Source organism: Oncorhynchus keta, chromosome 27 (assembly GCF_023373465.1).
Source record: "Oncorhynchus keta strain PuntledgeMale-10-30-2019 chromosome 27, Oket_V2, whole genome shotgun sequence".
Classification (NCBI taxonomy): Eukaryota; Metazoa; Chordata; class Actinopteri; order Salmoniformes; family Salmonidae; genus Oncorhynchus; species Oncorhynchus keta.
In genome coordinates, this window is record NC_068447.1 from 7,685,125 (window position 1) to 7,829,303 (window position 144,179).

The 144,179-nt window shown below is 45.5% G+C and overlaps 1 protein-coding gene and 1 long non-coding RNA gene across 4 annotated transcripts; one reads left to right on the forward strand and one right to left on the reverse strand.

Annotated features, from left to right (window-relative positions):
• The first annotated feature begins 18,609 nt into the window (after nt 1-18,609).
• On the forward strand, nt 18,610-20,761 carry LOC127912405 (uncharacterized). Of its 3 annotated transcripts, none has more exons than XR_008082314.1 (3): nt 18,610-18,739; nt 18,834-19,033; nt 19,075-20,761. It is a non-coding gene; the product is annotated as an uncharacterized LOC127912405 (long non-coding RNA). The 3 variants fall into 3 exon arrangements; XR_008082315.1 differs by having other exon boundaries at nt 18,834-18,953; XR_008082316.1 differs by having other exon boundaries at nt 18,834-18,873; nt 19,155-20,761.
• A 715-nt stretch (nt 20,762-21,476) lies between these two features.
• On the reverse strand, nt 21,477-94,691 carry LOC118373843 (sodium-dependent neutral amino acid transporter SLC6A17-like). Its single transcript, XM_052481459.1, has 12 exons — nt 94,308-94,691; nt 80,279-80,694; nt 75,720-75,877; nt 61,791-61,920; nt 60,285-60,466; nt 55,780-55,890; nt 39,703-39,944; nt 34,167-34,359; nt 30,806-31,001; nt 30,380-30,539; nt 30,058-30,220; nt 21,477-21,986 (listed from the first exon to the last, which is right to left on the reverse strand). Exons 2-12 carry the CDS (start codon nt 80,574-80,576, stop codon nt 21,612-21,614), a joined length of 2,208 nt encoding a protein of 735 aa, XP_052337419.1. The 5' UTR covers nt 80,577-80,694; nt 94,308-94,691; the 3' UTR covers nt 21,477-21,611.
• Nucleotides 94,692-144,179: the final 49,488 nt, after the last annotated feature.

Below are 144,179 nucleotides of genomic sequence, written 5' to 3' on the forward strand. Positions count from 1 at the left end.
ACTGGGGTTTGGGATAATTCGCAGTTTTCATGTCTCTCTGATGTATCAGGTCCTACAGTATAACTCCTCACAGTCTGGACTCCGACTGGCCTTCCTCTCAGACCAGGAAAGGGCATATGGTGGTATTTACTGGTATCAGTCGGGGTCTCAATTGACTGTTAAGAGTTAGAATAGTAAAACGCACACAAGTTGCAATTTAGCAAGCTATCTAAACGTGTAATAACTTCTAGTACCCCCCAGGCAAAATGTGTAGAATTTCAGCAAACTTGCTTTAAAACAGCAACAAAAACCATACACCCCATGGCAAAAATGTTAGAATTGCACAAAATGTATTCGGGTGGGGGGTTTGGCAGTGGTGCAACTGCGGCCCCTCATGATGAGTTCAGATTCTTTTGTTGCTCCCCCCACTCCCATCAAAGTTGCCCATCCCTGTTTCAGACCAACCAGAACTTCTTCTCCCAAACATTGAAGTGTATTTTCTCCGTACAATACATCAGGGAAGCTATGCTATCTGGTTTACACAGCACTTTAGTGGGGGGTTATTGCCTTTGAAATCTTGTCTCGTCTTGTTCATATTCACCACCATGGTTTCTGATAGAGAATTGTATTTCCATCAAGGTTTCTTAATATCGATATCTACGCGTGACTTCAGTACTATACTGTGAATTTGGTAGGTAGGGTTTTAAAATACACTGTTCTCATTGACAGACCCCCTTTCCTATCCATTGATGCCAGACACAAGAAGAGAACAGATGAGCCAGTACCCTAGTGCTTCTTCTGTACAGCTAGTTAGCATCCCAAAAAACACCCTGTTCCCCTACATCATGCACTACTTTAGACCAGGGTCCATATACTTGAACTATATGCATGAACCATATTGCTCTGGTCAAAAGTAGTGCACTAGATAGGGAATAGGGTTCCATATTGCTCTGGTCAAAAGTAGTGCACTAGATAGGGAGTAGGGAGCCATGTGGAACACCCCTAGGTTACCTTGCCATGTGGTGGGAAGAGACCCCTCGCTATCCTGTTTTGAGAAACACTGGTTGTGTTCCTGCCTGATTAAAATACCAACAAGTGATGAATAAAGTCAAAAGGGCACAGGTTGTTTCAGGTTACTTCAGAATGGAGAGAATCCAGCCGGGGGTCTCTGCACACTCCCTTTGCTTTTCCTGAGGCCTTTCAACCTCTTCCTATTTATCTGTGACCCTTATAGCTGTGACCCTTATATCAGGCTGAGACCAATACCCTTTAAAGGCAGAGATGAATAGAATGGCTAACAGAGAGAGAGAGAGAGAGAGAGAGAGAGGAGAGAGAGAGAGAGAGAGAGAGAGAGAGAGAGAGAGAGAGAGAGAGAGAGAGAGAGAGAGAGAGAGAGAGAGAGAGAGAGAGAGAGAGAGAGAGACGGAAAGAGAGAGACAGAGAGAGACAGACAGAGAGAGAAAGAGAGACAGAAGGAGAAAGAGAGACAGAAAGAGAGAGAGAGACGGAAGAGAGAGAGGAAGAGAGAGAGAGAGAGATGGAAAGAGAGACGGAAAGAGAGAGAGACGGAAAGAGAGAGAGACGGAAAGAGAGAGAGAGAGATGGAAAGAGACAGAAAGAGAGAGAGAGACGGAAAGAGAGAGAGAGACAGAAAGAGAGAGATGGAAAGAGACAGAGAGAGAGCAGGAGAGAGCAGGAGAGAGAGAGAGAGATGGAAAGAGAGACGGAAAGAGAGAGAGAGAGAGAGAGAGAGAGCAGGAGAGAGGGAGAGAGGAAGAGAGAGAGAGAGATGGAAAGAGAGAGAGAGAAAGAGAGAGAGAAGAGAGAGAGACAGAAAGAGAGAGAGAGACAGAAAGAGAGAGATGGAAAGAGAGACAGAGCGAGAGAGACAGAGACAGACAAAAAGAAGAGCAAAATAGAATGCTATTTGGCTCTAAACAGAGAGTACACAGTGGCAGAATATCTGACCACTGTGACTGACCCAAACTTAAGGCAAGCTTTGACTATGTACAGAGTCAGTGAGCATAGCCTTGCTACTGAGAAAGGCCCAAGAGAAGACAGGCCATGTGCTCACTGCCCACAAAATGAGGTGGAAACTGAGCTGAACTTCCTAACCTGCCAAATGTATGACCATATTAGAGACACATATTTCCCTCAGATCACACAGATCCACAAAGAATTAAAAAACAAACCAGATTTTGATCAACTCTCATATCTACTGGGTGAAATACCACAGTGTACCATCACAGCAGCACAATGTGTTACTTGTTGCCACAAGAAAAGGGAAACCAGTGAATAACAAACACCATTGTAAATACAACCTATATTTATGTTTCTTTATTTTCCCTTTTGTACTTTAACCATTTCTACATCATTACAACACTTTATATAGACATTCAACATTTGAAATGTCTTTATTATTTTGGAACTTTTGTGAGTGTTATGTTTACTGTACATTTTTGTATTGTTTATTTCACTTTAGTTAATGACCTATTTCACTTACTTTTTTTTGCAATGTGTAACATTCATATATACATTTGATGACACAGTGGTAGCAACGCAACATATTCCCGAAGAGACAGGAATGTCTGTGTGTGTCACGTCGACTCCCGCTCCCCCTCTCCGGTGCTCGACGTCACCCGGCCTACTAACCACCGATCCTGGCAACCCATCTTTACGCACACCTGGACTTAATTACTTCCTGATTACTTACCCTTTATAGAGCTTCTTCTTCTGTTATCAGGTAGTATTGGTTATGTTTCCTTTTCAGATGTTTCTCTAGAGATCCTTTTTATGTCTCTATTTTGGTTTGGTTAGGGCGTGAGTTGGGGTGGGCATTCTATGTTTTGTGTTCTATGTTTTCTATTTCTTTGTTGTTTTGGCCGGGTACGGTTCTCAATCAGGGACAGCTGTCTATCGTTGTCTCTGGTTGGGAACCATACTTAGGTACCCTTTTTTTCCCCACCTGTGTTTGTGGGAGTTTGACTCGCTTTTGAGCTTCACGGTTTGTTTTTGAAGTGTTTCGTGTTTTGTTTGGCGTCATTTTGATATCACACATCACAATAATTTAAGAATTACATTGATGAGGACAGTTTGTCTATCGAAACGTTGGTTATTCAATTATTGCATCCGAGCTCCTGGAGTGTGCGGCTCTCCTTTAATTTTTCAAGAGTCAGGCATTCCCCAGGGCAGATGTCTAAGCCTCTTACTTTTTCAATCTTTACTAATGAGCTGCCACTGGCTCTGAGTAAAGTCTACAGTATGTGTCTGTGAATGCAGATGAGTCAACAACATACACATCAGCTACCACAGCAAGTGAAATCACTGCAACATTTAACAAAAACATGTCCCAGTCTGTGCTAGCGAAACAGTCCTGTAGCTGAGCATCCGCTTCATCGGACCACTTCAGAATTGAGCGGGTCACTGGTACTTCCTGTTTGAGGTTTTTGCTTGTAAGCAGGAATCAGGATAGTCATGGTCAGATTTGCCAAATGGAGGGCGAGGGAGAGCTTTGTTTACATCTCTGTGTGTGGAGTAAAGGTGATCCTCTAAAGCTTTGTCTCCTCTAGTTGCCCAGGTGACGTGCTGGTAGAAATGAGGTCAGATGGATTTCGGTTAAATTCACCGGCCACTAAGAGTGTTGCTTCTGGATTAGCATTTTCTTGTTTGCTTATGTCCCTATACAGCTCGTTGAGTGCACTCTTTAGTGCCAGCATCGGTTTGTGGCGGTAGATAGGCCATTAAAAAATGATATACGCTAAATAGTTTGGCCTACAGTTTATAATTAGGTATTTTAACTCAGGCAAGAAGACTTCCTCAATATTGGAGATTGCTAACAAAGTGATACACCCCTCCCCCCTAACTTTACCCGACACTTGACGATGCATAGAAAAACCATCTAGATGTGTGTTACCCTGTATATTGTATATATGTATATGTATATTGACTGTATATTATATATATATGTATATGTATATTGACTGTATATTATCCATGTCCTTGTTCAGCAACGACTCTGAGAAACATGGAATATTACAGTTCTTCAGGTCCCGCTGATAGGATGATCTTCAACGGAGCTCATCCAGTCTGTTTTCCAATGATTGTTAGTTTGCCAATAGCACGGAGGGTAGAGGAGGATTCTTTTAATTGCCCGACATACACTATGTATACAAAAAGTATATAAAAACACTGACTTCCGTGTTCCAAACTGCCTCTGAAAGCAACATTCAGCACAAGAACTGTTCATTGGGAGCTTCATGAAATGGGTTTCCCAGCTGCACACAAGCCTAAGATCACCATGCACAATGCCAAGCGGCGTCTGCAGTGGCGTAAAGCTCGGCGCCATTGGGTGCAGTTGAAATGCGTTCTCTGGAGGGATGAATCATGCATCACCATTTGGCACTCCAATGGACAAAGCTGGGTTTGGTGGATGCCAGGAGAACGCTATCTGCCCTAATGCATAGTGCCAACTGTAAAGTTTGGTGGAGGAGGAATAATGGTCTGGGGCTGTTTTTAATGGTTCGGGTTAGGCCCCGTAGTTCCAGTGAAGGGAAATCTTAACGCTACAGCATATAATGACATTCTAGACAATTATCTACCTCTGATTTTGTGGCAACAATATGGGGAAGGCCCTTTCCTGTTTCAGCATGACAATGCCGTTGATAAATAAGCGTAACACAAACTTATCATTACACTATTGTCCGTCGAAATGAAAATCAACCTCCATTTAGTTGGGCCTAATGTAAATTAAATTGTGAAGTAAGGTGCACAATTATCTCCTGTTCATCCATTTGTCCTTCATTCAGTGAGGCGAGAGAGACGTATTAATGCCTGACTGGGTACCAATGTCCTACAGCACATTGTCTTGGAGCCTGTCTGGGTGTCAGGATTTGGCCAGGGTTGTTCCGGTTTTTGGTCACTAGATGCCCCCATTGTGCCTTTTGACCTTTTGTTTTCCCTTGATCCCCATTATTATTTGCACCTGTGCCTCGTTTCCCCTGATTGTATTTAAACCCTTTGTTTTCCTCAGTTCTTTGCTCTGTGTTTGTATGTTAGCACATAGCCCTGTAGTACTCTGAACTCTTTTTGATCCCGGTGGACTCTCTTGTGGAATTCTGTTTTTTTGTTCTTGTTTGTTTGTTTTTGAGTATCTTTTGAGGCTTTTTGTGCTATACCTTCCACCTTGAGGATTTACCTCTGTGGCTCTGTAGCTCAGTTGGTAGAGCATGGCGCTTGTCACGCCAGGGTAGTGGGTTCGATTCCCGGACCACCCATACGTAGAATGTATGCACACATGACTGTAAGTCGCTTTGGATAAAAGCGTCTGCTAAATGGCATATATTATTATTATTATTATTATATTACCTTTTTGTCTTGGAGGATTACCTTTGTTCTTGTGGAATTCCTTTTGAGGTTGTGGAGTTACATGTTTTCCTGAAGAACTTCACTTTTTACTTCATTAAATACACCGTCTCAAGTACTGCTGTGTCTGCCTCATCTTCTGGGTTCTGCCGACTATTCGTGGCTCAGTTGGTTAAGTGACTGTTTCTCACTCCGGAGACCCGGGTTCGTAACCGGGTCCTGACACTGGGTACCAATGTCCTACAGCATGTCCTCCTCACAATGGTCTTGGAGCCTGTCTAGGTACCAACAACCTACAGCACATTGTCTTTGTGGGTGTCTAGGTACCAACAACCTACAGCACATTGTCTTGGTGGGTGGCTGGGTACCAACAACCTACAGCACATTGTCTTGGTGGGTGTCTAGGTACCAACAACCTACAGCACATTGTCTTGGTGGGTGTCTAGGTACCAACAACCTACAGCACATTGTCTTGGTGGGTGTCTAGGTACCAACAACCTACAGCACATTGTCTTGGTGGGTGTCTAGGTACCAACAACCTACAGCACATTGTCTTGGTGGGTGGCTGGGTACCAAGCAACTTGGTGGGTGTCTACAGCACATTGTCTTGGTGGGTGTCTAGGTACCAACAACCTACAGCACATTGTCTTGGTGGGTGTCTAGGTACCAACAACCTACAGCACATTGTCTTGGTGGGTGTCTAGGTACCAACAACCTACAGCACATTGTCTTGTTGGGTTGTCTTGGTGGGTGTCTAGGTACCAACAACCTACAGCACATTGTCTTGGTGGGTGTCTAGGTACCAACAACCTACAGCACATTGTCTTGGTGGGTGTCTAGGTACCAACAACCTACAGCACATTGTCTTGTTGGGTGTCTAGGTACCAACAACCTACAGCACATTGTCTTGGTGGGTGTCTAGGTACCAACAACCTACAGCACATTGTCTTGGTGGGTGTCTAGGTACCAACAACCTACAGCACATTGTCTTGTTGGGTGTCTAGGTACCAACAACCTACAGCACATTGTCTTGGTGGGTGTCTAGGTACCAACAACCTACAGCACATTGTCTTGGTGGGTGTCTAGGTACAACCTAAGCAACTTGGTGGGTGTCTACCAGCAACATTGTCTTGTTGGGTGTCTAGGTACCAACAACCTACAGCACATTGTCTTGGTGGGTGTCTAGGTACCAACAACCTACAGCACATTGTCTTGGTGGGTGTCTAGGTACCAACAACCTACAGCACATTGTCTTGTTGGGTGTCTAGGTACCAACAACCTACAGCACATTGTCTTGGTGGGTGTCTAGGTACCAACAACCTTTGTCTTGGTGGGTGTCTAGGTACCAACAACCTACAGCACATTGTCTTGGTGGGTGTCTAGGTACCACAACCTACAGCACATTGTCTTGGGTGTCTAGGTGTTGGGTGTCTAGGTACCAACAACCTACAGCACATTGTCTTGGTGGGTGTCTAGGTACCAACAACCTACAGCACATTGTCTTGGTGGGTGGCTGGGTACCAACAACCTACAGCACATTGTCTTGGTGGGTGGCTGGGTACCAACAACCTACAGCACATTGTCTTGGTGGGTGTCTAGGTACCAACAACCTACAGCACATTGTCTTGGTGGGTGTCTAGGTACCAACAACCTACAGCACATTGTCTTGGTGGGTGTCTAGGTACCAACAACCTACAGCACATTGTCTTGGTGGGTCTGTCTAGGTCTTGGTGGGTGTCTAGGTACCAACAACCTACAGCACATTGTCTTGTCTTGTGGGTGTCTAGGTACCAACAACCTACAGCACATTGTCTTGGTGGGTGTCTAGGTACCAACAACCTACAGCACATTGTCTTGGTGGGTGTCTAGGTACCAACAACCTACAGCACATTGTCTTGGTGGGTGTCTAGGTACCAACAACCGACAGCACATTGTCTTGGTTGGTGGCTGGGTACCAACAACCTACAGCACATTGTCTTGTTGGGTGGCTGGGTACCAACAACCTACAGCACATTGTCTTGGTGGGTGGCTGGGTACCAACAACCTACAGCACATTGTCTTGTTGGGTGGCTGGGTACCAACAACCTACAGCACATTGTCTTGGTGGGTGGCTGGGTACCAACAACCTACAGCACATTGTCTTGTTGGGTTAAGTCAGGAAAATATTGGTAAAAAGGCTCTAAAAATTTCTGTTTGATTTCTGAATTCAGTGGAGATGGAAAATACAAACATTTAGGAAGAGTCAGGGAAGGAGCAGGATTTAGCCTCAGCAGATTCCCATTCAAAATCCTATTTTCCCTTACCCTTAACCCTAATTGAAACCCTAACCCTAAACCATAAGCCCCAAGCTTAAAATAGAAATGGTCCTTCTGGGGCTTATGGTTTAGGCGAAATGTCCTCACCTTGTTTTAGTATGCTTGTGAGGACTTCATAAACACACACACACACAGTCCTACATCCAACTATCGTAGAGCAGAGCTGTTATTATGTGGTGATGTTGGACGGAATCAGTAATCTCCTGCTGCCTACTCACTTGTAGTAAGTGGCTGCTGGTTTACACAGGATCAGGAGGACACACACACATGCACACGTACATGCGCACACACACACACACACACACGTACAATATATACACACACATACACACTTAAATGACCTGATCTCAATATGATATGATATGAACAGTGGAGTACAACAAACAACATCAAGTGTCTGTGACGACAGAATCTGTCAGGTTGGAATAAGTCTGTGCCTCATGTCTCCTGTTGGCACTTTGAGTTATGAATTTAATCAAAACCGAACCTACACAATTGCCACCTAGCAAGAGATGAGTCAACAGTGTGTGTGTGTGTTTTCTGTTATTGTGTAGATGTACGTAGAGTTCCTGCCAGAGCAGGAAATGTTTCTGACACTGTTGACTTGGCAGACAGGTTGTGTGTGTAAATGTCAACAGTATTGTCCCTCATCGCTGCGTCACACTCTTCCATTCTTAACCTCTGTGTTCCCGTGGTCTTTGAACGGCGGCACGCCTCTTCTGGGGTATCCATGACAACAGAAATACTGACCTAACCATGACTGACACGTAGATATATACACATGCAGGCACACACGCTAATGGGATTCCCGTCTTTATAGTTAATGACGGAGGACGATGTGCCGTCTTGCAGGTTCCAGTCCAGATCTTTATCTGGTCAGAGCACCAACAACAGAATTAGTGTGTGTGTGTCTGTCTCTGTGTGTGTGTGTCTGTCTCTGTGTGTGTGTGTGTGTGTGTGTGTGTGTGTGTGTGTCTGTGTGTGTCTGTGTGTGTGTGTGTGTCTGTCTGTGTGTGTGTGTGTATGTGTGTGTATGTGTCTGTGTGTGTATGTGTGTGTGTGTGTGTGTCTGTCTCTGTGTGTGTGTCTGTCTCTGTGTGTGTGTGCGTGTCTGTGTATGTGTGTGTGTGTATCTGTGTGTGTGTCTGTCTCTGTGTGTGTGTGTGTGTGTGTGTGTGTGTGTCTTTGTGTGTCTGCGTGTGTGTGTATGTGTGTCTGTCTCGCTGTGTGTGTGTGTGTACGTGTGTCTGTCTCTGTGTGTGTATGTGTGTCTGTCTCGCTGTGTGTGTGTGTGTATGTGTGTCTGTGTGCCCGAAATATCAAGCCAAGAGGCCACTTCCCATTTTTCCAATGTCCGTCCACCTGATCTAGAATCTAGGAAGAGGCTCTTGGTAGTTATAAACATTTTCTTACACTCTTAGCCCCACTTCCTCTGAAGAAGGACAAGAAGACAGTGGACGTGGGGGTGGAAAACTACCAGTCATATTCTCACCGTCTGTTGCAGTTCCAATGTCAGCTAGCTTCCAGACCAAGGGCCCAGCTGGCCTCCAAGGCATAGTGATGCTGCTGTGGGCAGCAGAGTGTTACAGGGAAGTCGCTCTGGATAAGAGCGTCTGCTAAATGACTTAAATGTAAATGTAAATGTACTGCCATCTCTCATTTCCCACACCTCACTTTGACTAGAAATCCCATTGTAGGATTTTAGATGAGGTACTCAACATTTTGTGGTTTTGTGATTAAAACCATCAGTGCATGTTATTGACTCCAGTCAGACGAGGTTAACTCCAGTCAGACAAGGTTAACACCAGACGAGGTTAACTCCAGTCAGACAAGGTTAACACCAGACGAGGTTAACTCCAGACAGACGAGGTTAACACCAGACGAGGTTAACTCCAGTCAGACGAGGTTAACACCAGACGAGGTTAACTCCAGTCAGACGAGGTTAACACCAGTCAGACGAGGTTAACACCAGTCAGACGAGGTTAACTCCAGTCAGACGAGGTTAACTCCAGTCAGACGAGGTTAACTCCAGTCAGACGAGGTTAACTCCAGTCAGACGAGGTTAACACCAGTCAGACGAGGTTAACACCAGTCAGACGAGGTTAACTCCAGTCAGACAAGGTTAACACCAGTCAGACGAGGTTAACACCAGTCAGACGAGGTTAACTCCAGTCAGACGAGGTTAACACCAGTCAGACGAGGTTAACACCAGTCAGACGAGGTTAACTCCAGTCAGACGAGGTTAACACCAGTCAGACGAGGTTAACTCCAGTCAGACGAGGTTAACACCAGTCAGACGAGGTTAACTCCAGTCAGACGAGGTTAACTCCAGTCAGACGAGGTTAACACCAGTCAGACGAGGTTAACTCCAGTCAGACGAGGTTAACTCCAGTCAGACGAGGTTAACACCAGTCAGACGAGGTTAACTCCAGTCAGACGAGGTTAACTCCAGTCAGACGAGGTTAACACCAGTCAGACGAGGTTAACTCCAGTCAGACGAGGTTAACTCCAGTCAGACGAGGTTAACTCCAGTCAGACGAGGTTAACTCCAGTCAGACGAGGTTAACTCCAGTCAGACGAGGTTAACACCAGTCAGACGAGGTTAACTCCAGTCAGACGAGGTTAACACCAGTCAGACGAGGTTAACTCCAGTCAGACGAGGTTAACACCAGTCAGACGAGGTTAACTCCAGTCAGACGAGGTTAACTCCAGTCAGACGAGGTTAACACCAGTCAGACGAGGTTAACTCCAGTCAGACGAGGTTAACACCAGTCAGACGAGGTTAACTCCAGTCAGACGAGGTTAACACCAGTCAGACGAGGTTAACTCCAGTCAGACGAGGTTAACTCCAGTCAGACGAGGTTAACTCCAGTCAGACGAGGTTAACACCAGTCAGACGAGGTTAACTCCAGTCAGACGAGGTTAACTCCAGTCAGACGAGGTTAACACCAGTCAGACGAGGTTAACTCCAGTCAGACGAGGTTAACTCCAGTCAGACGAGGTTAACTCCAGTCAGACGAGGTTAACTCCAGTCAGACGAGGTTAACTCCAGTCAGACGAGGTTAACTCCAGTCAGACGAGGTTAACTCCAGTCAGACGAGGTTAACTCCAGTCAGACGAGGTTAACACCAGTCAGACGAGGTTAACACCAGTCAGACGAGGTTAAGTCCAGTCAGACGAGGTTAACACCAGTCAGACGAGGTTAACGCCAGTCAGACGAGGTTAACGCCAGTCAGACGAGGTTAACACCAGTCAGACGAGGTTAACACCAGTCAGACGAGGTTAACACCAGTCAGACGAGGTTAACACCAGTCAGACGAGGTTAACACCAGTCAGACGAGGTTAACACCAGTCAAAAAATACCTCTCCAGTGTTGCTTTCAAAGGGTGTAAATATTTAATACCATGCACACACACCCTGTCCCTGTCCCAATTCTATGAGCATTTTGTGTGAACACGTGTGTGTGTGTGTGTGTGTGTGTGTGTGTGTGTGTGTGTGTGTGTGTGTGAGTGTGTGTGTGTGTGTGTGTGTGTGTGTGTGTGTGTGTGTGTGTGTGTGTGTGTGTGTGTGCGTATATGGGTATTTACATGTGCGTGTGTCCCAAAGCCCTCTATATGTCTGCTGTGTCTTTCTGGTGGGCTTGTCGGTGACCTTCAACCCCCATTCAGTCAACTGAGAGAATAGGGATAATGGTTCTCGGTCCAGAGAAGAGGGTGGGCCTGTGTGGTCCAGAGAAGAGGGTCGTCATTAGGGTCGGATGTGGGTCAGATCTGGGCCAATTTGTGGCAGACCAGACCTGACCAGAGAGGTGTATCGATTAACGGTCAAGTAGTCGCGAAATGATGGGGTTTCTGAACAAACAACATTCTGATTTTTATCTACCAATTAATCTTTATAATACTACTATATGCCATTCAGCAGACGTTTTCATCCTTACCTGTAACGGCGTTCTTCGTTTGTAGAAAGAGAGTCGGACCGAAATTCAGCGTGGTGGTTACTCATGACTTTAATGAAAAAAGTGACACATGAAATAACTAGACAAATACAAAAACAACAAACGTAACGTTAAACCTAATTACAGCCTATCTGGTGAAACTACACAGAGACAGGAACAATCACCCACGAAATACAAAGCGAAACCCAGGCTACCTAAATACGGTTCCCAATCAGAGATAACGAGAATCACCTGACTCTGATTGAGAACCGCCTCAGGCAGCCAAGCCCATACAACACCCCTACTCAGCCGTAATCCCAATAACTACAAAAACCCCAATACGAACCACAACATATAAACCCATGTCACACCCTGGCCTGACCAAATATATAACGAAAACACAAAATACAATGACCAAGGCGTGCCATTACCGTCATGCACGCACACATAGCATTGGTATGGGTGACCCCAGCGGGAATCAAACCCACGATCCTGGGGTTGGAAATGCCACGCTCTAGCAACTGAGACACGCAGGACCTTGAGTCTGATATATAGTGAGCTGAAAGGGTGTGACATCTGTCTCAGACGATAATGGGATTTGTAGAGTTATATTTCCACATCCAAGCGTCACTGTTGTATTCAATTCTGGGAATCCTTCTTTGACATCACTCAATAAAGCGGTCAATGTCCAAAGGGAATATCTCTCCCTACTGTAGCCTCGGCAAGGGAATAGAAGATCCCCCCCCCAACAAGCTACTGTAGCCTCGGCAAGGGAATAGCAGACCCCCCAACAAGCTACTGTAGCCTCGGCAAGGGAATAGAAGACCCCCCTCAACAAGCTACTGTAGCCTCGGCAAGGGAATAGAAGACCCCCCAACAAGCTACTGTAGCCTCGGCAAGGGAATAGAGGATCCCCCAACAAGCTACTGTAGCCTCGGCAAGGGAATAGAAGATCACCCCCCCCCCAGCAAGCTACTGTAGCTTCAGTTTCTGCTAGATAACAAAACAGACATAGTGTGTTAGACTCCAAGTTGCTTGTTGACAGACAGATAACAATGTTAGACTCCAAACCAGAGACACGTGACAATCCCATTCGAATGAAATAAAATAAAATGTATTCAAATAAATGACACTACCAACACACTGTATAACGTGGTTCATAAAAGTGCTAACTTTTATTTCATTTTCCCTCAATGTTTTGTCTAAGACAAAAAAACATTGGTTGTTACAGTATTGACGCTCCTGAATTCTCACACTATTTTATTCCATGTTCAAGTTGTAATTTGTGTGGAGAACAGAGAGTTGTCCCATAGAGCAGCTGAAGAGACACAGAACACGTACAGATTGCTTAAAGAAGTCAGTGGTCCCAAGTCATTACAAGTGAGTCATATCTACTTGATTACAGTCAGTAAAGCTCACACAACACTGAAGGTGGAAATCAAGAAACACACAACCAGTTTGAACCATGACATCTACATGAACACAGAATCACACACTCACTCACACCAGACTTACACACACACGTACACGTAAGCACACCACATACTCACTCACACCAGACTTACACACACACGTACACGTAAGCACACCACATACACACTCACTCACACCAGACTTACACACACACATACACGTAAGCACACCACATACTCACTCACACCAGACTTACACACACACGTACACGTAAGCACACCACATACTCACTCACACCAGACTTACACACACACGTACACGTAAGCACACCACACACTCACTCACACCAGACTTACACACACACGTACACGTAAGCACACCACACACTCACTCACACCAGACTTACACACACACATACACGTAAGCACACCACATACACACTCACTCACACCAGACTTACACACACACATACACGTAAGCACACCACATACTCACTCACACCAGACTTACACACACACGTACACGTAAGCACACCACATACTCACTCACACACAACAGCACGCACACAGACACACGCCGAAGTACAATCTCTCCAGTTATTTGGATTTAAAACAACAATTTCACACTAATATTTTTTACATCATAAATCTACAGACACAATAAGGGTACATTACGTACAAAAATCTGAAATATCTCAAAATATACAATTATTATATACAGCTCAAGTATTCTCCTGGTCACTTACACTATAGATAACTTCATTGTGAAGGGACAGAATGTACGTCAATGCCTACAGAGTAAATATACAGAATAAAAGGGGTAGGTTCAGAATTCTACAACTTGATGTTCCATGGTTCCTCACCCTGAAAGCTGTTTTCTTCAAACAGCTAATACAAACTGCAGCTAACTACAGCTACTACTAGCTATAACACTCAATGGAAGTGAATGGGGCATAAGGAACTCATTTCAGGGTGAGGAATCCTCTAACATCAAATGATGACATTCCTGGGCTTCCCCGTGTACGTACTGTAGTTTAGTTATTGATCAAATCACAGAATAAAGCATATTATCACTATTAAGTAAATGAATACACTATCACTGTCATGTTGAGAGAAATCGAGTTAGTCTACACACGTTTCATTTATTGTACTTGTACAAGGCAGTAATGAGACAGTGATGATAATACAAACGGGGCGGCGGCGTAGCCTAGTGGTTAGAGTGTAGAGGTGGCAGGGTAGCCTAGTGGTTAGAGTGTAGAGGTGGCAGGGTAGCCTAGTGGTTAGAGTGTTGGACTAGTAACTGGAAGGTTGTGAGTTCAAACCCCCGAGCTGACAAGGTACAAATCTGTCGTTCTGCCACTGAACAGGCAGTTAACCCACTGTTCCTAGGCCGTCATTGAAAATAAGAATTTGTTCTTAACTGACTTGCCTTAAAGGTAAAAAAATAAATAAAAAAAACATTTAAAAAATGGGCCATCTGGAGTTGACATTAGGGAATTCAACATTCTTCTAGGCAAATTGTCGAGTAAAAGCGCTGGCCCCTATTTCGATTCACATTGGTGCTATTCACACACTACTAGGGTGGAGATTGATGGTGTGCCTACAGATAGATGGTAGACTTTAAGGAAACCATTAATAAAAGGCGAGGATAAAGGTATCTCATTTATTATTATTCTTTTTTTCAGATTGAATTAACTCCCAACTTAATAAGAGCTATCGACAACAGTTAGGTATCCTTTTTGGATAATATAATATAATAATATATGCCATTTAGCAGACGCTTTTATCCAAAGCGACTTACAGTCATGTGTGCATACATTCTACGTATGGGTGGTCCCGGGGATCGAAACCCACTACCCTGGCGTTACAAGCGCCATGCTCTACCAACTGAGCTACAGAAGGACCACATTAAATATAAATGAGGCTTGTTTTAGAGCTATTGGACCACATGATCGCTGGAGACAAATGTGAAACCAGTCATATGGCAGGTCTGTTGGAGCGGCAGGGTAGCCTAGTGGTTACAGCGTAGGATTAGAAACCGGAAGGTTGCAAGATCAAATCCCTGAGCTGACAAGGGGAAAAAAATCTGTAGTTCTGCCCCTAAACAAGGCAGTTAACCTACTCTTCCCAGGTAGGCTGTCATTGAAAATAACGATTGGTTCTTAGCTGACTTGCCAAGTTAAATAAAGTTTGTAATTGTACATCTTGCAGGTATGGGCACGATGAAACATTGTAATTATACGATACCTCGACTTTCTCTGTCATGTTAAACACCACTATTGACCATCAGTAGGCCTAATAACCACACATATTACTATGTAAACATTTACTTCCCTTCGGTTGGTGTAGCCTACATTATCATTCCGTTTAATTACTTTTTATTTATTTTACTAGGCAAGTCAGTTAAGAACAAATTCTTATTTTCAATGACGGCCTAGGAACAGTGGGATAACTGCCTGTTCAGGGGCAGAACGACAGATTTGTACCTTGTCAGCCAAGGGGTTTGAACTCGCAACCTTCCAGTTACTAGTCCAACACTCTAACCACTAGGCTACCCTGCTGCCCCAATTGTTTAATTTACCTTAATTTTCGTCCTCTGTAAACTCCTTCACGACCATGGCGTTGTTGCTGAGTATCATTAGTAATATATTAGTAATATATAAAGACATGTAGGCTAATTTAAATGTTAGGAGAAATTTGACCCTGACACAGTGCAATACTTGGCTGTGACATCACACAGTTCTATGGCTAGTGCAGGAAATAGAGGAGGATATAGCCTACTATTGTACACTGTTGTCCCTATTATAATTCTATGTACACTAATCTTCCAACATTATCATGGGTTGTAGAACTGAATGTGACACATTTTCAGAATGAATCAAACCACTGTATTTTTGATTTATCAATATATTAGGTGCTTAGAGATCTCCAAACCTGTTAAAAAAATATATATTAATACATAATCCTAAAATTGTGCCTTAATGAGAGTATTTAAAAAAAAAAATGTATCTACCACTTGGTGTTGAAACCGAGACAAATATGCAGATATTTAGATGGCTTTAAAAAAAAATTATCCCTAATATTCTGAACCTGTCTCTCTATGTATTCAAATTCAATTCTAATTATTCTAATTAAAGGTACACTGTAAAGGGATGGCTCAAGATAAATGACCTGAAAACTCTTTTAATTGAATACTCCACAAGAAAATCTGTTGGCCAGCGAGTGAGAGGGTTTGTAAGTGGTTGAATTACATTTATTCAACGATCGCAAGGGAACCACGCCTGCAAAGCCAGTTATGCATCTGCATAAGGTACGTCTGAATACCAACTACTGAGAACTGTGTAGGAAAGGAATGAATTCCTACGTCGGAATCGGGCCCTTGTGCATAAACACCTTCTTGTCTCTCTGCTCTTGGGTAGTGTCAGACCAGACAGACAGCTCCCCCTGAGTAGTGTCAGACCAGACAGACAGCTCCCCCTGGGTAGTGTCAGACCAGACAGACAGCTCCTCCTGGGTAGTGTCAGACCAGACAGACAGCTCCCCCTGGGTAGTGTCAGACCAGACAGACAGCTCCCCTGGGTAGTGTCAGACCAGACAGACAGCTCCTCCTGGGTAGTGTCAGACCAGACAGACAGCTCCTCCTGGGTAGTGTCAGACCAGACAGACAGCTCCTCCTGGGGAGTGTCAAACCAGACAGCCAGCTCCTCCTGGGAAGTGTCAGACCAGACAGACAGCTCCTCCTGGGGAGTGTCAAACCAGACAGCCAGCTCCTCCTGGGAAGTGTCAGACCAGACAGACAGCTCCCCCTGGGGAATGTCAAACCAGACAGAGACCACACTTTGGCAGAAGCTGCCTTGGTGACATTAAAGTTGGAGTCCAAGAGGCTTCTAAACAGCTTCTACCCCGAAGCCATAAGACTCCTGAACATCTAATCAAATGGCTAGCCATTTGCTTTGCCCCCCTCCCCTCTCCTTTACACCGCTGCTACTCTCTGTTGTTGTCACCTATGCATAGTCACTTTAATAACTCTACCCCCACACACTGACTCTGTACCGGTACCCCCTGGCTCGTAAGTAAGCATTTCCCTGTAAGGTACCAGTTGTATTAGGTGCATGTTACTAATCAAATGTGATTTGATTTAAGTACTGTATGATGGTTAATATTCTCTCTCTCTCTCTCTCTCTCTCTCTCTCTCTCTCTCTCTCTCTCTCTCTCTCTCTCTCTCCCTCTCTCTCTCTCCATCTCCCTCCACCTCTCTCTCCCTCCACCTCTCTCTCCCTCCACCTCTCTCTCCCTCTCCCTCCCTCTCCCTCTACCTCTCCCTCCACCTCTCTCTCCCTCCCCCTCTCTCTCCCTCTCCCTCCCTCTCCCCCTCTCCCTCTCCCTCCACCTCCCTCTCCCTCCACCTCTCCCTCTCCCTCCACCTCCCTCTCCGTCCACCTCTCCCTCTCCCTCCACCTCTCCCTCTCCCTCCCTCCACCTCCCTCTCCCTCCACCTCCCTCTCCCTCCCCTCCACCTCCCTCTCCGTCCACCTCTCCCTCTCCCTCCACCTCTCCCTCTCCCTCCATCAATAATAGTTCAAGTGATTCTAGCGCTCTAATTGGTAATCCATAATTTACCCGGGGCTGTGATCTACAAGGAGTCCCTAGCATCATGTGGCTGTGATCCACAAGCAGTCCCTAGCATCCTGTGGCTGTGATCCACAAGCAGTCCCGAGCAACATGTGGCTGTGATGCACAATCGAGAGGGCTTCTATGTTTGTGCCTGCACTTTAGATCCTGTGCTATTTGTGTGCTGGGTATTCTGTATTGTGTGGCCATCATTACAGGTCTATCACTTCTAATACTATCAAAAAAACTAAAACTAAAAAACATTTAATGACAGTCCTGTTGTGACTACTGCTGCAGACAGACAAGACATGCTCTGTCGGTGGTTTTCTGTTCAATCAGTGTTTGATGTTCAACTCCAGGGTTTCTACCTGCTATAAAGTCATTGATGTTCAACTCCAGGGTTTCTACCTGCTATAAAGTCATTGATGTTCAACTCCAGGGTTTCTATCTGCTATAAAGTCATTGATGTTCAACTCCAGGGTTTCTACCTGCTATAAAGTCATTGATGTTCAACTCCAGGGTTTCTACCTGCTATAAAGTCATTGATGTTCAACTCCAGGGTCTCTACCTGCTATAAAGTCATTGATGTTCAACTCCAGGGTCTCTACCTGCTATAAAGTCATTGATGATCAACTCCAGGGTTTCTACCTGCTATAAAGTCATTCATGTTAAACTCCAGGGTCTCTACCTGCTATAACGTCATTGATGTTCAACTCCAGGGTCTCTACCTGCTGTAAAGTGCTGACGTGGCTGGGACTACAGACGACATAACAACACTATAGAATGTCTCCATAAAGACGACTTTAAAAAGGCTTAGCAGACAGACACAGACATGCTGTTCAGGCACCATCAACAGCTTGACCATAGCCTGTATCAACATTAGAAACCATCAACAGGTTGACCATAGCTTGTATCAACAGTATAAACCATCAACAGGTTGACCATAGCTTGTATAAACCATCAACAGGTTGACCATAGCCTGTATCAACATTAGAATCAATCAACAGGTTGACCATAGCTTGTATCAACATTAGAATCAATCAACAGGTTGACCATAGCCTGCATCAACATTAGAATCCATCAACAGGTTGACCATAGCTTGTATCAACAGTATAAACCATCAACAGGTTGACCATAGCCTGCATCAACATTAGAATCCATCAACAGGTTGACTGTATCAACCTGACCATAGCCTGTATCAACAGTATAAACCATCAACAGGTTGACCATAGCCTGTATCAACATTAGAATCCATCAACAGGTTGACCATAGCTTGTATCAACAGTAGAATCAATCAACAGGTTGACCATAGCTTGTATCAACATTAGAATCAATCAACAGGTTGACCATAGCCTGCATCAACATTAGAATCCATCAACAGGTTGACCATAGCTTGTATCAACAGTATAAACCATCAACAGGTTAGACCATAGCCTGTATCAACATTAGAATCAATCAACAGGTTGACCATAGCTTGTATCAACATTAGAATCAATCAACAGGTTGACCATAGCCTGCATCAACATTAGAATCCATCAACAGGTTGACCATAGCTTGTATCAACAGTATAAACCATCAACAGGTTAGACCATAGCCTGTATCAACATTAGAATCCATCAACAGGTTGACCATAGCCTGTATCAACATTAGAATCGAAGCATCTCTGGGCTGGCTGCCAGCAACAGCTTGGATGTATCTCATTCTCAATCTCTTAAAAATCCTCCCTCTCATAATTTTCCCCCCTTCATCTGCACTGTTTGGAAAATGTTTAACCTGGTCAGTTCTTGCAGATCAGTGCAATGAAGGAGAGGATGAATTTTTAGATAGAGCCACAGTGTGCTCTGTGTGTGTCATCACTGTCTTCATGGAGAGGCAGGAAACACAGATTATGTCAGGTACTCCTCTGGTGGCCAACAGCGCCACCCTGTGGCTCAAGTCTTCTATTGCAACAACAAAAACGTTTTGTACACTACAGTATTATAGACTACATTATCCACATAATTATTATTACTACACACTATCATACACATTTCTCAACCATTGAAATAAGAAGGCTTTTTTTTTTTACTTGACAATTCACATAAATAAATGTATTATTAGTGCCATTGATTGATCAGAGTGCTTATCGAAGAACATGATTAGAGGAATGTACAATAACAATTAACCCTACATTTCCCATTGATCCATTTCTGAACAACGGTCAACAGATATCAACATATATAATGGCTTGCGGCACACCTGGGTAGTGTTCAATAGGTCACACCGTAGCAAAACATTTTGCAACGGAAAACTACAATCTGTGCTCACATTTTCAGGTAGTACCTTAGTACACATTCAGGCTGTACCTCCCTGTTTCAATTGTTTGTTTTTTTAACAGTTGTTTTCACTCTGCTTTTCCTCCCAAATGAACACAACCCGGCTTGATAACAGCTGGTTTCACTCTGCTTTTAAAAATGTTTTCCCTAATGAACACAACCCGGCTTGATAACAGCTGCTTTCACTCTGCTTTTAAAAACGTTTTCCCTAATGAACACAACCCGGCTTGGTAACAGCTGGTTGACCAAGCGCAACAACGTGCCCTCTTATATGTGTGTGTGTATTCCCTCTTGTGTGTGTGTGTGTGTGCCTTCATCCATGACATCACAAGAGGATTCATCACCATGGCACTGTGTTGCCGGGGCCGGTTGCCAAAGTGGGTATCACATCTATTTATAACACTAGGGGTCACCTGGACTGGCTGGGGAGCACTACCACACACACACACACACACACACACACACACACACACACACACACACACACACACACACACACACACACACACACACACACACACACACACACACTGCCTGATGATCAAACGCTAGCTGCTTGGCTTATCTGCCTTCAGATGAATCACCCCCTGCCTGCCTTCTAAGGCTGAATTCAAATGGAGGCCCTCCTTCTTCATTTGTGCCTCTGAGTGATGTAGGACGAGGCCTGACATCAACATTGGTAGTGGCTCTGCTTAGGGCCATGGTTTTGTTTGGATTAGGGGAGATGTGGGTAAGGTTGTTTTAGAATAGAATGAAAGTGTGTTTAGGCTCAGAGATGTTCTATGTTATGGGGAGTGGGGGGGGGCTGTACAGCTAGGTGAACAGCAGAGAGAGGGGGGGCTGTACAGCTAGGTGAACAGCAGAGAGAGGGGGGCTGTACAGCGAGGTGAACAGCAGAGAGAGGGGGGGCTGTACAGCTAGGTGAACAGCAGAGAGAGGGGGGGCTGTACAGCTAGGTGAACAGCAGAGAGAGGGGGGGATGTACAGCTAGGTGAACAGCAGAGAGAGGGTGGGGGAACAGCAGAGAGAGAGGGGGGCTGTACAGCAGGTGAACAGCAGAGAGAGGGGGGCTGTACAGCTAGGTGAACAGCAGAGAGAGGGGGGCTGTACAGCTAGGTGAACAGCAGAGAGAGGGGGGGGCTGTACAGCTAGGTGAACAGCAGAGAGAGGGGGGCTGTACAGCTAGGTGAACAGCAGAGAGAGGGGGGCTGTGCTAGGTGAACAGCAGAGAGAGGGGGCTGTACAGCTAGGTGAACAGCAGAGAGGGGGGGGGCTGTGCTTTAACGAAAAGGTGAACAGCAGAGATAGGGGGGCTGTGTTTTACAGCTAGGTGAACAGCAGAGAGAGGGGGGCTGTGCTTTAACGAAAAGGTGAACAGCAGAGAGAGAGATATGGGGGCTGTGCTTTAACGAAAAGGTGAACAGCAGAGAGAGGGGGGCTGTGCTTTACGGATAGGTGAACAGCAGAGAGGGGGGCTGTGCTTTACGGATAGGTGAACAGCAGAGAGGGGGGCTGTGCTTTAAAGATATGTGAACAGCAGAGAGGGGGGTCTGTGCTTTACAGATATGTGAACAGCAGAGAGGGGGGGCTGTGCTTTACAGATATGCTCTTTCTTTCTCTCTCTGTCTCTGGATGTGATGGGTTTGATAGATAGGGTTTCTTGTGCTTCAGTCAGTCAGATCGATCATAGTTCGGACTCTGGCGAATTAATATTCTGATAACCCGTCTTGGTCGGTGTCCCGGTACCATATCCAGCCGCGTTGGTCATCTCCTGGGCTCCGCCGGGCCCCAGGTAGGGGCGGTGAGAAGGCATGGGCGAGGGACTGGGGCTGGGGGTGCCTTTACCGAGGATGAAGCGGGACTCGTTCTCCTCTTCTAGACCAGAGAGGTCCTTGGTCATGCCTTTACGGTAGGAGACGGACAGCTTGTTGGAGCCGTCAGAGAGCAGGTTGAAGTGGCGGGCGATGAAGACGCAGGGGAGAGGAAGCATGGCAGCGATGATGAGGGAGTAGGCCACGCCCAGAGCCCACGGAGGGTAGGAGAGGAACTTCTCCGACGCCTAGCAGAGGGAGAAGGAGAGGGAGGAGAGAGGAGAGGGAGGACGAAGAAGAGGGGAGAGGAGGAGAGTGAAGATTGAGACATTGAGATACAGATTCAGAAAAGATTTTAGTGTCCCAATATTGGGAAATTGGGTTTGCAACTGCATAAAAACACAAGAAACAAGTGTATATGACCTACAAACACATGATAAACTGATTGGACAGTAAATACAAACACACGATAAACTGATTGGACAGTAAATACAAACACACGATAAACTGATTGGACAGTAAATACAAACACATGATAAACTGATTGGACAGTAAATACAAACACATGATAAACTGATTGGACAGTAAATACAAACACACGATAAACTGATTGGACAGTAAATACAAACACATGATAAACTGATTGGACAGTAAATACAAACACATGATAAACTGATTGGACAGTAAATACAAACACACGATAAACTGATTGGACAGTAAATACAAACACATGATAAACTGATTGGACAGTAAATACAAACACACGATAAACTGATTGGACAGTAAATACAAACACATGATAAACTGATTGGACAGTAAATACAAACACATGATAAACTGATTGGACAGTAAATACAAACACACGATAAACTGATTGGACAGTAAATACAAACACATGATAAACTGATTGGACAGTAAATACAAACACATGATAAACTGATTGGACAGTAAATACAAACACACGATAAACTGATTGGACAGTAAATACAAACACATGATAAACTGATTGGACAGTAAATACAAACACACGATAAACTGATTGGACAGTAAATACAAACACATGATAAACTGATTGGACAGTAAATACAAACACACGATAAACTGATTGGACAGTAAATACAAACACATGATAAACTGATTGGACAGTAAATACAAACACATGATAAACTGATTGGACAGTAAATACAAACACACGATAAACTGATTGGACAGTAAATACAAACACATGATAAACTGATTGGACAGTAAATACAAACACATGATAAACTGATTGGACAGTAAATACAAACATATGATAAACTGATTGGACAGTAAATACAAACTTAGATGGAATATACAGTTCCTTCAGATATGGTTCACACCCATTGACGTTTTCCACATTTTGTTGTGTTATAAAGTGGGATTCAAATGGATTTAATTGTAATCTTGGGTAAAAACATTTACACAAAATTGTCATGTTTTATCATTGGTTATCATGTCTTGTCTCTTTGCTTTCCCTTCTGTTCGTTTCCCCCTGCTGGTCTTATTAGGTTCGTTCCCTTTTTCTATCCCTCTCTCTCCCCTCCCTCTCTTCTCTCTATTGTTCCGTTCCTGCTCCCAGCTGTTCCTCATTCTCCTAACTCACTCATTTACTCTTTTCACACCTGTCCCCTATTTTTGCCCTCTGATTAGAGCCCTATTTCTCCCCTTGTTTTCCGCTTCTGTCCTTGTCGGATCCTTGTATGATGTTCGCAGTTCTGTGTCCTTGTCTCGCCCTGTCGTGTTTTACCGTCTTCAGATGCTGCGTGTGAGCAGGTGTCTAGGTCTGCTACGGCCGGTGCCTTCCCGAAGCAACCTGCAGTCTATGCTCGAGTCTCCAGTCAGTCCTTTCTACTGACGAGTGGATTTCAGTTTTCCTGTTTTGTTTTCACCTTGATATTTCCAGGATTATCACTTTTGTCAAATACTGGAATAAAGACTCTGTTTTGTTAAGTCGCTTTTGGGTCCTCATTCACCTGCATAACAGAAGGATCCGACCAAGAATGGACCCAGCGACTACGGATTCTCGCAACACTGCCGTCGAGATCCAGGGAGCTATGCTCGGCAGACACGAGCAGGAATTGTCTGCTGCTCGTCATGCCGTTGAGACCCTGGCCGGCCAGGTTTCCGACCTCTCAGGACAGTTTCGGAGTCTTCGTCTCGTGCCACCAGCTACTTCCTGGTCTTCCGAGTCTCCGGAACCTAGGGTTAATAACCCGCCATGTTACTCTGGGCAGCCCACTGAGTGCCGCTCCTTTCTCACCCAGTGTGATATTGTGTTCTCTCTCCAACCCAACACATACTCTGGAGAGAGAGCTCGGATTGCTTACGTCATTTCACTCCTTACTGGTCGGGCTCGGGAGTGGGGCACAGCTATCTGGGAGGCAAGAGCTGAGTGTTCTAACAATTATCTTAACTTTAAAGAGGAGATGATACGGGTTTTTGATCGTTCAGTTTTTGGTAAGGAGGCTTCCAGGGCCCTGGCTTCTCTATGTCAAGGTGATCGATCCATAACGGATTACTCTATAGAGTTTCGCACTCTTGCTGCCTCCAGTGACTGGAACGAGCCGGCGTTGCTCGCTCGTTTTCTGGAGGGACTCCACGCTGAGGTTAAAGATGAGATTCTCTCCCGGGAGGTTCCTTCCAGCGTGGACTCTTTGATTGCACTCGCCATCCGCATAGAACGACGGGTAGATCTTCGTCACCGAGCTCGTGGAAGAGAGCTCGCGTTAACGGTGTTCCCCCTCTCCGCATCTCAACCATCGCCTCCCTCCGGCTCTGAGACTGAGCCCATGCAGCTGGGAGGTATTCGCATCTCGACTAAGGAGAGGGAACGGAGGATCACCAACCGCCTTTGCCTCTATTGCGGTTCTGCTGGACATTTTGTCAGTTCATGTCCAGTAAAGGCCAGAGCTCATCAGTAAGCGGAGGGCTACTGGTGAGCGCTACTACTCAGGTCTCTCCATCTAGATCCTGTACTACATTGTCGGTCCATTTACGCTGGACCGGTTCGGCTGCTTCCTGCAGTGCCTTGATAGACTCTGGGGCTGAGGGTTGTTTTATGGACGAAGCATGGGCTCGGAAACATGACATTCCTCTCAGACAGTTAGGGAAGCCCACGCCCATGTTCGCCTTAGATGGTAGTCTTCTCCCAGTATCAGATGTGAGACACTACCTTTAACCCTCACAGTATCTGGTAACCACAGTGAGACCATTTCTTTTTGATTTTTCGTTCACCTTTTACACCTGTTGTTTTGGGTCATCCCTGGCTAGTATGTCATAATCCTTCTAATTAATTGGTCTAGTAATTCTATCCTATCCTGGAACGTTTCTTGTCATGTGAAGTGTTTAATGTCTGCTATCCCTCCTGTTTCTTCTGTCCCCTCTTCTCAGGAGGAACCTGGTGATTTGACAGGAGTGCCGGAGGAATATCATGATCTGCGCACGGTCTTCAGTCGGTCCAGAGCCAACTCCCTTCCTCCACACCGGTCGTATGATTGTAGTATTGATCTCCTTCCGGGGACCACTCCCCCTCGGGGTAGACTATACTCTCTGTCGGCTCCCGAACGTAAGGCTCTCGAGGATTATTTGTCTGTTTCTCTCGACGCCGGTACCGTGGTGCCTTCTTCCTCTCCCGCCGGAGCGGGGTTTTTTTGTTAAGAAGAAGGACGGTACTCTGCGCCCCTGCGTGGATTATCGAGGGCTGAATGACATAACGGTTAAGAATCGTTATCCGCTTCCCCTTATGTCGTCAGCCTTCGAAATTCTGCAGGGAGCCAGGTTCTTTACTAAGTTGGACCTTCGTAACGCTTACCATCTCGTGCGCATCAGAGAGGGGGACGAGTGGAAAACGGCGTTTAACACTCCGTTAGGGCATTTTGAGTACCGGGTTCTGCCGTTCGGTCTCGCTAATGCTCCAGCTGTTTTTCAGGCATTAGTTAATGATGTACTGAGAGACATGCTGAACATCTTTGTTTTTGTCTACCTTGACGATATCCTGATTTTTTCACCGTCACTCGAGATTCATGTTCAGCACGTTCGACGTGTACTCCAACGCCTTTTAGAGAATTGTCTCTACGTGAAGGCTGAGAAGTGCGCCTTTCATGTCTCCTCTGTCACATTTCTCGGTTCTGTTATTTCCGCTGAAGGCATTCAGATGGATCCCGCTAAGGTCCAGGCTGTCAGTGATTGGCCCGTTCCAAGGTCACGTGTCGAGTTGCAGCGCTTTCTAGGTTTCGCTAATTTCTATCGGCGTTTCATTCGTAATTTCGGTCAAGTTGCTGCCCCTCTCACAGCTCTTACTTCTGTCAAGACGTGCTTTAAGTGGTCCGGTTCCGCCCAGGGAGCTTTTGATCTCCTCAAGAAGCGTTTTACATCCGCTCCTATCCTTGTTACTCCTGACGTCACTAAACAATTCATTGTCGAGGTTGACGCTTCTGAGGTGGGCGTGGGAGCCATTCTATCTCAGCGCTTCCAGTCTGACGATAAGGTCCATCCTTGCGCTTATTTTTCTCATCGCCTGTCGCCATCGGAACGCAACTATGATGTGGGTAACCGCGAACTGCTCGCCATCCGCTTAGCCCTAGGCGAATGGCGACAGTGGTTGGAGGGGGCGACCGTTCCTTTTGTCGTTTGGACTGACCATAAGAACCTTGAGTACATCCGTTCTGCCAAACGACTTAATGCACGTCAAGCTCGTTGGGCGTTGTTTTTCGCTCGTTTCGAGTTCGTGATTTCTTATCGCCCGGGTAATAAGAACACCAAGCCTGATGCCTTATCCCGTCTCTTTAGTTCTTCTGTGGCTTCTACCGACCCCGAGGGATTCTTCCTGATGGGCGTGTTGTCGGGTTGACTGTCTGGGGAATTGAGAGACAGGTTAAGCAAGCACTCACTCACACTGCGTCGCCGCGCGCTTGTCCTAGTAACCTTCTTTTCGTTCCTGTTTCTACTCGTCTGGCTGTTCTTCAGTGGGCTCACTCTGCCAAGTTAGCTGGCCACCCCGGCGTTCGGGGTACGCTTGCTTCTATTCGCCAGCGGTTTTGGTGGCCTACTCAGGAGCGTGACACGCGCCGTTTCGTGGCTGCTTGTTCGGACTGCGCGCAGACTAAGTCTGGTAACTCTCCTCCTGCCGGTCGTCTCAGACCGCTTCCCATTCCTTCTCGACCATGGTCTCACATCGCCTTAGACTTCATTACCGGTCTGCCTTCGTCTGCGGGGAAGACTGTGATTCTTACGGTTGTCGATAGGTTCTCTAAGGCGGCACATTTCATTCCCCTCGCTAAGCTTCCTTCCGCTAAGGAGACGGCACAAATCATCATTGAGAATGTGTTCAGAATTCATGGCCTCCCGTTAGACGCCGTTTCAGACAGAGGTCCGCAATTCACGTCACAGTTTTGGAGGGAGTTCTGTCGTTTGATTGGTGCTTCCGTCAGTCTCTCTTCCGGTTTTCATCCCCAGTCTAACGGTCAAGCAGAAAGGGCCAATCAAACGATTGGTCGCATATTACGCAGCCTTTCTTTTAGAAACCCTGCGTCTTGGGCAGAACAGCTCCCCTGGGCAGAGTACGCTCACAACTCGCTTCCTTCGTCTGCTACCGGGCTATCTCCGTTTCAGAGTAGTCTGGGGTACCAGCCTCCTCTGTTCTCGTCCCAGCTCGCCGAGTCCAGCGTTCCCTCCGCTCAGGCGTTTGTCCAACGTTGTGAGCGCACCTGGAGGAGGGTCAGGTCTGCACTTTGCCGTTACAGGGCGCAGACTGTGAGAGCCGCCAATAAACGTAGGATTAAGAGTCCTAGGTATTGTCGCGGCCAGAGAGTGTGGCTTTCCACTCGTAACCTTCCCCTTACGACAGCTTCTCGCAAGTTGACTCCGCGGTTCATTGGTCCGTTCCGTGTCTCCCAGGTCATCAATCCTGTCGCTGTGCGACTGCTTCTTCCGCGACATCTTCGTCGCGTCCACCCTGTCTTCCATGTCTCCTGTGTCAAGCCCTTTCTTCGCGCCCCGTTCGTCTTCCCTCCCCCCCCCGTCCTTGTCGAGGCGCACCTATTTACAAGGTACGGAAGATCATGGACATGCGTTCTCGGGGACGTGGTCACCAGTACTTAGTGGATTGGGAGGGTTACGGTCCTGAGGAGAGGAGTTGGGTTCCATCTCGGGACGTGCTGGACCGTTCGTTGATTGATGATTTCCTCCGTTGCCGCCAGGGTTCCTCCTCGAGTGCGCCAGGAGGCGCCGGTGAGTGGGGGGTACTGTCATGTTTTATCATTGGTTATCATGTCTTGTCTCTTTGCTTTCCCTTCTGTTCGTTTCCCTGCTGGTCTTATTAGGTTCGTTCCCTTTTTCTATCCCTCTCTCTCCCCCTCCCTCTCTTCTCTCTATCGTTCCGTTCCTGCTCCCAGCTGTTCCTCATTCTCCTAACTCACTCATTTACTCTTTTCACACCTGTCCCCTATTTTTGCCCTCTGATTAGAGCCCTATTTCTCCCCTTGTTTTCCGCTTCTGTCCTTGTCGGATCCTTGTATGATGTTCGCAGTTCTGTGTCCTTGTCTCGCCCTGTCGTGTTTTACCGTCTTCAGATGCTGCGTGTGAGCAGGTGTCTAGGTCTGCTACGGCCGGTGCCTTCCCGAAGCAACCTGCAGTCTATGCTCGAGTCTCCAGTCAGTCCTTTCTACTGACGAGTGGATTTCAGTTTTCCTGTTTTGTTTTCACCTTGATATTTCCAGGATTATCACTTTTGTCAAATACTGGAATAAAGACTCTGTTTTGTTAAGTCGCTTTTGGGTCCTCATTCACCTGCATAACACAAAATACTCTGCAATGTTAAAGTGGAAGAAAAATTGGATAAGTATTCACCCCACTGAGTCAATACATTTTAGAATCCCCTTTGGCAGCGATTACAGCTGTGAGTCTCTCTGGGTAAGTCTCTAGAGCCCTTCACACCTGGATTGTACAACATTTGTCCATTATTCTTTAGAAAAATCTTCAAGCTCTGTCAAGTTGGTTGTTCATCATTGCTAGAAAGCCATTTTCAAATAGTAACTAGGCCACCCAGGAACATTCAATGTTAGATTGTTAGATATTACTGCACGGTCGGAACTAGAAGCACAAGCATTTCGCTATACTCACATTATCATCTGCTAACCATGTGTATGCGACCAATAAAATTTGATTTGATTTGAATGCCATCTTGGTAACCAACTCCAGTGTAGATTTCGCATTGTGTTTTAGGTTGAAATGTGAATTTGAAAGCAGACTGAATCAGGTTTTCCTCTAGGATTTTGCCTGTGCTTTGCTTTATTCTGTCATTTTTATTTTGTAATTTTACTCCCTAGTCCTTGCTGATGACAAGCATACTCATAACATGATGCAGCCACCACCACAAATTAAAATATGAAGAGTGGTACTCAGTGATGTGTTGTGTTGGATTTGCCCCAAACATAACGCTTTCTATTCAGGACTAAAAAGTTCATTTTCTTTGCAATATTTTTTTTTATCGTGCCTTGTTGCAAACAGGATGCATATTGTTGCAAACAGGATGCATGTGTTGGTATTTTATTATTCTTATTCTCTGGCAACTAAGTTAGAAAGTAACCTAATTAATAACTTTACCCTTTTACTGTTCAAAAGCATATCCAGTATCCAGTTTTTTTGTATGTTGTCACACATCTACCAGTCGGGTGCCCTTCTTCGCGAAGCATTGTTTGAATCTGTGCTATATATTCACTACTCGAATGAGGGACCTTACAGAATAATTGTATTTTTGGGGTATAGAAATGGGGTTAATGATTAAAACATCACGTTAAACAATTTTTATTGAACACAGAATGAGTCCATGCAAATTATTATGTGATTTTACAATTTATTAAGCACATTTTAAATTCTGAACTTATTTAGGTTTGCCATAACAAAGGGGATGAATACTTACTGACTCAAGACATTTCAGCTTTTTACATTTTTTAAATTAATTTAGAAACAATTTTACAAAGCGAATTAAAAAGGGTGTGAATACTTCTAAAGACACTTTATATAAAGTGAAGCAGTCCGTGACGAGGAAGATGAGGGTGAGTTAACCATTGACCAAGAGGAGATCATTTTAAAGGGAAAGTAAATGCATGTGTGAAAACAAAAGATGCTTCAAAGAGAACCATGCCGTACAAAACCCATCCGGGCTTTAAGGACCATGAAAAAGATTGCCACTTTTGTAGTCATTGGACTAAGAGTGAGATTCCGGTTAGGTGGAATGGGATGGATTAGCACAAATGCGTTAGAGCTAAACTGGTGTAACAAAGGTAAAGATTCACTGACCAGTTCCTCCACCCAGGCATTGTACCCAGCAGGACTGACGGACATCTCTATCACAGTGGCAACGATGAGCACGGTGAGACAGGCAGGAGATACGTACTTCCACATATAGAAATAGAAAGAGTAAGGTCTGAAACCCAACATGTCCTCTAGGTCCTGCATGAACCTGAGAGAGAGAGAGAGAGAGAGAGAGAGAGAGAGAGAGAGAGATGGAAGGAAGGAGATTAAGGTGGGGATGAACAAATCAATTTTACAAAGCTATTTCTCCTAGGCACTGCTGTAAGGTAATATGTACGTTCCTTGTGTCATGTTACACATCCAGTACCTCTTGGTGCCGTAGATCCAGGCCACAGATATATTCTCCAGCATAACCACCACAGTGAGAGGCAGGCCAGCTGAGTAGTCATCAAACATGGTCACAAAGTAGTTCCCGGAGCGCTGGACGAACAGCAGGCCACAGAAGAACGCCACAATGCAACAACCGACTGAGAAGAGGAGGAGGAAGGAGAGAGAAGGAGGAGGAAACATTAATAATCATACCTAAAGACCACAGAAGAAGACTACGATGCAACTGCCTACTGAGAGAGGAGGACTAGAGAAAGAAAGACGTCAGGCTGTTTATATGACTACATTTCGGATGCTTACCAATTCAAAGTAAGGCCTACAACATATAGTCTCTTCCAACAGCCATTGGCTGACCTTTGACTTCTGACTGATAAAGAATCATCCAACCAACCAATATAAGCCTTACCACAGAGGAACTCCTTGCGGATCTTGGGGAAGGCGTCCAGTACAGGTGTGGTGATCCCTGTCATGGTGCCGATCATGGACCCCAGCCCCAGGTTAATCAGCATGAAGAAGAACATCACAGACCAGAAGGGAGAGGCAGGGAAGTGGGTCATGGCCTCAGTGAAGGCGATGAAGGCCAGGCCTGTTCCCTGCACTGCCTAGAGAAAGAGAGAGGGAGGGAAAGAGATGAGGAAAGAGAGATGTTTTATCCATGTGTCCTCACTATAGTTCACTTCATATAATGAGACAACTGTTTTCCATCTAAAAGTGGTTGTAGATGATGTTGGAAGTGCTGTGGGTGTTGATAAGAGTATGAAATCTCTACTTTATAGGCTAGTTCCCCAGACCGAAAGCAGGACTAGAAAAATCAGGACTATAGATTTACATCAAAGGCCACAAAAATATATATACACTGCTCAAAAAAAATAAAGGGAACACTAAAATAACACATCCTAGATCTGAATGAATGAAATATTTTTATTAAATACTTTTTTCTTTACATAGTTGAATGTGCTGACAACAAAATCACACAAAAATGATCAATGGAAATCAAATTTATCAACCCACGGAGGTCTGGATTTGGAGTCACACTCAAAATTAAAGTGGAAAACCACACTACGGGCTGATCCAACTTTGATGTAATGTCCTTAAAACAAGTCAAAATGAGGCTCAGTAGTGTGTGTGGCCTCCACGTGCCTGTATGACCTCCCTACAATGCCTGGGCATGCTCCTGATGAGGTGGCGGATGGTCTCCTGAGGGATCTCCTCCCAGACCTGGACGAAAGCATCCGCCAACTCCTGGACAGTCTGTGGTGCAACGTGGCGTTGGTGGATGGAGCGAGACATGATGTCCCAGATGTGCTCAATTGGATTCAGGTCTGGGGAACGGGCGGGCCAGTCCATAGCATCAATGCCTTCCTCTTGCAGGAACAGCTGACACACTCCAGCCACATGAGGTCTAGCATTGTCTTGCATTAGGAGGAAACCAGGGCCAACCGCACCAGCATATGGTCTGAGGATCTCATCTCGGTACCCAATGGTAGTCAGGCTACCTCTGGCGAGCACATGGAGGGCTGTGCGGCACCCCAAAGAAATGCCACCCCACACCATGACTGACCCACCGCCAAACCGGTCATGGAGGATGTTGCAGGCAGCAGAACGTTCTCCACGGCATCTCCAGACTGTCACGTCTGTCACATGTGCTCAGTGTAAACCTGCTTTCATCTGTGAAGAGCACAGGGCGCCAGTGGCGAATTTGCCAATCTTGGTGTTCTCTGGCAAATGCCAAACGTCCTGCACGGTGGTGGGCTGTAAGCACAACCCCCACCTGTGGACGTCGGGCGCTCATACCACCATCATGGAGTCTTTTTCTGACCGTTTGAGGAGACACATGCACATTTGTGGCCTGCTGGAGGTAATTTTGCCTGCTGGAGGTCACTGGCTCTGGCTGTGCTTCTCCTGCTCCTCCTTGCACAAATGCTGAGGTAGCGGTCCTGCAGCTGGGTTGTTGCCCTCCTACGGCCTTCTCCACGTCTCCTGATGTACTGGCCTGTCTCCTGGTAGCGCCTCCATTCTCTGGACACTACGCTGACAGACACAGCAAACCTTCTTGCCACAGCTCGCATTGATCTGCCATCCTGGATGAGCTGCACTACCTGAGCTACTTGTGTGGGTTGTAGACTCCGTCTCATGCTACCACTAGAGTGAAAGCACCGCCAGCATTCAAAAGTGACCAAAACATCAGCCAGGAAGCATAGGAACTGAGAAGTGGTCTGTGGTCACCCTCAGCAGAACCACTCCTTTATTGGGGGTGTCTTGCAAATTGCCTATAATTTCCACCTGTTGTCTATTCCATTTGCACAACAGCATGTGAAATGTATTGTCAATCAGTGTTGCTTCCTAAGTGGACAGTTTGATTTCACAGAAGTGTGATTGACTTGTAGTTACATTGTGTTGTTTAAGTGTTCCCTTTATTTTTTTGAGCAGTGTATTTCTTGTGAAAATGTAAAAAAAAAAAAAAAAACCAAATCAGACCAACATACCTGGTGGAGTTTGACCTCCAGTATACGGGGTCCAGTCCCAACATACCTGGTGGAGTTTGTCCTCCAGTATACGGGGTCCAGTCCCAACATACCTTGTTGAGTTTGTCCTCCAGTATACGGGGTCCAGTCCCAACATACCTGGTGGAGTTTGTCCTCCAGTATACGGGGTCCAGTCCCAACATACCTTGTTGAGTTTGTCCTCCAGTATACGGGGTCCAGTCCCAACATACCTTGTTGAGTTCGTCCTCCAGTATACGGGGTCCAGTCCCAACATACCTTGTTGAGTTCGTCCTCCAGTATACGGGGTCCAGACCCATCATACCTTGGTGGAGTTTGTCCTCCAGTATTCCAGTCCCAACATACCTTGGAGTTCCTCCTCCAGTCCCAATCATACCTGGTGGGGTTTGTCCTCCAGTATACGACCCATCATACCTTGGGTCCAGTCCCAACATACCTGGTGGTCCTCCAGTTTGTCATACTCCAGTATACAGGGTCCAGTCCCAACATACCTTGTTGAGTTCCTCCTCCAGGAGTTCATACCTTGTCCTCCAGTATACGGGATCCAGACCCATCATACCTTGTTGAGTTCCCTCCAGTATACAGACCCATCATACCTTGTTGAGTTCGTCCTCCAGTATACGGGGTCCAGACCCATCATACCTTGTTGAGTTCGTCCTCCCAGTATACAGGGGTCCAGTCCCAACATACCTTGTTGAGTTTGTCCTCCAGTAGACCCATCATACCTTGGGTCCAGTCCCAACCCATACCTTGTTGAGTTTGTCCTCATACAGTATAGTATACGGGAGTCCAGTCCCAGACCCATCATACCTTGTGGAGTTTCCTCCAGTATACGGGGTCCAGTCCCTTGTTGAGTTTGTCCTCCAGTATACAGGGGTCCAGTCCCAACATACCTTGTTGAGTTCGTCCAGTCCCAGACCCACATACCTTGTTGAGTTTGTCCTCCAGTACCTTGTTGACCTCCAGGGTCCAGACCCATCATACCTTGTTGAGTTCGTCCTCCAGTATACAGGGGTCCAGACCCATCATACCTTGTTGAGTTCGTCCTCCAGTATACAGGGGTCCAGACCCAACATACCTTGTTGAGTTCGTCCTCCAGTATACAGGGTCCAGACCCAACATACCTTGTTGAGTTCGTCCTCCAGTATACGGGGTCCAGACCCATCATACCTTGTTGAGTTCGTCCTCCAGTATACAGGGTCCAGACCCAACATACCTTGTTGAGTTCGTCCTCCAGTATACAGGGGTCCAGTCCCAACATACCTTGTTGAGTTCGTCCTCCAGTATACAGGGGTCCAGTCCAAGCTGACTGAAGCTGTCCTCCCTGACAGTCTTGATCACTCCATACATCTCCTGATAGTCCACAGCTGACAGGTGAGAGAAGTTGACATGGGGAGGGATCAGATCATGGCTCAACACACCTGTGTTCAGGTAACCTAGGATCTTCTCACCATTCCTGTAGAAAGGAGGAGAACGGAGAGGAGGAAAGTGTTAATTGTGAGATAGTGATTTCATCTAGCTGTATTCATAGTAACAGGTAGGAAAGACCGAGTGGGTAGGGATAGTGCTGAAAAAGATTGACTCTATTTTACAATGACAATAGATGGTTGGTTAAGCTATTTGACCTTTACAAAATTATTAGAGTTTGGCGCTTGAGGGTGACTGCACTTTAAGAAAGTTCTTGAAATGTTCTGTATTGATTGACCTTCATGTCTTAAATGTAAGTCGCTCTGGATAAGAGCGTCTGCTAAATGACTTAAATGTAAATGTAAATGTTAAAGTAATGATGGACTGTCGTTTCTCTGCTTATTTGAGCTGTTCTTGCTATACTATGGACTTGTCTTTCACCAAATAGGGCTATCTTCTGTATACCACCGCTACCTTGTCAAAACACAACTGATTTGCTCAAACACATTAAGAAGGAAAGAAATTTGACAAATTAACTTTTAACAAGGCACACCTGTTAATTGAAATGCATTCCAGGTGAGTAGCTCATGACGCTGGTTGAGAGAATGCCAAGAGTGTGCAAAGCTGTCATCAAGGCAACGGGTGGCTAATTTGAAGAATCTCAAATATAAAATATATTTAAATTTGTTTAACACTTTTTTGGTTACTACATGATTCCATATGTGTTATTTCATAGTTTTGATGTCTTCACTGTTATTCTACAATGTAGAAATAAAGAAAAAACCCTTGAATGAGTAGGTGTTCTAAAACTTTTGACCGGTAGTGTATATATACACAGTTGAAGTCAGAAGTTTACATACACTTAGGTTGGAGTCGTTAAAACTTGTTTTTCAACCACTCCACTAATGTCTTGTTAACAAACTATAGTTTTGGCAAGTTGGTTAGGACATCTACTTTGTGTACGACACAAGTCATTTTACATGTTTACACACAGATTATTTCACTTATAATTCACTGTATCACAATTCCAGTGGGTCAGAAGTTTACATACACTAAGTTGACTGTGCCTTTAAACAGCTTGGAAAATTCCAGAAAATAATGCTATGGCTTTAGAAGCTTCTGATTGACATCATTTGAGTCAATTGGAGGTGTACCTGTGGATGTATTTCAAGGGCTACCTTCGAACTCAGTGCCTCTTTGCTTGACATCATGGGAAAATCAAAAGAAATCAGCCAAATACCTCAGGAAAAAAAATTGTAGACCTCCACAAGTCTGGTTCATTCTTGTGAGCAATTTCCAAATGCCTGAAGGTACCACGTTCATCTGGGACCACGCAGCCGTCATACTGCTCAGGAAGGAGAAATGTTCTTTCTCCTAGAGATGAATGTACTTTGCTGCAAAAAGTGCAAATCAATCCCAGAACAACAGCAAAGGACCTTGTGAAGATGCTGGAGGAAACAGGTACAAAAGTATCTATATCCACAGTGAAATGGGTCCTATATCGACATAACCTGAAAGGCCGATAAACAAGGAAGAAGCCTCTTCTCCAAAACCGCCATAAAGAAGCCAGTCTGGCTTGCAACTGCACATGGGGTCAAAGATTGTACTTTTTGGATAAATGTCCTCTGGTTTGATGAAACAAAAATAGAACTGTTTGGCCATAATGACCATCGTTATGTCTGCAAGGTGAAGAACACCATCCCAACCGTGCAGCACTAGGGAGGCAGCATCATGTTTTGGGGGTGCTTTGCTGCAGGAGGAACAGGGGCACTTCACAAAATAAATGGCATCATGAGGGATGGAAATGATGTGGATATATTGAAGCAACATCTCAAGACATCACTCAGGAAGGTAAAGCTTGGTTGCAAATGGCTCTTCCAAATGGACAGTGATCCCAAGCATACTTCCAAAGTTGACAACAAAGTCAAGGTATTGGAGTGGCCATCACAAAACCCTGACCTCAATCATATAGAACATTTGTGGACAGAACTGATAAAGTGTGTGGGAGCAAGGAGGCATACAAACCTGACTCAGTTACACCAGCTCTGTCAGAAGGAATGGGCTAAAATTCAACCAAGTTATTGTGGGTAGCTTGTGGAAGGCTCCCCAAAACATTTGACCCAAGTTCTACAATTTAAAGGCAATGCTACCAAATACTAATTGAACTTCTGACCCACTGGGAATGTGATGACAAAAAGCTGAAATAAATAATTCTCTCTAGTATTATTCTGACATTACACATTCTTAAAATAAAGTGGTGATCCTAACTGACCTAAAACAGGGAATTTTACTAGGATTAAATGTCAGGAATTGTGAAAAACTGACTTTAAATGTATTTGACTAAGGTGTATGTAAACTTCCGACTTCAACTGTATATTTATATATATATATATAATTTATAAGTCAAAAAATGGATGTAGCAACTACAGATTGCCCCTTTAAGTTTATCAAACGTGTACAAGTGTGAGCATGTGTCCATTAGGCCTTTTTATCAGCATGAATTAGATTGAGCAATGGAAGCCCCACTTTTATCCCATAGGCTGGGATCCGCACTATGCAGCTGTTATCCCATAGGCTGGGATCCACACTATGCAGCTGTTATCCCATAGGTTGGGATCCACACTATGCAGCTGTTAGCCCATAGGCTGGGATCTGCACTATGCAGCTGTTAGCCCATAGGCTGGGATCCGCACTATGCAGCTGTTAGCCCATAGGCTGGGATCCGCACTATGCAGCTGTTATCCCATAGGCTGGGATCCGCACTATGCAGCTGTTATCCCATAGGCTGGGATCTGCACTATGCAGCTGTTATCCCATAGGCTGGGATCTGCACTATGCAGCTGTTATCCCAGCTGTTATCCCATAGGCTCCACACTATGCAGGATCTGTACTATGCAGCTGTTATCCCATAGGCTGGGATCTGCACTATGCAGCTGTTATCCCATAGGCTGGGATCCACACTATGCAGCTGTTATCCCATAGGCTGGGATCCACACTATGCAGCTGTTATCCCATAGGCTGGGATCCACACTATGCAGCTGTTATCCCATAGGCTGGGATCTGCACTATGCAGCTGTTATCCCATAGGCTGGGATCTGCACTATGCAGCTGTTATCCCATAGGCTGGGATCTGCACTATGCAGCTGTTATCCCATAGGCTGGGATCTGCACTATGCAGCTGTTATCCCATAGGCTGGGATCTGCACTATGCAGCTGTTATCCCATAGGCTGGGATCTGCACTATGCAGCTGTTATCCCATAGGCTGGGATCCACACTATGCAGCTGTTATCCCATAGGCTGGGATCTGCACTATGCAGCTGTTATCCCATAGGCTGGGATCTGCACTATGCAGCTGTTATCCCATAGGCTGGGATCTGCACTATGCAGCTGTTATCCCATAGGCTGGGATCCACACTATGCAGCTGTTATCCCATAGGCTGGGATCCACACTATGCAGCTGTTATCCCATAGGCTGGGATCTGCACTATGCAGCTGTTATCCCATAGGCTGGGATCTGCACTATGCAGCTGTTATCCCATAGGCTGGGATCTGCACTATGCAGCTGTTATCCCATAGGCTGGGATCTGCACTATGCAGCTGTTATCCCATAGGCTGGGATCTGCACTATGCAGCTGTTATCCCATAGGCTGGGATCCACACTATGCAGCTGTTATCCCATAGGCTGGGATCCGCACTATGCAGCTATCCCATAGGCTGGGATCTACACTATGCAGCTGTTATCCCATAGGCTGGGATCTGCACTATGCAGCTGTTATCCCATAGGCTGGGATCTGCACTATGCAGCTGTTATCCCATAGGCTGGGATCTGCACTATGCAGCTGTTATCCCATAGGCTGGGATCTGCACTATGCAGCTGTTATCCCATAGGCTGGGATCTGCACTATGCAGCTGTTATCCCATAGGCTGGGATCTGCACTATGCAGCTGTTATCCCATAGGCTGGGATCCACACTATGCAGCTGTTATCCCATAGGCTGGGATCTGCACTATGCAGCTGTTATCCCATAGGCTGGGATCCGCACTATGCAGCTGTTATCCCATAGGCTGGGATCCGCACTATGCAGCTGTTATCCCATAGGCTGGGATCCACACTATGCAGCTGTTATCCCATAGGCTGGGATCTGCACTATGCAGCTGTTATCCCATAGGCTGGGATCTGCACTATGCAGCTGTTATCCCATAGGCTGGGATCTGCACTATGCAGCTGTTAGCCCATAGGCTGTTATCCCATAGTCTGGGATCTGCACTATGCAGCTGTTAGCCCATAGGCTGGGATCCACACTATGCAGCTGTTATCCCATAGGCTGGGATCCACACTATGCAGCTGTTATCCCATAGGCTGGGATCCACACTATGCAGCTGTTATCCCATAGGCTGGGAGCAGCACTATGCAGCTGTTAGCCCATAGGCTGGGATCTGCACTATGCAGCTGTTATCCCATAGGCTGGGATCTGCACTATGCAGCTGTTATCCCATAGGCTGGGATCTGCACTATGCAGCTGTCGCAAGAGAGCATTTTTCACTGGCTGTCCACTGGTTTCAAAAACAATTATCGATAGGCATCTTAAACTTCTTGAATTCAAACCATTATTGGGTTCAAATACACATTTAGATTTGTGAACAGCCGTCCATAACAACCACAATGCATAAGGCTCAAATAGCTAAATGAGAGAGCAGCAGTGTGATTCACATCAATGCACTATGTAGATATCAATAATAAGTGATATCCGTATCGCCGTAGTCTACACCACTGCTGTCATTCTTAACTTCAAGCATTTATTCAAATTGTATAATCTTTGGATGCCGACAGCAGTCACACCATTGGAAGACATAGCTTGGACTGTAGCCTACAAAAGCCCATTCCTGCTCTTTTCCCGCGATCCATCAAACACATTTGGTGTGTCATCATAGTGGTCTCTGACATCATAGTGGTCTCTGACATCATAGTGGTCTCTGACATCATAGTGGTCTCTGACTTGTGGTCAAACTCGCTCAGGTGGAACAAACTTAAACTTGTTCCTTTTTTCAATGCTGATTTGAATGTCATTGAGAAAACAGAGAAGGGTCAAATATTTTTTTTCCCCCAAACATCCTTTCTGAATTTAAAAGTAATCCTCAAAGTAATCATCTAGTTTTTCAAAAGTATCTGTAATCTGATTAGAATATTTTTGCAGGTAACATAACGGATTACAGTTAGCGTTTTTTGTTGTTGTTATCCCTTACATGTAACAGATGACATGTAATAAATGACTCCCCAACCCTGCCCCAAAAAACACATCATATTAAGTCAATATTCAAGAGGAACGACTGGTTATACAGTAGATTAACTCTAGAAGACAGCACAAACATATCTGGGATAAGATATACTCACTCCACAACACATTTCTCGTTCATGATGTTGGCCTTGAACCCCAGCACGGCGAACACCACCAGCGTAGCCAGGATGGAGGTGATGAAGTTGATGATAGAGACCAGCGCTGCGTCAAAGTGACAGTTGTTGTCCCGCTTGTTGTAGCTGGAGAAGGCTATGACCCCGCCGAACCCCAGGCCCAGAGCGAAGAACACCTGGGTGGCTGCCTCCCTCCATACCTGGGGCTCCAGCATCTTCTCCAACTGGGGTTAGAGGTCAGAGTTAACTATGTAATGTTCCACACAATCATGGCCTGTCCTTTTGCATTTAACAAGAGGAGTAAGACATTATCTAGTGCGAGTACCTAAGTCAGCCATTGGAGGGAGACAACAACCACGATTTCACACTTTCAGTCAGACGTCACTCTAAGGATCCAGACATCCAGCATGGAGGCATTGAACACATGAATTATGGTTGAGTGTCATTCAAAGAAAATGTTTCACTAAAACACTCCTCTATCTAGCTATCTAAGAGTGAGGATCAACGTTCCCTGCAAAGAATGGGATGCAAGAGGAACAAAAGACAGCAGGACAAACACAGCCCTGAGACTAGAGTTTCCCTACATAGAATCCAGACAGACAAACAGACAGTGCCCTGAGACTAGAGTTTCCCTACATAGAATCCAGACAGACAGACAGACAGTGCCCTGAGACTAGAGTTTCCCTACATAGAATCCAGACAGACAAACAGACAGTGCCCTGAGACTAGAGTTTCCCTACATAGAATCCAGACAGACAAACAGACAGTGCCCTGAGACTAGAGTTTCCCTACATAGAATCCAGACAGACAAACAGACAGTGCCCTGAGACTAGAGTTTCCCTACATAGAATCCAGTCCAGACAGACAAACAGACAGTGCCATGAGACTAGAGTTTCCCTACATAGAATCCAGACAGACAAACAGACAGTGCCCTGAGACTAGAGTTTCCCTACATAGAATCCAGTCCAGACAGACAAACAGACTGTGCCCTGAGACTAGAGTTTCCCTACATAGAATCCAGTCCAGACAGACAAACAGACCGTGCCCTGAGACTAGAGTTTCCCTACATAGAATCCAGTCCAGACAGACAAACAGACAGTGCCCTGAGACTAGAGTTTCCCTACATAGAATCCAGACAGACAAACAGACAGTGCCCTGAGACTAGAGTTTCCCTACAAAGAATCCAGTCCAGACAAACAGACAGTGCCCTGAGACTAGAGTTTCCCTACATAGAATCCAGTCCAGACAGTCAAAGAGACAGTGTCCTGAGACTAGAGTTTCCCTACATAGAATCCAGACAGACAGACAAACAGACAGTGCCCTGAGACTAGAGTTTCCCTACATAGAATCCAGTCCAGACAGACAAACAGACACTGCCCTGTGACTCTAACTGCCATATAAGGAAACCTTTCTCTCCTCTCAGAATGTGATGCTCTGTACCAATGCTCTCTAGTCTGAGTGTGATGACAGCCACTCTGTAGTCTGAGTGTGATGACAGCCACTCTGTAGTCTGAGTGTGATGACAGCCACTCTGTAGTCTGAGTGTGATGACAGCCACTCTGTAGTCTGAGTGTGATGACAGCCACTCTCTAGACTGAGTGTGATGACAGCCACTCTGTAGTCTGAGTGTGATGACAGCCACTCTGTAGTCTGAGTGTGATGACAGCCGGTCTCTCGTCTGAGTGCTGGATGGCTGTGTTGGATATCGGATGGCTGTGTGGGATATCGGATGGCTGTGTTGGATGCCGAATAGCTGTGTTGGATGCCGAATGGCTGTGTTGGATGCCGAATGGCTGTGTTGGATGCCGAATGGCTGTGTTGGATGCCGAATGGCTGTGTTGGATGCCGAATGGCTGTGTTGGATGCCGAATGGCTGTGTTGGATGCCGAATGGCTGTGTTGGATGTTGGATGGCTGTGTGGGATATCGGATGGCTGTGTTGGATGTTGGATGGCTGTGTGGGATATCAGATGGCTGTGTTGGATGCCGAATGGCTGTGTTGGATGCCGAATGGCTGTGTTGGATGTTGGATGGCTGTGTGGGATATCGGATGGCTGTGTTGGATATCGGATGGCTGTGTTGGATATCAGATGGCTGTGTTGGATGGCTGTGTTGGATGTTGCATGGCTGTGTTGGATGTCGGATGGCTGTGTTGGATGTCGGATGGCTGTGTTGGATGGCTGTGTTGGATGTTGGATGGCTGTGTTGGATGTCGGATGGCTGTGTGGAATGTCGGATGGCTGTGTTGGATATCGGATGGCTGTGTTGGATGTCGGATGGCTGTGTTGGATGGCTGTGTTGGATGTTGCATGGCTGTGTTGGATGTCGGATGGCTGTGTGGGATATCGGATGGCTGTGTTGGATGTTGGATGGCTGTGTTGGATTTTGGATGGCTGTGTTGGATGTTGCATGGCTGTGTGGGATATCGGATGGCTGTGTTGGATGTTGGATGGCTGTGTTGGATGTTAGATGGCTGTGTTGGATGTTGGATGGCTGTGTTGGATATCGGATGGCTGTGTTGGATGTCGGATGGCTGTGTTGGATGTTAGATGGCTGTGTTGGATGTTGGATGGCTGTGTTTGATGGCTGTGTTGGATGGCTGTGTTGGATGTTGCATGGCTGTGTTGGATGTCGGATGGCTGTGTTGGATGGCTGTGTTGGATGGCTGTGTTGGATGTTGCATGGCTGTGTTGGATATCGTATGGCTGTGTTGGATATCAGATGGCTGTGTTGGATGGCTGTGTTGGATATCAGATGGCTGTGTTGGATATCAGATGGCTGTGTTGGATGTTGGATGGCTGTGTTGGATATCAGATGGCTGTGTTGGATGGCTGTGTTGGATGTCGGATGACTGTGTTGGATATCAGATGGCTGTGTTGGATATCAGATGGCTGTGTTGGATGTTGGATGGCTGTGTTGGATATCAGATGGCTGTGTTGGATGTTGGATGGCTGTGTTGGATGTTGGATGGCTGTGTTGGATATCAGATGGCTGTGTTGGATGTTGGATGGCTGTGTTGGATATCAGATGGCTGTGTTGGATGTTGGATGGCTGTGTTGGATATCAGATGGCTGTGTTGGATGGCTGTGTTGGATGTCTGTGTTGGATATTGGGTGGCTGTGTTGGATATTGGATGGCTGTGTTGGATATCAGATGGCTGTGTTGGATATCAGATGGCTGTGTTGGATGTTGGATGGCTGTGTTGGATATCAGATGGCTGTGTTGGATGTTGGATGTCGGATGGCTGTGTGGAATGTCGGATGGCTGTGTTGGATATCGGATGGCTGTTGGATGTTGCATGGCTGTGTTGGATGTTGCATGGCTGTGTTGGATGTTGCATGGCTGTGTTGGATGTTGGTTGGATGGCTGTGTTGGATATCGGATGGCTGTGTTGGATGTTGGATGGCTGTGTTGGATGGCTGTGTTGGATGTTAGATGGCTGTGTTGGATGTTAGATGGCTGTGTTGGATGTTGGATGGCTGTGTTGGATGGCTGTGTTGGATGGCTGTGTTGGATATTGGGTGGCTGTGTTGGATATCAGATGGCTGTGTTGGATGTTGATGGCTGTGTTGGATATCGGATGGCTGTGTTGGATATCAGATGGCTGTGTTGGATATCAGATGGCTGTGTTGGATATCAGATGGCTGTGTTGGATATCAGATGGCTGTGTTGGATATCAGATGGCTGTGTTGGATGTTGGATGGCTGTGTTGGATGTTGGATGGCTGTGTTGGATGTCGGATGGCTGTGTTGGATATCAGATGGCTGTGTTGGATGTTGGATGGCTGTGTTGGATATCATATGGCTGTGTTGGATATCAAATGGCTGTGTTGGATATCAGATGGCTGTGTTGGATGTTGGATGGCGGTGTTGGTTGTCGGGTGGCTGTGTTGGATATCGGATGGCTGTTGGATGTTGCATGGCTGTGTTGGATGTTGCATGGCTGTGTTGGATGTTGCATGGCTGTGTTGGATGTTGGATGGCTGTGTTGGATATCGGATGGCTGTGTTGGATGTTGGATGGCTGTGTTGGATGGCTGTGTTGGATGTTAGATGGCTGTGTTGGATGTTAGATGGCTGTGTTGGATGTTGGATGGCTGTGTTGGATGGCTGTGTTGGATGGCTGTGTTGGATATTGGGTGGCTGTGTTGGATATCAGATGGCTGTGTTGGATGTTGGATGGCTGTGTTGGATATCAGATGGCTGTGTTGGATATCAGATGGCTGTGTTGGATATCAGATGGCTGTGTTGGATATCAGATGGCTGTGTTGGATATCAGATGGCTGTGTTGGATATCAGATGGCTGTGTTGGATATCAGATGGCTGTGTTGGATGTTGGATGGCTGTGTTGGATGTTGGATGGCTGTGTTGGATGTCGGATGGCTGTGTTGGATATCAGATGGCTGTGTTGGATGTTGGATGGCTGTGTTGGATATCATATGGCTGTGTTGGATATCAAATGGCTGTGTTGGATATCAGATGGCTGTGTTGGATGTTGGATGGCTGTGTTGGTTGTCGGGTGGCTGTGTTGGATGTCGGATGGCTGTGTTGGATGGCTGTGTTGGATGTTGCATGGCTGTGTTGGATGTCGGATGGCTGTGTGGATATCGGATGGCTGTGTTGGATGTTGGATGGCTGTGTTGGATTTTGGATGGCTGTGTTGGATGTTGCATGGCTGTGTTGGATGTTGCTGTGTTGGATGCCGGGCTGTGTTGGATATCGGATGGCTGTGTTGGATGTTGGATGGCTGTGTTGGATATCAGATGGCTGTGTTGGATGTTGGATGGCTGTGTTGGATATCGGATGGCTGTGTTGGATGTCGGATGGCTGTGTTGGATGTTAGATGGCTGTGTTGGATGTTGGATGGCTGTGTTTGATGGCTGTGTTGGATGGCTGTGTTGGATGTTGCATGGCTGTGTTGGATGTCGGATGGCTGTGTTGGATGGCTGTGTTGGATGGCTGTGTTGGATGTTGCATGGCTGTGTTGGATATCGTATGGCTGTGTTGGATATCAGATGGCTGTGTTGGATGGCTGTGTTGGATATCAGATGGCTGTGTTGGATATCAGATGGCTGTGTTGGATGTTGGATGGCTGTGTTGGATATCAGATGGCTGTGTTGGATGGCTGTGTTGGATGTCGGATGACTGTGTTGGATATCAGATGGCTGTGTTGGATATCAGATGGCTGTGTTGGATGTTGGATGGCTGTGTTGGATATCAGATGGCTGTGTTGGATGTTGGATGGCTGTGTTGGATGTTGGATGGCTGTGTTGGATATCAGATGGCTGTGTTGGATGTTGGATGGCTGTGTTGGATATCAGATGGCTGTGTTGGATGTTGGATGGCTGATGGCGTGTTGGATATCAGATGGCTGTGTTGGATGGCTGTGTTGGATGTCTGTGTTGGATATTGGGTGGCTGTGTTGGATATTGGATGGCTGTGTTGGATATCAGATGGCTGTGTTGGATATCAGATGGCTGTGTTGGATGTTGGATGGCTGTGTTGGATATCAGATGGCTGTGTTGGATGTTGGATGTCGGATGGCTGTGTGGAATGTCGGATGGCTGTGTTGGATATCGGATGGCTGTTGGATGTTGCATGGCTGTGTTGGATGTTGCATGGCTGTGTTGGATGTTGCATGGCTGTGTTGGATGTTGGATGGCTGTGTTGGATATCGGATGGCTGTGTTGGATGTTGGATGGCTGTGTTGGATGGCTGTGTTGGATGTTAGATGGCTGTGTTGGATGTTAGATGGCTGTGTTGGATGTTGGATGGCTGTGTTGGATGGCTGTGTTGGATGGCTGTGTTGGATATTGGGTGGCTGTGTTGGATATCAGATGGCTGTGTTGGATGTTGGATGGCTGTGTTGGATATCAGATGGCTGTGTTGGATATCAGATGGCTGTGTTGGATATCAGATGGCTGTGTTGGATATCAGATGGCTGTGTTGGATATCAGATGGCTGTGTTGGATATCAGATGGCTGTGTTGGATGTTGGATGGCTGTGTTGGATGTTGGATGGCTGTGTTGGATGTCGGATGGCTGTGTTGGATATCAGATGGCTGTGTTGGATGTTGGATGGCTGTGTTGGATATCATATGGCTGTGTTGGATATCAAATGGCTGTGTTGGATATCAGATGGCTGTGTTGGATGTTGGATGGCGGTGTTGGTTGTCGGGTGGCTGTGTTGGATATCGGATGGCTGTTGGATGTTGCATGGCTGTGTTGGATGTTGCATGGCTGTGTTGGATGTTGCATGGCTGTGTTGGATGTTGGATGGCTGTGTTGGATATCGGATGGCTGTGTTGGATGTTGGATGGCTGTGTTGGATGGCTGTGTTGGATGTTAGATGGCTGTGTTGGATGTTAGATGGCTGTGTTGGATGTTGGATGGCTGTGTTGGATGGCTGTGTTGGATGGCTGTGTTGGATATTGGGTGGCTGTGTTGGATATCAGATGGCTGTGTTGGATGTTGGATGGCTGTGTTGGATATCAGATGGCTGTGTTGGATATCAGATGGCTGTGTTGGATATCAGATGGCTGTGTTGGATATCAGATGGCTGTGTTGGATATCAGATGGCTGTGTTGGATATCAGATGGCTGTGTTGGATGTTGGATGGCTGTGTTGGATATCAGATGGCTGTGTTGGATGTCGGATGGCTGTGTTGGATGTCAGGGCTGTGTTGGATATCAGATGGCTGTGTTGGATGTTGGATGGCTGTGTTGATATATCATATGGCTGTGTTGGATATCAAATGGCTGTGTTGGATATCAGATGGCTGTGTTGGATGTTGGATGGCTGTGTTGGTTGTCGGGTGGCTGTGTTGGATGCCGAATGGCTGTGTTGGATATCAGATGGCTGTGTTGGATATCAGATGGCTGTGTTGGATATCAGATGGCTGTGTTGGATATCAGATGGCTGTGTTGGATGTTGGATGGCTGTGTTGGATATCAGATGGCTGTGTTGGATGTTAGATGGCTGTGTTGGATGTTAGATGGCTGTGTTGGATATCAGATGGCTGTGTTGGATATAGGTGTTGATGGCTGTGTTGGATATCAGATGGCTGTGTTGGATATCTGTGTTGATGGCCGTGTTGTATCAGATATCAGATGGCTGTGTTGGATATCAGATGGCTGTGTTGGATATCAGATGGCTGTGTTGGATATCAGATGGCTGTGTTGGATATCGGATGGCTGTGTTGTATATCAGATGGCTGTGTTGTATATCGGATGGCTGTGTTGATATCAGATGGCTGTGTTGGATATCAGATGGCTGTGTTGGATGGCTGTGTTCGATATCAGATGGCTGTGTTGGATATCGGATGGCTGTGTTGGATATCAGATGGCTGTGTTGGATATCGGATGGCTGTGTTGGATATCAGATGGCTGTGTTGGATGTTGGATATCAGATGGCTGTGTTGGATATCAGATGGCTGTGTTGGATATCAGATGGCTGTGTTGGATATCAGATGGCTGTGTTGGATGTCGGATGGCTGTGTTGGATGTCGGATGGCTGTGTTGGATATCAGATGGCTGTGTTGGATATCAGATGGCTGTGTTGGATATCAGATGGATGTGTTGGATGTCGGATGGCTGTGTTGATGTTGGATGGCTGTGTTGGATGTCGGATGGCTGTGTTGGATATCAGATGACTGTGTTGGATATCAGATGGCTGTGTTGGATATCAGATGGATGGCTGTTGGATGTCAGATGGCTGTGTTGGATGTTGGATGGCTGTGTTGGATGTCAGATGGCTGTGTTGGATATCAGATGGCTGTGTTGGATATTGGATGGCTGTGTTGGATATCAGATGGCTGTGTTGGATATCAGATGGCTGTGTTGGATATCAGATGGCTGTGTTGGATGGCTGTGTTGATGTCTGTGTTGGATATTGGGTGGCTGTGTTGGATATTGGATGGCTGTGTTGGATATCAGATGGCTGTGTTGGATATCAGATGGCTGTGTTGGATGTTGGATGGCTGTGTTGGATATCAGATGGCTGTGTTGGATGTTGGATGTCGGATGGCTGTGTGGAATGTCGGATGGCTGTGTTGATATCGGATGGCTGTTGGATGTTGGCTGTGTTGGATGTTGCATGGCTGTGTTGGATGTTGCATGGCTGTGTTGGATGTTGGATGGCTGTGTTGGATATCGGATGGCTGTGTTGGATGTTGGATGGCTGTGTTGGATGGCTTTGTTGGATGTTAGATGGCTGTGTTGGATGTTAGATGGCTGTGTTGGATGTTGGATGGCTGTGTTGGATGGCTGTGTTGGATGGCTGTGTTGGATATTGGGTGGCTGTGTTGGCTGTATCAGATGGCTGTGTTGGATATCAGATGGCTGTGTTGGATATCAGATGGCTGTGTTGGATATCAGATGGCTGTGTTGGATATCAGATGGCTGTGTTGGATATCAGATGGCTGTGTTGGATATCAGATGGCTGTGTTGGATATCAGATGGCTGTGTTGGATGTTGTATGGCTGTGTTGGATGTTGGATGGCTGTGTTGGATGTCGGATGGCTGTGTTGGATATCAGATGGCTGTGTTGGATGTTGGATGGCTGTGTTGGATATCATATGGCTGTGTTGGATATCAAATGGCTGTGTTGGATATCAGATGGCTGTGTTGGATGTTGGATGGCTGTGTGTTGGTTGTTGGGCTGTGTTGGATATCGGATGGCTGTTGGATGTTGCATGGCTGTGTTGGATGTTGCATGGCTGTGTTGGATGTTGCATGGCTGTGTTGGATGTTGGATGGCTGTGTTGGATATCGGATGGCTGTGTTGGATGTTGGATGGCTGTGTTGGATGGCTGTGTTGGATGTTAGATGGCTGTGTTGGATGTTAGATGGCTGTGTGTTGGATGTTGGATGGCTGTGTTGGATGGCTGTGTTGGATGGCTGTGTTGGATATTGGGTGGCTGTGTTGGATATCAGATGGCTGTGTTGGATGTGTTGGATATCAGATGGCTGTGTTGGATATCAGATGGCTGTGTTGGATATCAGATGGCTGTGTTGGATATCAGATGGCTGTGTTGGATATCAGATGGCTGTGTTGGATATCAGATGGCTGTGTTGGATATCAGATGGCTGTGTTGGATGTTGGATGGCTGTGTTGGATGTTGGATGGCTGTGTTGGATGTCGGATGGCTGTGTTGGATATCAGATGGCTGTGTTGGATGTTGGATGGCTGTGTTGGATATCATATGGCTGTGTTGGATATCAAATGGCTGTGTTGGATATCAGATGGCTGTGTTGGATGTTGGATGGCTGTGTTGGTTGTCGGGTGGCTGTGTTGGATGCCGAATGGCTGTGTTGGATATCAGATGGCTGTGTTGGATATCAGATGGCTGTGTTGGATATCAGATGGCTGTGTTGGATATCAGATGGCTGTGTTGGATGTTGGATGGCTGTGTTGGATATCAGATGGCTGTGTTGGATGTTAGATGGCTGTGTTGGATGTTAGATGGCTGTGTTGGATATCAGATGGCTGTGTTGGATATCGGATGGCTGTGTTGGATATCAGATGGCTGTGTTGGATATCGGATGGCCGTGTTGTATATCAGATGGCTGTGTTGGATATCAGATGGCTGTGTTGGATATCAGATGGCTGTGTTGGATATCAGATGGCTGTGTTGGATATCGGATGGCTGTGTTGTATATCAGATGGCTGTGTTGTATATCGGATGGCTGTGTTGGATATCAGACGGCTGTGTTGGATATCAGATGGCTGTGTTGGATGGCTGTGTTGATATCAGATGGCTGTGTTGGATATCGGATGGCTGTGTTGGATATCAGATGGCTGTGTTGGATATCAGATGGCTGTGTTGGATATCAGATGGCTGTGTTGGATATCGGATGGCTGTGTTGGATATCGGATGGCTGTGTTGGATATCAGATGGCTGTGTTGGATATCAGATGGATGTGTTGGATGTCGGATGGCTGTGTTGGATGTCGGATGGCTGTGTTGGATATCAGATGGCTGTGTTGGATATCAGATGGCTGTGTTGGATATCAGATGGATGTGTTGGATGTCGGATGGCTGTGTTGGATGTTGGATGGCTGTGTTGGATGTCGGATGGCTGTGTTGGATATCAGATGACTGTGTTGGATATCAGATGGCTGTGTTGGATATCAGATGGATGTGTTGGATGTCGGATGGCTGTGTTGGATGTTGGATGGCTGTGTTGGATGTCGGATGGCTGTGTTGGATGTTGGATGGCTGTGTTGGATGTCGGATGGCGGTGTTGGATATCAGATGGCTGTGTTGGATTTTGGATGGCTGTGTTGGATGTTAGGTGTTGGATGCCGAATGGCTGTGTTGGATATCAGATGGCTGTGTTGGATGTCGGATGGCTGTGTGGAATGTCGCATGGCTGTGTTGGATATCGGATGGCTGTGTTGGATTTTGGATGGCTGTGTTGGATGTTGGATGGCTGTGTTGGATGAGATGGCTGTGTTGGATGTTAGATGGCTGTGTTGGATGTTGGATGGCTGTGTTGGATGGCTGTGTTGGATGGCTGTGTTGGATGTTGCATGGCTGTGTTGGATATCGTATGGCTGTGTTGGATATCAGATGGCTGTGTTGGATGGCTGTGTTGGATGGCTGTGTTGGATATTGGGTGGCTGTGTTGGATGTTGGATGGCTGTGTTGGATGTCGGATGGCTGTGTTGGATGTTAGATGGCTGTGTTGGATGTTGGATGGCTGTGTTGGATGGCTGTGATGGATGGCTGTGTTGGATGTTGCATGGCTGTGTTGGATATCGTATGGCTGTGTTGGATATCAGATGGCTGTGTTGGATGGTGTTGGATGGCTGTGTTGGATGGCTGTGTTGGATGGCTGTGTTGGATATTGGGTGGCTGTGTTGGATATTGGATGGCTGTGTTGGATGTTGGATGGCTGTGTTGGATATCAGATGGCTGTGTTGGATATCAGATGGCTGTGTTGGATGTTGGATGGCTGTGTTGGATATCAGATGGCTGTGTTGGATATCAGATGGCTGTGTTGGATGTTGGATGGCTGTGTTGGATATCAGATGGCTGTGTTGGATATCAGATGGCTGTGTTGGATGTTGGATGGCTGTGTTGGATATCAGATGGCTGTGTTGGATGTTGGATGGCTGTGTTGGATATCAGATGGCTGTGTTGGATGGTTGTGTTGGATGGCTGTGTTGGATGGCTGTGTTGGATGGCTGTGTTGGATATTGGGTGGCTGTGTTGGATATTGGATGGCTGTGTTGGATGTTGGATGGCTGTGTTGGATATCAGATGGCTGTGTTGGATATCAGATGGCTGTGTTGGATGTTGGATGGCTGTGTTGGATATCAGATGGCTGTGTTGGATGTTGGATGGCTTTGTTGGATATCAGATGGCTGTGTTGGTTGTCGGATGACTGTATTGGATATCAGATGGCTGTGTTGGATGTTGGATGTCGGATAGCTGTGTTGGATGTTGGATGGCTGTGTTGGATATCAGATGGCTGTGTTGGATGTTGGATGACTGTGTTGGATATCAGATGGCTGTGTTGGATGTTGGATGTCGGATGGCTGTGTGGAATGTCGGATGGCTGTGTTGGATATCGGATGGCAGTTGGATGTTGCATGGCTGTGTTGGATGTTGCATGGCTGTGTTGGATGTTGCATGGCTGTGTGGGATGTTGGATGGCTGTGTTGGATATCAGATGGCTGTGTTGGATGTTGGATGGCTGTGTTGGATGGCTGTGTTGGATGTTAGATGGCTGTGTTGGATGTTAGATGGCTGTGTTGGATGTTGGATGGCTGTGTTGGATGGCTGTGTTGGATGGCTGTGTTGGATATTGGGTGGCTGTGTTGGATATCAGATGGCTGTGTTGGATGTTGGATGGCTGTGTTGGATATCAGATGGCTGTGTTGGATATCAGATGGCTGTGTTGGATATCAGATGGCTGTGTTGGATATCAGATGGCTGTGTTGGATGTTGGATGGCTGTGTTGGATGTCGGATGGCTGTGTTGGATATCAGATGGCTGTGTTGGATGTTGGATGGCTGTGTTGGATATCATATGGCTGTGTTGGATATCAAATGGCTGTGTTGGATATCAGATGGCTGTGTTGGATGTTGGATGGCTGTGTTGGTTGTCGGGTGGCTGTGTTGGATGCCGAATGGCTGTGTTGGATATCAGATGGCTGTGTTGGATATCAGATGGCTGTGTTGGATATCAGATGGCTGTGTTGGATATCAGATGGCTGTGTTGGATGTTAGGCTGTGTTGGATGGCTGTGTTGGATGTTAGATGGCTGTGTTGGATATCAGATGGCTGTGTTGGATATCAGATGGCTGTGTTGGATATCAGATGGCTTTGTTGGATATCAGATGGCTGTGTTGGATATCAGATGGCTGTGTTGGATATCAGATGGCTGTGTTGGATGTTGGATGGCTGTGTTGGATGTTGGATGGCTGTGTTGGATGTTGGATGGCTGTGTTGGATGTTAGATGGCTGTGTTGGATGTTAGATGGCTGTGTTGTATATCAGATGGCTGTGTTGGATATCAGATGGCTGTGTTGGATATCAGATGGCTGTGTTGGATGGCTGTGTTCGATATCAGATGGCTGTGTTGGATATCGGATGGCTGTGTTGGATATCAGATGGATGTGTTGGATATCGGATGGCTGTGTTGGATATCAGATGGCTGTGTTGGATGATGGATGGCTGTGTTGGATGTTGGATGGCTGTGTTGGATGTCAGATGGCTGTGTTGGATATCAGATGGCTGTGTTGGATGATGGATGGCTGTGTTGGATGTTGGATGGCTGTGTTGGATGTTGGATGGCTGTGTTGGATATCAGATGACTGTGTTGGATATCAGATGGCTGTGTTGGATGATGGATGGCTGTGTTGGATGTTGGATGGCTGTGTTGGATGTCAGATGGCTGTGTTGGATGTTGGATGGCTGTGTTGGATGTCGGATGGCTGTGTTGGATATCAGATGACTGTGTTGGATATCAGATGGCTGTGTTGGATTTTGGATGGCTGTGTTGGATGTTAGGTGTTGGATGCCGAATGGCTGTGTTGGATATCAGATGGCTGTGTTGGATGTCGGATGGCTGTGTTGGATTTTGGATGGCTGTGTTGGATGTTGGATGGCTGTGTTGGATATCGGATGGCTGTGTTGGATTTTGGATGGCTGTGTTGGATGTTGGATGGCTGTGTTGGATGTTAGATGTCTGTGTTGGATGTTAGATGGCTGTGTTGGATGTTGGATGGCTGTGTTGGATGGCTGTGTTGGATGTTGCATGGCTGTGTTGGATATCGTATGGCTGTGTTGGATATCAGATGGCTGTGTTGGATGGCTGTGTTGGATGGCTGTGTTGGATATTGGGTGGCTGTGTTGGATGGCTGTGTTGGATATTGGGTGGCTGTGTTGGATGTTGGATGGCTGTGTTGGATGTCGGATGGCTGTGTTGGATGTTAGATGGCTGTGTTGGATGTTGGATGGCTGTGTTGGATGGCTGTGATGGATGGCTGTGTTGGATGTTGCATGGCTGTGTTGGATATCGTATGGCTGTGTTGGATGTTGGATGGCTGTGTTGGATGGGTGTGTTGGATGGCTGTGTTGGATGGCTGTGTTGGATGGCTGTGTTGGATATTGGGTGGCTGTGTTGGATATTGGATGGCTGTGTTGGATGTTGGATGGCTGTGTTGGATATCAGATGGCTGTGTTGGATATCAGATGGCTGTGTTGGATGTTGGATGGCTGTGTTGGATATCAGATGGCTGTGTTGGATATCAGATGGCTGTGTTGGATGTTGGATGGCTGTGTTGGATATCAGATGGCTGTGTTGGATGTTGGATGGCTGTGTTGGATATCAGATGGCTGTGTTGGATATCAGATGGCTGTGTTGGATGTTGGATGGCTGTGTTGGATATCAGATGGCTGTGTTGGATGTTGGATGTCGGATAGCTGTGTTGGATATCGGATGGCTGTGTTGGATGTCGCATGGCTGTGTTGGATGTTGCATGGCTGTGTTGGATGTTGCATGGCTGTGTTGGATGTTGGATGGCTGTGTTGGTTGTCGGATGACTGTATTGGATATCAGATGGCTGTGTTGGACATCAGATGGCTGTGTTGGATGTTGGATGGCTGTGTTGGATGTTGGATGGCTGTGTTGGATATCAGATGGCTGTGTTGGATGTTGGATGGCTGTGTTGGATATCAGATGGCTGTGTTGGTTGTCGGATGACTGTATTGGATATCAGATGGCTGTGTTGGATGTTGGATGGCTGTGTTGGATATCAGATGGCTGTGTTGGATGTTGGATGTCGGATAGCTGTGTTGGATATCGGATGGCTGTGTTGGATGTCGCATGGCTGTGTTGGATGTTGCATGGCTGTGTTGGATGTTGCATGGCTGTGTTGGATGTTGGATGGCTGTGTTGGATATCGGATGGCTGTGTTGGATGTTGGATGGCTGTGTTGGATGGCTGTGTTGGATGTTAGATGGCTGTGTTGGATGTTAGATGGCTGTGTTGGATGTTAGATGGCTGTGTTGGATGTTGGATGGCTGTGTTGGATGGCTGTGTTGGATGTTGCATGGCTGTGTTGGATATCAGATGGCTGTGTTGGATGTTGGATGGCTGTGTTGGATATCAGATGGCTGTGTTGGATGGCTGTGTTGGATGGCTGTGTTGGATATTGGGTGGCTGTGTTGGATATTGGATTGCTGTGTTGGATATCGGATGGCTGTGTTGGATGTTGGATGGCTGTGTTGGATGGCTGTGTTTGATGGCTGTGTTGGATGTTGGATGGCTGTGTTGGATGTTGGATGGCTGTGTTGGTTGTCGGATGGCTGTGTTGGATGTCGGATGGCTGTGTTGGATGTTGGATGGCTGTGTTGGATGTTGGATGGCTGTGTTGGATGTTGGATGGCTGTGGTGGATGTTAGATGGCTGTGTTGGATGTTGGATGGCTGTGTTGGATGTTGGATGGCTGTGTTGGATGTTGGATGGCTGTGTTGGATATTGGATGTTGGATGGCTGTGTTGGATATTGGATGTTGGATGGCTGTGTTGGATGGCTGTGTAGGATGTTGGATGGCTGTGTTGGATATCGGATGGCTGTGTTGGATATCAGACGGCTGTGTAGGATGTTGGATGGCTGTGTTGGATGTTGGATGGCTGTGTTGGATGTTGGATGGCTGTGTTGGATGTTGGATGGCTGTGTTGGATGTTGGATGGCTGCGTTGGATATCAGATGGCTGTGTTGGATGTTGGATGGCTGTGTTGGATGTTAGATGGCTGTGTTGGATGTTGGATGGCTGTGTTGGATGTTAGATGGCTGTGTTGGATGTTAGATGGCTGTGTTGGATGTTAGATGGCTGTGTTGGATGTTAGATGGCTGTGTTGGATGTTAGATGGCTGTGTTGGATGTTGGATGGCTGTGTTGGATGTTAGATGGCTGTGTTGGATGTTAGACGGCTGTGTTGGATGTTAGATGGCTGTGTTGGATGTTAGATGGCTGTGTTGGATGTTAGATGGCTGTGTTGGATGTTAGATGGCTGTGTTGGATGTTAGATGGCTGTGTTGGATGTTAGACGGCTGTGTTGGATGTTAGATGGCTGTGTTGGATGTTAGATGGCTGTGTTGGATGTTAGACGGCTGTGTTGGATGTTAGATGGCTGTGGTGGATGTTAGATGGCTGTGTTGGATGTTAGATGGCTGTGTTGGATGTTGGATTGCTGTGTTGGATGTTAGATGGCTGTGTTGGATGTTAGATGGCTGTGTTGGATGTTAGATGGCTGTGTTGGATGTTAGATGGCTGTGTTGGATGTTAGATGGCTGTGTTGGATGTTAGATGGCTGTGTTGGATGTTAGATGGCTGTGTTGGATGTTAGATGGCTGTGTTGGATGTTAGATGGCTGTGTTGTACCTTCGGATACACAACATGCAGGTGAGTTGAATATGTGGAGCTGTAATTCTCAGTACCACAGATAAAGGATGGTGTGTGTGTGTTTACCTTTAGTGTTGTCAGTGTGAATGTGTGTGAATGTGTGTGTCGGTGTGTGTGTGTGTACATTTGGTGTGTGTGTGTGTACCTTTGGGGTGAACATGTGAGCGATGCCGTCAACAGATCCTTTGAGCATCAGGCCTCTGACGAGGAAACAGATCAACACCACGTAGGGGAAGAGAGAGCTGAAGTACATCACCTGATAGGAGAAAAAACACACACACACACACACACACACACACACACACACACACACACACACACACACACACACACACACACACACACACACACACACACACACACACACACACACACACACACGTAGTTTACTAAAGTTCCCGGGAATCTTCAAAATGTGGGTAATTAACATAAACTCTATGGCAATCTATCATAACTTTGGTAATTTATAGTTGAATAATAGCCCCATGTTAAAAGGTTGCATCCCTACACAGGGCATTACTTTAGACCATGGCCCCTGCTCTTTCCATGACATAGACTGACCAGGTTAAATCAAATCAAATCATATTTTATTTGTCACATACACATGGTTAGCAGATGTTAATGCGAGTGTAGCGAAATGCTTGTGCTTCTAGTTTCGACAATGCAGTAATAACCAACAAGTAATCAAGTAACAAGTAACAATTCCAAGGTGTATCCAGGTGAAAGCTATGATCCCTTATTGATGTCATTTGTTAAATCCACGTCATCCAGTGTAGATGAAGGGGAGGATACTTTTTTAAGCCTTGAGACAATTGAGACATGGATTGTGTACGTGTGCCATTCAGAGGGTGATTGGGCAACACAAAATATTTAAGTGGCTTTGAACGGGGTATGGTAGTAGGGGCCAGGCGCACCGGTTTGTGTCATGAACTGCAACGCTGCTGGGTTTTTCACGCTCAGCAGTTTCCCGTGTGTATCAAGAATGGTCCACCACCTAAACGACATCCAGCCAACTTGACACAACTGTGGGTGTTAATAATGTTTGTACTCAGTGTACAGGGAATAAGGTGCTATTTTGAATCCAGACAAACTGTCAGAACTTGTTATATATTTCTCTATTCCAAAATGTGGGTTGGATTGTGGTGTTGTGATCATGACTCATTGTTTGGACTGAGATGAAAGCACTTTGTTAGGTTGAATCACAAATGGCACCCTATTCTCAAGTTTGACCAAGACTCTGGTCAAAAGTAGTGCACTATATAGGGAATACGCTACCATAGGGCTCTGGTTAAATGTAGTGCACTATATAGGGAATAGGTCACCATTTGGGATAGCAGCAATGGAGTTGTTGGCCAGCCAACATAATATCGAACAACACTGTGCCTCCTAGACTCTTCAGACTAAGATCATTAATTTTTCTTCCTTCCCATAACACAAGATAATAGAAAGATAGAAATGTTTAACACAAGATAATACAAAGATAGAATTGTTCAACACAAGATAATACAAAGATAGAATTGTTCAACACAAGATAATAGAAAGATAGAAATGTTTAGCACAAGATAATACAAAGATAGAATTGTTTAACACAAGATAATACAAAGATAGAAATGTTTAAGCCAAGATAATACAAAGATAGAAATGTTCAACACAAGATAATAGAAAGATAGAAATGTTTATATAGCAAAGATAGAAATGTTTAACACAAGATAATACAAAGATGAAATCTCAAAGTGCACAAGATAACAAAGATAGTGTATGTTTAACACAAGATAATACAAAGATAGATTGTTCAACACAAGATAATGGAAAGATTTGTTCAACACAAGATAATACAAAGATAGAAATGTTTAAAACAAGATACTACAAAGATAGAAATGTTCAACACAAGATAATAGAAAGATAGAATTGTTCAACACAAGATAATACAAAGATAGAAGTTTAACACAAGATAATACAAAGATAGAATTGTTTAACACAAGATAATACAAAGATAGAAATGTTTAACACAAGATAATACAAAGATAGCAATTTTAAATCCAAGATAATACAAAGATAGAATTGTTTAATTTCAAGATAATACAAAGATAGAAATGTTTAACACAAGATAATACAAAGATCATTGTTCAACTGATATAGAAAGATTTGTTCAACACAAGATAATACAAAATAGCAATGTTTAACACAAGATAATACAAAGATAGCTGTTTAACAAAAGATAATACAAAGATAGAATTGTTTAACACAAGATAATACAAAGATAGGGTTTAACACAAGATAATACAAAGATAGAAATGTTTAACACAAGAAATAGGATCACCATTTGGGATAATACAAAGATAGAATTGTTTAACACCAAGATAATACAAAGATAGAAATGTTTAACACAAGATAATAGAAAGATAGAATTGTTCAACACAAGATAATAGAAAGATAGAATTCCCATAACACAAGATAATAGAAAGATAGAAATGTTTAACACAAGATAATACAAAGATAGAATTGTTCAACACAAGATAATACAAAGATAGAATTGTTCAACACAAGATAATACAAAGATAGAAATGTTTAACACAAGATAATACAAAGATAGAAATGTTTAACACAAGATAATACAAAGATAGAATTGTTTAACACAAGATAATACAAAGATAGAAATGTTTAACACAAGATAATACAAAGATAGTATTTTGTGCTTTAACATTTTAGCCTTTCTCACCATAGGCTATGTCACAGTTCAGCCAGTATAAAAATGCTCATGAAAATGAATATACTTATACACGACAAGATGTGAATCTCTTCACACTGTATTTTACGCATAGAAAGTCCATAGGAAAATATCTGTATTTGAAAAAGTAAAACTCCAGCACACTTAATAATCTGTAATAACAACTGAGTGGATCGCTTAAACCTTCCAGAACAATTTCAACAACACCAGTGTTTCTTTTTGTAACCCCTCCCCTCACTGTCTTACCACAGATAGATCACAGATCATGTTACAACAGCATACAGTATCTGTTGGGAAGACAATGCCCCTGGCCCTGTACCTTTCCAGTCATACAGTGGTGCACTTGGAAAGTATTCAGACCCTTTGACTTTTTCCACATTTAGTTACGTTTATGATGTGATTCATGATTTGGTACACACCTGTCTATATAAGGTCCCACAGTTGACAGTGCATGTCAGAGCAAAAACCAAGCCATGAGGTCGAAGGAATTGTCCGTAGAGCTCCGAGACAGGATTGTGTCGTGGCATAGATTTGGGGAAGGGTACCAAAACATTTCTACACCAATGAAGGTCCCCAAGAACACAGTGGCCTCCATCATTCTTAAATGGAAGAAGTTTGGAAACACCAAGACTCTTCCTAGAGCTGGCCGCCCAGCCAAACTGACCAATCAGTGGAGAAGGACCTTGGTCAGGGAGGTGACCAAGACAATAATAGTTACTCTGAAAGCATCAGATTTCTTCTGTGGAGATGGGATTAACTTCCAGAAAGACAAACATCTCTGCAGCACTCCACCAATCAGGCCTTTATGGTAGAGTGGCCACATGACAGCACACTTGGAGTTTGCCAAAAGGCACCTAAAGACTCTCAGACCATGAGAAACAACATTCTCCGGTCTGATGAAACCAAGATTGAACTCTTTGGCTTGAATGTCAAGCCTCAGGTCTGGAGGAAACCTGGAACCATCCCTACGGTGAAGCATGGTGGTGGCAGCATCATACTGTGGGAATGTTTTTCAGCGGCAGGGACTGGGAGACTAGTCAGGACTGAGGGAACAATGAATGGAGCAAAGTACAGAGATCCTTGATGAAAACCTGCTTCAGAGCACCCAGGACCTCAGACGGGGACAAAGGTTCACCTTCCATCAGGACAACGACCCTAAGCACACAGCCAAGACAAATTAGGAGTGGTTTCGGGACAAGTCTCTGAATGTTCTTGAGTGGCCCAGCCAGAGCCCGGACTTGAACCCAATCAAACATCTCTGAGAGACCTGAAAATAGCTGTGCAGCATCTCTCTCCATCCAACCTAACAGAGGTTGAGAGGATCTGCAGAGAAGAATGGGAGAAACTTCCCAAATACAGGTGTGCCAAGCTGGTAGCGTCATACCCAAGACTCGAGGCTGTAATGGCTGCCAAAAAGGTGCTTCAACAAAGTACTGAGTAAAGGGTCTGAATACTTAATATATAAATGTGATATTTCAGTTTTTATTTTATATATACATTTTAGAAAATGTCTAAAAACCTATTTTTGCCTTTTTCATTGTTGGGTATTGTGTGTAGATTCATGAAGACATTTAATCGATTTTAGAATTTCGATTTTAGGCTGTAACATAAAAAAGTCTGAATTCTTTCCAAATGCACTGTATACAGTACTTTCAGATAGTATATATACAGTACTTTCAGATAGTATATATACAGTACTTTCAGATAGTATATATACAGTACCTTCAGATAGTATATATACAGTACTTTCAGATAGTATATATACAGTACTTTCAGATAGTATATATACAATACCTTCAGATAGTATGTATAGTACCTTCAGATAGTATATATACAGTACCTTCAGATAGTATATATATATAGTACATATATGCACGTGTATACACACACACAGATCTATATAATAGCTCTCGGCCTGTTACCTTCCCAGATGACTGGATCCCCTTGATCACTGCCAGACAGACGATGAGCCAGGCGGCGAACAGGGACAGGGTCATTCTCCAGTTGAGGCCTCCGCTGTCCTCGATGGTGCTGGTGATGTTCAGGGTTTGCCGGTACCAGAAGTAGGTGGTGGCAGAAGACTTTTCACACTCCGGCTCGATGACTAGAGGGAGGGGCGGAGGGAGGGAGGTGAGAAGGGAGACGGGGGAAGATAGGAGGGGAGAGGGAGATATGGGAGTGTGCAGAGAGGGGGGAGAAAGTACGAAATATACAGCTGTGAAGTATACATAGTTAATATCTGCATAGAGGTCGCTGTGGGAGCGAAGACTAGCATGCTAACATAAGGTCAGTGTGGGACCTAAGACTAGCATGCTAACATGGAAGAGCTAATGCGTGCTAATGCTGACGTAAGGTCCCTGACTCTGTCTGGATTGCTATGTGCTGCCTGCCGTCATCACAGGGCATGCTTGGTACTCAGAGACTGGGCCATACCTCCTGACAGTACGCAGCATCACGCCTGGTCAGATTAAGTATAGAGCCATCCCAGCTCTGTTCTGACTGCATCCCACCTCATCCTCTCTCTGCTCAACCAGCAGATTACCAGCTGTTCACTATATATAACAGTAAAACATCGTATTATTTTATGTAATGTATTGTTGACTATACAGTACTGAGCAGGCACAGTGAATGGAAAACTACAGTAGGCCAATGTAGCAAAAATGTAACGTGGTGTGGTGTATTCAGCTGTACCCAAGATCTCAGCCACGCTGTACTGCACAGTGGTTGACATTTATGTACCGTGATGTTATATGATGTGATGTCATATGATGTGATGTCATATGATGTGATGTCATATGATGTGCTGTGATGTTATATGATGTCATATGATGTGCTGTGATGTTATATGATGTGATGTCATATGACGTGATGTCATATGATGTGCTGTGATGTTATATGACGTGATGTGATGTCATATGACGTACTGTGATGTCATATGATGTGATGTCATATGATGTGCTGTGATGTCATATGACGTACTGTGATGTCATATGACGTGCTGTGATGTCATATGACGTACTGTGATGTCATATGACGTGCTGTGATGTCATATGACGTGATGTGATGTCATATGACGTACTGTGATGTCATATGACGTGCTGTGATGTCATATGACGTACTGTGATGTCATATGACGTACTGTGATGTCATATGACGTGCTGTACTGTGTGATGTTATATGACGTGATATGATGTCATATAACGTGCTGCGATGTCATATGAAGTGATTACTACTCTGATGATGTTCTGTGTTATACTACATTTACATTACATTTAAGTCATTTAGCAGACGCTCTTATCCAGAGCGACTTACAAATTGGTGCATTCACCTTATGACATCCAGTGGAACAGCCACAGGATGCTGTACTGTGTCTCGCTGTGTTCTCATTTGCTGTACTGTTCTAAACTGTGCTGCTTGTGTGACCTTACTGGCTTGGCTCCCGTTGACCACTCTGATTGGGCACTCTGCCCAGGGCAGCGGGTACTGGAAGGACTGGAAGAAGTAGAAGATACTCCAGCCGATGATCACGTTGTAGTACAGGCCCACGAAACCACACACCTGGAGAGAGACAGAGAGAGAAAGGTAAACCAAATCCTTACTTCTTCCAAGAAATGTCTGTCATTGCTCAAACTACAATGTTTGTTTTGTGGTGTATTTTTTTATGTGATAGGACTGTGTTTTTATGTGATAGGGCTGTGTTTTTATGTGATAGGACTGTGTTTTTATGTGATAGGGCTGTGTTTTTATGTGATAGGGCTGTGTTTTTATGTGATAGGGCTGTGTTTTTATGTGATAGGGCTGTGTTTTTATGTGATAGGGCTGTGTTTTTACGTGATAGGACTGTGTTTTTATGTGATAGGGCTGTGTTTTTATGTGATAGGGCTGTGTTTTTATGTGATAGGGCTGTGTTTTTATGTGATAGGACTGTGTTTTTACGTGATAGGGCTGTGTTTTTATGTGATAGGGCTGTGTTTTTATGTGATAGGGCTGTGTTTTTATGTGATAGGGCTGTGTTTTTATGTGATAGGACTGTGTTTTTATGTGATAGGGCTGTGTTTTTATGTGATAGGGCTGTGTTTTTATGTGATAGGACTGTGTTTTTATGTGATAGGGCTGTGTTTTTATGTGATAGGGCTGTGTTTTTACGTGATAGGGCTGTGTTTTTATGTGATAGGGCTGTGTTTTTATGTGATAGGACTGTGTTTTTACGTGATAGGACTGTGTTTTTATGTGATAGGGCTGTGTTTTTATGTGATAGGACTGTGTTTTTACGTGATAGGGCTGTGTTTTTATGTGATAGGGCTGTGTTTTTACGTGATAGGACTGTGTTTTTATGTGATAGGGCTGTGTTTTTATGTGATAGGGCTGTGTTTTTATGTGATAGGGCTGTGTTTTTATGTGATAGGGCTGTGTTTTTATGTGATAGGACTGTGTTTTTATGTGATAGGACTGTGTTTTTATGTGATAGGGCTGTGTTTTTATGTGATAGGGCTGTGTTTTTATGTGATAGGGCTGTGTTTTTATGTGATAGGACTGTGTTTTTACGTGATAGGGCTGTGTTTTTATGTGATAGGGCTGTGTTTTTACGTGATAGGGCTGTGTTTTTATGTGATAGGGCTGTGTTTTTATGTGATAGGGCTGTGTTTTTATGTGATAGGGCTGTGTTTTTATGTGATAGGACTGTGTTTTTATGTGATAGGACTGTGTTTTTATGTGATAGGACTGTGTTTTTATGTGATAGGGCTGTGTTTTTACGTGATAGGGCTGTGTTTTTATGTGATAGGACTGTGTTTTTACGTGATAGGGCTGTGTTTTTATGTGATAGGACTGTGTTTTTACGTGATAGGGCTGTGTTTTTATGTGATAGGGCTGTGTTTTTATGTGATAGGGCTGTGTTTTTATGTGATAGGGCTGTGTTTTTATGTGATAGGGCTGTGTTTTTTATGTGATAGGGCTGTGTTTTTATGTGATAGGACTGTGTTTTTATGTGATAGGGCTGTGTTTTTATGTGATAGGACTGTGTTTTTATGTGATAGGACTGTGTTTTTATGTGATAGGGCTGTGTTTTTATGTGATAGGGCTGTGTTTTTATGTGATAGGGCTGTGTTTTTATGTGATAGGGCTGTGTTTTTATGTGATAGGACTGTGTTTTTATGTGATAGGACTGTGTTTTTATGTGATAGGACTGTGTTTTTATGTGATAGGGCTGTGTTTTTATGTGATAGGGCTGTGTTTTTATGTGATAGGGCTGTGTTTTTATGTGATAGGGCTGTGTTTTTATGTGATAGGGCTGTGTTTTTATGTGATAGGGCTGTGTTTTTATGTGATAGGGCTGTGTTTTTTATGTGATAGGGCTGTGTTTTTATGTGATAGGGCTGTGTTTTTTTATGTGATAGGGCTGTGTTTTTATGTGATAGGGCTGTGTTTTTTATGTGATAGGGCTGTGTTTTTATGTGATAGGGCTGTGTTTTTATGTGATAGGGCTGTGTTTTTACGTGATAGGGCTGTGTTTTTATGTGATAGGGCTGTGTTTTTATGTGATAGGGCTGTGTTTTTACGTGATAGGGCTGTGTTTTCATGTGATAGGACTGTGTTTTTACGTGATAGGGCTGTGTTTTTATGTGATAGGGCTGTGTTTTTACGTGATAGGGCTGTGTTTTTATGTGATAGGGCTGTGTTTTATTATGTGATAGGGCTGTGTTTTTATGTGATAGGGCTGTGTTTTATTATGTGATAGGGCTGTGTTTTCATGTGATAGGACTGTGTTTTTACGTGATAGGGCTGTGTTTTCATGTGATAGGACTGTGTTTTTATGTGATAGGGCTGTGTTTTATTATGTGATAGGGCTGTGTTTTTATGTGATAGGGCTGTGTTTTTATGTGATAGGGCTGTGTTTTGGGAAACCCATAGCATATCAGAGTTTCCATCAACCAAACGGTGGTGTCGTCTAGCTGGTTACACGTACATATGGCTTTCCTGGCCGACACGCAAAGACCAACAGAAAGCTACACAGGAAATGCTATCATATGAATGGGCTTTTCTCTGTGATTCACTCTCAGACACTCAGGCAGCCCACAGCTGAAGTTTCTCTGAATAATTAAAGTCCTCTGTGTGTTCTAGGCCTCTATGTATTTATAGCTCCAGAGCAGAGCGGAGCTCCTGGTGTTACATTCAGCCTATCTCAACCCTCACTGTCCCAGGTTACATCCAGCCTATCTCAACCCTCACTGTCCCAGGTTACATCCAGCCTATCTCAACCCTCACTGTCCCAGGTTACATCCAGCCTATCTCAACCCTCACTGTCCCAGGTTACATCCAGCCTATCTCAACCCTCACTGTCCCAGGTTACATCCAGCCTATCTCAACCCTCACTGTCCCAGGTTACATCCAGCCTATCTCAACCCTCACTGTCCCAGGTTACATCCAGCCTATCTCAACCCTCACTGTCCCAGGCTACATCCAGCCTATCTCAACCCTCACTGTCCCAGGTTACATCCAGCCTATCTCAACCCTCACTGTCCCAGGCTACATCCAGCCTATCTCAACCCTCACTGTCCCAGGCTACATCCAGCCTATCTCAACCCTCACTGTCCCAGGTTACATCCAGCCTATCTCAACCCTCACTGTCCCAGGTTACATCCAGCCTATCTCAACCCTCACTGTCCCAGGTTACATCCAGCCTATCTCAACCCTCACTGTCCCAGGTTACATCCAGCCTATCTCAACCCTCACTGTCCCAGGTTACATTCAGCCTATCTCAACCCTCACTGTCCCAGGTTACATCCAGCCTATCTCAACCCTCACTGTCCCAGGTTACATCCAGCCTATCTCAACCCTCACTGTCCCAGGTTACATCCAGCCTATCTCAACCCTCACTGTCCCAGGTTACATCCAGCCTATCTCAACCCTCACTGTCCCAGGTTACATCCAGCCTATCTCAACCCTCACTGTCCCAGGTTACATCCAGCCTATCTCAACCCTCACTGTCCCAGGTTACATCCAGCCTATCTCAACCCTCACTGTCCCAGGTTACATCCAGCCTATCTCAACCCTCACTGTCCCAGGTTACATTCAGCCTATCTCAACCCTCACTGTCCCAGGTTACATCCAGCCTATCTCAACCCTCACTGTCCCAGGTTACATCCAGCCTATCTCAACCCTCACTGTCCCAGGTTACATCCAGCCTATCTCAACCCTCACTGTCCCAGGTTACATCCAGCCTATCTCAACCCTCACTGTCCCAGGTTACATCCAGCCTATCTCAACCCTCACTGTCCCAGGTTACATCCAGCATATCTCAACCCTCACTGTCCCAGGTTACATCCAGCCTATCTCAACCCTCACTGTCCCAGGTTACATCCAGCCTATCTCAACCCTCACTGTCCCAGGTTACATCCAGCTTATCTCAACCCTCACTGTCCCAGGTTACATCCAGCCTATCTCAACCCTCACTGTCCCAGGTTACATCCAGCCTATCTCAACCCTCACTGTCCCAGGTTACATCCAGCCTATCTCAACCCTCACTGTCCCAGGTTACATCCAGCCTATCTCAACCCTCACTGTCCCAGGTTACATCCAGCCTATCTCAACCCTCACTGTCCCAGGTTACATCCAGCCTATCTCAACCCTCACTGTCCCAGGTTATTTCCAGCCTATCTCAACCCTCACTGTCCCAGGTTACATCCAGCCTATCTCAACCCTCACTGTCCCAGGTTACATCCAGCCTATCTCAACCCTCACTGTCCCAGGTTACATCCAGCCTATCTCAACCCTCACTGTCCCAGGTTACATCCAGCCTATCTCAACCCTCACTGTCCCAGGTTACATCCAGCCTACTCTCAACCCTCACTGTCCCAGGTTACATCCAGCCTATCTCAACCCTCACTGTCCCAGGTTACATCCAGCCTATCTCAACCCTCACTGTCCCAGGTTACATCCAACCTATCTCAACCCTCACTGTCCCAGGTTACATCCAACCTATCTCAACCCTCACTGTCCCAGGTTACATCCAGCCTATCTCAACCCTCGCTGTCCCAGGTTACATCCAGCCTATATCAACCCTCACTGTCCCAGGTTACATCCAGCCTATCTCAACCCTCACTGTCCCAGGTTACATGGGCCTGGCTGACTGTCTATCTGCCTCTGCAGCAGAGCCTGACTGACTGTCTATCTGCCTCTGCAGCAGGGCCTGGCTGACTGTCTATCTGCCTCTGCAGCAGAGCCTGGCTGACTGTCTATCTGCCTCTGCAGCAGAGCCTGGCTGACTGTCTATCTGCCTCTGCAGCAGAGCCTGGCTGACTGTCTATCTGCCTCTGCAGCAGAGCCTGGCTGACTGTCTATCTGCCTCTGCAGCAGAGCCTGGCTGACTGTCTATCTGCCTCTGCAGCAGAGCCTGGCTGACTGTCTATCTGCCTCTGCAGCAGGGCCTGGCTGACTGTCTTATCTGCCTCTGCAGCAGAGCCTGGCTGACTGTCTATCTGCCTCTGCAGCAGAGCCTGGCTGACTGTCTATCTGCCTCTGCAGCAGAGCCTGGCTGACTGTCTATCTGCCTCTGCAGCAGGGCCTGGCTGACTGTCTATCTGCCTCTGCAGCAGGGCCTGGCTGACTGTCTATCTGCCTCTGCAGCAGGGCCTGGCTGACTGTCTATCTGCCTCTGCAGCAGGGCCTGGCTGACTGTCTATCTGCCTCTGCAGCAGGGCCTGGCTGACTGTCTATCTGCCTCTGCAGCAGAGCCTGGCTGACTGTCTATCTGCCTCTGCAGCAGGGCCTGGCTGACTGTCTATCTGCCTCTGCAGCAGGGCCTGGCTGACTGTCTTATCTGCCTCTGCAGCAGGGCCTGGCTGACTGTCTATCTGCCTCTGCAGCAGGGCCTGGCTGACTGTCTATCTGCCTCTGCAGCAGAGCCTGGCTGACTGTCTATCTGCCTCTGCAGCAGGGCCTGGCTGACTGTTTATCTGCCTCTGCAGCAGGGCCTGGCTGACTGTCTTATCTGCCTCTGCAGCAGAGCCTGACTGACTGTCTATCTGCCTCTGCAGCAGAGCCTGACTGACTGTCTATCTGCCTCTGCAGCAGAGCCTGACTGACTGTCTATCTGCCTCTGCAGCAGGGCCTGGCTGACTGTCTATCTGCCTCTGCAGCAGAGCCTGCGGGACTGATTTATCTGCCTCTGCAGCAGAGCCTGGCTGACTGTCTATCTGCCTCTGCAGCAGAGCCTGGCTGACTGTCTATCTGCCTCTGCAGCAGGGCCTGGCTGACTGTTTATCTGCCTCTGCAGCAGAGCCTGGCTGACTGTCTATCTGCCTCTGCAGCAGAGCCTGGCTGACTGTTTATCTGCCTCTGCAGCAGGGCCTGGCTGACTGTTTATCTGCCTCTGCAGCAGGGCCTGGCTGACTGTCTTATCTGCCTCTGCAGCAGAGCCTGACTGACTGTCTATCTGCCTCTGCAGCAGAGCCTGACTGACTGTCTATCTGCCTCTGCAGCAGAGCCTGGCTGACTGTCTATCTGCCTCTGCAGCAGGGCCTGGCTGACTGTATATCTGCCTCTGCAGCAGAGCCTGGCTGACTGTCTAGCTGCCTCTGCAGCAGGGTCTGTCTGACTGTCTATCTGCCTCTGCAGCAGGGCCTGGCTGACTGTCTTATCTGCCTCTGCAGCAGAGCCTGGCTGACTGTTTATCTGCCTCTGCAGCAGAGCCTGCGGGACTGATTTATCTGCAGTGGTTACATTCTAATATCAATAGGAGCATAATGGTGTCATTCTAAGTGGTAGGCTAGTATGAATATGAATAACGCCTCACCTGGTATGCTAGTGTAGGTACATAAACATCCAGGTCCATCCAGCCTGCCTCAACCCTCAACCTTCATGCCTGAAACCCTCATGCCTCAACCCTCACACCTCACTGCCTCAACCCCCATGCCTCAACTCTCATGCCTGAAACCCTCACACCTCAACCCTCACGCCTCAATCCTCATGCCTGAAACCCTCACACCTCAACCCTCATGCCTCACGCCTGCCTCAAACCTCACGCCTCAACCCTCACGCCTCAACCATCCAGCCTCAACCCTCACGCTTCAACATTCATGCCTCACTGCTTCAAGCCTCAGGCCCTCACGCCTTAAACCTCACGCCTCAAAACTCAAGCCTAACACCTCAAACCTTACGCCTCACACCTCAATGCCTCGTGCCCTCCCGCCTCAACCCTCAAGCCTAACACCTCAAACCTTACGCCTCAATGCCTCGTGCCCTCCCGCCTCAACCCTCAAACCTTACACTTCACACCTCAATGCCTCATGTCCTCCCGCCTCAACCCTCAAACCTAACACCTCAACCCTCACTGCCTCAGCACTGCATAGTACTGTATAGGACCTCCTGCACTGTCTGCAATTTCCAATAGCTATAGTAGAATACTACTTAGAATGCATGTCCAATACAATGCTTCATTCTAAGATGTGTGCCCAATACAATGCTTCATTCTAAGATGTGTGCCCAATACAATGCTTCATTCTAAGATGTGTGCCCAATACAATGCTTCATTCTAAGATGTGTGCCCAATACAATGCTTCATTGCTATGCTAGCTATTAGATACTGACTGACTACAGACGGAATGACTGACTGACTGTGTCACTAACTGACTGACTAACTGACTGCGTGGCTGACTGACTGACTGACTAAGTGACTGACTGATTGACTGTGTCACTAACAGACTGACTAACTGACTAACTGACTGACTGACTGACTGGTTGACTGGCTGACTGACTGACTGCGTGACTGACTGACTGTGTCACTAACTGACTGACTGACTGAATGACTGACTGACTGACTGACTGACTGGTTGACTGGCTGACTGTGCCACTGACTGACTGACTGACTGGTTGACTGGTTGACTGGCTGACTGTGCCACTGACTGACTGACTCACTAACTGACTGAAAGACTGACTCGCTGATTGATTGACTTAATCCCTGACTGACTGACTGGCTTATTAACTTATTAACTTACTGACTGACTCTGAGTGACTGACTTACTCACTGGCTGACTGACTGATTGGCTGACTGATTGACTGGCTGGCTGACTGGCTGACTGAATGGCTGATTGACTCACTGACTGACTCACTGGCTGACTGACTGACTGGCTGACTGAATGGCTGATTGACTCACTGACTGACTCACTGGCTGACTGACTGATTGGCTGACTGATTGACTGGCTGGCTGACTGGCTGACTGAATGGCTGATTGACTCACTGACTGACTCACTGACTGACTGGCGGACTGACTCACTGACTGACTGGCGGACTGACTCACTGACTGACTAAATGTTGGCCTATGTTACATTATCCATGCTAGCACCTCACTGGACCAGGGCTGCATGGGCCTGGCTGACTACAGACTGACCGACTAATGGACTCACTGACAGACTGACTGACTACAGACTGACTGTGTCACTGACTGACTGACTCCTGATTGACTGGTTGGTTGACTATCTTGCTGACTGACTCACTGACTGACTGACTGACTGGCTGACAGACTGACTCGTTGACTGGCTCACTGACTGACTCACCGACTGATAATATAAATAATAATAATAATAATAATATATGCCATTTAGCAGACGCTTTTATCCAAAGCGACTTACAGTCATGTGTGCATACATTCTACGTATGGGTGGTCCCGGGGATCAAACCCACTACCCTGGCGTTACAAGCGCCATGCTCTACCAACTGAGCTACAGAAGGACCACTGACTGACTGGCTGGCTGTAGCAGATGTGAGCGTGGTGAGTGCCCTGAGATCTAAAGTCTGACTGACTGGCTGGCTGACTCACAGACTGACTGACTCACTGGCTGACTGACTCACTGACTGTTTGGCTGACTGACTGGCTGACTGACTGGCTGACTGACTCACAGACACAAGACTCACCGACTTACTGACTGACTTACTGAATGACTCACTGAGTGACTGACTCACTCACTGGTCACTCACTGACTGACTGGCTGGCTGTAGCAGATGTGAGTGTGGTGAGTGCCCTGAGATCTAAAGTCTGACTGACTGGCTGGCTGACTCACAGACTGACTGACTCATTGGCTGACTGACTCACTGACTGTTTGGCTGACTGACTGGCTGACTGACTGGCTGACTGACTCACAGACACAAGACTCACCGACTTACTGACTGACTTACTGAATGACTCACTGATGACTGACTCACTCACTGAGTCACTCACTGACTCACTGGCTGGCTGTAGCAGATGTGAGTGTGGTGAGTGCCCTGAGATCTATAGTCTGACTGACTGGCTGGCTGACTCACAGACTGACTGACTCATTGGCTGACTGACTCACTGACTGTTTGGCTGACTGACTGGCTGACTGACTGGCTGACTGACCCAGACACAAGACTCACCGACTTACTGACTGACTTACTGAATGACTCACTGAGTGACTGAGCTCACTCACTGAGTCACCACTGACAGACTGGCTGGCTGTAGCAGATGTGAGTGTGGTGAGTGCCCTGAGATCTAAAGTCTGACTGACTGGCTGGCTGACTCACAGACTGACTGACTCACTGGCTGACTGACTCACTGACTGTTTGGCTGACTGACTGGCTGACTGACTGGCTGACTGACTCACAGACACAAGACTCACCGACTTACTGACTGACTTACTGAATGACTCACTGAGTGACTGACTCACTCACTGAGTCACTCACTGACTGACTGGCTGGCTGTAGCAGATGTGAGTGTGGTGAGTGCCCTGAGATCTAAAGTCTGACTGACTGACTAACTGACTCACTGGCTGATTGACTCACTAGCTGACTGACTCGCTGACTCACTGACTGTTTGGCTGACTCACTGACTGACTGGCTGACTGATTTGCGTACTCACTGACTGACTCACTGAATGGCTGATTCGCTGACTCACTGACTGTTTGGCTGACTCACTGACTGAATGACTGACTACAGACTGACTGGCTGACTGACTCACTGACTTTCTGGCTGACTGACTCACTAGCTGACTGACCCACTGGCTGACTCACTGACTGTTTGGCTGACTGACTGACTGGCTGACTGACTGACTGGCTGGCTGACTCACTGACTGTTTGGCTGACTGACTCGCTGACTGACTGGCTGGCTGGCTGACTGTGGACATTGCAGATGTGATTGTGGTGAGTGACCTGAGCTCTAAAGTCAACTGTATTTGACAGACAGGCTAGCCTCTTGGTCCTTCAGTTAGCCACATAGCAACATAGACATCCAGAGTGCACATCTTCTCCTGGACAGAAGCCTCTGCCTGAGAGTACTGAGGATTGAGGAGTGTGACATTTGACAGATGAAAGCGACTGGTAGTGCTGACGTCTGTATGTCAGTCTACTTTGAACTCTCTAGAGACACTAATGTGGGTAGGCCTTCTGAGGGACGCAAAATGTTTCATCAGACCACACGTCTGTCAGGTAAACTGAGACAATGACATCAAAACTGCTGTTTCGTGTCCTGGTGAATGGTATATGTTTGAGACAGACTTGGCTGCTCATTGGAGAACAATAAACTATTCTATTCTTGCGTTGCCAGAAGGCATATTTGGCATTTTGTACTTGTAATGGGATCCCCCATTAGCCGTACTCTTCTTGGGGTCCACATGAAAGATGACATAAGACATAGTACAGAACACTATTAGTCAAGGACTGAAATACATACATTTAATACACACATGATCTAGGTCTAATACATAATACAGGGCAAATTATAATAAAAATATTTATAAAATACAGTCCCGTTTGTGCAGTAAAGTATTATTTTATCTGGTTTTATTGCTAGCTTGAGTTACCTGGGATGACATAAAGTTTCATGTAGTCATGGCTCTATTTAAATAACGTGTGATTCCCAGCCTCTGTTCTCAACCTGGGAACTATGACGAGACCTCTGGTTACATGTCTTGTACCGATGAGTGTCTGAACTGTGTGCCAACCTTTGTGGGTACCAGGTGGTTTGTCCTCATTCATAGACAGCTACAATTGTTTCACCTCTTCCTCACCCACTTTGTACAACTCAAAACTACAGTGCTGAAGGCTTAGCATTTGTTGTTTGCATTTCAGGCCTAAGTTTGCTAATCTTGTCAACAAATAAGTTATTCAAGTGGTTGGCAATACCAAGGGGTTTTGTTAGGAACAAGCCATCTGCCTCAATGAAGGATGGAGCCGCAGTTTGCTTTTTTGCCAAGAGTGTGCAAAGCTGTCATCGAGGCAAAGGGTGACTACTTTGAAGAATCTAAAATATAAAACATATTTGATTTGTTTAACACTTTTTTGGTTACTACATGATTCCATATGTGTTATTTCATAGTTTTGATGTCTTCACAATGATTCTTGTCACGCCCGGATCTGTTTCACCTGTCCTTGTGATTGTCTCCACCCTCTCCAGGTGTCGCTGATTTTCCCCAGTGTATTTGCCGTTCAAATGGTCTCCAGATGTCGACAAAGCCTTTGTGGACCTGAAACATCTGTTCACAACAGCACCCATCCTCATCCATCTGGACCCCTCGCGTCAATTTGTGGTGGAAGTGGATGCTTCGGTTGTTGGAGTGGGGGCCATCCTGTCCCAGCGATCTGCCCAGGACCAGAAGCTTCATCCCTGTGCCTTCCTGTCCCATCGTCTCAATCCTGCTGAAAGGAACTACGATGTTGGCAACCGAGAACTCCTGGGGCGGTGAAGATGGCATTGGAATAGTAGAGGCACTGGCCGGAAGGAGCAGAACAGCCATTCCTGGTCTGAACCGACCATAAAAACCTGGAATATCTCCGTACAGCCAAGCGCCTCAACTCCAGGCAGACACGGTGGGCCCACTTGTTTACCAGATTCAACTTCAGCATTTCCTACTGCCCAGGGTCAAAGAATATGAAGCCTGACGCTCTCTCCGCCTATACAGTTCCTTTGCCACACCCTCGACCTCTGAAACCATTCTCCCTACCTCATGCCTTGCTGCCACTGTGGATTGGGGTATTGAGAACCTGATCCACAAGGCACAACGATCCCAGCCTGGACCTGAAGGGAGCCTGGCTAACCAGATTTTTGTCCCTAATCCAGTCCAGTCCCGGTTCCTGGAATGGGCTTATTCCTCCAGGCTGACCTGTCATCCAGGGTCCCGTCGTACACCAGCCTTCCTTCGACAACGCTTCTGGTGGCCCACAATGGTTCCTGATGTCTCAGCCTTCGTCGCCGCATGCCCAGTGTGTGCTCAAAACAAGACACCACGGCAAGCTCCTTCTGTCCTCCTGCAGCCACTACTGGTCCCTCATCGTCCCTGGTCTCATATATCTCTGGACTTTGTCACTGGGCTTCCTCTGATGGCAACACTGTCATTCTGACGGTAGTCGACCAGTTTTCCAAGGCCGCCCATTTCATCTCTCCCCCCAAACTACCTTCTGCCAAGGAGACGGCTCAGCTTATGACGCAGCATGTCTTCCGGATCCACGGACTCCCGGTAGACATGGTCTCTGATCGGGGTCCTCAGTTCTCGTCTCAGTTCTGGAAGGCATTCTGCACCCTTATTGGTCCGTCGGCCAGCCTGTCATCCGGATTCCATCCCCAAACCAACAGTCAGTCGGAGCGAGCCAACCAAGACCTGGAAACCACTAAAGACATCCTGGACCTGGCCTCATTGCCAATCCCACTACCTGGAGTCAGCCACTGGTATGCTGGGTGGACGACAGGTGGGGTACACCCTTCCCTGTTCTGCCTTGTGACTGTCTCCCCCCTCCAGGTGCTCCCCAGTGTATTCATCCCTGTGTTTCTTCTCTCTGAGCAGGAGGTCTTGTATATTTCCAAGTCAACCAGATGTTTGTCCATTCTCCTGCTTTTTGCATTTCTCCTTTTCTAATCCTCCTGGTTTTGACCCAGCCTGTTTCTGGACTTTGACCTGCGGACCATTCTGCCTGCCTTGACCACGAGCCTCCACTGGCTGCATTGGGCTCTGATCTGGTTTTGACCTTTTTGCCTGTCCACAACCATGTCTCCCCTATCCTTTTGGATTAATTAACATCTCCAGACTCCAACCATCTTCCACTGTGTCCATCTTGTGTCTCACCTTGTGTCATGATAATTCTACAATGTATCCATCCTACTTTCCATGTGGACCAGAGCCCTAGGACCATGCCCCAGTCTCACTGACATGATGACTCCTTGCTTTCCCCAGTCCACCTCCCATGCTGCTGCCAGTTTCATACGGCCTGGGCCCTGGACCATGTCCCAGGACTACCTGACATGGGACTCCTTGCTGTCCCCAGTCCACCTGGCCATGCTCATGCTGGAGTTTCAACTGTTCTGGGTTACTATTATTCAGACATGCTGGGTCATTTATGAACATTTGAACATCTTCACCTGTTCTTGTGATTTCCACCCCACAGCCAAAAGAGGTGTCCATTTTCCCCAGTGTATTTATCCCTGTGTTTCCTGTCTCTCGTGGACCTGTTTGCCTTGGACAGTTTCCCAGGACAACCTGAGATGGCTTTGCTGTCCCCATTCCACCTCTGCTGCTTTTTCAACTGTTCTGCCTTTTATTAATCCTGCTGGTTTTGACCCTAGCATCTGTTTTCTGGATAATTGTACCCGGCACAGCCTTGACCATTCTGGCCACCCCACGAGCCTGGTTCCTCTCTGGTTTCTTCTCTGGTTTGGTTTCTAGAGTTTTTTGCCTAGCCACCATGCTCTTTACACCTTTTGCATTGTTTGCTGTTTGGGGTTTTAGGCTGGGTTTCTGTACAGCACTTTGAGATATCAGCTGATGTACACCTATATAAATAAATTTGATTTGATTTGATTTGATTTAGAAAATAGTAAAAATAAAGAAACTCTTGAATGAGTAGGTGTGTACTGTACATTAGTAGGCTTTATTATATTATTCCCTCGGAAATCGTTTGGGAAAAAACTATATTTTATATTTTATTCAGCTATGTTCAATTATATTATTTTTACTATAAAATGATACTACAAGAATGAAAACCAATTGTGTCTGCTAAATTAACTAACGTAGCCCACAGCCTATGGCATAGCCATAGATCAGGGCCCAACACAAGGTCGTCTCAGAATATGCTATTCTGTTCTTCTGAAATAGGTACAATTTTCTTCATATCATAACATTTCTTTAAACCTGCTTAAATAAATAATGGATTTATTGAGTGATGGTGTAGGCTACATTCAAATGGATGTATTAGACTTTTAAAAACGTAAATGTGCTAAAGGTCCGCATGATGCTAAACGTGTTTATTGTAATTAACGGTCATGTACCACGAGACCAGCAGTTATTTGCACGACATTCACCAGCTGACAAAATGTCATGACCGCCACAGTCCTTTAGTGTGTGTGTGCAAGCCTCTCACCATTAGACTGGAGACACCGATGCCTCCTAGCTGAGGGTAAACGTAGTTCCACACCCCAATGCTGCCTCTCCTAATCCTCTGTCCCACCGCCAGTTCCAGGAAGAACAGAGGGATCCCGATGAGGATGAGGAGGATGAAGTACGGGACCAGGTACGCACCTGAGAGAGGAAGGGGGGGAGGGAGGGGATGGGGGAGGGGAAGAGTGAATGGGAAGGAGAAGTGGAAGAAAGAGGAATGAGAAGGATAGGGAGAATGAAGAGGAAGAAGGTTAGGTACAAGTCAGTAAAGGTAAAATTGAAACAGCCTTCTGGATGGAAGGAAAAGCCTAGAACACTATATTTCACATTGAAAGAAATGTCTCAAGCAAAAAAGACAGACTGGTTTGTCATGGTCATGTTTTCTATTATCCTACCTCTGCAGCCTCACCACTTCCTGTCTCTCTCTGCCTTCTGCAGCCTCACCACTTCCTGTCTCTCTCTGCCTTCTGCAGCCTCACCAATTCCTGTCTCTCTCTGCCTTCTGCAGCCTCACCACTTCCTGTCTCTCTCTGCCTTCTGCAGCCTCACCACTTCCTGTCTCTCTCTGCCTTCTGCAGCCTCACCACTTCCTGTCTCTCTCTGCCTTCTGCAGCCTCACCACTTCCTGTCTCTCTCTGCCTTCTGCAGCCTCACCAATTCCTGTCTCTCTCTGCCTTCTGCAGCCTCACCACTTCCTGTCTCCCTCTGTCTTGCACTAAACTGTACATCTCTACTCTCCCTCTTTTAGCTCCACTGAGCACACAGAGCATCGTCATACACTCACAAACAACACATTTGCACCCTAATGAATACCCTAATCAACACAACCTTGGCTGCCAGCCAACTCTCACTTGCTGCTGCTATTCCAGGAGACCAGAAAACAAATCCCAGTAATAACACACCTGGGACTAGGAGGCCTGGACTGGTTGTGCGGATCCAAACACAGCAGAGCGAAAGCCCAGGTTTATAATGCTCTTTACTCTTTGGAACACAATTATTTTGATGGAGGGCTTTATAATATAGTGGTGCTTTTTGCTGCTGTAATTGAGCCCTGTAATACTGTAGCCTTTGTTCAATGTCATCTCTACTGGCCTTTCATCAAAAGGCAATAGAATAGAGAGAACATGAAGGATGAAGAGAGAGAGAGAGGAGAGGAGAGGAGACGAGACGAGAGGAGACGAGACGAGAGGAGAGGAGAGGAGAGGAGACGAGACGAGAGGAGATGAGAGGAGAGGAGATGAGAGAAGAGGAGATGAGAGGAGAGGAGACGAGATGAGAGGAGAGGAGATGAGAGGTGAGGAGAGGAGATGAGAGGAGACGAGAGGAGAGGAGAGGTGAGGAGAGGTGAGGAGAGGAGACGAGAGGAGATGAGATGAGAGGAGACGAGAGGAGAGGAGATGTGAGGTGAGGAGAGGAGAGGAGAGGAGATGAGACGAGACGAGAGGAGAGGTGAGGAGACGAGATGAGATGAGATGAGAGGAGAGGAGATGAGATGAGAGGAGAGGAGAGGAGAGGAGATGAGAGGAGGAGAGGAGAGGAGACGAGGTGAGGAGAGGAGACGAGATGAGAGGAGATGAGAGGTGAGGAGAGGAGAGGAGATGAGTGGTGAGGAGACGAGAGGAGACGAGAGGAGAGACGAGATGAGAGGTGAGGAGACGAGAGGAGAGGAGAGGAGAGAGAGGAGAGATGAGAGGTGAGGAGAGAGAGACGAGAGGAGAGGAGACGAGAGGAGAGGAGACGAGAAGAGAAGAGAGGAGAGGAGACGAGAGGAGAGGAGATGAGAGGTGAGGAGACGAGAGGAGACGAGAGGAGAGGAGACGAGACGAGACGAGAGGAGAGGAGAGGAGACGAGAGGAGAGGAGAGGAGAAGAGGGGAGAGGAGAGGAGACACAAATGGGTTGTCAAGGAGCATCAGAATCAATCATCACTAGGACAAGCCTGGACTTGAGGTTACAGGCTACCACGGTGTCAGGTTTCACTGGGACACAACAGTTTAGAAATGGCACCTGATGGCACACGACTTTCAAGAGTAAGTTGAGACTGACTGAGTTCCTCAAAAACATTATATATATATCTATAAAACACCTACTCATGAAGTGTTTTTCTTTATTTTTACTATTTTCTACATTGAAGTAACACATATGGAATCATGTAGTAACAAAAGAGTGTTAATCAAATCAAAATGTATATTATATATAGTAGCCACCCTTTTCCTTGATGACATCTTTGCACACTCTTGGTATTGTCTCAACCAACTTAATGATTTAGTCACCTGGAATGCATTTCAAATATCAGGAATTTCTTTCTTAATGCATTTGAAGCTGCATTGAGTGTTGTGATAAGGTTAGAGTGGTATACAGAATATAGCCTTATTTGGTAAAAGACCCGGTCCATATTCTGGCAAGAACAGCTCAAATAAGATAAGAGAAACGACAGTCCATCATTACTTTAAGACATGAAGGTCAGTCAATCCTGAACATTTCAAGAACTTTCAAAGTTTCTTCAAGTGCAGTCGCCAAAAACCATCAAGCGCTGTAATGAAACTGGCTCTCATGAGGACCGCCACAGGAAAGGAAGACCCAGAGTTACATCTGCTGCAGAGGATAAGTTCATTAGAGTTAACTGCACCTCACATTGCAGCCCAAATAAATGCTTCACAAATAAAAGACACATCTCAACAACTGTTCAGAGGAGACTGTGTGAATCAGGCCTTCATAGCCGAACTGCTGCAAAGAAACCACTACTAAAGGACACCAATAAGAAGAACAGACTTGTTTTGGGCAAGAAACACAAAAAATTGACATTAGACCGGTGAAAATCTGTCCTTTTGTCTGATTTGAATTTTTTTGTTCCAACCGCTGTGTCTTTGTGAGACGCAGAGTAGGTGAACGGATGATCTATGCATGTGTGGTTCCCACCATTGAAGCATGGAGAAGGAGGTGTGATGGTGTGGGTGTGCTTTGCTGGTGACACTGTCTTGATTTACTTAGAATTCAAGGCACACTTAACCAGCATGGCTACCACAGCATTTTACAGCGATACGCAATCCCATGTGGTTTGTGCTTAGTGGGACTATCATTTGTTTTTCAACAGGACAATGACCCAACACACCTCCAGGCAGTGTAAAGGCTATTTGACCAAGAAGGAGAGTGATAGAGTGCTGCATCAGATGACCAGTCCTCCACAATCACCAGACAATTGAGATGGTTTGGGGTGAGTTGGACCGCAGAGTGAAGGAAAAGCAGACAACAAGTGTTCAGCATATGTGGAAACTCCTTCAAGACTGTTGGAAAAGCATTCCAGGTGAAGCTGGTTGAGAGAATGCCAAGAGTGTGCAAATATGTCATCAAGGCAAAGGGTGGCTAATCTCAAATCTCAAAGATAAAATATATTTACATTTTTTTAAATTACTACATGATTCCATGTGTTATTTCATAGTTTTGATGTCTTCACTATGTAGAAAATAGTAAAAATACAGAAAAACTCTTGAATGAGTAGGTGTGTCCAAACCTTTGACTGCTACTGTATGTATATACTGTATGTAACCATAATATATATACATATATATATTTATTCAATGATTTTAAGACGGAGGGGGGACCCGCACCCACCTTCCATCCCCTCGTGTTTTGGGAAACACTGTACTAGGGGATACTAGGGTATTATAGTACTAGTATAGCCAAGGGCAGTATATCTTTGAAGTCAAATGTATTATAGTACTTCACCATGTTTATCCTTGTTGTAACAAGTGAACAAGATGCTCAGGGTCACCTATTGGATGTTCCCTGACTCAGCCTGTTACTACACCATAGAAAATGTGAATAGTGACAGCTACAACTGCCTGCTATTTCACACCTGTCCAGTCTGCCAGGACAATGACCCGCCTTGTCGAGAGATGTGATGCTCTTACCCCCCACCATTTCTCCACCAGCCTGGGATGACTGGTGACATCAAAACAAACTGCACTTTCTCAAGCCTTGTAAAGCTGTAAAGCCTTTTAAACCTGTAAAGCCTTGTAAAGCTGTAAATGATGAGCGTGTTCTGATACATACATAGTAAACACAGCATGGGTCTTCATGATCGTCATTATCATCATCATTATTATAACACAGTAACTGCTAGTAATTACTAGTGAGAGTTCCAAAAAACCCTCACTAGTAATTACAGTATGCAGATTGACTACAGTGCCCAGAATCTCCGGTGACTACAATACCCAGCTCCTCCATTCTTCCGGCCTAGGTAGGGGAACCTCATATACGATAGCGAGGCCTATAGGGAAGCCCATCCCCACCGAAAAAAACAGTATCCATAATCCCCACTAGTGACAACAGTATCCATATCTCCCCACTCCAAGAGTGACTACAATACCCAGAACCCACCTCCTCTGTTCTTGTGACACAGGTAGGGGATCCTCCAAATATTTCCCAGCCCCACAGATAATCCCGACAAAGACTAAGGTTCCCATATCCCCCCTGTGACTACACTATCCAGAATCCCCACCAGTAACTAAGTACAATACCCAGATTCCCCAGCGTTACCCACCTCCTCCGTTCTTCTGACACAGGTAGGGGAACCTCCAGACATTGCCCAGCCCCACAGAGAACCCGACCTGGGCCAGGATGTACTGCAGCTTGCTGTTCCAGGCCGGCCTCCCCTCCTCGTCCCCTGGAGAAGGCAGCAGGCCCTTGCCCATGGCCGGCTGGGCCCCGGGGCTGAGACCCATACTCATCCGGCTGCTCTTATAGTCCAGGGGCTCGGCCAGGGTCAGGAGGTCCGCCACTGACTCAGTGACGGGATCACTGTGAGGGAGTCCCAGGGTCACCTTGCTGTTTTTAGGCATGGTGGCGGTGGATGGTGAGGGTGGTCTAGGGTCAGGGGTACGATGTCAGAAGGGGTCAGAGATGGTCAAAAGGTAGATTCCACAGATAGAGGCGTAAAGATGTTTTTTTGTCTTGAACCTGGAAAGAGACAAGTTACGAGTTGGTTAGATAAATCTTTCTATGTCCTAAACAATCAGACATGGAAATATGTCTCTGTAATGAAACACAGATAATTTACAGCGACAAAAGCTCAATGTCTATATCTTTATGCAACTAGACAAATACAGACACCCTATCCACAGCAGTCTCCTCTCCCCTCCTGTATGGGCTCTTTAAAACCACAGTAGTTTTGATCAAAGAGCCTAACATTTCAGCATGATTCAGCTGTATTTATGTCAGTCCCATTAATTATGCCAGGTCTAAGGTAATAGCTAAAGGAGATTTGTCTAGAAATTGAGTATGAATGGAAATCGCCTGAGCTAACGGCATTGGGCAATTGAATGTAACTTTGTGGAGGGAGACTGTGTAAAACCCTCTAATCTCTGGTTGGTTGGTTGGCTGCTTGGGGTGGTCGGCTGACTGGCTGCTTGACAAGTCAGTAGCTCCTTTCCTGTCCCTTCCTCAGAGGGATGCTATGTTGTTGGTTTAGCCAGTACATCTGATGGGGGGGAGGGGTCTGTGCTATACAGTTGAAGTTGGAAGTTTACATACACTTAGGTTGGAGTCATTAAAACTCATTTATCAACCACTCCACAGATTTATTGTTATCAAACTATAGTTTTGGCAAGTCGGTTAGGACATCTACTTTCTGCATGACACAAGTAATTTTTCCAACAATTGTTGGCAGACAGATTATTTCACTTATAATTCACTGTATTATTCCAGTGGGTCAGAAGTTTACATACACTAAGTTGACTGGACCTTTAAACAGCTTGGACAATTCCTGAAAATTATGTCATGGCTTTAGAAGCTTCTGATAGGCTAATTGACATCATTTGTGTCAATTGGAGGTGTACCTGTGGATGTATTTCAAGGCCTACCTCAGTGCCTCTGTGCTTGACATCATGGGAAAATCAAAAGAAATCAGCCAAGACCTAAGAAAAAAGATTGTCGACCTCCACAAGTCAGGCTCATCCTTGGGAGCAATTTCCAAACGCCTGAAGGTACCACGTTCATCTGTACAAACAATAGTACGCAAGTATAAACACCGTGGGACCATGCAGCCGTCATACAGCTCAGGAAGGAAACGCGTTCTGTCTCCTAGAGATGAACGTACGTTGGTGCGAGAAGTGCAAATCAATCACAGAACAGCAGCAGAGTACCTTGTGAAAATGCTGGAGGAAACAGCTACAAAAATGTCTATATCCACAGTAAAACAAGTCCTATAGTCCCTTTTGGCAAATCTGACCACGACTCCATTTTGTAGCTCCCAGCCTATAGACAGAAACGCCCATGCTGGGGTCTGTTCCAACGCTGGTCCGACCAATCGGATTCCACGCTTCAAGATTGCTTCGATCACGTGGACTGGGATATGTTCCGGATAGCCTGAGACAACAACATTGATGTATACGCTGATTCGGTGAGCGAGTTTACTAGCCAAGTGCATCAGTGATGTTGTACACAAGGTGACTATTAAAACATTCCCCAACCAGAAACCGTGGCCTGATGGCAGCATTCACGCAAAACTGAAAGTGCAAACCACTGGTTTTAATCATGGCAAGGAGACCGGAAACATGACCGAATACAAACAGTTTAGCTATTCCGTTCGCAAGGCAATCAAACAAGCTAAGCGTCAGTATAGAGACAAAGTAGAGTCGCAATTCAACGGCTCAGACACGAGACGTATGTGGCAGGGTCTACAGTCAATCACGGATTACAAAAAGAAAACCAGCCCAGTCGCGGACACCAGCGTCTTGCTCCCAGACAAATTAAACAACTTCTTTGCTCGCTTTGAGGACAATACAGTGCCACTGACACGGCCCGTTACCAAAACCTGCATGCTCTCCCCGGCCACCCCGGCCAACGTGAGTAAAACATTTAAATATTTTAACCCTCGCAAGGCTGCCGGCCCAGATGGCATCCATAGCCGTGTCCTCAGTGCATGCGCAGACCAGCTGGCTGGTGTGTTTAACCTCTTGCTCCTACCTGACACGCAGGCGTCCCATCTAGACATCTGGAAATGCAAATGCGCTACGCTAAATGCTAATAGTACTAGTTAAAACTCAAACGTTCATTAAAATACACATGCAGGGTATTGAATTAAAGCTACACTCGTTGTGAATCCAGGCAACAAGTCAGATTTTTAAAATGCTTTTCGGCGAAAGCATGAGAAGCTATTATCTGATAGCATGTAACACCCCAAAAGACCCGCAGGGGACGTAAACAAAATAATTAGCATAGTCGGCGCTACACAAAACGCACAAATAAATATAAAACATTCATTACCTTTGACCATCTTCTTTGTTGGCACTCCTAGATGTCCCATAATCACTATTGGGTCTTTTTTTCGATTAAATCGGTCCATATATAGCCTAGATATCGATCTATGAAGACTGTGTGATCAACGAAAAAAAATAGCGTTTTATAACGTAACGTCATTTTTTAAAATTAAAAAAGTTGACGATAAACTTTCACAAAACACTTCAAAATACTTTTGTAATGCAACTTTAGGTATTAGTAAACGTTAATAAGCGATCAAATTGATCACGAGGCGATGTATATTCTATAGGGGTACGTCTGGTTAATGTCCGGGTAAATCTCAACCAAAATATCCGGTCGGAGACCTGAAGAAATGGGCTGTCTCTTCTTCGTTTGACCAAGAAACAGAGCCTAGGCAAATGACAAGACTGTTGACATCGTGTGGAAGCTGTAGGTATTGCAACCTCGGCCGCATTTAATGTGGTTCGCCTTTATCAATCGGTTGAAGTGGCGCATGGATATATGTTTCCACTTTCAGTGATCAGATTTTCCTGCACTTTTCGATGAAACGCACGTTCTGTTATAGTCACAGCCGTGATTTAACCAGTTTTATAAACGTCTGAGTGTTTTCTATCCACACATACTAATCATATGCATATACTATATTCCTGGCACGAGTAGCAGGGCGCTGAAATGTTGCGCGATTTTTAACAGAATGTTCAAAAAAGTAGAGGGTCGACTTAAGAGGTTAATTAAGGACATATATAATCAATTCCTATCCAAGTCTGCTGTTCCCACATGCTTCAAGAGGGCCATCATTGTTCTAGTTCCCAAGAAAGCTAAGGTAACTGAGGTAAATGACTATCGCCCCATAGCACTCACTTCTGTCATCATGAAGTGCTTTGAGAGACTAGTCGAGAATCATATCACCTCCACCTTACCTGACACCCTAGACCCACTAGGGTCTGCCCCAATAGGTCCACAGACAACACACTCGCAATCACACTGCACACTTCCCTAACCCATCTGGACAAGAGGAATACCTATTTAAGAATGCTGTTCATTGATTACAGCTAAGAATTTAACACCATAGTACCCTCCAAACTCGTCATTAAGCTCGAGACCCTGGGTCTCAACCCTGCCCTGTGCAACTGGGTCATGGACTTTCTGAAAGGCCGCACCCAGGTGTTGAGGGTAGGAAACTCCACTAGTGGTTGACCAATTATGATTTTTCAACGCCGATACCGATTATTGGAGGACCAAAAAAAGCTGATACCGGTTGCATATACCCTGGCTCTGCGTGCAATGAACGAAAGAGAAGTGACGCAATTTCACCTGGTTAATATTGCCTGCTAACCTGGATTTCTTTTAGCTAAATATGCAGGTTTAAAAATATATACTTCTGTGTATTGATTTTAAGAAAGGCATTGGTGTTTAGGTTAGGTAAAGTTGTGCAACGATTGTGCTTTTTTTCTGCAAATGCGCTTTTGTTAAATCATCCCCCTGCGTTGCATTGATTATATGCAACGCAGGACACGCTAGATAAACTAGTAATATCATCAACCATGTGTAGTTAACTAGTGATTATGATTGATTGATTCTGTCGTGACTCCGACCGAAGGTGGCTCCCCTTCCTGTTCGGGTGGTGCTCGGCGGTCGTCGTCGCCGGCCTACTAGCTGCCACTGATTCTTTTATGTTATTTATTGCTTACACCTGTTTTGAGTTGGCCCGTTTCTTTGTGCGGGATTGATCATTGTAACCCTGGTGTTTGCTACAGACGAACGTGTTCGTGTATTTAGTGCTGGACTGTTTTCGTTCTCTGTGTCTGGGGCATTTTGTTTGAGCACCCAAAAGTGGGGTGGCCATGGTTCACCGTGTGTGCATTAAAAGAGCACTATATTGAACTCTCTGATTTCCTGCGCCTGACTTCACCCTCACAACAACCAGTACCTTACAGAATCCCTCACCAAGAAAATGGAGTCAGCAGGAGCAGCGGCCAACCCTCTCCCATCGATGGAGTAACGGGTTCCCCACCATACCACCGTTCTCCATCGGATCAGAACGGCTATGGATCAGGTGATGGAGAGAATGGACCGATGGGCGAGGAGTGGTCTCCTCTCTCCACCTTCAGCTTCCCTAGCTCGAGACTCCCCATCCCCCGGCTCCAGCGTTCTCCGTCTTACGCTCCCGAGGGATTATGATGGAGTGGCGGCAGGGTGCCAGGGGTTCTTACTCCAACTGGAACTGTACCTGGCCACCGTAAGACCCACTCCCTCGGGAGCGGAGAGGGTGAGTGTCCTCATCACCTGCCTCACGGGTCGTGCTCTGGAGTGGGCGAACGCAGTCTGGAATGGCCCAGACTCAGCGAAGGAGCACTACCCAGAGTTTTTCCGCCGTTTCTGTGCCATGTTTGACCACCCTCCAGAAGGCAGAGCGGCGGGAGAACGACTATTCCATCTCAGGCAGGAGAAGAGGAGCGCCCAGGATTACGCACTGGAGTTCCGGACCTTGGCAGCAGGATCTGGGTGGAACGACAGGGCCCTTATCGACCACTACTGATGTAGCCTCCGGAAGGACGTCCGCAGGGAGCTGGCGTGTCGGGACACCGCTCTTTCCCTGGATGAGCTGATTGACATGTCCATCCGACTGGACAATCTGCTGGCTGCCCGTGGGCGTTTGGAGAGGGTCCTGTGCGTTCCACCACCCAGCACCTTCGCTCCCGTTCCGATGGAGTTGGGAGGGGCCGTGCCAAGGGGTACCGGAGGAGGAGGCCCCCCCTGCACCAGCTGTGGTCGGAGAGGACACACGACCGATCGGTGCTGGGGGGGCATTCCCCCCGAGTATGCCGATTTGACAATCGCTTTCAGTAAAAAGAAAGCGACTAAATTACCACCTCATCGACCGGGGGATTGTGCGATAGATCTCCAGGTAAACGCTGCGCTTCCCAAGAGTCACCTGTACCCATTGTCCCAAGAGGAGACGTTGGCTATGGAGACATATGTCACGGAGTCTCTGGGACAGGGGTACATTCGGTTCTCCATCTCACCCGTCTCCTCGAGTTTCTTTTTTGTGAAGTAAAAGGAGGGAGGTTTGCGTCCGTCTATTGATTATAGAGGTCTAAATGCCATCACAGTGGGGTTGCTACGGCGGTGGAATCATTTCACGGAGCGCAGTTCTTCACAAAACTGGATCTCAGGAGCGCGTATAGTCTGGTGCGTATTCGGAAGGGAGACGAGTGGAAAACCGCATTTACTACCACATCGGGCCACTATGAGTACCGCGTCATGCCGTATGGGTTAAAGAATGCTCCAGCTGTTTTTCAATCCTTTGTAGACGAGATTCTCAGGGACCTGCACAGGCAGGGCGTGGTTGTTTATATCGATTACATTCTGATCTACTCAGCCACTTGCGCCGCACATGTGTCTCTCGTACGCAAGGTGCTTGGTAGACTGCTGGAGCATGACCTATAAGTCAAGGCTGAGAAGTGTGTGTTCTCCAAACGAGCCGTCTCCTTTCTGGGTTATCCCATTTCCACCTCGGGGGTGGTGATGGAGGGTGACCGCATTAAGGCCGTGCGTAATTGGCCGACTCCGACCAAGGTAAAAGAGGTGCAGCGGTTTTTGGGTTTTGCCAACTACTACCGGAGGTTTATCCGGGGTTTTGGCCAGGTAGCGGCTCCCATTACCTCACTGCTGAAGGGGTGCCCAGTGCGGTTGCAGTGGTCAGCAGAGGCGGACGGAGCTTTCAACAGGTTGAAGGCGCTGTTCACGGATGCACCCGTGTTGGCGCATCTGGACCCCTCTCTAGCATTCATAGTGGAGGTGGACGCGTCCGAGGCTGGGGTGGGTGCCGTGCTATCACGTCGCTTGGGTACGCCACCAAAACTCCGCCCCTGCGCTTTCTTCTCAAGGAAGCTCAGCCCAGCGGAACCCAACTATGATGTAGGGGACCGGGAGTTGTTAGCGGTGGTCAGGGCTCTGAAGGTGTGGAGACACTGGCTTGAGGGGGCTAAGCACCCCTTTCTCATCTGGACTGACCACCAGAATCTGGAGTATATTCGGGCAGCTAGGAGACTAGGGCCATGTTTTTCACCCGATTCCGGTTCACGTTATCTTATAGACCGGGCTCCCAGAATGTGAAGGCGGACGCACTGTCCCGCCTTTACGACACGGAGGATCAGTCCACCGAACCTACTCCCATCCTTCCCGCCTCGAGGCTGATAGCACCAGTGGTATGGGAGGTGGACTCGGACATCGAGCGGGCGTTACGGGCAGAACACGCGCCTCCTCAGTGTCCGGCGGGGTGGAAGTACGTGCCGCTTGGTGTTCGGGACCAACTGATTCGGTGGGCTCACTTCCTACCCTCCTCGGGTCACCCTGGGGTGCGAGGACAGTGAGGAGCCTTCGGGGGAGGTATTGGTGGCCTACCTTGGCTAGGGACGTTAGGGTTTATGTCTCCTCCTGTTCGGTATACGCCCAGAGCAAGGCTCCTAGGCACCTTCCTAGAGGGAAGTTACAACCCCTCCCCATTCCACAACGGCCATGGTCTCATCTCTCCGTAGATTTCCTGACCGATCCTCCCCCGTCTCAGGGGAACACTACGGTTCTGGTGATTGTGGATCGGTTCTCTAAGTCCTGCCGTCTCCCCCCATTGCCCGGTATCCCTACAGCCCTACAGACTGCGGAGGCATTATTCATTATTCACCCACGTCTTCCGGCACTATGGGGTGCCGGAGGACATCGTTTCTGATCGGGACACCTGCCCCTCCTTCAAAGTCCTGAGGAGAATAAACGAGGTGTGTTATCGATTACAACTCCCTTCCTATTATCATATTAACCCCTCGTTTCATGTGTCTCACCTCAGGCCGGTGGAAGCTGGTCCCCTGCAGGACGGTGAGGTGCCGGAGGTCCCTCCTCCCCCTCTGGACATCGAGGGGTCCCCGGCGTACACGATACGGGACATTCTGGACTCGAGACGCCGGGTGAGGGGCCTGCAGTAACTTGTGGACTGGGAGGGGTACAGTCCGGAGGAGAGGTGCTGGGTACCGGTGGGGGACATTTTGGATCGTTTTGGGATTTTTTTTTGGATCATTTTGGGATTTCCATCGTCTCCATCCGGATCGCCCTGCGCCTCGTCCTCCGGGTCGACCTCGAGGCCGGTGTCGACGCGCTGCGGGAGCCGCGCGTCAGGGGGGGGGGGTACTGTCACGACTCTGACCGAAGGTGGCTCCCCTTCATGTTCGGTGGCGCTCGGCGGTCGTCGTCGCCGGCCTACTAGCTGCCACTGATTATTTTCTCCCCCTTCTTATGTGTTTATTGATTACACCTGTTTTGATTGGTTCTATTAGTTCGGCTTTATTAGTCAGCCGGCCCGCCAGTTCCTTTGATCATTGTAACCCTGGTGTTTGCTACAGACAAACTTGTTTGTGTATTTAATGCTGGACTGTTTTCGTTCCCTGTGTGTCTGGAGCATTTTGTTTGAGCACCCAAAAGTGGGGTGGCCGTGGTTCACCGTGTGTGCATTAAAGGAGCACTATATTGAACTCTCTGCTTTCCTGCCTTGACTTCAACCTCACGACACCCAGTACCTTACAGATTAATTGTTTTTTATAAGGTAAGTTTAATGCTTGCTAGCAACTTACCTTGGCTTCAACGCGTAACAGGCATGCTCCTCGTGGAGTGCAATGAGAGGCAGGTGGTTAGAGCATTGGACTAGTTAACCGTAAGGTTGCAAGATTGAATCCCAGAGCTGACAAGGTACCCCTAAACAAGGCAGTTAGCCCACCGTTCCTAGGCCGTCATTGAAAATAAGAATGTGTTCTTAATTAACTGACTTGCCTCGTTAAATAAAGGTGTAAAAACAAAAAACAAAAAATGGCAAATCGGCGTTCAAGACTACCGATTTCCGATTGTTATGAAAACTTGAAATCCGCCCTAATTAATCGGCCATTCCGATGATTAATCGGTCGACCTCTTTTTCTTCACCCCGCTGATTCTCAACACTGGGGCCCCACAAGGGTGCATTCTCAGCCCTCTCCTGTACTCCCTGTTCACCCATGACTGCGTGGTCATGCACGCCTCCAACACAATCATCAAGTTTGCAGACAACACTACAGTGGTAGGCTTGATTACCAACAACAACGAGACGGCCTATAGGGAGGAGGTGAAGGCCCTCAGAGTGTGGTGTCAGGACAATAACCTCACACTCAATCAAAGGAGATGATCGTGGGACTTCAGGAAAAAGCAGAGGGAGCAGCCCCCTATCCACATTGACAGGACAGTAGTGCAGAAGATGTAAAGTTTTAAGTTCCTCGGTGTACACATCATGGACAAACTGAAATGGTCCACCCACACAGACAGCGTGGTGAAGAAGGTGCGGTCTGACAGGCGCTGAAGAAATTTGGCTTGTCACCGAAAACACTCATAAACTTTTACAGATGCACAATCGAAAGCATCCTGTCGGGCTGTATCACTGTCTGGTACGGCAACTTCTCCGCCCACAACCGTAAGGCTCTCCAGAGGGTAGTGAGGTCTGCACAATGCATCACTGGGGGCAAACTACCTGCCCTCCAGTACACCTACACCACCCGATGTCACAGGAAGGTCATCAAGGACAACAAAAGATCATCAAGGACAACAACCCCCCGAGTCACTGCCTGTTCATCCCGCTATCATTCAGAAGGCGAGGTCAGTACAGGTGCATCAAAGCTGGGACCGAAAGACTGAAAAACAGTTTCTATCTCAAGGCCATCAGACTGTTCAACAGCCATCACTAACATTGAGTGGCTGCTGCCTACATACTGACTCAAATCTCTAGCTACTTTAATAATAAAAAAATTGGAGGTAATAAACATATCTCTAGTCACTTGAAACAATGCCGCTTTATGTAATGTTTACATACCTTACATTACTCCTCTCATATGTATATACTGTACTCTATACCATCTACTGCATCTTGCCTATGCCGCTCGACCATCGCTCATCCATATATTTATATGTACATATTCTTATTAATTCCTTTACACTTGCGTGTATAAGGTAGTTGTTGTGAAATTATTCGATTACTTGTTAGATATTACTGCACGGTGAGAACTAGAAGCTCAAGCATTTCCTTACACTTAACATCTGCTAACCTTGTGTGTGGGACAAATAACATTTGATTTGATTTACATCGACATAACCAGAAAGGCTGCTCAGCAAGGATCGCAAAATCGCCATAAAAAGCCAGACTACAGTTTGCAACTGCACATGGGGACAAAGGTAGTACTTTTTGGAGAAATGTCCTCTGGTCTGATGAAACGAAAATAGAACTGTTTGGCCATAATGACCACCGTTATGTTTGGAGGAAAAAGGGGGAGGCTTGCAAGCCGAAGAACACCATCCCAACCGTGAAGCAAGGGGGTGGCAGCATCATGTTGTGGGGGTGCTTTGCTGCAGGAGGGACTGGTGCACTTCACAAAATAGATGGCATCATGAGGGATGAAATTTCTGTGGGTATATTGAAGCAAAATCTCAAGACATCAGTCAGGAAGTTAAAGCTTGGTCGCAAATGGGTCTTCCAAATGGACAATGACCCCAAGCATACTTCCAAAGTTGTGGCAAAATGGCTTAAGGACAACAAAGTCAAGGTATTGGAGTGGCCATCACAAAAATCTGACCTCAATACCATAGAACATTTGTGGGAAGAACTGAAAAAGCGTGTGCGAGCAAGGAGGTCTACAAACCTGACTCAGTTACACCAGCTCTGTCAGGAGGAATGGGCCAAAATTCACCTAACCTATTGTGGGAAGCTTGTGGAAGGCTACATTTGACCCAAGTTAAACAATTTAAAGGCAATGCTACCAAATACTAATTGAGTGTATGCAACTTCTGAGCCACTGGGAATGTGATGAAATAAATAAATGCTGAAATAAATAATTCTCTCTACTTATATCCTGCCATTTCAAATTCTTAAAATAAAGTGGTGATCCTAACTGACACTGAATTTTTACTATGATTAAATATCAGGAATTGTGAAAAACTGAGTTTAAATGTATTTGGCTAAGGTGTATGTAAACTTTTGACTTCAACTCTAGGTAGGGCTGGCACAATTACAATATAACCGTGTAACCGTGATGGTTATGAATGAAGACTGTTTAAACTATTATTATTACATTTTTTGCGGTTGAACGAACAGCTGACTGAATGACCACAATGCAGCCGCAGCACACATAGAAAAATAATGAATGAAACAGGCTTGGTTATAAGCTCTAACCCTGGCGATTTGACTGGTAAACTCATGGGTACACTCACAATGGCTGCCTGGTATTGTGATGCAATCATTTCCATGGTAATGTAGAATGTTCATTCAAATTATACTAACTGATGTGGCTCATGCAATGGAATGGATTTTTTGCAATGTCAGTTGAGTTGAATCGTAGCACATATTTTAGCAATGGCCATCAGTCCATCCATTATGCCATCATTGACTTGAATGGGGACGCCCATTCTATTGAAGTTACAATGATTATTCGCCACGTACACAGGATACAACAGGTGTAAAACAGTACAGTGAAATTCTTACATTCAGAGCTGTTTCCCAACAATACACTGATACCAATATAGATAGTAATAGAAAGTCGAAAAAATAATTGAAGTAAGAATAAAAAACACACAAGAACTACGATGAGTTAAAGAAACACGCAAGTAAAAGTATATACAGGTCAGTACCAGTACCTTATTCAACATGCAGGGGTACTGGACTGGTTGTATATACAGGTCAGTACCAGTACCTTAATCAACATGCAGGGGTACTGGACTGGTTGTATATACAGGTCAGTACCAGTACCTTAGTCAACATGCAGGGGTACTGGACTGGTTGTATATACAGGTCAGTACCAGTACCTTAGTCAACATGCAGGGGCACTGGAGTGGTTGTATATACAGGTCAGTACCAGTACCTTATTCGATGTGCAGCGGTACTGGATTGGTTGAGGTGGGTTTATACAATAAAAATGTACTGGTAGTTATATACAGGGCTGAAAATTGTGTGATAGCAGGAATATATAAATACTTCTTGTAATATTTAACTAGGCAATTCAGTTAAGAACAAATTATCATTTACAATATCGGCCTACTCTGGCCAAACCCGGACGACGCTGGGCCAACTGTGCACTGCCCTATGGGACTCCCAATCACAGCCAGATATGATTCAGCCTGGATTCAAACCTGGGAATGTAGTGACACCCCTTGCACTGAGATGCAGTGCCTTAGACAGCTGCGCCACTCGGGAGGCTCAATATACTAATGGTAATATATACATGTAAAGAGGAATAATAGTGACCAATAGAAGAAGAAATAGATAAATATTAATGGTAATGGAAATCAATAATCAATGGACAGCAAGCTGCGGAGAGTGTGATCACACGGAACGGCTGGTGCTCTCATGCATGTTTCAGTGTTATTTGCCAGTGTTATTTGCTCTTGGCTGTGCTTCCCGGGACAAATTCCGGTCTGAGCTAGCAAAACAATCTTGTAACTTAGCATCTGCTTCATCTGACCACTTTTTTATTGATCGAGTCACTGGTGCTTCCTGCTTTTTTTTTGTTGCTTTTAAGCAGGATTTGCCAAATGGAGGGTGAGGGGAGCTTTGTATGCATCTCTGTGTGTGGAGTAAAAGTGGTTAAACATTTTTTTCCATCTGGTTGCACATTAAATTAACCTCTGGCCTTAAATACAATGTTTAGTAGATGTTGGGATAGAGAGAGAGAGAGAGAGAGAGAGAGAGAGAGAGAGAGAGAGAGAGAGAGAGAGAGAGAGAGAGAGAGAGAGAGAGAGAGAGAGAGAGAGAGAGAGAGAGAGAGAGAGAGAGAGAGAGAGAGAGAGAGAGAGAGAGAGAGAGAGAGAGAGAGAGAGAGAGAGAGATGAGCTACAGTATCCTGGGGCCCTCAGACCTGTCTGACTGTCTGTCACTTTAGCCTTGACCTTATCAACCAGACTGTTGTCGTGTCTGCTCATCAACTATGAATCATGGCATTTCTGTAGGCCAAATAACTGGATGGATCCTTCATACATGTGGAGAGTAGTGACGCTACGTAACAAACCCTGTGTAAACAACACAAAAAGAAGTTAAGAAGGGCATTTGGATAGTAGTAGATAGCTGAAACCTGCAATCAGACCAACCAGTAAGACCCCATCTCTCCAGGGAAGAGTTGTTGCTTAAATCATAACAGTCCAGGTCCTTGTGGTGCCATTTCTAGAGGAGATGCTCCACTTTATCCAAATGGGGTTGCTAGGCAATGGTTATTCGTGTTAAATGTACATTCCATCCCTGCAGCCTCAGTGAAACCCAACCTCTCCTCCTCTCACTATCTCACAGACTGTCACTGTCATCTCTTGGAAGGACTGCTGCCAATCACATAGTGTTACTGTGACAAAATAGAAGTGAACTAGACCTAACCTGCCAGACATCATACCCTATTCACGACCGGGATAGAGGCTAGGAGTGAATTAAATATATCCAGGCCATGGTCCACCCATATTGAGTCTAATGACTTGTTCTTGGACAGTTTCAGTACATCCTATGTACATCCCATATAGTATATTATTGTATACTAGGGGAAATAATTGCCTTTTCTGAAGACAACAAATTATTATATTCTATAGAAACTATTCTATTCCGTGTGGTTTTGAGAGGATTTGGGACTTTTTAAAAACAGAGTTGAAATCCCATAGCATCTTGACATCTAGCATCTTCCCACTTAGGGGTGCCTCCTCCAGGCCCAACTCAACTGAGAGACACCATCATGTCATAGCCAATTGGCCTAATGTCCACAGGTACACTGTGTCGTGTGTGACTCCTTGTGGAAAAAAAAAACACTATTGCTTCAAACAGTGCACAGCTGGAGGACACATTTCATGAATCGTCGCCAAGGTCAAGGTAAGAAAACCCCGAATAATGCATCCAAAGACAGAGCACGGTGGCCTATTTCCTCCATAGGTGACCTGATCACTCAATAAATGGTATAAGTGAACGTCGGGGATGCGTATTGTAGGACTTTATAATCGAACTAAATATTGTGGACAGCACCGCAACCTAGAGTGACCGCGCCAATGAGCGCTCAGCCTCACATCGCACGGAAAAAAAGACGAACGCTTTCAAAAAGACAAAGCTACAGTATGAAATAGCCTATGAAACAATCATGCAGATTTGAAAAGGTGAGACCTGACAATTATTTTCCATTGACTTTAACGATTATCTTATTATTAGCCTAGATATTTCATGATGCAATCGAGTAGCCTAATGCGTTGCTAGATGGAAAGAAAGGATTAAGAATCGTAAATGCCCTCCTTACCTTATTCAAAGTACAACAGCAACAGTATTTGTTCTCAAAACAATTAAAAAATCACACATTTAGTAAGGCAAATCTTCATTCAGGCACAACCTCCGAAACCAGCATCTCTCTGCGCGCAGAGATGCAAAATCACCGCGAGTTCCTTGGTGGAAAATGACATGCGGTGATGCGCGTAAAGTCTGACGCAGACAGAGACAGACACCAATGGTTCTCATTGGCAAGTTTAACGGACCATAACGGTCACTTTTACACACATTAACAACAATGTATTGTATCTACTTCATCAATCCAGCACTGATATTGTCTATATTATTTCTGAAAACCCCTGTTAAGGTTCCTTCCACGTGGTTATTATTGGTAGGACAACTCCCTGTATTTAGAGTTGACTATGGTGAAGTTTTTTTTTCTCCCCATCAAGATGCCTGACGCTGGTTTGAGTCATCCTCTCTTTCTGACGTCAGCCGATGTTTATATACCTATTTTAAAGCATCTAGTATGTTTCTGTCAGACAATAACAGTCGAGGTGCTGCTATTTGTCCCTGAGGGAGGGCAGTTAAAGTAATGGTGCATGTTGTTCAACACAACAAGGTACAGTTGAAGTCGGAAGTTTACATGCACCTTAGCCAGATACATTTAAACACCGTTTTTCACAATTCCTGACATTTAATCCTAGTAAAATTCCCTGTTTTAGGTGTCAGAATATTAATAGAGAGAATTATTTATTTTTGCTTTTCATTCAACACATTCCCAGTGGGTAAGAAGTTTACATTCACTCAATTAGTATTTGGTAGCATTACCTTTAAATTGTTAAACTTGGGTCAAACGTTTCGGGCAGCCTTCCACAAGCTTCCCACAATAAGTTGGGTGAATGTTGGCCCATTCCTCCTGACAGAGCTGGTGTAACTGAGTCAGGTTTGTAGGTATCCTTGATCGCACACACTTTTTCAGTTGTGTGCACACATTTTCTATAGGATTGATGTCAGGGCTTTGTGATGGCCACTCCAATACCTTCACTTTGTTGTCCTTAAGCCATTTTGCCACAACTTTGGAAGTATGCCTGGGGTCATTGTTCATTTGGAAGACCCATTTGCGACCAAGCTTTAATATCCTGAGTGATGTCTTGATATGTTGCTTCAATATATCCACATCATTTTCATTCCTTATGAAGAGATCTATTTTTTTGAAGTGCACCAGTCCTGAGCGGTATGACGGCTGCGTGGTCCCATGGTGTTTATACTTGCGTACTATTGTTTGTACAGATGAACGTGGTACCTTCAGGCGTTTGGAAATTGCTCCCAAGGATGAACCAGACTTGTGGAGGTCTACAATCTTTCTTCTGAGGTCTTGGCTGATTTGTAAAAATTGTCCAATGATGTCAAGCAAAGAGGCGCTGAGTTTGAAGGTAGGCCTTGAAATACATCCACAAGTACACCTCGAATTGACTCAAATGATGTCAATTAACCTATCAGAAGCTTCTAAATCTGGATTTTTCCAAGCTGTTTAAAGTCACAGTCAACTTAGTGTATGTAAACTTCTGACCCACTGGAATTGTGATACAGTCAATTATAAATGAAATAATCTGTCTGCAAACAATTGTTGGAAAAATACCTTGTGTCATGCAGAAAGTAGATGTGCTAACCGACTTGCCACAACTATAGTTTGTTAACAAGACATTTGTGGAGTGGTTGAAAAAGGAGTTTTAATGACTCCAACCTAAGTGTATGTAAACTTCTGACTTCAACTGTAGGTAACAGATTGTTTTTCTGTTGTCACAAAGCTGAAATTAAATGAAGCCTCTTAAACTCGCAGATACAGGTGTCAACACTTGGCTATAATAATGGCACTAACTAGGTGTGGAATTTTGCACCCCTGTCAAACATTTTGACAAAAAAATAAATGTAATGCTCAATTAGTGTGTGTAAATATGCACACAGAGTAGTTTGAATATTCAAATGTACCAACTGTATGCCATTATCGAATGTCCAAGAGACATTCCAATCAATGGAACAAAATTCAGTGTTTCTATCAGTATTATTACACATTATGCGTATGATTACCAGATATTACCAAATATTGTAACATATGTTCTTCCAACAACATTTTTTTTTTTTAACCTTTATTTTACTCGGCAAGTCAGAACAAATTCTTATTTTCAATGAAGGCCTAGGAACAGTGGGTTAACTGCCTGTTCAGGGGTAGAACGACTGTAACCACTTTGCCACCCCATCACAGTTCATTTCTGGCTGAGGATATGCTCACAGACAGGCTATCTTCCATTTCTGGCTGAGGATATGCTCACTGACAGGCTATCTTCCATTTCTGGCTGAGGATATGCTCATAGACAGGCTATCTTCCATTTCTGGCTGAGGATATGCGATCATAGACAGGCTATCTTCCATTTCTGGCTGAGGATATGCACACTGACAGGCTATCTTCCATTTCTGGCTGAGGATATGCGATCACAGACAGGCTATCTTCCATTTCTGGCTGAGGATATGCGATCACTGACAGGCTATCTTCCATTTCTGGCTGAGGATATGCGATCATAGACAGGCTATCTTCCATTTCTGGCTGAGGATATGCGATCACAGACAGGCTATCTTCCATTTCTGGCTGAGGATATGCGATCACAGACAGGCTATCTTCCATTTCTGGCTGAGGATATGCGATCACTGACAGGCTATCTTCCATTTCTCTGGCTCACTGACAGGCTATCTTCCATTTCTGGCTGAGGATCATCACTGACAGGCTATCTTCCATTTCTGGCTGAGGATATGCTGAGGCTATCTTCCATTTCTGGCTGAGGATATGCGATCACTGACAGGCTATCTTCCATTTCTGGCTGAGGATATGCGATCATAGACAGGCTATCTTCCATTTCTGGCTGAGGATATGCGATCACAGACAGGCTATCTTCCATTTCTGGCTGAGGATATGCGATCACAGACAGGCTATCTTCCATTTCTGGCTGAGGATATGCGATCACTGACAGGCTATCTTCCATTTCTGGCTGAGGATATGCGATCACTGACAGGCTATCTTCCATTTCTGGCTGAGGATATGCGATCACTGACAGGCTATCTTCCATTTCTGGCTGAGGATATGCGATCACTGACAGGCTATCTTCCATTTCTGGCTGAGGATATGCGATCACTGACAGGCTATCTTCCATTTCTGGCTGAGGATATGCGATCACTGACAGGCTATCTTCCATTTCTGGCTGAGGATATGCGATCACTGACAGGCTATCTTCCATTTCTGGCTGAGGATATGCGATCACTGACAGGCTATCTTCCATTTCTGGCTGAGGATATGCGATCACTGACAGGCTATCTTCCAGACCATTTCTTTAGCAGCTGTGGACTATAAAGACATCAATTCAAATCAAATCAAATTTTATTTGTCACATACACATGGTTAGCAGATGTTAATGCGAGTGTAGCGAAATGCTTGTGCTTCTAGTTCCGACAATGCAGTGATAACCAACAAGTAATCTAACTAACAATTCCAAAACTACTGTCTTATACACAGTGTAAGGGGATAACGAATATGTACATAAGGATATATGAATGAGTGATGGTACAGAGCAGCATACAGTAGATGGTATCGAGTACAGTATATACATATGAGATGAGTATGTAGACAAAGTAACCAAAGTGGCATAGTTAAAGTGGCTAGTGATACATGTGTTACATAAGGATGCATTTGAAGTTATTCACTTTGGAACAGCAACACATCAACATGTATTTTTGTTTTATATGAACACACACACCTACAGTAGTCAATTCCTAGACACAAAGGGTCACAATTGTTGTTGTGCTTTAGTGCCATCTCAGTTGGTGTACAGATGGAAGAGTATCACTGAACACTTTAAACCTAAATAGAGGATTTGGAACATGTGTTGCTCTTTGAAGAGATAGTTGGCAAACGGATCTTGTGAGGGATCCGCTCCCTTTGAAACGGATCTTGTGAGGGATCCTATTCCTTTGAAACGGATCTTGTGAGGGATCCTCTTCCTTTGAAACAGATCTTGTGAGGGATCCTCTTCCTTTGAAATGGATCTTGTGAGGGATCCTCTTCCTTTGAAATGGATCTTGTGAGGGATCCTCTTCCTTTGAAACGGATCTTGTGAGGGATCCTCTTCCTTTGAAACGGATCTTGTGAGGGATCCTCTTCCTTTGAAAAGGATCTTGTGAGGGATCCTCTCCCTTGGAAACGGATCTTGTGAGGGATCCTCTTCCTTTGAAATGGATCTTGTGAGGGATCCTCTTCCTTTGAAACGGATCTTGTGAGGGATCCTCTTCCTTTGAAAAGGATCTTGTGAGGGATCCTCTCCCTTGGAAACGGATCTTGTGAGGGATCCTCTTCCTTTGAAATGGATCTTGTGAGGGATCCTCTCCCTTTGAAACGGATCTTGTGAGGGATCCTCTTCCTTTGAAATGGATCTTGTGAGGGATCCTCTTCCTTGAAATGGATCTTGTGAGGGATCCTCTTCCTTGAAAGATACGATTATAAACACAAGTATTTGTCTACTGTAGGGCAGACTGGAGATCCACTACCTCTCTGGGTACCCTACCCCCTACTCCCTGGGTACCCTGCCCCTACTCCCTGGGCACCCTACTCCTACTCCCTGGGCACCCTACCCCCTATTCCCTGGGCACCCTACCCCCTACTCCCTGGGTACCCTGCCCCTACTCCCTGGGCACCCTACCCCCTACTCCCTGGGTACCCTGCCCCTACTCCCTGGGCACCCTACCCCCTACTCCCTGGGCATCCTGCCCCCTACTCCCTGGTACCCTACCCGCCTACTCCCTGGGCATCCTGCCCCCTACTCCCTGAGCATCCTACCCCCTAGTCCCTGGGTACCCTACCCCCTACTCCCTGGGTAACCTACCCCCTACTCCCTGGGTACCCTACCCCCTACTCCCTGGGTACCCTACCCGCCTACTCCCTGGGTATTCTACCCCCTACTCCCTGGGTACCCTACCCCCTACTCCCTGGGTACCCTACCCACCTACTCCCTGGGTACCCTACCCCCTACTCCCTGGGCATCCTACCCCCTACTCCCTGGGTACCATACCCGCCTACTCCCTGGGCATCCTACCGCTACCCTGGGTATTCTACCCCTAATCCCTGGGTACCCTACCCCCTACTCCCTGGGTACCCTACCTCCTACACCCTGGGTATTCTACCCCCTACCCCTGGGTACCCTACCCCCTACTCCCTGGGTACCCTACCTCCTACACCCTGGGTATTCTACCCCCTCCCCTGGGCACCCTACCCGCCTACTCCCTGGGCACCCTACCCCCTACTCCCTGGGCATCCTACCCCCTACTCCCTGGGTACCATACCCGCCTACTCCCTGGGCATCCTACCCCCTACCCCTGGGTATTCTACCCCCTAATCCCTGGGTACCCTACCCCTACCCCTGGGTACCCTACCTCCCACCCTGGGTATTCTACCCCCTACTCCCTGGGAACCCTACCCCTAATCCCTGGGCATCCTACCCCCTACTCCCTGTGTATTCTACCCCCTACTCCCTGGGTACCCTACCCCCTACTCCCTGGGCATCCTACCCCTACACCCTGAGTACTCTACCCGCCTACTCCCTGGGCATCCTACCCCCTACTCCCTGAGCATCCTACCCCCTAGTCCCTGGGTACCCTACCCCTACTCCTGGGTAACCTACCCCCTACTCCCTGGGTACCCTACCCCCTACTCCCTGGGCATCCTACCCGCCTACTCCCTGGGTATTCTACCCCCTACTCCCTGGGTACCCTACCCGCCTACTCCCTGGGCATCCTACCCCCTACTCCCTGGGCATCCTACCCCCTACTCCCTGGGTACCCTACCCCCTACTCCCTGGGTACCCTACCCCCTACTCCCTGGGTACCCTACCCCCTACTCCCTGGGTACCCTACCCCCTACTCCCTGGGTACCCTACCCCCTACTCCCTGGGTACCCTACCCCCTACTCCCTGGGCACCCTACCCACCTACTCCCTGGGTACCCTACCCCCTACTCCCTGGGCATCCTACCCCCTACTCCCTGGGTACCATACCCGCCTACTCCCTGGGCATCCTACCCCCTACTCCCTGGGTATTCTACCCCCTAATCCCTGGGTACCCTACCCCCTACTCCCTGGGTACCCTACCTCCTACACCCTGGGTATTCTACCCCCTACTCCCTGGGTACCCTACCCCCTACTCCCTGGGTACCCTACCTCCTACACCCTGGGTATTCTACCCCCTACTCCCTGGGCACCCTACCCGCCTACTCCCTGGGTACCCTACCCCCTACTCCCTGGGCATCCTAGCCCCTACTCCCTGTGTATTCTACCCCCTACTCCCTGGGAACCCTACCCCCTACTCCCTGGGTATTCTACCCCCTACTCCCTGGGTACCCTACCCCCTACTCCCTGGGTATTCCCCCTACACCCTGGGTACCCCCCCTACTCCCTGGGCATCCTACCCCTACTCCCTGGGTATTCTACCCCTACTCCCTGTGTACCCTACCCCCTACTCCCTGGGTACCCTACCCCCTGGGGCATCCTACCCCTACCCCTCCCTGGGCATCCTCCCCCTACTCCCTGGTACCCTACCCCCTACTCCCTGGGCATCCTACCCCCTACTCCCTGTGTATTCTACCCCCTACTCCCTGGGTACCCTACCCCCTACTCCCTGGGTACCCTACCCCCTACTCCCTGGGTACCCTACCCCCTACCCCTACCCCCTACCCCTGGGCCCTACCCCTACCCCTGGGCCCTACCCCCTACTCCCTGGGTATTCTACCCCCTACTCCCTGGGTATTCTACCCCCTACTCCCTGGGCATCCTACCCCCTACTCCCTGGGTATTCTACCCCCTACTCCCTGGGTACCCTACCCCCTACTCCCTGGGCATCCTACCCCCTACTCCCTGGGCATCCTACCCCCTACTCCCTGGGTACCCTACCCCCTACTCCCTGGGCATCCTACCCCCTACTCCCTGGGCATCCTACCCCCTACTCCCTGGGTACTCCCCCTGGGTACCCTACCCGCCTACTCCCTGGGCATCCTACCCCCTACTCCCTGGGTATCCTACCCCCTACTCCCTGGGTATTCTACCCCCTACTCCCTGGATACCCTACCCCCTACTCCCTGAGTACCCTACCCGCCTACTCCCTGGGCATCCTACCCCCTACTCCCTGGGCATCCTACCCCCTACTCCCTGGGTATTCTACCCCCTACTCCCTGGATACCCTACCCCTACTCCCTGAGTACCCTGCCCGCCTACGCCCTGGGCATCCTACCCCCTACTCCCTGGGCATCCTACCCCCAGGCAGGCAGCAGTGTGTGAGACAGCAGTCCACAGAGAACCAGCTATGTCTCAGATGCCTTTAGAACAACAAACAGTGAGGATAGCCCAGTTTAGAACATTCAGGAGTGTGGCTGCTGTGTAGAATGATGCAAACCAGTTAAACTGGGCCGAAATATTAGGGTTGTTTTAAGAGGTTAGGAATGTGCTACCATTAGAGCTGATGGTAAATCCTACAGGAAATTACTTCGGGAGAGAACACATTCCTATAATTCCTTTTAATGTGTTTAAAGGAATCTGTAAATAGACTATATTAAGCTGTTACATTAAATGCTAAACTTAAGAGAGGATACGATCCCATTATTTTGGAGGTTTTCCCAGGGTTTACAGCGGGAATGTCTGTGTGTAAAATATTCCGATTCTCAACGGTATTCCTCCATCCTCAGACAACCATTGCATTGCCAGAGGTCTAAACTAAAGGCTCTCGGTTATAGTTGTTGCAATGTTGTATTTGTCCATCTGTCAGCATGAGAATGTCTGTGTGAAAATGTTTTTTTTTGTGAAAGAGAAGACATGTTGCTGATGCAGACCACCACTGACGATAGGATTGGCTTGTCCATGAGGTGGCTCCTCCCTTTATCCATCCATCCCTCCAGCTCTCTCTCCCTCTCTCTCTCTCCATCTCTCCCTCCCTCTGTTTTCCATGCTGCCACCCACAGTAACTACAGCTGGAGGCATGGTGGAGCATCCTCAGCTTATGGCGTGTGTATGTTAGCCCCTATTCTCCCCTGTGTATCACGAGGCAGATTGTGGATGAACACACGCACACACACACACACACACACACACACACACACACACACACACACACACACACACACACACACACACACACACACACACACACACACACACACACACACACACACACACACAGTAAGCTTGCTGCAGCCCGCCCGCCCGCCTGCTTCCATTCGCTCATGTGACTCACTTTCCAAGGGCTCGACTGCTGGGATCAGTTGCTACGGCAACTGCAGATCATATGATTGTTACTCACTGTGTTCCAGCACCTTAGCAGCTTACGGACTGGGATTTATGCATCGAGGCTGTGAATGAATGGCCAGGCTGGAGTATGTCCTGGAGTATTGAGAGCAACAATAAAAATGATATTGCAAGGAAATCATTTTAAAATGTGAGAACTAATAAATTGTACATATATATTTTTTTCATTTTCACCCACTGCTGGTTGGTGCTTTTACATATGCACAGGTGTGAAATGTTTTTTGTTTTTTTCTCTTCATATCCTAACTCTCCCTGAGACACCATTGGATAGTGACTTAGACTGCCATTATCACCAGCAACCCTGAAGCAATTATGATTAAGTGCCTTAAGTGTGCACAACGTTTCTCAGAGCAAAGATGGATTGTTTACATTTATTAATAAATGTTAATGCTATCTTCAAAATATGATCAAATCTGCATAACATTTACTATTATAAAACCATATATACAGAGGACATCAGCTTTCTAAAGCAACAGATTTGTCAGGAGGAAGAGCACAGCATGCATCAATAACACTGCATGGCTGTATTCTGATTTGACCTTGAAAACAAGATGGCTGCCTGCTCTGCCTTACTGATGCAGTAAAAAAAAGAGATCCTTTTATTCAAGCATATTACATGAAATCCAATACAGTAAAAACAAAAGAAAACACTAAATCCATTGGAGAGTGTGTTTTGTTTATACCATATTCCATATACCGGTTAAACTGATGCTTGAACGCAATGACTTCCTGTAGTGTCCTACTGAGCCCTATCACATGAGATGATAATAATATAATAATAATAATATAATAATAATAATAATATATGCCATTTAGCAGACGCTTTTATCCAAAGCGACTTACAGTCATGTGTGCATACATTCTACGTATGGGTGGTCCCGGGAATCGAACCCACTACCCTGGCGTTACAAGCGCCATGCTCTACCAACTGAGCTACAGAACCACATGTATAATAGGTTAATATTGACACATTGACAATATTGACACAAAAGCCCGTTGGCGAGAGCGTTAACAGAAGCAGAAGCATTCCCTTTATAGTGAACTACTTCAGACTACTTCAGACCAGGGCCCATAAGGAAGAGGGGGCCATTTGGGACGAGCACAGAGTGATGCGTAGAGCAGGGAGTTGTTTTACTACCACAGTAAAGACTTTGGATCTCAATCATTGGCATTTACAACAGAAGAGATTTGATTGTTTACGAGCTGTTAAATAGAGGTGAGGGAAAGAGGAGGAGAAGAAGAAGAGAGGAGAGGAGGGTGAAGAAAGGTACAGGGAAGAGGATGAGGAAGTGAAAGTGAAAGGGGGGATGAGGACGGTAAGGGAAAGAGGAGGAGAAGAAGAAGAGAGGAGAGGAGGGTGAAGAAAGGTACGGGGAAGAGGATGAGGAAGGATGAGGGGGGATGAGGAGAGGTGCGGGGAAGAGGATGAGGAAGGAAGAGGGGGGATGAGGAGAGGTGCAGGGAAGAGGATGAGGAAGGATGAGGGGGGATGAGGAAAGGTGCGGGGAAGAGGATGAGGAAGGTAGAGGGGGGATGAGGAGAGGTGCGGGGAAGAGGATGAGGGGGATGAGGAGAGGTGCGGGGAAGAGGGTGAGGAAGGATGAGGGGGGATGAGGAGAGGTACGGGGAAGAGGATGAGGAAGGATGAAGGGGGATGAGGAGAGGTGCGGGGAAGAGGATGAGGAAGGTAGAGGGGAGATGAGGAGAGGTGTGCGGAAGAGGATGAGGAAGGCGGAGGGGGATGAGGATGAGGAGAGGTGTGGGGAAGAGGATGACAGAAGAGAAAGATGAGGAAGTCTGCCAGTCACATACATCTCTGGTGGCATGCATCACTGTGTCCCTCAAGCACACACGGGCTGTAGAAATTATAGCTGCTGTTTTACGGGCTCCTGACTAATTCGCTATTTTGTATGTTTTTTTTTGCGCTGAGCTTAACTTTTCTTTAGACATAATGTTCTGGACATCAGAAGGGCGTCACTAACCTCGATTTGGATTAAGTTCTACTTCAACGAGTTGGCAGCGCAGGACATAGCACTCACCCCGGCCCAGACTCTAATCCCAGAGACTCCGAAAAGGAAGAGATGGTGTAAGACAGGCCAACGTGTGGGCACCTTGACAAAAATATGTTGGATAGTAAATCATCTCCGTTCTAAGACCACACTCAACGAGCTGTATAGGGCCATAAGCAAACAAGAAAATGCTCATCCAGAGGCAGCACTATTAGGGAGAAATGGACACATCCCTTCGAATGAGGGAGTTTTCAATTGGTAAAAGTTTATCATATTTACAAATGTCCCATCATGACACAAACAGCCTCCTGCAATGTGATTACCATGACATTGAAACAATTTGTGCTCTAGTTCGTTAGCTGCTGTCTGTAAGAATCCGATAACATCTAGAGCGTCTGACAGGGATGTGGAGTTGGTCATGAATAAGTGGTTGCAGTTGGCAGCAGATCAGGAAGGAGGGACAAAGAGACGAGCCAGGAATGTGGCGTCAACTGTGCCACGATAGACTTGTGGAGAGGGTTGTATTGGAGGTATGGAGAATGGTATGGAGCGAGGGATGTATGTGCCAGCTGCTGGAGGGAGAGATAATAATAATATAATATATGCCATTTAGCAGACGCTTTTATCCAAAGCGACTTACAGTCATGTGTGCATACATTCTACGTATGGGTGGTCCCGGGAATCGAACCCACTACCCTGGCGTAACAAGCGCCATGCTCTACCAACTGAGCTACAGAAGGACCACATGGATGTGGAGGATCTGTTCAAAACATGGTCTGAAGTCACACAAAGACCATGTGTTTTCCAACTGCAGCTGAACTTCCATGGCTTGTCATTGTTTAAAAGTTCCTGTGTACAATACTGGCCAATGCTAGGGATACATCAGGGCTACGTTAAGTGACCGGTCATCATTGGAGTATTCTGCGGTAACTCAAAGCCACGCTCCCTCAGTGACTATTTGAGAGATGTAGTTAGTGAGTTCAAATCAAATGTTATTTGTCACATGTGCAGAATAGAACAGGGGTTGTACCATACAGTGAAATACTTACTCACAAGCCATCAATGCAGTTTTAAGAAAATACCAAATAAAAAAGTAAGAGAAAGAGTAAAAAAATGTTTTTTTAAAGAAGTAAGAATAACAAAGAATTATAGAGCAGCAGTAAATAACAATAGGGGTTATATACAGGGTATTACGGTACAGAGTCAATGTGGAGGCTATATACAGGGTATTACGGTACAGAGTCAATGCGGAGGCTATATACAGGGTATTACAGTACAGAGTCAATGTGGAGGCTATATACAGGGTATTACGGTACAGAGTCAATGCGGAGGCTATATACAGGGTATTACGGTACAGAGTCAATGCGGAGGCTATATACAGGGTATTACAGTACAGAGTCAATGTGGAGGCTATATACAGGGTATTACAGTACAGAGTCAATGTGGAGGCTATATACAGGGTATTACGGTACAGAGTCAATGTGGAGGCTATATACAGGGTATTACGGTACAGAGTCAATGTGGAGGCTATATACAGGGTATTACGGTACAGAGTCAATGTGGAGGCTATATACAGGGTATTACGGTACAGAGTCAATGTGGAGGCTATATACAGGGTATTACGGTACAGAGTCAATGTGGAGGCTATATACAGGGTATTACAGTACAGAGTCAATGTGGAGGCTATATACAGGGTATTACAGTACAGAGTCAATGTGGAGGCTATATACAGGGTATTACGGTACAGAGTCAATGTGGAAGCTATATACAGGGTATTACGGTACAGAGTCAATGTGGAAGCTATATACAGGGTATTACGGTACAGAGTCAATGTGGAGGCTATATACAGGGTATTACAGTACAGAGTCAATGTGGAGGCTATATACACGGTATTACGGTACAGAGTCAATGTGGAAGCTATACACAGGGGGTACCGGTACAGAGTCAATGTGGAGGCTATATACAGGGGGTACCGGTACAGAGTCAATGTGGAGGCTATATACAGGGGGTACCGGTACAAAGTCAATCAATGTGGAGGCTATATACAGGGGGTACCGGTACAGAGTCAATGTGGAGGATATATACACGGTACAGAGTCAATGTGGAGGCTATATACACGGTATTACGGTACAGAGTCAATGTGGAAGCTATACACAGGGGGTACCGGTACAGAGTCAATGTGGAGGCTATATACAGGGGGTACCGGTACAGAGTCAATGTGGAGGCTATATACAGGGGGTACCGGTACAGAGTCAATGTGGAGGCTATATACAGGGGGTACCGGTACAGAGTCAATGTGGAGGCTATATACAGGGGGTACCGGCACAGAGTCAATGTGGAGGATATATACAGGGGGTACCAGTACAGAGTCAATGTGTAGGGGGCACCGGTGTCGGTGCGGGGGCACCGATGTCGAGGTATTTGAGGTAATATGTACATGTATGTAGAGTGTGGCGGGGGGGTGGGCAATGCAAATAGTCTGGGTCGCCATTTGATTAGCTGTTCAGGAGTCTTATGGCTTGGGGGTAGAAGCTGTTTAGAAGCCTCTTGGACCTAGACCGCTTGCCATGCGGTAGCAGAGAGAATAGTCTATGACTAGGGTTCCTGGAGTCTTTAACCATTTTTAGTGCCTTCCTCTGACACCGCCTGGTATAGAGGTCCTGGATGGCAGGAAGCTTCACCCCGGGGATGTACTGGGACGTACGCACTACCATCTGTAGTGCCTTGCGGTCAGAGGTTGAGCAGTTGCCATACCAGGAACTGATGCAACCTATCAGGATGCTCTCGATGGTGCAGCTGTAAAATCTTTTGAGGATCTGAGGACCCATGGCAAATATTTTCAGTGACATCGACGCCAAGGAACTTGAAGCTCTCAACCTGCTCCACATCAGCCCGGTCAATGAGAATTGGGGCGTGCTCTGTCCCCCTTTTCCTTTGGCCCGCAATCATCTCCTTTGTCTTGATCACGTTGAGGTAGAGGTTGTTGTCCTTGCACCACACGGTCAGGTCTCTGACCTCCCCATAGGCTGTCTAGCCATTGTCGGTGATCAGGCCTACACTGTTGCGTCATTAGCAAACTTAATGATGGTGTTAGAGTCGTGCCTGGCCGTTCAGTCATGAGTGAACAGGGAGTACAGGAGGGGACTGAGCACACACCTCTGAGGTGCCCCAGTGTTGAGGATCAGCGTGGCAGATGTGTTGTTACCTACCCTTACTACCTGTGGGCGGCCCGTCAGGAAGTCCAGGATCCAGTTGCAGAGGGAGGTGTTTAGTACTAGGGTCCTTAGCTTAGTGATGAGCTAGGATGTTGAATGCTGAGCTGTAGTCAAAGAATAGCATTCTCACATAGGTGTTCCTTTTGTCCAGGTGTGAAAAGACAGTGTGGTGTGCAATAGAGATTGCATCATCTGTGGATTTTAAAAAAAAAAACATTTTTTTTTTTAAATCTGTGGATCTGTTGGTGCGGTATGCAAATTGGAGTGGGTCTAGGGTTTCTGGGATAATGGTGTTGATGTGAGCCATGACCAGCCTTTCAAAGCATTTCATGGCTAGTTGCAAAGGGGTTTGTCATTAAAGGGATACAGTTTTCCCTAATTGTCACCTCTGTTACCTGTGATGTTCCAGCGAGAGCGATCGTCAAGCGGTATTCAGGTTGGGATAAATGCATCCGAGGAGATGTCCATGTTGTCATTCTCATTCTCCCACGTCTGTGTCTTGCCCTGCGTGACTTTGCCCATTTTCTACTTGTATAATTGTGGTCCTTCTGTAGCTCAGTTGGTAGAGCATGGCGCTTGTAACGCCAGGGTAGTGGGTTCAATTCCCGGGACCACCCATACGTAGAATGTATGCACACATGACTGTAAGTCGCTTTGGATAAAAGCGTCCGCTAAATGGCATATATTATTATTATATATTATAATTTGTGGAGCAAATGGTCAGTTTTATGGTCCCCCGTATTGTGATCTTACAACATTCCTGGCCTAGCCCGTGTTTGTGACCATTTCAAGTTAAATGGAAACCTGGACTCAAAACCATTTAACGTAATGGAAATGTACAGACGTATGTCAAGTTACCATATCGAGGAAAAGTTGTTGCTTTGTCTCCACTTCACATGAGCAGATTAAATAGATATTCTTCCTCAAAAGCCATTTGCAAAGTTATTGAATTTATGATGAGAGGTGAAAATGGAGACGTGGAGTTGGCACCAGTGCGGGTGATGGATGACGTCTGCACGTGGCCAACCTTTAAAAGGAAGACACTGGAATAAGCTCTTAAACTTTTTAGCCTGGTCAAGACTGGGTTCCATTTGAAGTCTAGTGAGGTAGACAGCTGTGTTACGATTAGCGACTGCATCACTTTGGTATTGAACATTTTTTTCTGTCTCAAGACAAGGCTTATGTTGAATATGAGCAGAAATTATCTTTATTTGACTACCCTATAATCTCCTCCGTGCTTGGGATATGTGTGGTAATCAACCGCTTTCCGAATCTAAAAAGCAGAGAACTTAATGAAAATGTACAGCAGTACAATATGTCAAGAGAGGGAGACAACTGTTAGAGGGGTGTATTTGCGGTATGGAGAATGGTATGGAACGTGGGATGGTAGGTGTCAGCTGGTGGAGGAGGGGATGGGGTGGATGTATTCAACTGACGCCAAGTGTAACGGCTGTTGTTGGTGGAAGGAGAGGAGGACCAAAGCGCAGCGTCGTAAGTGTTCATATTCATATTTATTTAAACTCAGAACACTAAACAAAATAACAAAGAGAATGAAACGAAACTGAAACAATGTGACGAAAAACACCAAACAGAAAATAATCACCCACAACTAAAATGGGGGAAAACAGGCTACCTGAGTATGATTCTCAATCAGAGACAACGATCGACAGCTGCCTCTGATTGAGAACCATACCAGGCCAAACACAGAAATACAACATGGAAAAAATAACATAGACTACCCACCCCAACTCACGCCCTGACCAAACTAACACAAAGACATAATAAAGGAACTAATGTCAGAACGTGACACCAAGGATAGACACATATTCAGCGCGGGAAATATACACTAACCCTATCAACGCCAGGTAGAATTCTCAATAATTGTTATTATTAGTTAATTTACTGATGGTGTGCTTTGTTAAAATGTTGAAATATAATGTTCAGAATAACAGACAGAGTTGAACGTCAATGGATTAGAATGAAGAATTCTCTTATATAATTTTTGGCATTGAAGCCCACTGGTGTCTCCTCGCTCCTACTTACAATAGGCACATACAGTGGGGCAAAAAAAGTATTTAGTCAGCCACCAATTGTGCAAGTTCTCCTACTTAAAAAGATGAGGCCTGTAATTTTCATCATATAGGTACCACTTCAACTAAGACAGACAAAATGAGAAAATAAATCCAGAAAATCACATTGTAGGATTTTATATGAATTTATTTGCAAATTATGGTGGAAAAAAAGTATTTGGTCAATACTTTGGGGGGGAACACAGTGCACCCGTCCCACGATACCCCCGGACAGGGCCAACCTGGCAGGATATAACCCCACCCACTTTGCCAAGGAACAGCCCCCACACCACTAGAGGGACATCAACAGACCACTAACCTATTACCATGATAACAGATCTCCTTCACCACATGAGCCCGACAGGGTGCAAGGCCGGACAGGAAGATCATGTCAGTGACTCAACCCACTCGAAGTTGAATATAGTGCAAAAAAGCCTGGCACGACATGACGCAGCCCTCCTAGGGACGGAATGGAAGAGCACTACTACGCCAACTGACTCAGCCTACGTAATACGGTCAGAGGCAGAGAATCCCTGGGGAGAGAGAGGGGAGCCGGCAGAGACAGCAAGGGTGGTTCGTCACTCCAGTGCCTTGCCATTCAGCTTCGCACCCGTGGGCCAGACCACACTCGATCATAGGACCTACTGAAGAGATGAGTCTTCAATAAGGACTTAAAGGTCGAGAGAGAGTCTGCGTCTCTCACATGGATAGTGTTAGGTTCTGTCACGTCTGTTGAATGAAGAGGACCATGGTGCAGCGTGGTGGGCGTACATGTTCTCTTTATTAGAAAAGACGCCGAACAAAACAATAAACACTACCAAACAAACCGTGAAGTTAAAGGCTAAAGGCTAAAGGCTAAAGGCTAAAGGCTAAAGGCTATGTGCCATAAATAAAGTAAACTTCCCACAGATAAAGGAGGGAAAAAGGGCTACCTAAGTATGGTTCCCAATCAGAGACAACGATAGACAGCTGTCCCTGATTGAGAACCATACTCGGCCAAAACATAGAAATACAAAATCATAGAAAAACAAAACATAGAATGCCCACCCCAAATCACACCCTGACCAAACCAAATAGAGACATGAAAAGGCTCTCTACGGTCAGGGTGTGACAGGTTCTTATTTTTCAGAGTAAATAACTCACAGACACTAGAGAAGCTTTAACCAAGTTTAATTCTTCCCAAAGGTTCTGCACATCTGTAATTCAAACAACCGAAAATTTCTCCCATCACAGATATATATATATCCCACTGAAGACACTCCTCCTTCTCTCCAATCCTTACATTTTATGGTTCTACAGGGAACGAGTAACAGGATACTAAACCCTTATCACTCTCTTCTGTGAATCTGACCTCACCTCCTGACCTCAATCTCTCCTTCACCTAATCCAGAGATGTCCATCTGTCTCCCCAATATCAACACTTCGCTCTCCTCCCGTCCACCCAACACATTCCAAAGCCATCTATCTTTCTACAGAGAACCATTAACTTCTGACATAAAACCCCAGTCTCTTTCACTTCCTATTATTCTATGCTTCTTCTCTATCATTTATGCAATATCTCTATGTTCAAAATGTGGAGTCCAACAATAGGCATACCATTGCATAAAACAACAGGCTTTACCACCAAGCCATAAGACTTCTAAACAAGACTGCTATAAATAGATAGTCAACTGGCTACCTGGACTACTAGCTATCTAAACCTTAGGCCTAACCATCACCACATGACCAACCATACCCTCAGGGCATGTGCACAGAGGGCCCTGACCTCCAGTGGCCATGACCTCCCTGGAGGGCCCACACACACACACACACACACACACACACACACACACACACACACACACACACACACACACACACACACACACACACACACACACACACACACACACACACACACACACACACACACACACACACACACACACAGGTACCTTACAGACTCCTCTCCAGAACAGAATCCCTCCCTAAATATTTCCTAACATACAATAATTATAGCTTAAAACGATCGAATAGGGTATCAGTATTCAGCGATTCTACATGCCCTGTCTGCTAATAGTCTAGTCCTGCTTAGAGAAGCCTCATTGATTCAATGATAAACTCTCTTTCTCTGCCTCCCTCTCCCTCTCATCTTCCAATATGTCATGACCACATTGTGACAGACATAAGCCCTGGCTCAGTGTTGACACCAGTGATGATCAATGTGTCTTATTGTAAAATCGATGACAGCGTTTCTACTGGCTCGCCCACTTGCTCACAGCAGCATAGTGTCAAGATGACATGATTATCTCCATGTGTTGGTGGCGATGACTCATCATGACATAGATAATGAGCTTAGGCTTCTATGTGAGACGTGAGACTAATTCTGGAGGACGTCATAATAGGCCTATCTACCAAAAGAGAGAAAAGAGACCCACCTGACAGTGAATGGACTAACTACGCTACGCTCTATGGGTTCTTCTGAGCCCGGCAGTTTGTCCACCACAGGCAGAATTAGAACATGTATTAGAATGGAGAACTATAGAATGTATTTCACTCTGTCAGAAGGTTGTGTTTTTCTCATCACTCAGGACTGTAGAGCAAGAAGCGACAGTATTTCTTCCACCGTGCTACGAAAGCATAGTCTGGGTACCAGTCTGTTTATCATTCCACTAGTCTGGGTACCAGTCTGTTTATCATTCCACTAGTCTGGGTACCAGTCTGTTTATCATTCCACTAGTCTTGGTACCAGTCTGTTTATCATTCCACTAGTCTGTTTATCATTCCACTAGTCTGGGTACCAGTCTGTTTATCATTCCACTAGTCTGGGTAGAAGTCTGTTTATCATTCCACTAGTCTGTTTATCATTCTAGTCTGGGTACCAGTCTGTTTATCATTCCACTAGTCTGGGTACCAGTCTGTTTATCATTCCACTAGTCTGTTTATCATTCCACTAGTCTGTTTATTCCAGTCTGTTTATCATTCCACTAGTCTTGGTACCAGTCTGTTTATCATTCCACTAGTCTGTTTATCAGTCTGTTTATCATTCCACTAGTCTGTTTATCATTCCACTAGTCTTGGTACCAGTCTGTTTATCATTCCACTAGTCTGGGTACCAGTCTGTTTATCATTCCACTAGTCTGGGTAGCTAGTCTGTTTATCATTCCACTAGTCTGTTTATCATTCCACTAGTCTGGGTATCATTCCAGTCTGTTTATCATTCCACTAGTCTGGGTAGCAGTCTGTTTATCATTGCACTAGTCTGTTTTTATCATTCCACTAGTCTGGGTACCAGTCTGTTTATCATTCCACTAGTCTGGGTAGCAGTCTGTTTATCATTCCACTAGTCTGTTTATCATTCCACTAGTCTGTTTTCATTCCATTTAGCTAGTCTGTTTATCATTCCACTAGTCTTGGTACCAGTCTGTTTATCATTCCACTAGTCTGGGTACCAGTCTGTTTATCATTCCACTAGTCTGGGTAGCAGTCTGTTTATCATTCCACTAGTCTGTTTATCATTCCACTAGTCTGTTTACCAGTCTGTTTATCATTCCACTAGTCTGGGTACCAGTCTGTTTATCATTCCACTAGTCTGGGTACCAGTCTGTTTATCATTCCACTAGTCTGGGTAGCAGTCTGTTTATCATTCCACTAGTCTGTTTATCATTCCACTAGTCTGGGTACCAGTCTGTTTATCATTCCACAAGTCTGGGTACCAGTCTGTTTATCATTCCACTAGTCTGGGTAGCAGTCTGTTTATCATTCCACTAGTCTGGTTATCATTCCACTAGTCTGTTTATCATTCCACCTCTGGGTACCAGTCTGTTTATCATTCCACTAGTCTGGGTAGCAGTCTGTTTATTATTCCACTAGTCTGGGTACCAGTCTGTTTATCATTCCACTAGTCTGGACAGCAGTCTGTTTATCATTCCACTAGTCTGTTTATCATTCCACTAGTCTGGGTACCAGTCTGTTTATCATTCCACGAGTCTGGGTACCAGTCTGTTTATCATTCCACAAGTCTGGGTACCAGTCTGTTTATCATTCCACTAGTCTGGGTAAAGTCTGTTTATCAGTCCACTAGTCTGGGTAGCAGTCTGTTTGTCATTCCACTAGTCTGTACCAGTCTGTTTATCATTCCACTAGTCTGTTTATCATTCCATGAGTCTGGGTACCAGTCTGTTTATCATTCCACAAGTCTGGGTACCAGTCTGTTTATCATTCCACTAGTCTGGGTAGCAGTCTGTTTATCATTCCACTCGTCTGGGTAGCAGTCTGTTTATCATTCCACTAGTCTGTTTATCATTCCACGAGTCTGGGTACCAGTCTGTTTATCATTCCACAAGTCTGGGTACCAGTCTGTTTATCATTCCACTAGTCTGGGTAGCAGTCTGTTTATCATTCCACTAGTCTGTTTATCATTCCACTAGTCTGTTTATCATTCCACTAGTCTGGGTACCAGTCTGTTTATCATTCCACTAGTCTGTTTATCATTCCACTAGTCTGGGTAGCAGTCTGTTTATCATTCCACTAGTCTGGGTACCAGTCTGTTTATCATTCCACTAGTCTGGGTACCAGTCTGTTTATCATTCCACTAGTCTGGGTACCAGTCTGTTTATCATTCCACTAGTCTGGGTAGCAGTCTGTTTATCATTCCACTAGTCTGGGTAGCAGTCTGTTTATCATTCCGCTAGTCTGTTTATCATTCCACTAGTCTGGGTACATTTACATTTACATTTAAGTCATTTAGCGTACCAGTCTGTTTATCATTCCACTAGTCTGGGTAGCAGTCTGTTTGTCATTCCACTAGTCTGGGTACCAGTCTGTTTATCATTCCACTAGTCTGGGTAGCAGTCTGTTTATCATTCCACTAGTCTGTTTATCATTCCACTAGTCTGGGTACCAGTCTGTTTATCATTCCACTAGTCTGGGTACCAGTCTGTTTATCATTCCACTAGTCTGTTTATCATTCCACTAGTCTGGGTAGCAGTCTGTTTATCATTCCACTAGTCTGGGTACCAGTATGTTTATCATTCCACTAGTCTGGGTACCAGTCTGTTTATCATTCCACTAGTCTGGGTTGCAGTCTGTTTATTATTCCACTAGTCTGGGTACCAGTCTGTTTATCATTCCACTAGTCTGGGTAGCAGTCTGTTTATCATTCCACTAGTCTGTTTATCATTCCACTAGGGGTACCAGTCTGTTTATCATTCCACTAGTCTGGGTAGCAGTCTGTTTATCATTCCACTAGTCTGGGTACCAGTCTGTTTATCATTCCACTAGTCTGGGTAGCAGTCTGTTTATCATTCCACTCGTCTGTTTATCATTCCACGAGTCTGGGTACCAGTCTGTTTATCATTCCACTAGTCTGGGTACCAGTCTGTTTATCATTCCACTAGTCTGGGTAGCAGTCTGTTTATCATTCCACTAGTCTGTTTATCATTCCACTAGTCTGGGTACCAGTCTGTTTATCATTCCACTAGTCTGGGTACCAGTCTGTTTATCATTCCACAAGTCTGGGTACCAGTCTGTTTATCATTCCACTAGTCTGGGTAGCAGTCTGTTTATCATTCCACTAGTCTGGGTAGCAGTCTGTTTGTCATTCCACTAGTCTGGGTACCAGTCTGTTTTATCATTCCACTAGTCTGTTTATCATTCCACTAGTCTGGGTACCAGTCTGTTTATCATTCCACTAGTCTGGGTACCAGTCTGTTTATCATTCCACTAGTCTGGGTAGCAGTCTGTTTATCATTCCACTAGTCTGTTTATCATTCCCACTAGTCTGGGTACCAGTCTGTTTATCATTCCACTAGTCTGGGTACCAGTCTGTTTATCATTCCACTAGTCTGGGTAGCAGTCTGTTTATCATTCCACTCATCTGGGTACCAGTCTGTTTATCATTCCACTAGTCTGGGTAGCAGTCTGTTTATCATTCCACTAGTCTGTTTATCATTCCACGAGTCTGGGTACCAGTCTGTTTATCATTCCACAAGTCTGGGTACCAGTCTGTTTATCATTCCACTAGTTTGGGTAGCAGTCTGTTTATCATTCCACTAGTCTGTTTATCATTCCACTAGTCTGTTTATCATTCCACTAGTCTGGGTACCAGTCTGTTTATCATTCCACTAGTCTGGGTACCAGTCTGTTTATCATTCCACTAGTCTGTTTATCATTCCACTAGTCTGGGTAGCAGTCTGTTTATCATTCCACTAGTCTGGGTACCAGTCTGTTTATCATTCCACTAGTCTGGGTAGCAGTCTGTTTATCATTCCACTAGTCTGGGTTGCAGTCTGTTTATCATTCCACTAGTCTGGGTACCAGTCTGTTTATCATTCCACTAGTCTGGGTAGCAGTCTGTTTATCATTCCACTAGTCTGTTTATCATTCCACTAGTCTGGGTACCAGTCTGTTTATCATTCCACTAGTCTGGGTAGCAGTCTGTTTATCATTCCACTAGTCTGGGTACCAGTCTGTTTATCATTCCACTAGTCTGGGTAGCAGTCTGTTTATCATTCCACTAGTCTGTTTATCATTCCACGAGTCTGGGTACCAGTCTGTTTATCATTCCACAAGTCTGGGTACCAGTCTGTTTATCATTCCACTAGTCTGGGTAGCAGTCTGTTTATCATTCCACTAGTCTGGGTAGCAGTCTGTTTATTATTCCACTAGTCTGGGTACCAGTCTGTTTATCATTCCACTAGTCTGGGTAGCAGTCTGTTTATCATTCCACTAGTTTTTATCATTCCACTAGTCTGGGTACCAGTCTGTTTATCATTCCACTAGTCTGGGTACCAGTCTGTTTATCATTCCACTAGTCTGGGTACCAGTCTGTTTATCATTCCACTAGTCTGGGTAGCAGTCTGTTTATCATTCCACTAGTCTGGGTAGCAGTCTGTTTATCATTCCACTAGTCTGGGTACCAGTCTGTTTATCATTCCATAGTCTGTTTATCATTCCATAGTCTGGGTAGCAGTCTGTTTATCATTCCACTAGTCTGGGTACCAGTCTGTTTATCATTCCACTAGTCTGGGTAGCAGTCTGTTTATCATTCCACTAGTCTGGGTACCAGTCTGTTTATCATTCCACTAGTCTGGGTAGCAGTCTGTTTATCATTCCACTAGTCTGTTTATCATTCCACTAGTCTGGGTACCAGTCTGTTTATCATTCCACTAGTCTGGGTACCAGTCTGTTTATCATTCCACTAGTCTGGGTACCAGTCTGTTTATCATTCCACTAGTCTGGGTAGCAGTCTGTTTATCATTCCACTAGTCTGTTTATCATTCCACGAGTCTGGGTACCAGTCTGTTTATCATTCCACAAGTCTGGGTACCAGTCTGTTTATCATTCCACTAGTCTGGGTAGCAGTCTGTTTATCATTCCACTAGTCTGTTTATCATTCCACTAGTCTGGGTACCAGTCTGTTTATCATTCCACGAGTCTGGGTACCAGTCTGTTTATCATTCCACAAGTCTGGGTACCAGTCTGTTTATCATTCCACTAGTCTGGGTAGCAGTCTGTTTATCATTCCACTAGTCTGGGTAGCAGTCTGTTTGTCATTCCACTAGTCTGGGTACCAGTCTGTTTATCATTCCACTAGTCTGTTTATCATTCCATGAGTCTGGGTACCAGTCTGTTTATCATTCCACAAGTCTGGGTACCAGTCTGTTTATCATTCCACTAGTCTGGGTAGCAGTCTGTTTATCATTCCACTAGTCTGTTTATCATTCCACTAGTCTGGGTACCAGTCTGTTTATCATTCCACGAGTCTGGGTACCAGTCTGTTTATCATTCCACTAGTCTGGGTAGCAGTCTGTTTATCATTCCACTCGTCTGGGTACCAGTCTGTTTATCATTCCACTAGTCTGGGTAGCAGTCTGTTTATCATTCCACTAGTCTGTTTATCATTCCACAGTCTGGGTACCAGTCTGTTTATCATTCCACAAGTCTGGGTACCAGTCTGTTTATCATTCCACTAGTCTGGGTAGCAGTCTGTTTATCATTCCACTAGTCTGTTTATCATTCCACTAGTCTGGGTTCTATCATTCCACTAGTCTGGGTACCAGTCTGTTTATCATTCCACTAGTCTGTTTATCATTCCACTAGTCTGGGTAGCAGTCTGTTTATCATTCCACTAGTCTGGGTACCAGTCTGTTTATCATTCCACTAGTCTGGGTACCAGTCTGTTTATCATTCCACTAGTCTGGGTACCAGTCTGTTTATCATTCCACTAGTCTGGGTACCAGTCTGTTTATCATTCCACTAGTCTGGGTAGCAGTCTGTTTATCATTCCACTAGTCTGTTTATCATTCCACTAGTCTGGGTACCAGTCTGTTTATCATTCCACTAGTCTGGGTAGCAGTCTGTTTATCATTCCACTAGTCTGGGTACCAGTCTGTTTATCATTCCACTAGTCTGGGTAGCAGTCTGTTTATCATTCCACTAGTCTGTTTATCATTCCACTAGTCTGGGTACCAGTCTGTTTATCATTCCACTAGTCTGGGTACCAGTCTGTTTATCATTCCACTAGTCTGGGTAGCAGTCTGTTTATCATTCCACTAGTCTGGGTACCAGTCTGTTTATCATTCCAGCTCAGTCTGTTTATCATTCCACTAGTCTGGGTAGCAGTCTGTTTATCATTATTATTATTATTATTCCACTAGTCTGGGTACCAGTCTGTTTATCATTCCACTAGTCTGGGTAGCAGTCTGTTTATCATTCCACTAGTCTGTTTATCATTCCACTAGTCTGGGTACCAGTCTGTTTATCATTCCACGAGTCTGGGTACCAGTCTGTTTATCATTCCACAAGTCTGGGTACCAGTCTGTTTATCATTCCACTAGTCTGGGTAGCAGTCTGTTTATCCATTCTGGGTACAGTCTGTTTATCATTCCACTAGTCTGGGTAGCAGTCTGTTTATCAGTCCACTAGTCTGGGTAGCAGTCTGTTTGTCATTCCACTAGTCTGGGTACCAGTCTGTTTATCATTCCACTAGTCTGTTTATCATTCCATGAGTCTGGGTACCAGTCTGTTTATCATTCCACAAGTCTGGGTACCAGTCTGTTTATCATTCCACTAGTCTGGGTAGCAGTCTGTTTATCATTCCACTAGTCTGTTTATCATTCCACTAGTCTGGGTACCAGTCTGTTTATCATTCCACGAGTCTGGGTACCAGTCTGTTTATCATTCCACTAGTCTGGGTACCAGTCTGTTTATCATTCCACTAGTCTGGGTAGCAGTCTGTTTATCATTCCACTAGTCTGGGTAGCAGTCTGTTTATCATTCCACTAGTCTGTTTATCATTCCACGAGTCTGGGTACCAGTCTGTTTATCATTCCACAAGTCTGGGTACCAGTCTGTTTATCATTCCACTAGTCTGGGTAGCAGTCTGTTTATCATTCCACTAGTCTGGGTAGCAGTCTGTTTATCATTCCACTAGTCTGGGTACCAGTCTGTTTATCATTCCACTAGTCTGTTTATCATTCCACTAGTCTGGGTAGCAGTCTGTTTATCATTCCACTAGTCTGGGTACCAGTCTGTTTATCATTCCACTAGTCTGGGTACCAGTCTGTTTATCATTCCACTAGTCTGGGTTGCAGTCTGTTTATCATTCCACTAGTCTGGGTACCAGTCTGTTTATCATTCCACTAGTCTGGGTAGCAGTCTGTTTATCATTCCACTAGTCTGTTTATCATTCCACTAGTCTGGGTACCAGTCTGTTTATCATTCCACTAGTCTGGGTAGCAGTCTGTTTATCATTCCACTAGTCTGGGTACCAGTCTGTTTATCATTCCACTAGTCTGGGTAGCAGTCTGTTTATCATTCCACTAGTCTGTTTATCATTCCACGAGTCTGGGTACCAGTCTGTTTATCATTCCACTAGTCTGGGTACCAGTCTGTTTATCATTCCACAAGTCTGGGTAGCAGTCTGTTTATCATTCCACTAGTCTGGGTAGCAGTCTGTTTATTATTCCACTAGTCTGGGTACCAGTCTGTTTATCATTCCACTAGTCTGGGTAGCAGTCTGTTTATCATTCCACTAGTCTGTTTATCATTCCACTAGTCTGGGTACCAGTCTGTTTATCATTCCACTAGTCTGGGTACCAGTCTGTTTATCATTCCACAAGTCTGGGTACCAGTCTGTTTATCATTCCACTAGTCTGGGTAGCAGTCTGTTTATCATTCCACTAGTCTGGGTAGCAGTCTGTTTATCATTCCACTAGTCTGGGTACCAGTCTGTTTATCATTCCACTAGTCTGTTTATCATTCCATGAGTCTGGGTACCAGTCTGTTTATCATTCCACAAGTCTGGGTACCAGTCTGTTTATCATTCCACTAGTCTGGGTAGCAGTCTGTTTATCATTCCACTAGTCTGGGTACCAGTCTGTTTATCATTCCACTAGTCTGGGTAGCAGTCTGTTTATCATTCCACTAGTCTGTTTAGTCTGGGTACCAGTCTGTTTATCATTCCACTAGTCTGGGTAGCAGTCTGTTTATCATTCCACTCGTCTGGGTACCAGTCTGTTTATCATTCCACTAGTCTGGGTAGCAGTCTGTTTATCATTCCACTAGTCTGTTTATCATTCCACTAGTCTGGGTACCAGTCTGTTTATCATTCCACTAGTCTGGGTAGCAGTCTGTTTATCATTCCACTCGTCTGGGTACCAGTCTGTTTATCATTCCACTAGTCTGGGTAGCAGTCTGTTTATCATTCCACTAGTCTGTTTATCATTCCACTAGTCTGGGTACCAGTCTGTTTATCATTCCACTAGTCTGGGTACCAGTCTGTTTATCAGTCCACGAGTCTGGGTAGCAGTCTGTTTATCATTCCACTAGTCTGGGTAGCAGTCTGTTTATTATTCCACTAGTCTGGGTACCAGTCTGTTTATCATTCCACTAGTCTGGGTAGCAGTCTGTTTATCATTCCACTAGTCTGTTTATCATTCCACTAGTCTGGGTACCAGTCTGTTTATCATTCCACGAGTCTGGGTACCAATCTGTTTATCATTCCACAAGTCTGGGTACCAGTCTGTTTATCATTCCACTAGTCTGGGTAGCAGTCTGTTTATCATTCCACTAGTCTGGGTAGCAGTCTGTTTATCATTCCACTAGTCTGGGTACCAGTCTGTTTATCATTCCACTAGTCTGGGTACCAGTCTGTTTATCATTCCACTAGTCTGGGTAGCAGTCTGTTTATCATTCCACTAGTCTGGGTAGCAGTCTGTTTATCATTCCACTAGTCTGGGTACCAGTCTGTTTATCATTCCACTAGTCTGGGTAGCAGTCTGTTTATCATTCCACTAGTCTGTTTATCATTCCACTAGTCTGGGTACCAGTCTGTTTATCATTCCACTAGTCTGGGTAGCAGTCTGTTTATCATTCCACTAGTCTGGGTACCAGTCTGTTTATCATTCCACTAGTCTGGGTAGCAGTCTGTTTATCATTCCACTAGTCTGTTTATCATTCCAGTCTCTGTTTATCATTCCACAAGTCTGGGTACCAGTCTGTTTATCATTCCACTAGTCTGGGTAGCAGTCTGTTTATCATTCCACTAGTCTGTTTATCATTCCACTAGTCTGTTTATCATTCCACTAGTCTTGGTACCAGTCTGTTTATCATTCCACAAGTCTGGGTACCAGTCTGTTTATCATTCCACTAGTCTGGGTAGCAGTCTGTTTATCAGTCCACTAGTCTGGGTAGCAGTCTGTTTGTCATTCCACTAGTCTGGGTACCAGTCTGTTTATCATTCCACTAGTCTGTTTATCATTCCATGAGTCTGGGTACCAGTCTGTTTATCATTCCACAAGTCTGGGTACCAGTCTGTTTATCATTCCACTAGTCTGGGTAGCAGTCTGTTTATCATTCCACTAGTCTGTTTATCATTCCACTAGTCTGGGTACCAGTCTGTTTATCATTCCACGAGTCTGGGTACCAGTCTGTTTATCATTCCACTAGTCTGGGTAGCAGTCTGTTTATCATTCCACTAGTCTGGGTACCAGTCTGTTTATCATTCCACTAGTCTGGGTAGCAGTCTGTTTATCATTCCACTAGTCTGTTTATCATTCCACGAGTCTGGGTACCAGTCTGTTTATCATTCCACAAGTCTGGGTACCAGTCTGTTTATCATTCCACTAGTTTGGGTAGCAGTCTGTTTATCATTCCACTAGTCTGTTTATTTCCACTAGTCTGTTTATCATTCCACTAGTCTGGGTACCAGTCTGTTTATCATTCCACTAGTCTGGGTACCAGTCTGTTTATCATTCCACTAGTCTGTTTATCATTCCACTAGTCTGGGTAGCAGTCTGTTTATCATTCCACTAGTCTGGGTACCAGTATGTTTATCATTCCACTAGTCTGGGTACCAGTCTGTTTATCATTCCACTAGTCTGGGTTGCAGTCTGTTTATTATTCCACTAGTCTGGGTACCAGTCTGTTTATCATTCCACTAGTCTGGGTAGCAGTCTGTTTATCATTCCACTAGTCTGTTTATCATTCCACTAGTCTGGGTACCAGTCTGTTTATCATTCCACTAGTCTGGGTAGCAGTCTGTTTATCATTCCACTCGTCTGGGTACCAGTCTGTTTATCATTCCACTAGTCTGGGTAGCAGTCTGTTTATCATTCCACTAGTCTGTTTATCATTCCACTAGTCTGGGTACCAGACTGTTTATCATTCCACAAGTCTGGGTACCAGTCTGTTTATCATTCCACAAGTCTGGGTAGTCTGTTTATCATTCCACTAGTCTGGGTAGCAGTCTGTTTATTATTCCACTAGTCTGGGTACCAGTCTGTTTATCATTCCACTAGTCTGGGTAGCAGTCTGTTTATCATTCCACTAATCTGTTTATCATTCCACTAGTCTGGGTACCAGTCTGTTTATCATTCCACGAGTCTGGGTACCAGTCTGTTTATCATTCCACAAGTCTGGGTACCAGTCTGTTTATCATTCCACTAGTCTGGGTAGCAGTCTGTTTATCATTCCACTAGTCTGGGTAGCAGTCTGTTTGTCATTCCACTAGTCTGGGTACCAGTCTGTTTATCATTCCACTAGTCTGTTTATCATTCCATGAGTCTGGGTACCAGTCTGTTTATCATTCCACAAGTCTGGGTACCAGTCTGTTTATCATTCCACTAGTCTGGGTAGCAGTCTGTTTATCATTCCACTAGTCTGTTTATCATTCCACTAGTCTGGGTACCAGTCTGTTTATCATTCCACGAGTCTGGGTACCAGTCTGTTTATCATTCCACTAGTCTGGGTACCAGTCTGTTTATCATTCCACAAGTCTGGGTACCAGTCTGTTTATCATTCCACTAGTTTGGGTAGCAGTCTGTTTATCATTCCACTAGTCTGTTTATCATTCCACTAGTCTGTTTATCATTCCACTAGTCTGGGTACCAGTCTGTTTATCATTCCACTAGTCTGGGTACCAGTCTGTTTATCATTCCACTAGTCTGTTTATCATTCCACTAATCTGGTAGCAGTCTGTTTATCATTCCACTAGTCTGGGTACCAGTATGTTTATCATTCCACTAGTCTGGGTACCAGTCTGTTTATCATTCCACTAGTCTGGGTTGCAGTCTGTTTATTATTCCACTAGTCTGGGTACCAGTCTGTTTATCATTCCACTAGTCTGGGTAGCAGTCTGTTTATCATTCCACTAGTCTGTTTATCATTCCACTAGTCTGGGTACCAGTCTGTTTATCATTCCACTAGTCTGGGTAGCAGTCTGTTTATCATTCCACTCGTCTGGGTACCAGTCTGTTTATCATTCCACTAGTCTGGGTAGCAGTCTGTTTATCATTCCACTAGTCTGTTTATCATTCCACGAGTCTGGGTACCAGTCTGTTTATCATTCCACAAGTCTGGGTACCAGTCTGTTTATCATTCCACAAGTCTGGGTAGCAGTCTGTTTATCATTCCACTAGTCTGGGTAGCAGTCTGTTTATTATTCCACTAGTCTGGGTACCAGTCTGTTTATCATTCCACTAGTCTGGGTAGCAGTCTGTTTATCATTCCACTAGTCTGTTTATCATTCCACTAGTCTGGGTACCAGTCTGTTTATCATTCCACGAGTCTGGGTACCAATCTGTTTATCATTCCACAAGTCTGGGTACCAGTCTGTTTATCATTCCACTAGTCTGGGTAGCAGTCTGTTTATCAGTCCACTAGTCTGGGTAGCAGTCTGTTTGTCATTCCACTAGTCTGGGTACCAGTCTGTTTATCATTCCACTAGTCTGTTTATCATTCCATGAGTCTGGGTACCAGTCTGTTTATCATTCCACAAGTCTGGGTACCAGTCTGTTTATCATTCCACTAGTCTGGGTAGCAGTCTGTTTTATCATTCCACTAGTCTGTTTATCATTCCACTAGTCTGGGTACCAGTCTGTTTATCATTCCACGAGTCTGGGTACCAGTCTGTTTATCATTCCACTAGTCTGGGTAGCAGTCTGTTTATCATTCCACTCGTCTGGGTAGCAGTCTGTTTATCATTCCACTAGTCTGGGTAGCAGTCTGTTTATCATTCCACTAGTCTGTTTATCATTCCACGAGTCTGGGTACCAGTCTGTTTATCATTCCAAAAGTCTGGGTACCAGTCTGTTTATCATTCCACTAGTCTGGGTAGCAGTCTGTTTATCATTCCACTAGTCTGTTTATCATTCCACTAGTCTGTTTATCATTCCACTAGTCTGGGTACCAGTCTGTTTATCATTCCACTAGTCTGTTTATCATTCCACTAGTCTGGGTAGCAGTCTGTTTATCATTCCACTAGTCTGGGTACCAGTCTGTTTATCATTCCACTAGTCTGGGTACCAGTCTGTTTATCATTCCACTAGTCTGGGTACCAGTCTGTTTATCATTCCACGAGTCTGGGTAGCAGTCTGTTTATCATTCCACTAGTCTGGGTAGCAGTCTGTTTATCATTCCACTAGTCTGTTTATCATTACACTAGTCTGTTTATCATTCCACTAGTCTGGGTACCAGTCTGTTTATCATTCCACTAGTCTGTTTATCATTCCACTAGTCTGGGTAGCAGTCTGTTTATCATTCCACTAGTCTGGGTAGCAGTCTGTTTATCATTCCACTAGTCTGGGTACCAGTCTGTTTATCATTCCACTAGTCTGGGTACCAGTCTGTTTATCATTCCACGAGTCTGGGTAGCAGTCTGTTTATCATTGCACTAGTCTGGGTAGCAGTCTGTTTATCATTCCACTAGTCTGGGTACCAGTCTGTTTATCATTCCACTAGTCTGGGTAGCAGTCTGTTTATTATTCCACTAGTCTGGGTACCAGTCTGTTTATCATTCCACTAGACTGGTTAGCAGTCTGTTTATCATTCCACTAGTCTGTTTATCATTCCACTAGTCTGGGTTTATCATTCCACGAGTCTGGGTACCAGTCTGTTTATCATTCCACAAGTCTGGGTACCAGTCTGTTTATCATTCCACTAGTCTGGGTAGCAGTCTGTTTATCATTCCACTAGTCTGTTTATCATTCCACTAGTCTTGGTAGCAGTCTGTTTATCATTCCACTAGTCTGGGTACCAGTCTGTTTATCATTCCACTAGTCTGTTTATCATTCCACTAGTCTGTTTATCATTCCACTAGTCTTGGTACCAGTCTGTTTATCATTCCACAAGTCTGGGTACCAGTCTGTTTATCATTCCACTAGTCTGGGTAGCAGTCTGTTTATCATTCCACTAGTCTGTTCTGTTTGTCATTCCATGAGTCTGGGTACCAGTCTGTTTATCATTCCACTAGTCTGGGTACCAGTCTGTTTATCATTCCACTAGTCTGTTCTATCATTCCACTCGTCTGGGTAGCAGTCTGTTTATCATTCCACTAGTCTGTTTATCATTCCACTAGTACCAGTCTGTTTATCATTCCACAAGTCTGGGTACCAGTCTGTTTATCATTCCACTAGTCTGGGTAGCAGTCTGTTTATCATTCCACTAGTCTGGGTATCATTCCACTAGTCTGTTTATCATTCCACTAGTCTGGGTACCAGTCTGTTTATCATTCCACTAGTCTGTTTATCATTCCACTAGTCTGGGTAGCAGTCTGTTTATCATTCCACTAGTCTGGGTACCAGTCTGTTTATCATTCCACTAGTCTGGGTACCAGTCTGTTTATCATTCCACTAGTCTGGGTACCAGTCTGTTTATCATTCCACGAGTCTGGGTAGCAGTCTGTTTATCATTCCACTAGTCTGGGTAGCAGTCTGTTTATCATTCCACTAGTCTGGGTACATTCAGTCTGTTTTATCATTCCACATTTAGTCTGTTTATCATTCCACTAGTCTGGGTAGCAGTCTGTTTATCATTCCACTAGTCTGGGTACCAGTCTGTTTATCATTCCACTAGTCTGGGTAGCAGTCTGTTTATCATTCCACTAGTCTGTTTATCATTCCACTAGTCTGGGTACCAGTCTGTTTATCATTCCACTAGTCTGGGTACCAGTCTGTTTATCATTCCACTCTGTTTATTCCACTAGTCTGGGTAGCAGTCTGTTTATCATTCCACTAGTCTGGGTACCAGTCTGTTTATCATTCCCTAGTCTGGGTACCAGTCTGTTTATCATTCCACTAGTCTGGGTTGCAGTCTGTTTATTATTCCACTAGTCTGGGTACCAGTCTGTTTATCATTCCACTAGTCTGGGTAGCAGTCTGTTTATCATTCCACTAGTCTGTTTATCATTCCACTAGTCTGGGTACCAGTCTGTTTATCATTCCACTAGTCTGGGTACCAGTCTGTTTATCATTCCACTCGTCTGGGTACCAGTCTGTTTATCATTCCACTAGTCTGGGTAGCAGTCTGTTTATCATTCCACTAGTCTGTTTATCATTCCAGTCTGGGTACCAGTCTGTTTATCATTCCACAAGTCTGGGTAGTCTGTTTATCATTCCACTAGTCTGGGTAGCAGTCTGTTTATCATTCCACTAGTCTGTTTTATCATTCCACTAGTCTGGGTAGCAGTCTGTTTATCAGTCCACTAGTCTGTTCTGTTTGTCATTCCACTAGTCTGGGTACCAGTCTGTTTATCATTCCACTAGTCTGTTTATCATTCCATGAGTCTGGGTACCAGTCTGTTTATCATTCCACAAGTCTGGGTACCAGTCTGTTTATCATTCCACTAGTCTGGGTAGCAGTCTGTTTATCATTCCACTAGTCTGTTTATCATTCCACTAGTCTGGGTACCAGTCTGTTTATCATTCCACGAGTCTGGGTACCAGTCTGTTTATCATTCCACTAGTCTGGGTAGCAGTCTGTTTATCATTCCACTCGTCTGGGTACCAGTCTGTTTATCATTCCACTAGTCTGGGTAGCAGTCTGTTTATCATTCCACTCGTCTGTTTATCATTCCACGAGTCTGGGTACCAGTCTGTTTATCATTCCACAAGTCTGGGTACCAGTCTTTTTATCATTCCACTAGTTTGGGTAGCAGTCTGTTTATCATTCCACTAGTCTGTTTATCATTCCACTAGTCTGTTTATCATTCCACTAGTCTGGGTACCAGTCTGTTTATCATTCCACTAGTCTGGGTACCAGTCTGTTTATCATTCCACTAGTCTGTTTATCATTCCACTAGTCTGGGTAGCAGTCTGTTTATCATTCCACTAGTCTGGGTACCAGTATGTTTATCATTCCACTAGTCTGGGTACCAGTCTGTTTATCATTCCACTAGTCTGGGTTGCAGTCTGTTTATTATTCCACTAGTCTGGGTACCAGTCTGTTTATCATTCCACTAGTCTGGGTAGCAGTCTGTTTATCATTCCACTAGTCTGTTTATCATTCCACTAGTCTGGGTACCAGTCTGTTTATCATTCCACTAGTCTGGGTAGCAGTCTGTTTATCATTCCACTCGTCTGGGTACCAGTCTGTTTATCATTCCACTAGTCTGGGTAGCAGTCTGTTTATCATTCCACTAGTCTGTTTATCATTCCACGAGTCTGGGTACCAGTCTGTTTATCATTCCACAAGTCTGGGTACCAGTCTGTTTATCATTCCACAAGTCTGGGTAGCAGTCTGTTTATCATTCCACTAGTCTGGGTAGCAGTCTGTTTATTATTCCACTAGTCTGGGTACCAGTCTGTTTATCATTCCACTAGTCTGGGTAGCAGTCTGTTTATCATTCCACTAGTCTGTTTATCATTCCACTAGTCTGGGTACCAGTCTGTTTATCATTCCACGAGTCTGGGTACCAATCTGTTTATCATTCCACAAGTCTGGGTACCAGTCTGTTTATCATTCCACTAGTCTGGGTAGCAGTCTGTTTATCAGTCCACTAGTCTGGGTAGCAGTCTGTTTGTCATTCCACTAGTCTGGGTACCAGTCTGTTTATCATTCCACTAGTCTGTTTATCATTCCATGAGTCTGGGTACCAGTCTGTTTATCATTCCACAAGTCTGGGTACCAGTCTGTTTATCATTCCACTAGTCTGGGTAGCAGTCTGTTTATCATTCCACTCGTCTGGGTACCAGTCTGTTTATCATTCCACTAGTCTGGGTAGCAGTCTGTTTATCATTCCACTAGTCTGTTTATCATTCCACTAGTCTGGGTACCAGTCTGTTTATCATTCCACTAGTCTGGGTAGCAGTCTGTTTATCATTCCACTCGTCTGGGTACCAGTCTGTTTATCATTCCACTAGTCTGGGTAGCAGTCTGTTTATCATTCCACTAGTCTGTTTATCATTCCACGAGTCTGGGTACCAGTCTGTTTATCATTCCACAAGTCTGGGTACGAGTCTGTTTATCATTCCACTAGTCTGGGTAGCAGTCTGTTTATCATTCCACTAGTCTGTTTATCATTCCACTAGTCTGGGTACCAGTCTGTTTATCATTCCACGAGTCTGGGTACCAGTCTGTTTATTATTCCACAAGTCTGGGTACCAGTCTGTTTATCATTCCACTAGTCTGGGTAGCAGTCTGTTTATCATTCCACTAGTCTGGGTAGCAGTCTGTTTATCATTCCACTAGTCTGGGTACCAGTCTGTTTATCATTCCACTAGTCTGTTTATCATTCCATGAGTCTGTACCAGTCTGTTTATCATTCCACAAGTCTGGGTACCAGTCTGTTTATCATTCCACTAGTCTGGGTAGCAGTCTGTTTATCATTCCACTAGTCTGTTTATCATTCCACTAGTCTGGGTACCAGTCTGTTTATCATTCCACGAGTCTGGGTACCAGTCTGTTTATCATTCCACTAGTCTGGGTAGCAGTCTGTTTATCATTCCACTCGTCTGGGTACCAGTCTGTTTATCATTCCACTAGTCTGGGTAGCAGTCTGTTTATCATTCCACTAGTCTGTTTATCATTCCACGAGTCTGGGTACCAGTCTGTTTATCATTCCACAAGTCTGGGTACCAGTCTGTTTATCATTCCACTAGTTTGGGTAGCAGTCTGTTTATCATTCCACTAGTCTGTTTATCATTCCACTAGTCTGTTTATCATTCCACTAGTCTGGGTACCAGTCTGTTTATCATTCCACTAGTCTGGGTACCAGTCTGTTTATCATTCCACTAGTCTGTTTATCATTCCACTAGTCTGGGTAGCAGTCTGTTTATCATTCCACTAGTCTGGGTACCAGTATGTTTATCATTCCACTAGTCTGGGTACCAGTCTGTTTATCATTCCACTAGTCTGGGTTGCAGTCTGTTTATTATTCCACTAGTCTGGGTACCAGTCTGTTTATCATTCCACTAGTCTGGGTAGCAGTCTGTTTATCATTCCACTAGTCTGTTTATCATTCCACGAGTCTGGGTACCAGTCTGTTTATCATTCCACAAGTCTGGGTACCAGTCTGTTTATCATTCCACTAGTCTGGGTAGCAGTCTGTTTATCAGTCCACTAGTCTGGGTAGCAGTCTGTTTGTCATTCCACTAGTCTGGGTACCAGTCTGTTTATCATTCCACTAGTCTGTTTATCATTCCATGAGTCTGGGTACCAGTCTGTTTATCATTCCACTAGTCTGGGTACCAGTCTGTTTATCATTCCACTAGTCTGGGTAGCAGTCTGTTTATCATTCCACTCGTCTGGGTACCAGTCTGTTTATCATTCCACTAGTCTGGGTAGCAGTCTGTTTATCATTCCACTAGTCTGTTTATCATTCCACTAGTCTGGGTACCAGTCTGTTTATCATTCCACTAGTCTGGGTAGCAGTCTGTTTATCATTCCACTCGTCTGGGTACCAGTCTGTTTATCATTCCACTAGTCTGGGTAGCAGTCTGTTTATCATTCCACTAGTCTGTTTATCATTCCACGAGTCTGGGTACCAGTCTGTTTATCATTCCACAAGTCTGGGTACGAGTCTGTTTATCATTCCACTAGTCTGGGTAGCAGTCTGTTTATCATTCCACTAGTCTGTTTATCATTCCACTAGTCTGGGTACCAGTCTGTTTATCATTCCACGAGTCTGGGTACCAGTCTGTTTATCATTCCACAAGTCTGGGTACCAGTCTGTTTATCATTCCACTAGTCTGGGTAGCAGTCTGTTTATCAGTCCACTAGTCTGGGTAGCAGTCTGTTTGTCATTCCACTAGTCTGGGTACCAGTCTGTTTATCATTCCACTAGTCTGTTTATCATTCCATGAGTCTGGGTACCAGTCTGTTTATCATTCCACAAGTCTGGGTACCAGTCTGTTTATCATTCCACTAGTCTGGGTAGCAGTCTGTTTATCATTCCACTAGTCTGTTTATCATTCCACTAGTCTGGGTACCAGTCTGTTTATCATTCCACGAGTCTGGGTACCAGTCTGTTTATCATTCCACTAGTCTGGGTAGCAGTCTGTTTATCATTCCACTCGTCTGGGTACCAGTCTGTTTATCATTCCACTAGTCTGGGTAGCAGTCTGTTTATCATTCCACTAGTCTGTTTATCATTCCACGAGTCTGGGTACCAGTCTGTTTATCATTCCACAAGTCTGGGTACCAGTCTGTTTATCATTCCACTAGTTTGGGTAGCAGTCTGTTTATCATTCCACTAGTCTGTTTATCATTCCACTAGTCTGTTTATCATTCCACTAGTCTGGGTACCAGTCTGTTTATCATTCCACTAGTCTGGGTACCAGTCTGTTTATCATTCCACTAGTCTGTTTATCATTCCACTAGTCTGGGTAGCAGTCTGTTTATCATTCCACTAGTCTGGGTACCAGTATGTTTATCATTCCACTAGTCTGGGTACCAGTCTGTTTATCATTCCACTAGTCTGGGTTGCAGTCTGTTTATTATTCCACTAGTCTGGGTACCAGTCTGTTTATCATTCCACTAGTCTGGGTAGCAGTCTGTTTATCATTCCACTAGTCTGTTTATCATTCCACTAGTCTGGGTACCAGTCTGTTTATCATTCCACTAGTCTGGGTAGCAGTCTGTTTATCATTCCATTCTGGGTACCAGTCTGTTTATCATTCCACTAGTCTGGGTAGCAGTCTGTTTATCATTCCACTAGTCTGGTTATCATTCCACGAGTCTGGGTACCAGTCTGTTTATCATTCCACAAGTCTGGGTACCAGTCTGTTTATCATTCCACAAGTCTGGGTAGCAGTCTGTTTATCATTCCACTAGTCTGGGTAGCAGTCTGTTTATTATTCCACTAGTCTGGGTACCAGTCTGTTTATCATTCCACTAGTCTGGGTAGCAGTCTGTTTATCATTCCACTAGTCTGTTTATCATTCCACTAGTCTGGGTACCAGTCTGTTTATCATTCCACGAGTCTGGGTACCAATCTGTTTATCATTCCACAAGTCTGGGTACCAGTCTGTTTATCATTCCACTAGTCTGGGTAGCAGTCTGTTTATCAGTCCACTAGTCTGGGTAGCAGTCTGTTTGTCATTCCACTAGTCTGGGTACCAGTCTGTTTATCATTCCACTAGTCTGTTTATCATTCCATGAGTCTGGGTACCAGTCTGTTTATCATTCCACAAGTCTGGGTACCAGTCTGTTTATCATTCCACTAGTCTGGGTAGCAGTCTGTTTATCATTCCACTAGTCTGTTTATCATTCCACTAGTCTGGGTACCAGTCTGTTTATCATTCCACGAGTCTGGGTACCAGTCTGTTTATCATTCCACTAGTCTGGGTAGCAGTCTGTTTATCATTCCACTCGTCTGGGTACCAGTCTGTTTATCATTCCACTAGTCTGGGTAGCAGTCTGTTTATCATTCCACTAGTCTGTTTATCATTCCACGAGTCTGGGTACCAGTCTGTTTATCATTTCAAAAGTCTGGGTACCAGTCTGTTTATCATTCCACTAGTCTGGGTAGCAGTCTGTTTATCATTCCACTAGTCTGTTTATCATTCCACTAGTCTGTTTATCATTCCACTAGTCTGGGTACCAGTCTGTTTATCATTCCACTAGTCTGTTTATCATTCCACTAGTCTGGGTAGCAGTCTGTTTATCATTCCACTAGTCTGGGTACCAGTCTGTTTATCATTCCACTAGTCTGGGTACCAGTCTGTTTATCATTCCACTAGTCTGGGTACCAGTCTGTTTATCATTCCACGAGTCTGGGTAGCAGTCTGTTTATCATTCCACTAGTCTGGGTAGCAGTCTGTTTATCATTCCACTAGTCTGTTTATCATTCCACTAGTCTGTTTATCATTCCACTAGTCTGGGTACCAGTCTGTTTATCATTCCACTAGTCTGTTTATCATTCCACTAGTCTGGGTAGCAGTCTGTTTATCATTCCACTAGTCTGGGTAGCAGTCTGTTTATCATTCCACTAGTCTGGGTACCAGTCTGTTTATCATTCCACTAGTCTGGGTACCAGTCTGTTTATCATTCCACTAGTCTGGGTACCAGTCTGTTTATCATTCCACTAGTCTGGGTAGCAGTCTGTTTATCATTCCACTAGTCTGGGTACCAGTCTGTTTATCATTCCACTAGTCTGGGTAGCAGTCTGTTTATTATTCCACTAGTCTGGGTACCAGTCTGTTTATCATTCCACTAGACTGGTTAGCAGTCTGTTTATCATTCCACTAGTCTGTTTATCATTCCACTAGTCTGGGTAGCAGTCTGTTTATCATTCCACGAGTCTGGGTACCAGTCTGTTTATCATTCCACAAGTCTGGGTACCAGTCTGTTTATCATTCCACTAGTCTGGGTAGCAGTCTGTTTATCATTCCACTAGTCTGTTTATCATTCCACTAGTCTTGGTAGCAGTCTGTTTATCATTCCACTAGTCTGGGTACCAGTCTGTTTATCATTCCACTAGTCTGTTTATCATTCCACTAGTCTGTTTATCATTCCACTAGTCTGGGTACCAGTCTGTTTATCATTCCACTAGTCTGGGTACCAGTCTGTTTATTATTCCACTAGTCTGGGTAGCAGTCTGTTTATCATTCCACTAGTCTGTTTATCATTCCACTAGTCTTGGTAGCAGTCTGTTTATCATTCCACTAGTCTGGGTACCAGTCTGTTTATCATTCCACTAGTCTGTTTATCATTCCACTAGTCTGTTTATCATTCCACTAGACTGGGTAGCAGTCTGTTTATCATTCCACTAGTCTGTTTATCATTCCACTAGTCTGAGTAGCAGTCTGTTTATCATTCCACGAGTCTGGGTACCAGTCTGTTTATCATTCCACAAGTCTGGGTACCAGTCTGTTTATCATTCCACTAGTCTGTTTATCATTCCACTAGTCTGGGTACCAGTCTGTTTATCATTCCACTAGTCTGGGTAGCAGTCTGTTCATCATTCCACTAGTCTGGGTACCAGTCTGTTTATCATTCCACTAGTCTGGGTCGCAGTCTGTTTATTATTCCACTAGTCTGGGTACCAGTCTGTTTATCATTCCACTAGTCTGTTTATCGTTCCACTAGTCTGTTTATCATTCCACTAGTCTGGGTACCAGTCTGTTTATCATTCCACTAGTCTGGGTACCAGTCTGTTTATCATTCCACTAGTCTGGGTACTAGTCTGTTTATCATTCCACTAGTCTGGGTAGCAGTCTGTTTATTATTCCACAAGTCTGGGTACCAGTCTGTTTATCATTCCACTAGTCTGGGTAGCAGTCTGTTTATCATTCCACTAGTCTGGGTACCAGTCTGTTTATCATTCCACGAGTCTGGGTACCAGTCTGTTTATCATTCCACAAGTCTGGGTACCAGTCTGTTTATCATTCCACTAGTCTGGGTAGCAGTCTGTTTATCATTCCACTAGTCTGGGTACCAGTCTGTTTATCATTCCACTAGTCTGGGTACCAGTCTGTTTATCATTCCACTAGTCTGTTTATCATTCCACGAGTCAGGGTACCAGTCTGTTTATCATTCCACAAGTCTGGGTACCATTCTGTTTATCAATCCACTAGTCTGGGTAGCAGTCTGTTTATCATTCCACTAGTCTGTTTATCATTCCACTAGTCTGGGTACCAGTCTGTTTATCATTCCACTAGTCTGTTTATCATTCCACTAGTCTGGGTAGCAGTCTGTTTATCATTCCACTAGTCTGGGTACCAGTCTGTTTATCATTCCACTAGTCTGGGTACCAGTCTGTTTATCATTCCACTAGTCTGGGTACCAGTCTGTGTATCATTCCACGAGTCTGGGTAGCAGTCTGTTTATCATTCCACTAGTCTGGGTAGCAGTCTGTTTATCATTCCACTAGTCTGGGTACCAGTCTGTTTATCATTCCACTAGTCTGTTTATCATTCCACTAGTCTGGGTAGCAGTCTGTTTATCATTCCACTAGTCTGGGTACCAGTATGTTTATCATTCCACTAGTCTGGGTACCAGTCTGTTTATCATTCCACTAGTCTGGGTTGCAGTCTGTTTATTATTCCACTAGTCTGGGTTGCAGTCTGTTTATCATTCCGCTAGTCTGTTTATCATTCCACTAGTCTGGGAAGCAGTCTGTTTATCATTCCACTAGTCTGGGTAGCAGTCTGTTTATCATTCCACTAGTCTGGGTACCAGTCTGTTTATCATTCCACGAGTCTGGGTACCAGTCTGTTTATCATTCCACTAGTCTGGGTAGCAGTCTGTTTATCATTCCACTCGTCTGGGTACCAGTCTGTTTATCATTCCACTAGTCTGGGTAGCAGTCTGTTTATCATTCCACTAGTCTGTTTATCATTGCACGAGTCTGGGTACCAGTCTGTTAATCATTCCACAAGTCTGGGTACCAGTCTGTTTATCATTCCACTAGTCTGGGTAGCAGTCTGTTTATCATTCCACTCGTCTGTTTATCATTCCACTAGTCTGTTTATCATTCCACTAGTCTGGGTACCAGTCTGTTTATCATTCCTCTAGTCTGTTTATCATTCCACTAGTCTGGGTAGCAGTCTGTTTATCATTCCACTAGTCTGGGTACCAGTCTGTTTATCATTCCACTAGTCTGGGTACCAGTCTGTTTATCATTCCACTAGTCTGGGTACCAGTCTGTTTATCATTCCACAAGTCTGGGTAGCAGTCTGTTTATCATTCCACTAGTCTGGGTAGCAGTCTGTTTATCATTCCACTAGTCTGGGTACCAGTCTGTTTATCATTCCACTATTCTGGGTAGCAGTCTGTTTATTATTCCACTAGTCTGGGTAGCAGTCTGTTTATCATTCCACTAGTCTGTTTATCATTCCACTAGTCTTGGTAGCAGTCTGTTTATCATTCCACTAGTCTGGGTACCAGTCTGTTTATCATTCCACTAGTCTGTTTATCATTCCACTAGTCTGTTTATCATTCCACTAGTCTGGGTACCAGTCTGTTTATCATTCCACTAGTCTGGGTAGCAGTCTGTTTATCATTCCACTAGTCTGGGAAGCAGTCGGTTTATCATTCCACTAGTCTGGGTAGCAGTCTGTTTATCATTCCACTAGTCTGGGAAGCAGTCGGTTTATCATTCCACTAGTCTGGGTAGCAGTCTGTTTATCATTCCACTCGTCTGGGTACCAGTCTGTTTATCATTCCACTAGTCTGGGTAGCAGTCTGTTTATCATTCCACTAGTCTGTTTATCATTCCACTAGTCTGGGTACCAGTCTGTTTATCATTCCACTAGTCTGGGTAGCAGTCTGTTTATCATTCCACTCGTCTGGGTACCAGTCTGTTTATCATTCCACTAGTCTGGGTAGCAGTCTGTTTATCATTCCACTAGTCTGTTTATCATTCCACGAGTCTGGGTACCAGTCTGTTTATCATTCCACAAGTCTGGGTACCAGTCTGTTTATCATTCCACTAGTCTGGGTAGCAGTCTGTTTATCATTCCACTAGTCTGTTTATCATTCCACTAGTCTGGGTACCAGTCTGTTTATCATTCCACGAGTCTGGGTACCAGTCTGTTTATTATTCCACAAGTCTGGGTACCAGTCTGTTTATCATTCCACTAGTCTGGGTAGCAGTCTGTTTATCAGTCCACTAGTCTGGGTAGCAGTCTGTTTGTCATTCCACTAGTCTGGGTACCAGTCTGTTTATCATTCCACTAGTCTGTTTATCATTCCATGAGTCTGGGTACCAGTCTGTTTATCATTCCACAAGTCTGGGTACCAGTCTGTTTATCATTCCACTAGTCTGGGTAGCAGTCTGTTTATCATTCCACTAGTCTGTTTATCATTCCACTAGTCTGGGTACCAGTCTGTTTATCATTCCACTAGTCTGGGTACCAGTCTGTTTATCATTCCACTAGTCTGGGTAGCAGTCTGTTTATCATTCCACTCGTCTGGGTACCAGTCTGTTTATCATTCCACTAGTCTGGGTAGCAGTCTGTTTATCATTCCACTAGTCTGTTTATCATTCCACGAGTCTGGGTACCAGTCTGTTTATCATTCCACAAGTCTGGGTACCAGTCTGTTTATCATTCCACTAGTTTGGGTAGCAGTCTGTTTATCATTCCACTAGTCTGTTTATCATTCCACTAGTCTGTTTATCATTCCACTAGTCTGGGTACCAGTCTGTTTATCATTCCACTAGTCTGGGTACCAGTCTGTTTATCATTCCACTAGTCTGTTTATCATTCCACTAGTCTGGGTAGCAGTCTGTTTATCATTCCACTAGTCTGGGTACCAGTATGTTTATCATTCCACGAGTCTGGGTACCAATCTGTTTATCATTCCACAAGTCTGGGTACCAGTCTGTTTATCATTCCACTAGTCTGGGTAGCAGTCTGTTTATCAGTCCACTAGTCTGGGTAGCAGTCTGTTTGTCATTCCACTAGTCTGGGTACCAGTCTGTTTATCATTCCACTAGTCTGTTTATCATTCCATGAGTCTGGGTACCAGTCTGTTTATCATTCCACAAGTCTGGGTACCAGTCTGTTTATCATTCCACTAGTCTGGGTAGCAGTCTGTTTATCATTCCACTAGTCTGTTTATCATTCCACTAGTCTGGGTACCAGTCTGTTTATCATTCCACGAGTCTGGGTACCAGTCTGTTTATCATTCCACTAGTCTGGGTAGCAGTCTGTTTATCATTCCACTCGTCTGGGTACCAGTCTGTTTATCATTCCACTAGTCTGGGTAGCAGTCTGTTTATCATTCCACTAGTCTGTTTATCATTCCACGAGTATGGGTACCAGTCTGTTTATCATTCCAAAAGTCTGGGTACCAGTCTGTTTATCATTCCACTAGTCTGGGTAGCAGTCTGTTTATCATTCCACTAGTCTGTTTATCATTCCACTAGTCTGTTTATCATTCCACTAGTCTGGGTACCAGTCTGTTTATCATTCCACTAGTCTGTTTATCATTCCACTAGTCTGGGTAGCAGTCTGTTTATCATTCCACTAGTCTGGGTACCAGTCTGTTTATCATTCCACTAGTCTGGGTACCAGTCTGTTTATCATTCCACTAGTCTGGGTACCAGTCTGTTTATCATTCCACGAGTCTGGGTAGCAGTCTGTTTATCATTCCACTAGTCTGGGTAGCAGTCTGTTTATCATTCCACTAGTCTGTTTATCATTCCACTAGTCTGTTTATCATTCCACTAGTCTGGGTACCAGTCTGTTTATCATTCCACTAGTCTGTTTATCATTCCACTAGTCTGGGTAGCAGTCTGTTTATCATTCCACTAGTCTGGGTAGCAGTCTGTTTATCATTCCACTAGTCTGGGTACCAGTCTGTTTATCATTCCACTAGTCTGGGTACCAGTCTGTTTATCATTCCACGAGTCTGGGTAGCAGTCTGTTTATCATTGCACTAGTCTGGGTAGCAGTCTGTTTATCATTCCACTAGTCTGGGTACCAGTCTGTTTATCATTCCACTAGTCTGGGTAGCAGTCTGTTTATTATTCCACTAGTCTGGGTACCAGTCTGTTTATCATTCCACTAGACTGGTTAGCAGTCTGTTTATCATTCCACTAGTCTGTTTATCATTCCACTAGTCTGGGTAGCAGTCTGTTTATCATTCCACGAGTCTGGGTACCAGTCTGTTTATCATTCCACAAGTCTGGGTACCAGTCTGTTTATCATTCCACTAGTCTGGGTAGCAGTCTGTTTATCATTCCACTAGTCTGTTTATCATTCCACTAGTCTTGGTAGCAGTCTGTTTATCATTCCACTAGTCTGGGTACCAGTCTGTTTATCATTCCACTAGTCTGTTTATCATTCCACTAGTCTGTTTATCATTCCACTAGTCTGGGTACCAGTCTGTTTATCATTCCACTAGTCTGGGTACCAGTCTGTTTATTATTCCACTAGTCTGGGTAGCAGTCTGTTTATCATTCCACTAGTCTGTTTATCATTCCACTAGTCTTGGTAGCAGTCTGTTTATCATTCCACTAGTCTGAGTACCAGTCTGTTTATCATTCCACTAGTCTGTTTATCATTCCACTAGTCTGTTTATCATTCCACTAGACTGGGTAGCAGTCTGTTTATCATTCCACTAGTCTGTTTATCATTCCACTAGTCTGAGTAGCAGTCTGTTTATCATTCCACGAGTCTGGGTACCAGTCTGTTTATCATTCCACAAGTCTGGGTACCAGTCTGTTTATCATTCCACTAGTCTGTTTATCATTCCACTAGTCTGGGTACCAGTCTGTTTATCATTCCACTAGTCTGGGTAGCAGTCTGTTCATCATTCCACTAGTCTGGGTACCAGTCTGTTTATCATTCCACTAGTCTGGGTCGCAGTCTGTTTATTATTCCACTAGTCTGGGTACCAGTCTGTTTATCATTCCACTAGTCTGTTTATCGTTCCACTAGTCTGTTTATCATTCCACTAGTCTGGGTACCAGTCTGTTTATCATTCCACTAGTCTGGGTACCAGTCTGTTTATCATTCCACTAGTCTGGGTACTAGTCTGTTTATCATTCCACTAGTCTGGGTAGCAGTCTGTTTATTATTCCACAAGTCTGGGTACCAGTCTGTTTATCATTCCACTAGTCTGGGTAGCAGTCTGTTTATCATTCCACTAGTCTGGGTACCAGTCTGTTTATCATTCCACGAGTCTGGGTACCAGTCTGTTTATCATTCCACAAGTCTGGGTACCAGTCTGTTTATCATTCCACTAGTCTGGGTAGCAGTCTGTTTATCATTCCACTAGTCTGGGTACCAGTCTGTTTATCATTCCACTAGTCTGGGTACCAGTCTGTTTATCATTCCACTAGTCTGTTTATCATTCCACGAGTCAGGGTACCAGTCTGTTTATCATTCCACAAGTCTGGGTACCATTCTGTTTATCAATCCACTAGTCTGGGTAGCAGTCTGTTTATCATTCCACTAGTCTGTTTATCATTCCACTAGTCTGGGTACCAGTCTGTTTATCATTCCACTAGTCTGTTTATCATTCCACTAGTCTGGGTAGCAGTCTGTTTATCATTCCACTAGTCTGGGTACCAGTCTGTTTATCATTCCACTAGTCTGGGTACCAGTCTGTTTATCATTCCACTAGTCTGGGTACCAGTCTGTGTATCATTCCACGAGTCTGGGTAGCAGTCTGTTTATCATTCCACTAGTCTGGGTAGCAGTCTGTTTATCATTCCACTAGTCTGGGTACCAGTCTGTTTATCATTCCACTAGTCTGTTTATCATTCCACTAGTCTGGGTAGCAGTCTGTTTATCATTCCACTAGTCTGGGTACCAGTATGTTTATCATTCCACTAGTCTGGGTACCAGTCTGTTTATCATTCCACTAGTCTGGGTTGCAGTCTGTTTATTATTCCACTAGTCTGGGTTGCAGTCTGTTTATCATTCCGCTAGTCTGTTTATCATTCCACTAGTCTGGGAAGCAGTCTGTTTATCATTCCACTAGTCTGGGTAGCAGTCTGTTTATCATTCCACTAGTCTGGGTACCAGTCTGTTTATCATTCCACGAGTCTGGGTACCAGTCTGTTTATCATTCCACTAGTCTGGGTAGCAGTCTGTTTATCATTCCACTCGTCTGGGTACCAGTCTGTTTATCATTCCACTAGTCTGGGTAGCAGTCTGTTTATCATTCCACTAGTCTGTTTATCATTGCACGAGTCTGGGTACCAGTCTGTTAATCATTCCACAAGTCTGGGTACCAGTCTGTTTATCATTCCACTAGTCTGGGTAGCAGTCTGTTTATCATTCCACTCGTCTGTTTATCATTCCACTAGTCTGTTTATCATTCCACTAGTCTGGGTACCAGTCTGTTTATCATTCCTCTAGTCTGTTTATCATTCCACTAGTCTGGGTAGCAGTCTGTTTATCATTCCACTAGTCTGGGTACCAGTCTGTTTATCATTCCACTAGTCTGGGTACCAGTCTGTTTATCATTCCACTAGTCTGGGTACCAGTCTGTTTATCATTCCACAAGTCTGGGTAGCAGTCTGTTTATCATTCCACTAGTCTGGGTAGCAGTCTGTTTATCATTCCACTAGTCTGGGTACCAGTCTGTTTATCATTCCACTAGTCTGGGTAGCAGTCTGTTTATTATTCCACTAGTCTGGGTAGCAGTCTGTTTATCATTCCACTAGTCTGTTTATCATTCCACTAGTCTTGGTAGCAGTCTGTTTATCATTCCACTAGTCTGGGTACCAGTCTGTTTATCATTCCACTAGTCTGTTTATCATTCCACTAGTCTGTTTATCATTCCACTAGTCTGGGTACCAGTCTGTTTATCATTCCACTAGTCTGGGTAGCAGTCTGTTTATCATTCCACTAGTCTGGGAAGCAGTCGGTTTATCATTCCACTAGTCTGGGTAGCAGTCTGTTTATCATTCCACTAGTCTGGGAAGCAGTCGGTTTATCATTCCACTAGTCTGGGTACCAGTCTGACTCAGTACAGGTACCCCCTGTATATAGCCTCCACATTGACTCTGTACCGGTAACCGCTGTATATAGCCTCCACATTGACTCGGTACCGTAATACCCTGTATATAGCCTCCACATTGACTCTGTACCGTAATACCCTGTATATAGCCTCCACATTGACTCCGTACCGGTACCCCCTGTATATAGCCTCCACATTGACTCTGTACCGGTACCCCCTGTATATAGCCTCCACATTGACTCTGTACCGGTACCCCCTGTATATGGCCTCCACATTGACTCTGTACCGGTACCCCCTGTATATAGCCTCCACATTGACTCTGTACTGGTACCCCCTGTATATAGCCTCCACATTGACTCTGTACCGGTACCCCCTGTATATAGCCTCCACATTGACTCTGTACAGGTACCCCCTGTATATAGCCTCCACATTGACTCTGTACAGGTACCCCCTGTATATAGCCTCCACATAGACTCTGTACCGGTACCCCCTGTATATAGCCTCCACATTGACTCTGTACCGGTACCCCCTGTATATAGCCTCCACATAGACTCTGTACCGGTACCCCCTGTATATAGCCTCCACATTGACTCTGTACCGGTACCCCCTGTATATAGCCTCCACATAGACTCTGTACCGGTACCCCCTGTATATAGCCTCCACATTGACTCTGTACCGGTACCCCCTGTATATAGCCTCCACATTGACTCTGTACCGGTACCCCCTGTATATAGCCTCCACATTGACTCTGTACAGGTACCCCCTGTAAATAGCCTCCACATTGACTCTGTACCGACACCCCCTGTATATAGCCTCCACATTGACTCTGTACAGGTACTCCCTGTATATAGCCTCCACATTGACTCTCTACAGGTACCCCTGTATATAGCCTCCACATTGACTCTGTACCGGTACCCCCTGTATATAGCCTCCACATTGACTCTGTACAGGTACTCCCTGTATATAGCCTCCACATTGACTCTGTACAGGTACCCCTGTATATAGCCTCCACATTGACTCTGTACCGGTACCCCCTGTATATAGCCTCCACATTGACTCTGTACAGGTACTCCCTGTATATAGCCTCCACATTGACTCTGTACAGGTACCCCTGTATATAGCCTCCACATTGACTCTGTACCGGTACCCCCTGTATATAGCCTCCACATTGACTCTGTACCGGTACCCCCTGTATATAGCCTCCACATTGACACTGTACAGGTACCCCTGTATATAGCCTCCACATTGACTCTGTACAGGTACCCCTGTATATAGCCTCCACATTGACTCTGTACAGGTACCCCCTGTATATAGCCTCCACATTGACTCTGTACAGGTACCCCTGTATATAGCCTCCACATTGACTCTGTACTGGTACCCCCTGTATATAGCCTCCACATTGACTCTGTACAGGTACCCCCTGTATATAGCCTCCACATTGACTCTGTACAGGTACCCCCTGTATATAGCCTCCACATTGACTCTGTACCGTAATACCCTGTATATAGCCTCCACATTGACTCTGTACCGGTACCCCCTGTATATAGCCTCCACATTGACTCTGTACCGGTACCCCCTGTATATAGCCTCCACATTGACTCTGTACAGGTACCCCCTGTATATAGCCTCCACATTGACTCTGTACCGTAACACCCTGTATATAGCCTCCACATTGACTCTGTACCGTAATACCCTGTATATAGCCTCCACATTGACTCTGTACCGTAATACCCTGTATATAGCCTCCACATTGACTCTGTACCGTAATACCCTGTATATAGCCTCCACATTGACTCTGTACAGGTACCCCCTGTATATAGCCTCCACATTGACTCGGTACCAGTACCCCCTGTATATAGCCTCCACATTGACTCTGTACTGGTACCCCCTGTATATAGCCTCCACATTGACTCGGTACCAGTACACCCTGTATATAGCCTCCACATTGACTCTGTACCGGTACCCCCTGTATATAGCCTCCACATTGACTCTGTACCGTAATACCCTGTATATAGCCTCCACATTGACTCTGTACCGTAATACCCTGTATATAGCCTCCACATTGACTCTGTACAGGTACCCCCTGTATATAGCCTCCACATTGACTCTGTACTGGTACCCCCTGTATATAGCCTCCACATTGACTCGGTACCAGTACACCCTGTATATAGCCTCCACATTGACTCTGTACCGGTACCCCCTGTATATAGCCTCCACATTGACTCTGTACCGTAATACCCTGTATATAGCCTCCACATTGACTCTGTACCGTAATACCCTGTATATAGCCTCCACATTGACTCTGTACAGGTACCCCCTGTATATAGCCTCCACATTGACTCTGTACCGTAATACCCTGTATATAGCCTCCACATTGACTCTGTACAGGTACCCCCTGTATATAGCCTCCACATTGACTCTGTACTGTAATACCCTGTATATAGCCTCCACATTGACTCTGTACAGGTACCCCCTGTATATAGCCTCCACATTGACTCTGTACTGTAATACCCTGTATATAGCCTCCACATTGACTCTGTACAGGTACCCCCTGTATATAGCCTCCACATTGACTCTGTACCGTAACACCCTGTATATAGCCTCCACATTGACTCTGTACCAGTACCCCCTGTATATAGCCTCCACATTGACTCTGTACTGTAATACCCTGTATATAGCCTCCACATTGACTCTGTACAGGTACCCCCTGTATATAGCCTCCACATTGACTCTGTACAGGTACCCCCTGTATATAGCCTCCACATTGACTCTGTACAGGTACCCCCTGTATATAGCCTCCACATTGACACTGTACAGGTACCCCCTGTATATAGCCTCCACATTGACTCTGTACAGGTACCCCTGTATATAGCCTCCACATTGACTCTGTACCGGTACCCCCTGTATATAGCCTCCACATTGACTCTGTACAGGTACCCCCTGTATATAGCCTCCACATTGACTCTGTACAGGTACCCCTGTATATAGTCTCCACATTGACTCTGTAACGGTACCCCTGTATATAGCCTCCACATTGACTCTGTACCGGTACCCTGTATATAGCCTCCACATTGACTCTGTACAGGTACCCCTGTATATAGCCTC

Coding starts and splice junctions, on each gene's coding strand:
- LOC118373843 (XM_052481459.1), bottom strand. CDS start 80,576: ATGCCTAAAAACAGCAAGGTGACCCTGGGACTCCCTCACAGTGATCCC. Junction 39,945..55,779: donor CTCACATGTTCACCCCAAAG/GTACACACACAC, acceptor CTCTAACCCCAG/TTGGAGAAGATGCTGGAGCC. Junction 34,360..39,702: donor AACGAGAAATGTGTTGTGGA/GTGAGTATATCT, acceptor TCCTTTCTACAG/GAATGGTGAGAAGATCCTAG.